At 38.2% G+C, this 121896-nt stretch overlaps 1 protein-coding gene, 1 long non-coding RNA gene and 1 pseudogene across 5 annotated transcripts; 2 read left to right on the forward strand and 1 right to left on the reverse strand.

The window, feature by feature from the left end:
* Positions 1–44118: 44118 nt before the first annotated feature.
* On the reverse strand, positions 44119–113345 carry RBM27 (RNA binding motif protein 27). Of its 4 annotated transcripts, none has more exons than XM_023617492.2 (21): positions 112913–113345; positions 102262–102380; positions 97926–98050; positions 91528–91619; positions 90678–90871; positions 89697–89960; positions 87887–88186; positions 86188–86322; positions 77252–77416; positions 75199–75348; positions 71569–71713; positions 70993–71146; positions 68065–68361; positions 66098–66238; positions 62055–62174; positions 61064–61138; positions 60760–60924; positions 59088–59192; positions 58768–58959; positions 48899–49009; positions 44119–47349 (listed from the first exon to the last, which is right to left on the reverse strand). In XM_023617492.2, the coding sequence occupies exons 1-21, from the start codon at positions 112969–112971 to the stop codon at positions 47266–47268; spliced, it is 3192 nt and encodes a 1063-aa protein (XP_023473260.1). In that variant the 5' UTR covers positions 112972–113345; the 3' UTR covers positions 44119–47265. The 4 variants fall into 4 exon arrangements, with proteins under 4 accessions (XP_023473260.1, XP_023473261.1, XP_023473263.1 ...); XM_023617493.2 differs by having other exon boundaries at positions 89697–89957; positions 112913–113186; XM_023617495.2 differs by lacking the exon at positions 77252–77416 and having other exon boundaries at positions 89697–89957; positions 112913–113186.
* Positions 113165–119885, forward strand: LOC111767774 (uncharacterized). Its single transcript, XR_011425060.1, has 3 exons — positions 113165–113305; positions 116518–116726; positions 119044–119885. It is a non-coding gene; the product is annotated as an uncharacterized lncRNA (long non-coding RNA).
* On the forward strand, positions 116900–117214 carry LOC138917285 (small ribosomal subunit protein eS27-like; annotated as a pseudogene).
* Positions 119886–121896: the final 2011 nt, after the last annotated feature.

Raw genomic sequence — 121896 nt, forward strand, 5'->3', positions numbered from 1 at the left:
CTTTGGGGCACAGCCTGGCTCTCAAATTCAGTAGGCCTCTGGGCCTATTGCCGGCTGAGAGGCCATGAGCCATCTCAGGGTCTGGGTCCCACAGTTTCCTCATGCATCAAGTGAAGGTGGTAGTTTCTCCTCCAGTGATTGTTGTAAGGAATGCACTGAGATAAGCATTTGGCACAGTGCCTGGCACACTGAAATCATGGAAGAAATGTTAGTTCCTGTCTTCTTCCCCCCTCAACTTAAAGAGAAAGCTTTTGGGAGCAGGAGCGGCCTGGGGCGTCCCCCTGGAGATGGTGTGCACCTGGTTTGTCTGCATGTGCAAACTAGTTCCTTGCTCTCCTTCACTCATTCAACACCTGCTTTGTGCCAGACCCCACGCAGAGGGCTGGGACAGAGAAATGAATCAGATTCCGTCCCTGTCCTCACAGAGTCACCAGTCTAAAATCCACTACGGGAAAATGACTGTAAACTTGTACTACAGTGGAGATGCAGATTCATGCACCAGACACAGAGCAAGGCTGCCGGGGTTCTTGCAATACAGAATACACACCAGCATCTTGGGCCTCAGGAGGGCTGGAGTTTGGACAGCATTCTAACATTGGGCCTATGTGACCCTGGCTGGGCATCAGTTTATCCACAAGGGGAAGGCTGGACTGGATGATTGCTAAGTGCTTCCAGCTCTAGCAGAAGATTATTATTCTGGTTAATTTAAATGAGACACATTTTGAGCGAGTAAGGAGCTTCTCTCCAGAGCCCTTAACTCCCCAGGAGCTGAATGCAGCATAATTTTATCACTCACCAGCATTTAGGACCACTCATTCTTATTTTCTGCCCAATGTTGGAAGGCAAAAGGGAAAGGGGAAGGAAAGATGAGGATACTGGATCCTTCGGGGAGAAGAATCTGTAACTTGCCTCGCCCCATGGTGCCCTGAGACCTACACTCACTCCATAAGACCCTATTGTCTGTGAAGCTGAACCCCTAGAAACAGAGGGAAAGACTCAACCTTCCATCCTTCTCTGCTTTGTCCCCTCAGGGGCCTGGGAGACACTAGGCAGGGTGGAGGTCAGGCAGGGGTCAGACCCAGAGCAAAACCAGCTGGCCCCCTTAGGCCTCAAGTGCAGGCCTTCAGCTCACCAGCCCCACTCCAGCATTCCCAGGCATTAGATCAAAAATCAAAAATCACGCCTGCATCAGGCAACCTGTGTTCCCTGGGTTTTTCCTATACTTCCCTTCAAGAAGGTCTATTAGCAGCTCTGGGCAGCCAGCAGCAAGGAGACACCCAGCCTTAGGGACCGGTCTCTTTGAGAAGGCCCGGGAGGTAAGGGACTGGAGAAGAAAGGAGGAAAACATCATATAGAAGGCAATTGGAAGGAGAGCCATAGAACACAATTGATAACATCCTCTACACTTTATAGGATTTGCAAACTTAAATTCTATCAGGGGCAAGTCTGGTAAAATAAATTAGCTGAGTGTATAAAAGGGAAGATTGGGACTGTGGTAAGCCGGAGAGCACACGCCCCTGACCCCACGCCCATGGCATTAAATGACAATTAAAACACACACACATATACATAATTTACGAACCAAACAAAATCTGTCTGAGTGTCCAAGTAAGAACCACATGGGCATTTATGCAAGTGATGTTAAAGGGAGCATTTTCTTCATTTTACAATCATTTCAGAACACCTGCTACAGCTGAGTGTTGTGGTAGTTTCTGCAGTATAGAGTACACTGCTTTGAGAGCTCAGAGTCAGGTGGGGACATGGAATTGCCACATGTAACCCGAAGTCAGGACACAAAGCACTATGTCCTCCAGAAGGACCAGCTCTATAGGGATGCTGGGGCAGGGGGCAGAGGCATTTTCCTGTGGGCCAGTGGTTTTCAACTTTAGTACGACTGGGAATCATCTGCAGCCTCTTAAAATCAGCAACCTTGGACCACACCCAGAGATTTTGACCTCAAGGAATCAGGTGCTTTTTAATAGACATAGGTGACTTGCATGCAAGTGATCTGGGACCCTCAACTGGAAACTTGTTACTTGACATCATCATTATTATTGTTATTATTTGAAAGCCCTGACTTGATTATGTAAGTTTCACCCCAAGACTCAAAGAGAGAGTTTTCCTTCTTTGAGTCTTCTGCATCTTCCTCTATTATCTCTTGGTAAGAACATGATGTTTTATGGTCTCTGCTCCTTGAAGGATTCTGGGACCTCTTTGAGGATGAGTCATATCTGTCCTTGTGTCTCCAGTGCCTATGTCTAGAGGCTAGACACCATGTAGGAGCTTAATATAGTATTTTGTGTTGAATGAATGAATGTATGAATAATACTCTCCCCGGGACTCTGGCCTATGGTGATGGTGACAACAAGAAGAGCTTTTTGTGGAGCGGTTCCTGTGTGCCAGGCTCTGGGCTATGTGCTTTAGAACTATTGTACACTGAATCCCCACATCAAGCCTGTGAAGTTGATATTGCTATCTCCATTTTACAGATGAGAAAACCGAGGCACAGAGAGACTGAGCTGCTCAAGGTCACACAGTTAATTATGGTAGGGTAGGGATGGGAACCTAGATTTTTCTGACTCCCGAGCCAATGCTTTTAACTAACATCCTGGTCTGGCACCAGTTTTCCCTGCCACCCAAGCCAGGAGGCTGAGGGAATGGGATGAGCTGGCTTTTACTTTTCTCCCAGAAGGCAAGAAGGCCTTGCTTCCAAAGGCTCAGAGGCTGGCCCTGCTCCAGGCAAGCTTCCGGCTGAGGCCAGTGGGAGAAGCCAGCAGCTACCCGCTCCCACCTGCATCCCCGGCCAAGCTCCACCTCAGGGAGTTGGGAGGGGGAAGACGGGTGGAACGGGAGATGGCCCGGATAGGACTGCCGGCCGAACTCAAGATGCCATCGCGGGGAGGCAGCTGGTGGGGCTGCCTCGCCAGGTGTTCGCAGCCGCCCGCCTCACCTTCCTCTCCCTTTCTCTCGTCTCCTTTCACAAACTTCTCACATGTACCCGCCGCCTGCGCAGCTGCTGCCGGACTCGCCTGCCGGCCGCGCCCCGGCATTGTCTGCACGGACTCCGACGATTCGAGATGCCCAGAGGGACTCAAGAGGTGGAGGCCGAGCATCCGTGAGGGATCCGCACGTGCCAGGAGCCCTCCGCTTCCCTTGGGGTCCCTGCCTCGGACAAGCACTGGTGCTCAGGCAGGAGGGCTCCAGGCAGGTCCCTGATTCCTCACAGCCTCAGTTTCCTCCTATGAAAAGTGAGGGGACCCAGCCGGGGATTTCCAAGAGCACTTCGTCATGCATTCTTTTACTGACTATGTTTATTGAGCACCAACTATGTGGTAGCCACTACGTTAGGAGATAGAAATTCAGCTGTAAACAAGATAGACAGCCCCCTACTCCTGCTAACCCCTCCCCCACCCCCATGGAGCTGATGCTTCAGGGGAAGGTGAGCAATAAAAAAGACAGCCTGGAGTAGTGATAACTGCTACAGAGAAAACAGACCACAGTGATCAAATAGAGAATGCAGGGACAGAAAGGGAAGGAGTGACCTTTGAGGCAAGGCCTGAATGATAAAATGGAAGATAAGGGGAACAGCAAGTGTGAGAGCCCTGAGGTGCGAGTAAGCTTAGGGCCATCAGGGAAGAGCAGGAAGGCTGGAGTGGTGGGAGTATAGTGAGGAAATGTGGGAAACGGAGGCTGGCCCGGTGGCACAGCAGTTAAGTTCGCACGTTCCACTTCTCAGTGGCCCGGGGTTTGCTGGTTCGGATCCTGGGTGCGGACATGGCACCCGCTTGGCATGCCATGCTGTGGTAGGTGTCCCACATATAAAGTAGAGGAAGATGGGCATGGATGTTAGCTCAGGGCCAGGCTTCCTCAACAGAAAGAGGAGGACTGGCAGTAGTTAGCTCAGGGCTAATCTTCCTCAAAAAAAAGAAAAAGAAAAAGAAATGTGGGAAATGACATAGTCAAAAGGCTGGCACTGGAGTTTGCAGGGGGGGTAGGTTTTGCTCCAAGGAGAGTGAGGAGCCACTATCGTGTTTAGGCAAGACAGTGACAGGATGTGAGGTCTGCTTCTGGTGGCTGTGCAGGAATTGGGTTGCAGGGGTCCAGAGCAGAAGCGAGAGACCCTAGGTTTTCTGGGTTTGGTCTGCTGCTTCAAGGAGAATCCGAGTCAATGGTTTGGATTTGAGGTGCCACAGCCCAGTGGACTCTTCTGAATAACTTCCTACAGTTGGTGCTTGGTTTTTTCATACTCCCCCCTCCACTCCCAATGTATGTCCCACTGTGTCCATCTTTGAGCTCTGAACTTCAGAACCTCTCTGTCGTCAGCAGCATGGCCAGCTCTGTACCTGTCCTCAAGAATCTGGACTCAATAAATACATAGTCCTATTCCTGGCACATGAGGACTGGTTTTGCCTTCCTTTTCTCCTGTTCACGGCCATCTTAGAGTTCAAAGTCCTGAAGTCAACCCCCACGTGGCCTAGTTGGCTGTCATCTCTTCCATGGTCAAGAGATTAGGCCATTTCTCTTACCCACTCAGCTTGGTGTGAAGAAGTAGCAAAGGGTGGTGGACAGAGACCACAGGAGGTCTGGATTCAAACATGGATATGTAGCTAACCTGCCACATGACATGACCCTGGACAAGTCACTCATGAGCTCTGGGCCTCAGTTTCCTCATCACTACAAGGGAGTTAGGGAGATCGTTTCCACAGGCCCTTTCAGTGTAGACATGCCAAGTTTCTAAGCACAGATCTTGGAAAGAGGGTAGATGCCAAATCCATCACCATAAATGGAAACCAAGTTCTGATGGTTCTGCAGGGTGCTCTGCAGACAGAGCAGGAGGCTCTGTTGCTCCAGGTGTTCATCAACTGTTCACTGAGCGCCTCCTGTGTGCTGGGCACATGCTAGGTCTAGGAATGTGATGATAAACAGGCTACATGGTCCTATTTAGAGTACAGTTTAGTTTAGAATCTGCTGTTGTCTTATTCAGTCTTCATAATAACTCCCTAGAAGTGAGCATTATCCATCCACCTTTTCTTTATAGATAAGGAAACTGAGCCTCAGAGGGGTGAAGTAACTTGTCTATCACTTCACAACTCATTGTTTCTTGAGGTCTTACTCTGCCTGGCTGTGCATTATGTCACTTCATCCTCACAGCCACCCTAACTATGAAGTAGATGCTATTATTATGTCTATTTCACAGTGGGGAACACTGAGGCTCAGAGAAAGTGTGTGTTCCTTGAGGGCACACAGGAATAAGTAGCAAGGACAGCATTTGAACTCAGGTCTGCTGCTCAACACCACAAGCTTTCCCCCAACACTAGGCAGCCTCCAGGAAAAGGGGGTGAAACTTCCTGCCACCTCTTCACTTCCCATTAAGGCCTGGAACAGCAAAAAAAAACAGAGCCATTAACTAGCCTCTGTAAATTTAAAAAAAGAAGAACAAAAAAGGTGGAAAAGAAAAAGAAAGAGGGAAAACAAGCGAAGGCTTTGCTCCCATCAGGGGGGAAATCGGCGTCTTGTCGCCTAGCTCCATGCCCTGATTTATGATAAAAAATTTAGAGGAAATCATTTATATTTTAAAGGATCTAAATAGCTGCATGAAACTTTTATCTAAAGTGCCACTGTATTTATAGGCAGTTCTTCCATGCTGGAGGTAATTAATAGATGTATAAATCGCAGGGCTCCCGGCTCTCCTGACCGCAGGGCTGGATGGCGCGCGGGCCTTGGCACTGGGGGACGGTGCGGGAAGCGGGCGGCAGCCTCGAGGAGACTGCACCATACCCGGCCCCCGCCCCCCGCCCCCAGACTCCTCCGCCTCCCCCACCGTGGCTTGTGAAGCCTTTGCGGGACTCCAGAGCTAATTCATATTAGACTAGTGGATGCAGCCCAAACTCGGCCAACTTCTAGTGCCTTTCAACAGTTGTCAAAAGAGAGCTCAAAGGCGGCTCCCTTTCCCTTTTTTCTGCCCCGCGGCCGGTGCCCGGTATTTACCGCTCCACTCTGGCGGGTTTATAACTCCAGGAGGTCCGAGTCAGTGAAATCCTGGGCTCCCTCACTCCCCCACCCCAACTTGAGCCAAACTCTCATTTCTCTCTCTGCGCCCCCTGCTCAAGATGGCAGGCGCTTGTTTTGGAAAAGGAAGCCAGTTGCAGAGGCCGACAGCTCTCGGCTTACTTTAATTAATGCTGTGAAATATTGATGGTTTTGGCTCTCTCCGGGGCCGCCACACCTTACAAGCTGGGAGAGAAGCCCAGGGATGAACAAGCTAAGGAAGGCCAGATGGTTTGCCTTCAGAAAGGCCATACAGACCTGCAGAGGTGTCACTGCCTGAGCTCATCATTGAGCCCTAAATAATTGATGAGTCTGCTGAATTTGAAAGGGAAAAAATCCACCAAACTGGAAATAACAGTAATGACTCATTTGGGGGTGAACCTCTGGAAATGAAGAGAGGGTGTGCTTACCTAGTTGGCTGAGGATGGACAGGCTGGGGGACAGAGAGCACCACCCTGGCCTTCTTTCTTCATTGGGTTCCCTCTGGCCAAGTTGAGCAGCTTCCTGTTAGGATGTAGGACCGACAGAACCTTCCCCATCTAACCAGACTCCTTTCTCTTCCCTGGGGGACCAAGGGCAGGCATTCCTTACAGAGAAGAAACTATTAAGCTCCCTTTTAAAGCTCCTTAATTTCCCATGCTCTGATAACGTACCACCCAAAAGTGGGTTTAAAAGAAACTTCCACAGTGATCTATTTACTTCCCCATTGAATTTGAGCTGAAGGATGAGTTTCTGTTTATATTTCTCTTGCTTGTCCTGTGGCCCTAAACACAGCACTGCTAAAAGAGTTGCTATCCTAGAGCATCGAGATGTTTTGATCAAGTGGATTCATTTGTGACACTTGCAAGGGGAGTGACGTTGGTGCTGTTGGTGGTGGGGGTGGTGGGGGTGGTGGGGGTGGTGAAGACCTCATCTTCCAAGACCCATGTCTTCTGTCTGGTCTAACCCATTTGGGTGAACTGGGGTAAAAGATTATCTCAGGCTTTGACGTAATTTGACCTTGCCATTGACATATTTTGATACATTCACCTGGAAGGGTTTTACAGATAGATGCCTTCTCTTTACTAAAATTCATCACTTTACAAACAACACAAAATACAGTAAACAAACACTACCTCATTCCATTTCTTCCCATGTATATTTATCTAGAATTTACTGTATTTCTCAAACAACTCTTTTGATCTAACAAATAGGACAATGAAGGTTTGGCCCTATCATTTGTTTCAGCATTCAAATTCCAGAAGATTAGAAATACAGAGAACTGGAAGCTCTTCTCTACTGTTTTTTCAGACATTTTTTCTTTCTGTGAGAATGACAGTTCGTCCATTTCTTCTGCTCTTGCATCCTACTTCCTGAGCGGTGTAAAGAATTTTGCCTGTGTTTCCAACCTAATCTTTTAAAATTCAAAATCAGGTCTGATGGTAAATCGAAGGATCTGGAAATGAATGCCACATTCTAAAGGGCTGTAGGCTTCATGATATGGTAGATGGGTACTCTGCTACATTTCATTTCACATTTATAACCTCCTTTTTCTCCAAAGAGCATTTTACACATAATGGATCAGTTTCAGTGCAGACGGAAATGACTGCATCCTTTGTGAGTAAGTGGTAAGTCTTCCTGATTGGTGAGCCTTTGATAACTGCTGGGAGCAGGGAGTGGCTACGTGATAGGGAATGGCCAGAGGGCTTGGGGGGATATTCTCTGAGAAGCCTTCTCTGAGTTCTTAAAACCTGAATGAGGAGAAGGAACCAGCCATATGACAATCTCTGGGAAGAGTCTCTGGACAGAGAGAATAGCAAACGCTGCGCCCCAAGCTGGGAATGAGTTTGCATGTTCAAAGACCAAGAAGAAGGCTACTGGGTTTGGAGCCAATGAAACAAGAGGGAGAGGAAAGGGAGATGAGTTTGGAGAGGTGAAGGAATTAAGTAGGACCTTATAAACCTCAGTCTGAAACTTGTGCTTTATTCCAAGTACAGTGGAAGGTTGTAAGCAGGAGAGTGCTAAGTATGTTGATAAAAATCCTATAAAAGGGGACACAGCTCAGGTTAGAGGTAGGCCAATAGCAGGGAGGTTTTCCAGAAAAAAGTGGGTACTTGCTTTTCCCTCCATCTGGAATGCTCTTCCCCCAGACAGTCACATGGCTCTCTTTCACACCTCCTTCAGGTATCACCTTCCCTGACCATATAAATTTCAACTATCTTGCCCCCACCCCATATTTCCTATGCCTCCTCCTGCTTTATTTGTCTCCATAGCATTCATCATCTTATAACCTCATAGTTTTATTTTACTTATTCGTTAGTTCACTGTCTATTTTGCTAATAGAAGGTGAGTGGGATGAGGGAGGGACTTGGCTTCAGTCATTTCTATACACCTAGTATCTCAAACACTATCTAGAGCTCAATCAATATGTGTGGGATAAGTGCATTAACCTGAGCTGGGTTTTGTTGACAACATCTGATTTTCAAATGCAAAGAGTGACACTGCCTGTACCATTGATGAGGCATATATTTTGAAAAGTTCAGCTCCATCCATATCCCCTCATTCAGGCCCCTATGACTAAGGGGAAGCCACAGGGTTTCTTGCCATCCTGGAAGTTATCAAAGGTGAGTGGCCACTGTGGGCGTCAACCTCAATTCATACCTGCTCCCCATCATCTGTCTTGGCCCGACAGCCCACTCTCTGTCCCTCAGACGTGCTAGGCCCATTCCCATCTCAGAACCTTGGCCTTCATGTTCCTCTATCTAGAATTTTCTTTTCCCACTTCTTCACCTGCTGGCTCCTCTTTGTCCTTCAGTTCTTAGCTTAAATGTCACCTGATCAGAGAGGACTTCCCTGACCTTCCCTGACCACCAGATCAAAATTATTTCCATCTACCCTGTCCTCCCAGCCGTCACTCCCTATCCCATTACTCCATTTTTATTTTCCTACCTAGCACTTACCACTGTCTGAAAATTACTTGTTCCTTCACTTGTTTACATGTTTACCACCCATGTACTTTCACTAGAATATAAGCTCCATGAAAGCAGACAAGGTCAACCTTGCTTTTTGTGGGATCTCCAGTGCCTGGCACACCAGAGGTGCTCAACATGTGTGTTGAATGAATGCACAAATGAATAAATAAGTCAGACAAGCTAAGGTTGGCCTTGAGCTGCAGAGTGAGTGAGTGGCATTGCCCAGGAAATCCAATTCCCAGTTCCCTTCTCCCCTTAGACCACATGCTTTCCCGATGTATGTGGGAAAAGATACCCGAAAAGATAACCAAGAAGAGCTGGAACTGTTCAAAGCTCACACTAAAGGGGGAATGCTGCGCTCTTGCTGAGGAAAGAGGAAGCATGTCCCAGCTTTGGGAGGATCACTGCTTCCATTGTTCCCCTGGGCCTTTGGGTCAAGAAAGCAGATTTCTGACATCATAAAACCGATAAAGAAAAGAAAGAAAGAAAGAAAAAAAAAACTCAACACTGGCTATGACAGGACTGTTCCATTGTACAATCTGATCGAGGAAATGTATCTAGGATTACCCAGACAGTCAATTATTCATGAGCTAAACGTCCAGGCATCAATTACCTGGCTTGATGCTCTTATTCATTAAGGAGATTGAACAGCCCAACTTAACAAAGCAGGAGAAAGTTGCTAAGTAACAGAAGTTACCTGACCAGCCCACAACACTGCAACCTCCACAATATGAGTCCTCATGGCAAGAGAGGCCCAGGGATCACCAGCACAAGAGATCAAGTGGTAAACCCCACCGGGACTAGTTTTGGCTTTGGCAAAGGGAAGGGGCTTAGGGCAGATGGGCTGGATTTAGAGACAACAGAAGGAATGTACAAGATATAAGCTAGGCCACCTTTTCGAAATGTGGGGGATATTTATCAGGAGGAATAAGAATATTTCACAACACGTATTAATATTTTAGTCAAAGATCAAAGATGCTTATCTAGCATACAATTGAGCAAATGTAGACTACAAGAATAACAAAAATTTCCCTAGGTTCTACAACATCTTGGATTTTCTCTTTAGGCATCCATCTGCGAGGGAGTCTAAAAATCATTCTAAGCATAGGGAAATTTTTATAAATTAACAGGATACAATTTGTATAAATAAACAGGATACAAAAGTTAATTAGAGGACACAGAGCTTAATTATATACCCAAGGTAATTAACTTTCTCCTTATAAAAACTTGCTCCAAGAAGAAAAAAAAAAAGAGGCCAGCCCCATGGGCAAGTGGTTAAGTTTGCATGCTCTGCTTCAGCGGCCCAGGGTTTCGCCAGTTCGGATCCTGGGCGCAGAGATGGCACCGCTCATCAGGCCATGCTGAGGCGGCATCCCACATGCCACAACTAGAATGTGTAACTATGTACTGAGGGGCTTTCAGGAGAAGAAAAATAAATAAATAAATAAAAATAAAAAATAAAGATTGGCAACAGGTGTTAGCTCAGGTGCCAATCTTTACAAAAAACCTTGCTCCACTGTAGACAAAACTGTAGTCACTTTGACTACCGCCTCCAATACTTGTCTCTATTACTTTTATAATGAGGAAAAAAGATTTATGTATTTTCAGATTTGAGCATACAAATCTCAAGGAAAGGAGTTTGTGTTTTGGACTTCAGTGCATGCGGTGGTTGACACAGGGTTATCAAAAACTCAGTATGCTCACCACATCCACTGTGTTGGTGTGGGACATAGTGTTGGTGTGTTGGTGTAGGCAGGACAAGTTACATAATTTGCAGGGCTCAGTGCCAAATGAAAATATGGATCCCCTTGTTTAAAAATTATTAAGAACTTCAAGATGGCGGCAGCAGAGTGTTAAACCAAGCACGGGGCCCTTCTAAGCACAAGATCTCGTGCAACTGCACCAGTTACACGCCCAGGTAGCTGGCCCTGGGTTGCAGGGATAAGAGCACAGGCTTCTGAGTGAGACAGACTCTGGTGTGAGCCCTGGCTGCGCTGTCACGAGCTGTAAGGCCTCCCTGAGTCGCCATTTTCTTGGAGATAATAATGGGAGCAAAATGAGGATTAAGTGAGGCCATGCTTGGCCCATGATGACCACTCTGTTGCGATAACTATCTTTAATGTGGAACTTTTAAAGACAAGTTAGTGAGGCTGCTGCAGGCCTGGTGCTAAGTGTCTGCATGGGATCACTTTACTCAAGCGTGCAAAGTCCAAAATAAGGCAAGCCACTTTCTCTCTGCATTTGGGTGTCACCAGGTCTTACGATTCAGTGGAATTCCTTTCTTCCCACAGCTATTAGCACCTGAGAAGGGCCTGATTTGGGTTGATGTGAATATTTCATGTGAGGTGAGGCTGTTGCAAGTTTGATAACTGAGGTTCATTCTGAGCCAACTTAATTTGGCTCATTCATTCATTCATGAAATACTTGGATGGTTGTTTGCTGGCATTGGGGAAGCAGATAAATTATTAGCATTTCCTATCCTGATGGTAGGGGAGTAGGCATGAGAACATGCATTCTGGAAAATACTGCCACAGCCCTTCATGTGACTGACTGTTCACATCTTTTTAGGTCTCAGCTCAAATGTCAGCTCGTCAGACAGAACTTCCCCTAATAACTTCCCTAATGAAGACTGCCAGTCACTCTGTCCCATCACCCCATTTGTTGTCTCCATAGATCCTCTTGAGTTCTTTGTAAATAATAGGGCCCTATCTTGTTTGTCTCTGTATCTCTAGAACACAGAGAAAGGCCTGGCCCATAGTAGGAGTATAGTAAATATTTTTCAACAAATTAATAAATAAAATACTAGAGAAATTTGATGGTGCTTATGGGAGCACAGAGGAGCAGCACAGCATTCTGCCTAAAATTGTTGCTGATGTTTCCCAGGGGAAGGGCCATTTCAGAGGAGTCTTGAAGGATGACAGGGAGTTTGATAGGCAAACGAAGGTGGGTTGATGTTCCAGTCTGAGGGGACCTTGTGCAAAAGCAAAAGGCCCAAGAGAGTTCAGGAACTGCAGACTTTTACTGGGACAAAGAGGCAGGGGGCGGGTCACAGGAGGGCGGGAATGAGGCCCAGAAAGGGAAATGAGAACCAGATGACAAAGGATGTTTTATGCAATTCTAAGGAAGCTGAGTTTTATACTGGAGGCAGTAACACACCCTCCACTTATCTGCCTGCTGTGTGCCAGGCACTGAACTAGGTGTAATGGATACAGTGGTGAGCAGGTCCTACATGGTCCCTGCCCTCAGGGAGCTTACCTTCTAGCAGGGAAGACAGACATGTCATAAATACACAATTATTCATTATTTAATCATTAAAAAATATCATTAAGAGCATGTGATTAACCACTACAGAGAAGAGCAGAGTGTGATGAGAGCCTGTAACAGGAAGGTAGATCTAGCCTGGTGTAGGGATTGAATAAACTGACCCCCTTTGACACTCAAATCAGTCGTGGAAAAATCCATTGCTTCATGTCAGAAATCAACTTAAACTACATAAACCAATGGGGGAAAAGTCGGACATATATGCTGATGAGTTCAGTAAGTCTGTTCTCAGAAAGATACATTTGATTTGATGCCATTTATATAAAATTTTAAAACATACAAAATATTATTTTTGTCTACTGACACATGCACATAGCATAAAGACACGCATGAGAACAGAAAACACCAGAATCAGTATAGTGTCTCCCTTAGGTGTGGGGGTGAAAGTTGGAGTAAAGAATATCACTGGGAGGTTGAACTGTATGTATTATGTTTTATTTCTAAGCTGAGGATAGATACACAGGTTAATTTTATTCTCTATACCCTCTTTTTTTTGAAGTATTTCACTTTTAAAAAAATAAAGTTAACTGAAATGTATACTAAGTATTATTTGTTAGTCATCGCTACCACAAAAGAGATTGTAATACCTGTTCTCCAAGAGAGTACAGGAAATAGAAATACGTATGTGATACCAATTCTATCACCTATGGCAGAGTAAATAAATTCCAAGCCCGCACACATTTTTATTAGATAAAAAAAATTTCTCCAGTCCTGTAACTCCTTTCCAGAGATTCTCTATATAAACCAAGAAGTAAGTAAAGGAAAGAAATGCTATTTTTAAAAAATCTGTCCTTGTAAAAGCAACTCTTCTTGTAGATTGGGACTCTTTGGTGACTGGCTGGACCTTTTGCAAATTCCCTCTATCTTTATTTGGGAAAGAAGCAACTAAAATGAAAAGCAATCCAGAGAAGGCAGAAATAGCTGGAACCTCAAATTCTCACCAACAATGCCAAAGTCTAGGCGCCAGTGGGCTAACACTCTGATCGATGGCTGAGTGCATGGGAATGGCTGATCCTTTGCCCATCACAAATGGCTTTCAGAGGTACCCCTCTAAAGGGACTCCTTGATGTCATCCATGTTTGGGCTCTGTGACCGAGGTCAAAGCTGGTATAGAGGAGGAACAATGGGCTTCCTGTTCCAGAATATTTTCTCATGAGTGCACGGCAGGTCTTTGTAGCAGTCCTTAAAATAGCCAGCGAGGAGTAACTGGACTGGCAGCCAGTTATTGATCATTCAGCAGAGTGCTAGCAGCTGTCATCAGGCCAGAGTAATAGAGAAACCATGTTCCTGCCCTCCCCTGGCAGAACACATTTCCCCAAATCCTTTTGCAGACCCAGAACTAAAAGCCCTAACTAATCTGCTACCTCAGCAGCACAATGTCTAATAATATCCTGTGATTAATGGAGATAAATAGTGTTTGGAAGGTGGACAGTGCTTTCTAGATTGACAGCTCAATCATAGGAGACACAAAGGCGTCAAGCCATCATCCCAAGTAAAAGTCTATAAACCATCAGCAGCGGAGGCTCTTTTCCACCATAGACTTCCTTCTGTGGGCCTATTCAATTGCTAAATCTATCCATCCATCCAACCATCCATCAAAACATGGCTCAACGTCTATCTGTGTCACGTTCAATTCCAGATTATGGGATATGAAAATGACCAGGATTCTGAGCTAGAAGAGCATACAATCAATGTTGACCACATACCCACTGGAAATAGGACCTGGTATAAGATTTCTAAGGAAAAGATCCTCCCTCTAGCTTTGATATGGCAAGTGAACTAGATGATGAGATCAATGATAAAGGCTAGTCTTGTCCAGGAATAGCCAATAAGTTTGTTATATCTCTTGTGCCCCTTACACTCAAATGGTGATGGCTGTCTGGAGCATGTGATAAGAACGACTCTAGCATGAGTGCAAGTGGTGGGAAAGAATGTTGTGGTTGACTGGTGATGTCTGTACAAGTGAAGAGTGAGAAGGTGGCCACATATATTGTTTTCTCTGGTGTAGTGAAAAGATAACAGAAGTCTATACATAGAGACTCTGATTTTACTTCAATCAATAATAACTGTGCATCTTAGGCAAATTAGTTGCTCTCTCTCTCTGTTTCCTTATCTAGAGAACAAGGATGATAACGTATGCCCTGCTCTATCTTCCTCCAAAGTTTGCTAGTAAGAGATGAATGAGATAAAGTATGAGAAAGTATTTATCACCATACAATCATAATTAAACTGTAGGTTAATATTGTACTCAAAGAATGAGACTTTAATCTGGAGAGGGGAAGATCAATTAGCTTGTTTCCCTCTTTTGTGGATTTACTCTTGTTTTTCTGGTCAAGCCATACTACTCAAAGCACTTGTGTGAGGTAGGTGTTTTTGATGTCAAGGAACCTTCAAAACAGGAGAAGAGTATCATAAGAATTCCTTAAAAATGCAGGGAACATGCCTTCTCAGAGAAGTGAAGCAATAGAAAGAATAAACAAATGGGACTTCATCAGATTAAAGAGCTTCTTCAAGGCAAATGAAAACAGGATTGAAACAAAAAAACAACCCACTAACTGGGAAAAAATATTGGCAAGTCATATATCTGACAAAGGCTTAATATCCTTAATATATAAAGAACTCTCACAACTCAATCACAAAACATCAAACAACCCAATCAAAAAATGGGCTGGAGACATGAACAGACATTTCTCCAAAGAAGATATACTGATGGCCAATAGGCACATGAAAAGATGCTCATCATCGCTGATCATCAGGGAAATGCAAATCAAAACTACACTAAGATATCACCTTACACCCGTTAGAATGACAAAAATATCTAAAACTAATAGCAACAAATGTTGGAGACGTTGCGGAGAAAAAGGAACCCTCATACACTGCTGGTGGGAATGCAAACTGGTGCAGCCACTATGGAAAACAGTATGGAGATTCCTCAAAAAACTAAAAATAGAACTACCATACCATCCAGCCATCCCACTACTGGGTATTTATCCAAAGAGCCTGAAGTCAGCAATCCCAAAAGTCCTGTGCACCCCAATGTTTATTGCAGCACTGTTTACAATAGCCAAGACGTGGAAGCAACCTAAGTGCCCATCAACAGACGAATGGATAAAGAAGATGTGGTACATATATACAATGGAATACTACTCAGCTGCAAAACAGAACGAAATCATTCCATTTGCAATAACATGGATGGACCTTGAGAGAATTATGTTAAGTGAAATAAGCCAGCAAGAGAAAGATAATCTGTGTATGACTCCACTCATATGAGGAATTTAAAACTATGGACCAAGAACAGTTTAGTGGATACCAGGGGAAAGGTGGGGTGGGGGGTGGGCACAAAGGGTGAAGTGGTGCACCTACAACATGACTGACAAACATTAATGTACAATTGAAATTTCACAAGATTGTAACCTATCAATAACTCAATAAAAAAAAAATGGGGAAAAAAAATGCAGGGAACAGAGTTCTCACGAGAACCCAGGAAGAGTAGGGGCTCATAGAGACTGGTCCTCAGTTCAAAATGGGGGGGGGGGGGTATCATCACACATAGCCTCAGAGTCTTATCACTCTCTCTGCCCCTGAGAGCTTTCTGTGGTTATTCCTCCAGGTGATGCTGGTGACAATAATGATGATGAAGATGAAGATAGTTATTGATGCTGTGTCAGGGACTGTACCAAAGGCTTTATTGAGATTTCTTCATTTCTTCCAACAGTCCCATGAGGTATTCTCATTTTTGAGATAAGTTGAACCAAATCTTAAGAGGCCAAGCAACACCCAAGGCCATAGAGCTAGAGAGGACCATCTGAAAGCAAAATCTCTTGAGATTTCCTCCACTACACTCTACTGCCACCCATCCTAGAAGTCTCCAAGCTAGATGACGTAACCAGTCAATACACAGTGACTCATGACCCAGGCTGGGAGTTGGACTGACAACTCCGAGTGCCTCAATAGCGTGGAGTTCTGTGAATCGAGCCCCATGAATGTTGGTTGAAAAGGACCACTGTTTTAAGCAGAAGGGTTATTTTTCAGGAACAGGCAACTTGATGGAGCCAAAGTGAGCACAATTAACCCAGGAATGTTGTAGTCTATTATTCATGATTTTTTTTTAAAAGTACTTTGGATTTTTAAGTTCTAGCAATGCAGCAAAAATTAGAATTTTCCCCCATTTCACTCACATCACCTGTTTCTGTTCCCAGAACTCGTAAAATTTCCATTTTCTAATATCACATTTTACAGAGCCCTTGTCCGTAATGTAGACCACATCCTTTTAGCATTTACATCCTAGCAGGTAAATAACATTAATTTTAAGAAGTTCCCATCATATGCTTCTTACAAACTGACTAAAGTCTATATATAGAGCGAATGTTTGGGCCTGTCTAGACCACCAAAAGGAACTATTCTTCCATAGAACATTGGGTAAAGTTTGTTGAATTGACAGCCCCCTTATATTCACTGGTTTCAAAATATCTTGTTGAAACTTCACATCTTAAATTGTGTTCATTTTGCCCACAAAGTGATTACAGGGACTTACAGACTGACAGAATAGTCAGATGGAGCTCAGCTGTTCAGTCCCAAATTCAACTCAAGCTTAGGGGCCAGAAAGTCCTACCCTTGGGTAAGAAAGTTACAAGAGTAATTTGTCTGCATTTAGAGTATAGTATTTGGTATCTAATAATAAGGTTGTTGTAAAGGGAAAAATTAATAAATATCTGCAAAGTGCTCAGTGTCTGAAAAATATTTAGGCCCCATTAATGGAAACGGTTTTCATAGCTGTGGTGGTGGCAGTGGTTATCACGTCCATCTCTCCACATCAGCACATAAAGCTCTTCCTGAGCCTTTTCATGACTGCATAGTATTCCATTGTAAGACGTGATTTATTTATTCATCTGTATTTTCTGAATTTCTTTTTTTTCCCAGAATATTTTTTTAAAATTTCAGGTGTATATCATCAGAATCCTTATAGTTTAGTGAATTATGAATGAATATTAAATCATTCTTTTGTGTTTTAACAGATACCTTTTTTTTAACTCTTCCATGGTTGTTTTTTTTTAAAGATTGGCACCTGAGCTAACAACTCTTGACAATCTACTTTTTTTTTTTTCTTCCCAAAGCCTCCCCAGTACATAGTTGCATATTCTAGTTGTGAGCACCTCTGGTTATGCTATGTGGGACACTGCCTCACCATGGCCTGATGAGCGAGGCCATGTTGGTGCCCAGGATCCGATCCAGTGAAACCCTGGTTTGTTTTTTTTTAAGGTAACAGTGGCTTATAACATATAGATTTCAGGTGTACATCACTATAATTCAAGTTCTGTATACACTACATCATATTCACCACCAAAAGTCTAGCTGCTATTTGTCACCATACAAATGTCCCCTTTTACCTGTTTCACCCTCCCTGACACTCCCCCTTCCTTTCTGGTAGCCACAAATCTGTTCTCTGTCTATGTATTTGTTTGTTGTTGTCGTCATATTTTCTGAATTTCTTAGAATAATTATATCACATAAACAATTAAACAATATGAAAACTATTTTTAAAGACTGGTACTTGCATTTTCTTGTTCTTACTACTGAAAACATAATCCGACCTTGAAAGTCTTCAATAAACGCACACATTTGTATACAAGTGGAGTAGTACTTTAGAATTGTTGAAGAAAGTCTCACCTTGCTGATCTTTAAGTAACAACAAAAAATTTCCCCATATTATTACTAATTAAGCATCCCAGAGAGAACTTTTGTGTGGCGACATCCCTCTAAACTGAGAAAATTAGAGTTCTATGTGTGTTCTTTGCAACGTTTAGCAGTATCCAGACTGTAAACATTAATGTTCAGCTGGTTAACTAACGTCAGTAAGAGCCAAGTATGAATTTTAGCCCCACTCTTTGTTTCCCCACAACATTTTATTGTGAAAAATTTGAAACATTCAGAACAGTTAAAATAATTATTCAAAGAACATCTGCATATCCAGTTTAATTAAACTTTCGCTATAGTTCCCTGATACTATATCTATGCATATATTCACCCCTCTAATGATCGATCTCTCTTTTTTTTAAAATTATTTTATTGAGGTCATATGGGTTTATAACTGTGCAATTTCAGGTGTACATTATTATATATCAGTTTCTGTATAGACTGTATCTTGCTCACCACCAATAGTCTTGTTTTTATCCATCAACATACAAATGTGCCCCTTTGCCCTTTTCACCCCACCCCCACCCCCTTTCCTTCTGGTAACCACAAATCTGTTCTCCTTATCCATGTGTGTGTTTATCTTCCAAATATGAGTGAAATCATGTGGTGTTTGTCTTTCTCTGTCTGGCTTATTTCGCTTAACATAATACCCTCAAGGTCCATCCATGTTGTTGAAAATGCATGATTTTGTCTTTTTTTTAATGGCTGAGTAGTATTTCATTGTATATATATCCCACATCTTCTTTATCCATTCATTAGTCAATGGGCACTTGGGTTGCTTCCACGTCTTGGCTATTGTAAATAATGCTACAATGAACATAGGGGTGCATAGATCTCTTTGTATTGTTGATTTCATGTTCTTTGGATAAAAACCCAGTAATGGGATAGATGGATCATATGGTATTTCTATTTTTAATTTTTTGAGAAATCTCCATAGTGCCTGCACCAGTTTGCATTCCCACCAGCAGTGTATGAGGGTTCCTTTTTCTCCACATCCTCTCCAACATTTTTTATTTTTTTTCTTGGTAATTATAGCCATTCTGACAGGTATAAGGTGATATCCCACTGTAGTTTCGATTTGGATTTTCCTAATAATTAGTGATGTTGAGCATCTTTTCATGTGCCTGTTGCCCATCTGTATATCTTCTTTGGAAAAATGTCTGTTCGTATCCTCTGCCCATTTTTTGATTGGGTTGTTTGTCTTTTTGTTGTTGAGTTGTATGAGTTCTTTATATATTTTAGAAATTAACTTCTTGTTGGATATATGATTTGCAAATATTTTCTCCCAGTTGGTGGGTGTCTTTTCCTTTTGTTCCCGGTTTCCTTTGCCTTGCAGAAGATTTTTAGTCTGATGTAGTCCCATTTGGTTATTTTTTCTTTTCTTTCCCTTGCCTGAGTAGACATGGTATTTGAAAAGATACTGCTAAGACAGACGTCATAGAGTGGACTGCCTATATTTTCTTCTAGGAGTTTAACGGTTTCAGGTCTTGCATTCAGTCTTTAGTCTATTTTGAGTTTATTTTTGTGTACGGTGGAAGATAATGGTCTGCTTTCACTCTTTTGCACAGTAGCCCCCACTCTCATATCAGCTTGCTGTGCTCAACAGTGTCTTCTGTTACATCAGAATGGGCAAGTGGGCTATTTAAGACTGTACACATACACATGCAAATAAGGGTAACTATGTGTCACCTTCATTTTGGGAGTTGTGGAGACACTGAAGGGAAGTTCCTTATGCATTCAGATGTGTGTGCAAACAGTAGCTGGCGTTTACCATGCATTCACTAGCACATGCATGCTACTGAGAGTTTATGGGCGCCTTCAAATTTGGTCTTCACGACAAACCTAAGCAACAAGTGTTATCTGTATCCCCATTCAGTGTGAAAAGAGAGACAGGGGCCAGCCCTGATGGCCTAGTGGTTAAAGTTTGGGGCGCTTTGCTTTGGCAGCCTGGGTTCGATTCCTAGGCACAGTACCACACCATTTGTCTGTTAGTGGCCATACTGTGGTGGCAGCACACATGAAAAAAAAAAAAAAGAAGATTGGCAGCAGATGTTAGCTCAGGGCGAATCTTCCCCCAGCAAAACAAAACAAACCAAAACAAAACAAACAGAGCCAAAATGTTAAGGAACTACAGTAATGGAGACAGGAAGTCTCAGAGTCTGGAGTTGAACCCCACTGAGAGGCTGCTCTCCTAAGGATGCTGCCTGCCTAAGGCCATCAGGCCGGCCAGAAAGAAATATGCGCATAACTAGTGGGTTTGAATATGTACTATGCTTAAGCAATTTGATAGTTAAAAATTCACATTCACCCTGAAAAATATAATTTCTCTAAATATTACTTTCTCTCTTCAATTTCTTCTTTCTCACGCCATATTGATCACTGACCTGGGGGTATTTCAGCAGAAGTGGGTGCTACTACAAGAGGAAGAAAAGTACAAATTTAAAAATTTTTGAATTTTAAAAGGTTATAGGAATCAATGAGGGCTACTAGAGAACTTTTTGCTGGATTCCCACAGTCCCCAAGATATAACTGGGAAAATACAACTTATCTCTGTAAAAAATGTTTTCTTATTATGTGCTCATTATGAAACATCAGAAAATATCAAGTACAAAGAAGGCAACAAATGCAATACACAGGGGCCAGCCCGGTGGTGTAGTGGTTAAGTTCATGCCCTCTGCTTTGCTGGTGTGGGGTTTGCAGGTCCGGATGCCAGGTGCAGACCTACACATTGCTCATCAGCCATGCTGTGGAGGCACCCCACATATAAAATAGAGGAAGATTGGTGCAGATGTTAGCTCAGCAACAATCTTGCCCAAGCAAAAAGAGGAAGATTGGCAACAGATGTTGACTCGGGGCCAATCTTCCTCACCCCCCCAAAAAAAGCAATTCACAACCCACAAATACTGTAACATTTTAGCATAGATCATTCGAATCTTTTTTTCTTCCAGAAACTCATATTCATTCACACAACTATTGATTTCCACCATCTTCCCCCTAAGCTCTCTCCTCCTCAGTGTTGCCTGTCCCCAAAATAGTCCCACCCTTTGCTTAGGACAATAGTCGCTGAGGACAATATCTAGGAATGATGTGTGGTTCCTCTCTTTTACACCCCACATCCAATCAATTGGCAAATCTCATCTCTCCCACCTTCCAAATAGATCTTCTTCCAGGGCCATCACCCATGTCCACCTCTTGGCCACCACCACCTCCTGCCTTCTAACTGATCTGACTTCTGTCCTTACCTCCCAGTCTCTCCAGTTGATTCTCAAAATAACAGCCAGAGTGACCTTTTTAAAGAGTTTCATCATATCATATCCCTGCTCAAAACCTTCCAATACTTCCCATCACACTCAGAATAAAATCCCAAGACTTTTCCCAGGGCATACAAAACCCTCTGTGATCTACTCTGTTCCCCCACTGCCCCTACAATCTTTTCTTCCACCATTTCCCACTCCCCACTCTGCTTCCTGCACCCCAGGCTCAGGAATAGCAGGACCCCCCCCCCCCCCGAACTTACTCATCCCTCTGTCTGGAACCCTCTGAACTCAAGCTGTGCACATGACCTGTTTTCATGCAGATCTCTCCTTTATTTGTTTGCAGTCTGTCTCCCCCACCAGAATGAAACTCCATGAGGGCCGGGGACTTTGTTTACCTTGCTCACTGCTGAAGTCCCACGTTCTAGTACAGTGTTTGTCACATAACAGATATGCACCATGTATAAGTCTAAAAATTACACCAGCAAATGTAAAACTACAACTGCAATAAATGCTTGCATATTTATCAAGTCAGGACAGGCTCAGTTATGTTGCAGTAACAAACACTGCATGTCACTATCTCAAATAACAAAAGAATTGTTTCTCTCTCGTAATACCTGCCTGTCATACACCAGTGGGGGTAGGAGGTGGTCTCTACCCAGGTCCCCCTCACTCAAAAATAAAGGTTGACTGAGTCTCTACCATTGGACAGTTGCAAGTCCATGGCAGGGAGGAGAGATTAAAGCAAACTGGACTGTTTCTTAAAAGCTTCTACAGGGAATTGATACATGTTGTTTCCGTTTCCATTTCATTGGCCAAAGCAAGTCACATGGCCGCACTTAACTTCATGGAGGGAAGGGAAGCGGGATCCAATCGTGTACCTGGAATCAGAAGCACAGTGTGTCCACAAAGTCTGAAAATCTAGAAAGATAAATAAGAAGTAGTTGATTGGTGTTACAGTTTGTGACAGAATTATATTTTCTTGTTTCCAGACTTTTGAATACCCTTTGGTACCCTCTGGATACCATTTGCTCAACAGCACTAATGACCCTCACAGTGCTATGCAGAAAATGCCTGTCATCTATAGTCACTTTGAGAACAGAGAACAAGGATCTGATCCCAATTTGTGGGGTCGGAGAAGGCTTTCCTGAGGCAGTGATGTTTGAGCTGAGATTGGAAGGATGGGTAGCTGAAGGGAGAAGGAAGATGTTTCAGGGAGAGGGAGCTCCTTGGGTGATAGGCCTGAGGCAGGGAGATCCACGGAGAGTCGAGGAGAATAGTTCGTGATAGAGCAAGAGGGGCAGGCGAGACCAGGGGTCTGTGTGTATGTGCATTTGTGTGAGGGGAAGGGTACGTATGCATATATTATTTTCACAAAGCAGGGCAAATTGTTTCATACCCTGGGTTTTTTGGCTGAGGAAGATTCACCCTGAACTAGCATCTGTGCCAATCTTCCTCTGTTTTGTATGTGGGTCACTGCCACAGCATGGCTGACAAGCGGTGTAGATCGCGCCTGGGATCCGAACTTGTGAACCCCAGCCACTGAAGCAGAGCACGTGAACTTAACCACTACACCATGGGGCTGGCCCCCTTGTAACCTGGTTTTTTTTTTAACTTAACATTATATCATAAACAACTTTCCTTGTCATTATAAACACTAATACAACTTATTTTTAGTGACAGCGTAGAACACTGTTATATAACCAAATCATAATTTATTTAACCAATCTCCTATTGTTCAGCTTTGAAATAGCTTCAATTTTTTCACCACTGTAAATGACGCTAAAGAGAAGACCCTGTAATTCAATCTTTGTGCTCTTCTCCCATTATTCACTTTGGATAAATTACTCAAAGCACAATTGCTGGATAAATGGATATGCACATTTTTTTAAGCTTTTTTTTTTTTTAATGAGTTAGCAAGTCATCCCCTCAAAAGCTTATGCCACTCTGTACTCACACAAACAAATATGGCTTTATTTTAAACGTTAAGACATTTGAAAGATATTTTATTTCACTATTTTCTAGCACACTACATTATACTAGAGTCAAGGAAAGAGTTGGGAGGAGAGAGATCTCCAAGTGCACAGGAATATTTCATTGAGACAAAACAGCAAAACTCATATATCAGGCAATAGTTTCCAGTAAGTACCCATCATCGCATCCACAGTATAGATCTCGCTGGCAGCAAACATTTAGGGCCCATATAATTCAGGAGTCATTGTCGAAACAGATCAATGGGTCCTGCACATGAAAACAAGCTTTCACCCGCAATTGAGAGCTGGGGAGTCAGTGCCTCTCTTGACAGAGCAACCTGGACTGTGAATGGCAAATCACCGTTCAGCCCTCAGCGGGAGGCCGCACTTTCCTTCCAAGCCCAGCCCTGAGCGGCGGAAGGGGAAGCAGTGCGGCTTTGTGGTTTGAGCAGAGGACTGGGCCATTAGAACTTCAAGTTCTCTTTTGGGCTCTGCCAATGACTTCTCCCAGGGCCTCAGGACTGTCTGTCTCCTCTTTCCTAGTGGTGAAATAGAGACAGCAATACTAGCTTCTTCCACATAAAGATACATTCAAGCACTTAAAGACTTTTCACACGTCTGGGCATCCATAAAGGAAACTTTGCTGCCCAGGGCAATTAATTTTTTTTAAACTACCATTGTGTCAGAGAATCTGTTGTGTTATTTCAGAACAATATAGGTTTCATGGTCATGTAAAAGAGGGCAAATCAAAATGAAGGCACCAAAGAGAAATAAGAAATGTGGCAATCGTCTTTTCTTTGTCTCCGCAATGAACAAGTAAGCAAAAATGATATTAAAATATAAAGCTGATTGGAAGTATGAAAACAATGTAGAAGAAATATTTTTATAAGTATGGAAAGATAATAACAACTGATTGTTGAATGAAAAAGATCATGAAAGCGACAGGATCAGCATGATGCCATTTTTTAAAAATTGTGAGCACATATATATGTAAATACATTGAATACAGAGAAAAAAATCTAGAGGTCTATGCACAGAAGATTATTAAGTGGTTGTCTGTGGATTTTCATGTTCTTCCTTTTGGCCAATCTCTGTTTTCTGATTTTTCTACAATAAACATAAATTACTTGAATGCTAAAAATTACTTTAAAGTAAGTGATGAATATTTTAGAGGACAATGATCTTTGCAAACCTAAATAGAGAACAAAACGGGAAGCTTTCACGTTATATATATGGATATGATCCAAAACTGAGTAATATGAAATACTCGTTTTCATTGGAAAGAAGTAAATAAATCAAGGGGAGGAGACGTTTCCCGACTTGAAGTAGACGGATTCGGGGAGCTGATTAGGAATAGTTTCAGACTTTTGTATCACTGCTTAGAAAACTTTGTCTCTAAATGTCGTTACAGATCAGATTCTCCTTCTTCTCTGCAGATGATGTAGATTTTACTTCCAACTGCCAGCTGATTGATGTTGAGATGGAACATCTCAATATCCATTATCTCTTCTTATTGTCCTAGCAGTCGCCAACCCAAGACTGAGCACGACACGGTCTCATGAGAGTCTGGAGGGCTCTTGTGGCACAACACACATGAATGCATATACCACGTCCAAGCCTATTGTGCTGAGTAACATAGAGCTGAGTATGGTTGATCCGTGACTGGGATGATAACAAGCCTGTATACGTCAGCTCTTCCTGTAGACTGCTTGCTCATACCGCGCCTGGGGAGGGATCAAATGAAACGTTGAAAGAATAAAATGGACAACTATTTTTAACCTGACCATCATCCATTCCCCCTTCTACTATTATACACTCCAGTTTTGCTTTGGGGAGCTAGCCCTTCCTGAATGGATACAATCTTGGTGGGACTATCAGCCATGAGTCCTACCCTCTTCTGGCTGATGGTTTGATATGGTGCATGACTCAAGGTAGGCCAGGCACGTGTCTTCTGCAAGGATGCTGATTCCTGAGTGGACTGACAGGGGCTGTAGGAGCTCATTCACAATAGCACCTGCAACGTTGCAACACCTGAAAGTATAGTCCCTTTATTCCTATGACCTCAGAGCTACCTAGTTCCTGCCATTCCTTGAGATTTTCTGCCTTTTCTTCACTTCTGTATGCTACTCGGTATTTCCAGTAAATTCCTTTTTTGCTTAATTTAGCCAGATTTAATTTTTATTGCTCACAACCAAGGAGTCCAAAGAGATATAAAGCTCCTTTTTCATGGACCACTTCCACATCCAGCCCTCTGAGTTTCTGCAGAGCCGCAAGGTGATACTGAATAATTTCACACGTGCCTGCAGTCTGGCAACAAGAGGTCAGAAAATATCTGTTATTCCCTGGAAATGAAATTAATGCAGACATATGTATATATATATATATCTCATAATACAGTGCTCTGAAAATAGCACACTTCTGAGATTAAGATGAGTCCCCAATGCCACCAGCTGCTGTGAGAAGAAAATCATTCTAAAGTATAATTACTGCAAAATAAGCTGAAATTCTGTAAAATATAACCCAAAGCAATGACCATGCAGTAGCAAAAGTTTTAGAACGCCCAAGTAAAGAGTTTTGAAAAGGGAGAGGAGGATAAAAGAAGCAAAGATGGGACAACATAACATACAAGCTGCTCTGGGCTGAGAATCAAAAGATCTGGTCTTTAAGATGTCATTATGAGACTGATGACAGCAGGCATTTCTAAATGGCATCACTCAGATCTAGAAAAGAGACAGCGTTATTCCTCCACCCTCTCCTTTTTGTCCAAACTCCGAGAAGATAGTCTGGCTGATTCTGCCCACCAACGCCTGCTTTCCCCTAGGTCAGCTGTCCACCTGTGGTTCAACCACCTGAGGTCATGGAAGGACAAGGTCATGCCATATAAAAAAGGAAGCTCAGCCCTGGGGGAGCAGAAGACAGTTTTGGGAGGCAGGGTCAAGAGCTGGGAAGGCTTTGTCTGCTGCAGCAGAGTAATTTGAGAATAAGAGAGGGGGTTAGAAGACGGTTCCCATCTCCCAGATGAAAGTTTCAATGACCAGGTGACATTATCACTTAGAACACAAGCTTTATGATAGATCACATTAGGTCATTCCCAAAACCAAGCCAGCAATAGAGCACCATGGTAAAGTTTAAGTACAGTTTGAGAATTACTTTGTTTGTAAACAGAGAACATTTATTTGTAGCATGTTTTAATGGGGGCACGGGTGACATAGCATCTATTTTGGAGTCTGACTCCCTGAGTTCAATCCTGGCTCTCCAGTGTACCTCCAGTTTCACATAATCTCTCCAACGCCACCTCGCATGTTTATTTTGAGGCATACATGAAACAATCAATGCAAAGGACTCGTTGCAATGCCTGGCATTTTATTTTTATGAGAGAGAAAAATTCTCCCATCACATCGTGATAGCAGAAAGAAATGTATGAATAAAAGCGTTTTGCTCTCTGATTTCAGTTTTTAATCCATCATGAACTAATAATCTTATATGACCTTTTGCAATAGAAATCAATCTGATGTCAGAAATAATTCTTTATTATGATGACCTCTTAAGATAAAGTGGAATAAGCGAGACAGAAATCCCTATTTCATCATATAACCGCTGATAATTTTTTTAAGTGATTAAGGAAAGGGAAGGCTATTTCTCACTAAACCCTAGTTCACAGTGAATATTAATCCTTACTCTCTCCTTCCAAACCCCCCACCTCTGCCCGACACCCTCCCTCCCTTCTTCCTTCCTGTTAGCATCTCCCTGGCATTGTCCTGGCTCCTGTGATGCACCCTCCCAGGATTATCTTCAATAGAGGAAAAAAATACACTTTTTATTGATTTCATTTCATATACATTTATGCTGTTGGTTGGCTGCTTTTATGTTCCATCGAACCTTCAGAATTCAGGTTGAACATGTCATGCCATGATGTGCCGGCAGCCTGCAGAGAGAGCGCCCCTGGACTTTAATGGGAGCCGAGTACATTCAAAGGAAGAATTTTGCTTTCAGTGTATTTAACACTGTTTGCCTAGAGTTCTGTCTCCACAGGGGCTAACATCTGTGTAAGAAAGCAGGGAAGGGAGCTCCTGGCCTAAACCCTGCTGAGAACAAAGCCAGGACCTCCGAGAATTAAAGGGCTCCTTCCTTCAAAGCTTCCTAAGACTTATTCCCCTGCATATCCTGACACTTCTACTACCTATGTGTGCATCACTAAACAATTCATACACAAGATTTTTGTGCAAGTTTATAAACTTGATACAAATGGCACTCATCCTCTTGCCACCTGCTCTTGTTGATCAGCATTATGTTTTCAAGAGTTATCCACATCTCTTTAGTTCATTCATTCTAATAGCTTTACAGCATTTTCTTGTTCTTGTTTTATTTCTTGAGTGGTGGGTACCTTGGTATTTGCTGTATTCTTTTCTAAACTTTATAAGAAGTCTGAAATATTTCATGTAAAAAATCAAGCGAGTGCTGTCTTTCGGGTTTTCCTGGACCTATAATGCTTCTAGCAGCAACGCTTGGCTGTCCTGAGAGGTAGCCCAGTGCGGCTCCCCACTCACCTACATTCCTGGCGCTGGAGACGTGAGCTCACCAACTCGTAGTTTTATAACAATCCCTCGTTATGTTTACCGAACATCTATGGCGTACCAGGCACTGTGCCAAGTGCTTCGAGAGGGCAATCTCATTTAGTCCTCATAACAAGACTACAGGGAGGTGGGTGTCATTATTATCTTGCATTTATCGAGGAGAAAGCTGAGGCTCAGATGTCTGGTAACATGGCCAACATCTGACGGCTAGGAAGGTGTGGGACCAGTATTTGAAAGCAGGCTTGTCTGGCTCCAAGATTCATGTTCTCGCCACCATACCGTATTTTCCCATAGTTGGGGGAGGGAACGATGGCTTCAGCTTGATCTGGACACTCTCAGTTTGCCTGTTCCCTCCTCAAGATACTCTCCCCCAGACCCCAATGGTAGGATGGAAGGACAAAAGTGGCGCTGGGATTGTCATTCCTCCACCCAACCCTTCTTCACTGGAGTAATAGTGAGAAAACACACTCTAAGATGGCTTGATCTACATTTTGAAATGGTTCAAAGGACCAGACACTACTCCACATCCACTTCCACCCCACTGAACACAGGCGTTTGCCCATTGTCTGTCCCCCAACCCTAAGGCTTGGGACCCACCACAGGGGTTGGCCAAGTGGGTCTTTAGGGCAGGGCCTTTAGACCTTTGAGATTTTTCTCCAAATGAGCTTATACTTAAAGTCATGGTAACTTTTTTACCCTCTTTTCTCCTTCCTTCCTTCCTTCTCTTCTTCCTCTTCTTTAAATACTAGAGGCATTTACGTTATTTGATGCAAGGATTTTAAATATGCTGATTTCATATTTTTATGTTAGCATTTCTTTTATTTTTAATAGATCAGGAGCCGTTAAAACGTGGCCGTGGCCCTGCCCGCTGAGAGCCCTGCCTGGGCTCCAGGAGGAGGAAGGGCCCGGGTCCTTCTTGTAGATCACCCCCTGCATGCCGGGAATTCCCTCTGGTGCCCTGAGAACTCAGGCTGTTGCAACTGCCAGACAAAACGAAGCCTCTTGCGTGGTTCCATATTCCCTATCTGTCGAAGGCCTAATAAAAGGCAGCACAAAAGATTTCAGGTTTTGTTTGCTGTTTTCACCACATGCCCAATCCAAATTAGCACTGGCTGTGCACGAGCAGGTTGAAAACTGCTGTTGCAGGATCCAGCTGACAGGTGACACCTCTCAACGGCAACCTTCCCCCAAAACTGGCTCCAACAGCCTCACAGCTATTAATTGTATTCTGCAGCAGGGGCCAGCAAAATCCAAACCATTGAGTGAAAAAAAAAAGAAATAAACTTCATGCCTCTGAAAAAAATCAGTGTTTTATTCATCCATCAGTTGGACAAGATTGTTTCCTAGCCAGAGATCTGATCTGCGGTTTTAATAAGTCCAAACTCTGGGAGGAGGACCGCTGCTCCTTCTACGAGACTGCTGTAACTTCAGGCACTCGAGACAAAACCTACGTGAATTATTAGACAATTTCATGCTGGTTTGCAGAGTGATTAAAACAAGTGGCCTTGAATGATAGCATATGTTATAAAGAGATGGAGCCTTTCACTTATAAAAGATGTATCAATCAGGGGAAGGCAAATACAGATTAAAGTTTGATGAGCAATTGGATATTAATTGGTACTAACTCTGCTTTTTATGTCACTTTGATGTGGAGTGGATCATAAACATGGTAAGCGATACTAATAATGTATATTCACTTCAATACAACTTTATGGCGCCATTTATTCAAGAAACCAATATCGAGATTGAGTTGAGAGTGCACTGGTGTGCACTTTTCCTCTTGTGTACCTCTACCTAACTCTCGCCACGAGAGCTCTCAGCCACAGCCTAAGGGATGCACTGCAGTTGGTTAGACATGTCAGAGTCGCTGCCTAGCTTTTTCTTTATGCACCAATTCTAAATTATAGTGGAAACAGATTTAACAGCAAACTGGTGCTTTCTACTTTTTTCCAGAGATTTTTTACAGGTTGCCTGTTCTTTTCTGAATTTAAACAGCAAGCTCAAGGAAAGGAATGTCATCTTAACATCATTAAGTAGACACTAAATAGACATTGTAGTGTAGTACTATAAAGAGCCAACACGTTTGATGTCAAATATAACTCAATGTATTTTATCTCGTCTATAAAAGTAATTTTTTCAATTATAAAAATGCAAAAGTCATACATAATCAACAGTAAAAAAAAAAGGAAAAGAAAAACTGTCTTTTTTAAATTAAAATGGGAGCATACTGGATAATCAGTTTCTCCTTTAATAATCCATTTAGACAATTTTTCGATTTCATCTTACCTGGATTCATAGACCAATTCTGCCATTTCTTCACTGTGTGACCCTGGGCAAGGTACTTAATCTCTCTGTGCTTTAGTTTCTTATCTGTAAAACGGGTATGATAACATGCACCTTAAGGATTATTGTAAAACTAAATGAGACTTTTTAAAGGATATCCTTTACAACTATTATTTAAGACTGGGCGCTATGCCTAACGCGCTCAAGAAGTTAACTATTTGACAATATTATTTACAATGGGGTGAGGTCTATTTAGCTGTAGTATTGCCGAACTATAATTTATTTAATCCATCTACTAATGCTGGTCTTTCAGGTTGACACCAGCATTTCTCATTAATACCTGCCATTATTTCCCTGGGATAAATCTTCAGGAGCCAGCATGGCTAAGAAAACATCTAAGGAGTCCAGCTCCTCTTTCCTGTCATGGCTGCCATGACTCAGAATGTTAGCACAGCCATATATAGGAGTACGATATTTTGTCACTACCGTTAAGACACTTACTTCTGTTTTATAAACTTACTCTACTAGTTTTGTTGTTTTATTTTTAAATCAACCACAATTTGCCTTTGGTTGGGTGAAGGGTAGCCTGCTATAGCTGGACTGAATGATTTCTTGAGATCCTTGGGGAGTCCAAGAGAGCATTTTGCTGGCATTTGAGGGGTAAGCTTTGCCTACTCGGGGTGTCAGAACCAGGCAAATACTGATGTGCACTTGATTTCTTTCATAGAAGGAAATCTATTAATTAGGCTAAAGCTCTTAGGGAAGGATTTCTCTGGGCTCTTTGCCTCAGAACCTATATTGCTATTGTCTGCCCATTAATTCGAACAGATTATTTACAGGGGCTGTATATTCAGAAGTGGCAAGGAAGAGAACTAAAAAGTAAACAGGGGCAAGGGTTCCACTGCATGGACACCAACTTGGAGGAATCCTCCAACAGGTAAGGAAATGGGCCGCTTCCCAAAGCAGAAGGAAGGGGGTCAAGTGCAGAGACAGAAGGGATCCTCGTGCTTGGATTTGTTTGGTCAAAAGGCAGGTTTGTTGCAGTATTTTGTAAACATGTCAAGACAATAAATAGTTACTACTTGCATTAAACTGAAAAAAAAAAAGGCAAGTTTGTGTGGAAAATTAAAGAGATCACAGAACAGACACCTTGTGATGGAAGGCCTTTAGCAAACAAAAGACGTGTTACATCTCATTAAAAGAGGCTTCCTTTTATTGCCATTGATGGACTCAGATGTCATAATTTTCCTTCAAAAGTAAATAGCCCGTTTTCGAAATAGAGTCCCTGCTCCTTATATCTGCTCTTAATTCAAGAAATATATCTAACTGTAGTCTAACAAGAGTCAGTTTCAGAAGAAATTAATGAGGAACGTCCATTAATTATTTACGCTCTGAAACAGTAGGTCTGCTAATGTTTCTGCTAATCGCCAAAGCTAAACAGATGTATCTTCGTAAAGCCAATCTTGAATAGAATGAGTATAAAAGAGGCACAAATAGAAAAAATATGTATAGGTATAGCAATGACAGGAAACAATAATAGTGGATGCATCATTGCCCCAAGACAATATTTATCTAGACAGCAAGGCACAGTAAAATCGTCAGAGCAAGTTCTCACATTTTCCAATATTTCAGTATCATATTAAGCAGTAATAATGGGAGTTGAATGTATAGGGGCTAAAACTAATGCTAGAGAATGAAAAGAATGAACTGCTGCTCTTTAAAACAGCATTTATAAAGCTGCCCAATTTTCGTAAGCATATTCTAAAAGCAATTTCTGTCATGATGTTAAAGGAGCGGTAAGGTTGTAAACTTTGAAATCATCATGTACGAATCCGAAATGATTCAAACCTTCACTTTTGTCTTCATACAAATTTGGTCAGAATAAAATCTACCATTCCTTTTTTGAATTGCACAGGTTATGTTAAAACAGACCCCGCAGTTCTGTGATGTGCAGAATGGAGCAGTGGTTAAGGTGGGCCCATTTCCAAGAGCCGGACCACCTGGATTTAAATTCTGGCTCTTCCACTTACTAACTTTGTAACTTGGGCAAGTTAATCTCTCCGTATCTCAATTTCCTCGTTGCAAAATGGGATCACAAGAGGATCCACCTCGAGAGGTTATAAAATGAGCGCTTAGGACTACCCAAAATATGTGCCCAGTTTTTGTGAGCTATTAGTATTATTGTTTTCAAGACAGCTTCATTGTGATCAATTATGAGTATGACGGTACCGGGTATCTTACGTAGAATTCAGAGCCTGCAGAGCCACAGCTTTCGTGACGGAATGACAGTGACAGGCTCCTGCTTGCCTCCTAACTCCTATTCTCAGTCAAGGTGATGTTTCTCATGATCCTTTGAGTAGAACACAATTCCCTTCACGTTCCAAGGACGGTTCTTGGGATGTTTGGTACCAATGTGGTGATCAAAATGGGGGCCATAGGAGACTGGTTTGCCAACTTTGTCCTTTTCCCAGTGCTCCTTTCGTTCCACATGCTGGATACTGAGGATTAGATCCTTTCAAAGGCACTTGTAGCCCTCAGACCTTGTATCCAAAGAGTCAGGGGAAATGACCCCTCTTTGAGAGGGTCATCTATGTTCCACCCGCTGAATCACGTGTCATCAATATATGGAGTGATCCTAGGAAGCACATCTCATGCTGCACACCAGGATCACTTGAGGAAGCTTAAAATATATATATATGTATATGTGTAGGTATGTCTATGTATTTTTATATTGAATGTGTGTGTGTACTCAAGCCCCTTTCTAGGACAACCGAATTAGAGTCTTCATAGCTGGGGCTTAGTAACCCGTATTTTTTAAAGTTCCCTGGGAACCGTCTGGTGTGCAGTCAGATTTGGGAGCTACTGTTCAAAGGCAGGGATTCTCAACATCCTGTGTCACGGCTCATTTTGCGCGTCTCACATTGTTTGCTATGATTTAAAGAGTGTCAACATTTATGAAAGATCCGCTGTCATAAATTAGGGTGGATTTGAGGTTATCCCCTGTAATGAAGTCACTCTCCCTCACTCTCATTCTCTAATGGCTTGTTGCATGGAGCGAGGACGGAGTCACATTGCTAGAGCATAAACCGGCATCCTGTCTAATCTCTGCAGGAGTCTAGTGAGTGAGCGCCACTGATGGGCCCTTAGTAAATGTGGTTGAAATATGGCTTTACTTACCAGAAAAAATCAGGGGAGGGGGCTATTTCAGTCGCTAGTACAATACACTCATGAGAGTATATTGCTTGGATTTTTATGCATTACCCACCAGTGGGGCAAGGCACACCCTACCCTAGTCTACAGCAGACCAACAGCGTACTCTCTTATGGGCCAGAATGACTGTCTCACCTTTCAGGCAAGAGCTTCTCCTTGGCATGGGTCCACCCTCACTCCCCATTCAACCTCTCTTTAATGCCTCTGTACATTTTCCTCTCTGTGCCTACTCAGCTGGGATGGTTTCAGCCAAGGACCCACAGGAGATTGCAGAGGAAATAGACATGAACCAACACAAGAATGGCAGATTCCTTTAGTATCCATCCTCCCCTGCTTTCCACCACCCCTGCGCAGACTCCTTGAGCATCAATGATCTCTGGACCAGTCATTAGGTTCTGAAATTAAAATAGAAATACCACAAAGAGAGGAGAGCCTATTACCTAAAACCAAGCTCTCTAAAAGTAGCATATTAGCCCATTTGTCCAAATGTGGGGAAAATATGCAGGGACTGAGAAAAGCATACATGCCATTAGCTGTACTAACAAAATCAAACCCAACATGCAGCCAAAGCTTTCTGTGTCACTCCTGTGTTTTATTAAACAACATAACCTGTCAGGCCAGGTAACTGGCACTGCTTTCTGTACACAGACCGACTGAATTCAAAAAGCCACTCAGAGTATGGCAGCATTATATTAGGTCTTTCTACCTGCACTGGTCACGTTTCTATTTCCCTCTCCACACATTTCCAACCTGAAAGACATGCTTATTTGCTATGTGATCGGTAAAAACACACAAACTCTCACAGAGTCGAATGCAATTAACCTAAAGTAGAAACACAAACTCTTTATAAACCACAAAAATGAAAAAAGGTCGGGGGAGTTAAGAGAGAAATATTTTGCTGATTACCCAAACTGGTAATACTTAGGTGTTTTTGTGCCACATTGCAGCAAATTTTTCTAATTTGCCTATGAAGATAATCAAAATGACAATTTCCAGCCCACTCTTTTGTTTAACTGATCCACACAAACCTCCACCCAGGTATTTTTATTTTAGGACAGATGCTATCACCTTTAAGAAGCGACATCTGGAATTGTACCCATTACCAAAACATCTGCAGAGTCTATCACAATAACAATTAAACCAGCTAGTGGGAGGAAAGAAGAAAATTAAACAGCTATTCCAGAATTTCCCTTCTTCCCAGTGTTGCCAGCCTCTTATTGCTAGGAAGAAGGAGATAATTCTTATAAAAATTGAGCTAATAAGGTTATGCAAAATCAACTTATATGGGAGGAAAAGGCAAGGTTGTTTCCTCTGCATTTATCACGTAATTTAATATATTCTTCAAACAAATGGGCAGATGACACTCTTTTGTTCCTGACGCAAGGCAGTAGATGATAAGTTCTTCAAAAATTCTCTAAGTTGTTTTTCAGTATTACCACTAATGCATAGAGTAACAATATCAAATGAGCTTTTCCTGCGTGAAAGCCCCAAACTCATGTAATCTGTGATCCTAGGGTGGAAAGCACTATAACATCATAAAGGTTTGAATGATTACATAATCCCTAGGTTTGTTGCCTGAAAAAGGAGCTGTGTTGGTTATAAGATAGGTGCTTTTTGTTTGTTTTTTTTTTTTTGAGGAAGATTAGCCCTGAGCTAACTAGTGCCAAGCCTCCTCTTTTTGCTGAGGAAGATTAGCCCTGAGCTAACATCCATGCCCATCTTCCTCTACTTTATACGTGGGATGCCTACCACAGCATGGCTTTAGCCAAGCGGTGCCATGTCCACACCCGGGATATGAACCGGTGAACCCCGGGCCATGGAGAAGAGGAATGTGTGAATTTAACCGCTGCGCCACCAGGCCAGCCCCTTTCTTTCTTTCTTTCTTTTTTTTGAGTGCTTATCCTTTTGGATTATAGCATAGTGTTAGAATGGAATCCACAGGTAATTTTCATTACCAGTGGAAAAGGCCCCTTCACCCAATGTTCCAGATCTCATCCAGATAAAGCCATTATCAAAACTGTCACACCTGCTGTCCCGTTTTGATTTTAAATTTGAAGTGCCTCTGGCTTCTGGGTAGTCACATTAAGTTAATCACTCCAACAATAAGAAGGAACAAGGTAGAAAAGAAAGAGGGACTCCCGGTGAATTAAGCATAGTGGCCCTGGCAAGCCCTGAGGGAGTCAAAGTGCCATAACCTCCTTTCTTCCTAAAGGGGAATCCTTTGCTACAGGGAATGGCTTAAAAAAAGAAGAAGAAGAAAAAGTCTTGCCGTTTTCTGAATTGAGAGATGATATCCTGAGGAAGTGTAGAATAGAGACATAAAAACAGACTCAAAGAAGAAAAGCTCTCCCTCCACTTTAATAGTGCGGTGAGTTAGAAGGGAGGAGGGGCAAGCAGGCACAGGAAAGATTCCATCCTTTCCAGACAAAATGTGTGTATATTTTCAATTTGAGTGTTTAAAATATTTTCATCGTCCAGGATGTTCAATAAATCAATACATTTGCTTACGTGGTTACAATAGAACTCACTAAAAAAAGAAATGTTTAATACAGTAGACCCCCTTTATCCATGGGGATGGCCTTCTAAGAGCCCTGGTGGATGCTGAAGCCACGAATAGTACCAAGCTCTATATAGACTATGTTTTTTCCTATACAGACATACCTATGATAAAGTTTAATTTACAAATTAGGCACAGTGAGAGATTAACAATAATAATAATAAAATAGAATAATTATAACAATATACTGTAATAAAAGTTACCATAGATTTTAGCAACCTCAACATATGATTTTTTTTCTTTCCTTAAGTCAGGAACTTTCACCTTTTCACTTAAAGGAAGCACTTTAGGGCTTCTCTTTGGCATATCTGAATTGCCAGCATCACTACTCTCATGCTTTGGGGCCATTATTAAGTAAAATAAGGGTGAGGAACACAAGCACTGCCATACCACAGAGTCCATCTGATAACCAAGACACCTACGAGTGACTGATGGGCAGGTAGTGGATACAGCATGGATATGCTGGACAAAGAGAGGATTCACGTCTGGGTGGGATAGCACAAAATTCATTACGCTACTCAGAGCGATGCACGAAGTAAGACTTATGAATTGTTTATTTCTGGAATTTTCCATTTAATATTTTCGGACCGCGGTTGACCACAGGTAACTGAAACTGCAGAAAGCAAAACCACAAATAAGGGGAGACTACTGTAGTTTTAATCACATGATTCTTTTCACAGTGTGTATCATCTGAATGATAACTTTGTAAAGAGGTGGAGAAAATGACAATTTGCTTTTAAATATTTTTCTTCTATCCAGAAACACAAAGATCATGAACAATTTGTGCCATTTTTTCACATGCTTTGTAGTAACGATACATCTATTCATATAGCTAGTTCTAGCGTCCCCAAATATGCTATATGCAAAATAGTTTCATCAATTTTTTAATTTTAATTGTTTTCCTTTGATCACATTCTAAAGCATAATTCATTGACTACCTTTATATATGCAGGTATATACACTGTATAGAATTGTTTAAGCATGGAAAAATCTCATTTTACCTAAGTAAGGGCTTAGCAGGCTGGAGTAGATCCTACGGCAAACAGCAGAACAGCCAGTGAGGGTGATTCTGAAGTATGACTGTTAAATAAATTCCCAGGTCAAAGGGCCTGAGACTCAGGGGAAACACTTATGCTTTTCTATGGTATATTACATAAATATATAAAAAATACTTAGGTTCTGCTGTGGAAGACTGGTAAGGGGATTCTACCCAGGAAAGGAAGCCCCTTCAACCGTCTGCAGTAAGTGCCTTGTAAGACTGTCAGAACATACTGTGTTTGACTCATCTCTTGGCTACATGCACTGTGCATTTACAAGTGCTAAGGATTAGAAAATGTCATGAACTAGAGTCTGTTTGGCTTTATTTGATTAATGTGGCACATTAAAGGAATATGAAAGTGCAAACTCAAGTATGAAGTACTCCCTTCTCTTTTCTCCAACATGGCTAAATACATGTATTTAGGCAACTCCACAAGATTTAACATCCAACGTAGGAAATTCAATTGTAGTTGACATAAACTCCATTCAGAAAAAAAAAACTCAATTCAATGGAGGTTAGAGGATCTACTAATAGTGCTTTACATTTCACAAAGTACTTTCAGAGATATTACCTCATTTAATGCTTACTGCAATCCTGGGAACCTTAAATGGGTAGTAACATTATAATGCCCATTTTATGTGAGTAAACTGAGCATTCAAAAGACTAAGCAATTAATCCCAACTCACGTAGGTAGCAAGAATTGGGATGTGAACACAGTATCAATCAATGGTTAAAAGCCTTACTTGGAAGTCAGATATAACAAGGCTTCAAATCTTGGCTTTGCTGAGACTATGGGTGACACAACCTGTATGTGCCTGTTTTCCCTCATACAAACAGGGAAAAATCAGGGCCTGCCTGGTGGCGTAGTGGTTAAGTTCTCATGCTCTACTTTATTGGCCCAGGGTTTGCAGGCCCAGATCCTGGGCACAGACCTACACACTGCTCATCAAGCCATGCTGTGGTGGATGAGCCATGCTGTGGTGGTGTCCCACATACAAAAATAGAGGAAGATTGGCAACAGATGTTAGCTTGGCAACAATCTTCCTCAAGCAAAAAGAGGAAGAGTGGCCCCGAGCAAACATCTGTTGCCAATCTTCCTCAATGAAAAAAAAAGGGGGGGGGGTGGAAATCATAGTATACCTCATAGAGTTGTTGAAATAAGCATGTTTGAAAACGTGCAGCACAATGAGTCACTTAATAAGCACTGAAACAGTAACTAATATTATTTTGACTCTAAGGCTGGGGCTCTCTTGACCACTGTGTGGCTGAGGAACACCCCAGTAGTGGGAGGTGAGGTGCCTGCCTCCGACCTGTGGGTCCTCAGAGTTCTGCTTGCCATCCCTCTTTCAGACTAGGCATACTGACATTAAAAGCACTACACAAAAATGATATCATGCTTAAAGCAAGCAAGACTTAAAACAAATAATTCACAAGGAATATATTGAGAAGTAATAATAGTCTTCAAATTCCTTTTTCAAGCTTACAATCATTTCTTAGCACCATTTAAATTGACTGTGGTGAAATGAAATGAAAATTCACCCAATAAAATGCAGAGATTGACTGTTACTTATTACCTCTCCTGGTTCTTCAAGTCATTTACTTAACCGTTATTAAAGGGCTTCTGTGTGCAGAATAACTTACCCTGTATGATCTACCATGTTTTCTTAATTTCTTATTTACAGCACATGCACAAAAAATCCACCATGTTTCTGGGCAAGAATGGTCTAGGATGACCCTATTAAAATGTTAAACAGAATCAAAACTCCTACTTTTCTCCTACTTTAAGTGTGCAGATTTTCTTTGGCTTCTGACTCCTGTAGGCCACAAAGACAAGTGAGACCATCTACTGCACCAGTTCTCCCCCGCTAGTGTATGAAGCACAAAACGAGTGCCAGTGATAGTCATCGAAAGCTCCAAATGGATAAAAGGGCAATCTTCCTGGGTTGTAAAAATGGGAGGGGCACAATATCCTGTGTACTGTTTTTACAGACAATGTTCAAAGTTTTCTGAACACGTCTGAACATACTGTTAGGTTCTGGGTTTTTTTCTCTAAATATTGCATTTCCAAGAAATTGATAGGCACCTACAACTCACCAATAGCTTTCAAAAAATATTAGGCACTCAGCACAGAAGCTTGCCATAAAAATAGAGTCCTTGCATAAATAAGTCCTCGCTTCTAAGCAGATTTTACTTCATTTACTTCAATCTTTAAAGACTTTTCTTCAGCTTTATCTGATTTACCAATAATAGTCACTTGAAAATGTAAAACTAAGAGTCGAGGAAACTTCTTTGACATTCTTGGGGCCTCAAGAGACCACACAGTACCATTCTATTGAGATAACGCCAAATAATTTTCACATGAATGGCTAAAGTGCAGAAATGTATAATTTATTAGGATTTAAATAAATCACAGGGAGAGAAGTGCTTTAAAGTTATTGGTAGAAAATTTTCAAAAAATAAATTATAATGCTGAGAAATTAAGTTCTATGTATAAAATTCTTCCCCATCTTTAATATTTCAAAGCAAAACATGTTGATAATGCTTTAAAAACAGCACACATGCTTTTTTAGCTTTTGATGACAGTGAAGTATTTTTTAATGACATATTCCAATTTTTAGGAGGAAACACCTTTCTAAAAACATTGTTACCAGCAGAATGTTATAATCATTGTCTTTTGTCTCAGCAATTTCCCTGATACAGTTATCATACTGGAAATATTCCCAATGGCTACTAAATTTGTCAAGAATAAAAACTTTTTCTGTTGAATCTATTAGAACATGCCTGGTTTTCTCAAGGGCTGTCAAAGAATAAAGAGCCCCCTTTCTCCCAAGGCTGTTTACATCTTCTTTTCCTTCTTTCTTTTTGCAGATGACATTTATTATCATACCATTAGTAGTCAATAAACATTTCATAGTTGCCAAAATAGCTAAAATTAGAAATCCACAAGGATTTAGAATGACAGTATTAAAATAAGAAATCTGAACATGTGTAAAATCAAGTAACTCTATAAACAACAGAACCATGACATGAACGTCAGTTTTATTCAGAGGACATATTCTTTTAAAGAATCTATGGCATAAACGTAACTATAAATGAACAGAGCTATTCTCAGCACTTTCTGCCTAGAAAATTCAGTATCCTATATGAAAACATTACTAAATTAAAGCACATAAACTTATTTATGTACAATTTTTCATGCCAAGGTTAAAAGGAAAAAGGCACTAGAAATATTGAAAAACACAAAGAAGCCAGGTAGAAATACAGCTAGATTATCATAACTCAGTTTGCCACAGGGAAAATATTTAAGATAAAATTGAAAATAAAATAAACATAGGTTATGATATAGCCAAATTATTGTGAAATGTATCAAATTGGCTGGCCGTACATTATGGAGGTCACAGAAAATTTTTACTTTAGAATGCCTCCCCACAGATTAGCATATATAAACACCGTTCTCTGTAGTTTCCAATATCCTACCTAAAAACACAGTGCTGCTCCCCAGGGGAGCCTGGTTCTAATACAAGGCAGATGACAGAGATGGAGTCAGAATGGCAGAGTTTGACAGACACTAATAAAAAAGACCAGTGACATTTGACAGACTTCCAATATTCCATTTTATTATTAGCAGAAAAGCACACAGGTTACGAGCACGAGCTCCGGAGTTAGACCCGTGTTCAAATCCTGGTCCCACCACTATAGACCGAGTGACCTCCGAGAAGCCACTAAATCTCTCCAAAACTGTTTTCAAAGCTGAGCAAGGGAGGTAAGAGCACCTGCTTCAAAGGGCTGTTGCAAGCACAGAGTGCAGGCAAACTTCTGAGCCATGACCTACAGTCTGCATTCAATGCATGCCAGTTATTATTTTTAAAAAGTGAAGTTTAAATTACCAACCAGTTTAATTGAAAATATTTACTGTCCTGGTACTAAGGTATTACAAGAAAGTCAAGTTTTATTGCTTAAGGAATCCCAAAAGGAATGTACATGGACTAAAGGATAGAAATACTGAAATGTACAAATAATTTATATTTCCATGATTAGCGCTAATTTCACTACTTTGCAGACTTAACGGTTTTCTTCTGTGGATTTCTGAAGACATGGCAACATTCTCATCAACATGTTTCCAATATTTCTCTTTACATTTTACAAACTGGAAAAGCTCAGGCATGTAGAAATACAAATTACACACTTGCCTGAGATTAAGAAAAGTGGCAAGGCTTAGATAATTATTTTTTACATAGGAGTTTATCAATACCTCCCATAAACCTACAGGGAAATGTTTGAAAAGGGTGAAACTCAATGGCACAATGTTAGAATACATACAATTTTCTCACAGAGATATCAAATTTGCTTTGCTCTGAATGGTTGATAGTTAAGGTGAACTCTAAATGCAAAATTAAATTCAAAGCCAAATAATCCTTGACTGATTCACAGACACTGAGTAGTTGTAGTCTGACTGACTTCACAGGCAGGTCTTTTGTTTTATATATATAAATAATTTCTGAAAAGTGATTTGAATTTCATAAAAAGTAGCACCAATATACCAGTATCCCTTTCCCTTCCCAGGACGAATAATGACAAAAATATAAAACTGCAGGCGCAAGTTAAAAAAGCCACTCACAGTTGTCTATTTTAAAAATTAAAAACTATAAAATACTCTTATGTTCAAGAGCACCAAGTAGTCAATCAATAAGGACATTGTAGACAATATCTTAGACTAAAGGTCGACTTCAGATTCCACACTACTTTTCCAAACAAAACACTGAAAATAAGTTTATCATTTTATATTTGAAACGGCATTGATGACGTCACAGCAAGAAAGAGTGTGATTTAAAAAATGCAATTCACCCTCTAACTCCACAGGCCAGTGTTTCCAAACTGCAGTTTTGAAGGCAAATGGTCAGCCCTGACAGGAATTTTTAATAGAATAAAAAGTATCAGGGCATACTGGCTAGTCAGGGTGAGTTTTGTTTGGTAAACTTTGGTTTGGAGTGTGTGTGAATGCTGGATGGCAATGCAAAAGGTGTTTTTCACTGTGAGCTGCTGTGAAGAGAGATTCAGTCGCTGCTCTAAGGTCAACTAAATATTGCCTTCTGGAGCCCCCTACAGGCTCTAAACGTTAGAAATTTGAATCTTACAGTAAATAAATACTCCTTTTGTGGAGTGGTTCAGCAACTACAGCTCAACAGTTTATTCAGATGTTTACACGGATAACTAGGCAGTGTTTGGTCTAAGAACTCAAACTGAACATGTTTGCAGCCTCAATCTTGAAGCCAAAGCATCCTCAAGAAACCAAATTAATCTGGCAAGATCTATCTTAGCCCTTATTATTTAATTTAATTTAAAATTGGGAGAAACGTATCGCTATCTCATAACAGCTGTCTGGGGCCAAACTGAGACAGAATCACGAAGACTTCAGAGAAAACTGTTAACAAGACATTCATTTTCATGAGGTTTGTACAAAGCAACGTTGAGAATATAATCAACAGAAACATGGCCACTAAAAGGCTGTTTCCACACCCCTACTCCTCAACAAAGAATTGACTGACAAACAAGTAATTTCGAACAATCAAGTACCAAACAATTACCCCAACTCTAATATTCTAAGAACTAATGGATCACTATATCCAAGTAGTAGAACTCTAGTTTCTAACAGGCTACTAGATTAGGGCCTTCTTCCCTTGCTCCTCTTTCACAAAAGAAAGAGAACATAAATACAAAGAAAAAGTTAACAACGTTTATCACGCTTAATGACCTCCACTGGCAAAAACAAACTATATGCAGAAGCCTAAGGAAAAAGTAGACTCAAACTACAAATATCTTGCAAACAATCATCAAATACTATTCTGACCTTAATTTCACCTGTATCAAGTTGCCTATCTCAGAATGCTGGGATGGTTTAGTTAACCTAAGGTCGATTGCAGAACCAGGTAAGGGGCCAAACGGTAGATGATCCTGTAGAAAGAAGATCACTGGGCAATAAAATCAATTCAGCATAAATGAAGGTGATTGAAACTAAAAATGATACAAAAAGGGCAGGTCTGCCCTACAAGACAATCTCGGTCCACTTGTTTAAAGCAACCCTGACTCTCTCACCTAAAACGATCCCATGTGTTGGCACACACACTCCTAGCTTGTGTTTACCGTCACATAATTAGATCTAGGCTGGATAGGACACTGGTGGTCACGATTCAAAATTTATCCTTGGCTTCAGAAAAATCAGTATAAACTCCACACAAAACCAATGATTTCTGTTCATGAGAGCTTCATTTCAGTAAAATATTTGATTTGTTACTATTAAACAGATATAACTATGTTCAGAATTATGCTTGCCCCCCAAAAAAACTCCCAGAACTAATGTTAATAATAAACATAAATAGGATAAATTACCATCTATTCAAAATAAATGGTCACACAGAGCTTATTTGCCATTTAACTAACTCATAAAATACAGATAACATTTCTGTGTATTCCAAAACAATGAAAATGAAATCTATTCCCATTCTTTAGTATTTTCCTGTATAAACTAAGCTTTAAAGAATGACTCTTCTTAGACAATGCATAATCACTTGATGGGGAATTTTATAAGAAAAGCAATTCTTAAAACAAGAAAATAGGAGCCCAGGTGATACACTTCCCTGGTCCCAACACACCCGGTCCTTAGTGTGTAAGACCACTTCCTTCTCCCATTATTCGTTAAGAATATTCATCACAATTACAACTGACATATCTTTAGGTCATCTCTTCAAGGTGTTATTTCCCTTCTCTCTGTTCTACTTCAGGAAAACATTCTTCCTATGTTGGTAGGCATATTAATTAATTAATATCCTCAAGATAATATTAAAATAAGTGCTTTCATAACATTTTTTTGTGCTTTATATCTGAGATACCAAGACCCACCCATGAACAAATATGGCTATCAAAGGTTACTTACAAGTAACACTTTAATACCCTTCTCTTTTCAAGACTACCCTATTGAGGGAGTTATTCTACTAAATTTTTAATAGCCAGTGATTCAGTACGCAAATTCATAGTGAGTGGCACTCTCTCATGTACATGAACCCAACATAAAACACACATGCATATCTACTACTCACTCACTCTCACACACAAGCACACATACACACACATTTTCTTTCTTTCCAGAACAAGCCAGAATTACAGCTCTTTTGGTGATTGTTATAATTTTTGGAATGGTTCATAAATTTTCCAAATTCTTTTAAATTTGTAATACTTGTATCTTTTTTCTTTTTTTTCAATTGTGAACCATTCCATATTGCATCTTTATTGCAAAAGTCAACATGCTTCTTAGAAATTCAGATTGTAATCAATAAAACAAACATTACATATATGAATTTAAATGTATAAACAGTTAGAAATTCAACAATATCTCCTATTATACTATTACACAAGTTCACAATTTTGTAAAAACTATAATACAGGCATACTATACATCAAGAGGAACCACTATTCCTTTTCACATGATTTTTTTCTTCTTTTTGAAATAATGATCCATCACCATGGACTTTTTTCACTCTAACAAGACTGTTTTCCAATTCATCATCTTAGCTAGTGATAATGTTTTTCCAATGTTACAACATGAAGAAATTGAGGGAAATTCTGCATTCCCTGGGGTTACCTTTTTCAGCTTGGGCAGCAATCCGCTAGTAAACCAGGGTGACCTAGGCAGATTGGTGGTTGTTATTGCTCATCAGCTACTTAGAAAGATGTCATACACACTAAAAAGAACAGAATTTGCCTCAGATGGTATATGTTATTTCTGTAAATGAAGGTGCCAAGAAAACAAGTCATGGTAGTTACTTTTAAGGGAAATTCTAACGCTTGGGGATTTGAGGATGAGAGTAAAAAATCCTAAAGAAAAAAAATATGTTCAACTATTTTATGCTAAACTTAAATTTTCTAACATTATATTTAACCCATATTTTAAATTCATTTTTAAGATTCAAACATGTTTAAAAATCTTAAAGTATTTTGGTCCTATTTAAGGTGTACTGCAAGCTAAGTTTTATACAAAGGGCCTTCAAATCACTGGGAAAGGTATCTATCTATTCCTCAATTTAACACCCTTCTCTTTCATCTGCTCTCCCCCATAACTAAAAAGTCAAACAAATCCTCAACTCTCTCTGTAGTAAGAGTGTAATAAGATGTCAATTTTGAGGTTAAAAAATCATATGAAAAGGAATCTTATTCTGTTGAACTGTCAGTCTACTGAAAATTTTCTTACAGTTCCATTAATTTACTGTAATTTTCCATTTCCAAATACAAAAATACAACAATTCTTATTGAAATCTATACGCTGGTAGTTTTAGTACACAAAAAAACCAAACAAATTATTTACAAAATTATACAGTTTAAGAAAAAACTTTGTACAAAAAATATATAAATCCTTTGTTCCCTCTATCACGTTTAAACTGTCAGGACTCAAAATATTCACCACAATGAATCTTTCAAAATATATACCGACTGAGCCACAGACATCAAGAAAATTTCATTAGAGATGATGGAGGAGGAAGGAGCAAGATTGCTTATTCTAGGTACCCCATTGTAATGTTTTCCTTCTTTTATAAGCTTATTTTAGCTTCAGTGTTATCAGAAATATAATAATAGCCAAGAAAGAGGAAGTCCTCATTATTATGAAGGGAAAATTACATGAACATAAAAATGATCCTGGTTTGACACATCATTCCAGGAAAATATATAGAAGAGAAAAGATAATCAAAACGTGGGATTTAACTTCTAAGCTAAGTAAATCTAGAGTCCTGATGGTTTTAAGTTTCTTAGTGAATAGCTTCTATTTTGAGAAACACTCTTTATCTCAGGAAACAAAATCCTTGATATAGTGATCACCAAGAACCTTCTGAAGCCAACAGGAAGTTTCATATTTTCACACCACACATATATAAAAACATAGATGTGTATATCCTTGAAAAAGTGACATCCTATGTACATTAACCATCTTATTTCCCCGGGGTCAATACAGTGTAGTGTTGCTCCTCTGCTTTTCCATCTAACATTCAGAACACAAGGACATAAATTTACATATATATTTTACTTAACAGATACTCTACTCTATACAGTGTACAGTAAAAATGCACACAGTGAAGGAAACTGTCTACTGAAGGATGCATATGTTCATGGATAGCAACAAGCTACAAAATTATGAAAATATAAGGTCATCTGATCAAAGTCAAGTTATGACTCCCATTTATTACTAGCATACCTGTCCCCCCACTACATCCCACCCCACCCTACCCCAGTCACCTCACCATCATGGTTTAAATTTAGGAAAAGAATTTCAGACACTTTTTAACCCTTTTGTGTAACTATTAACTATACTGAAGCTTTAAAAAAGAAAAAAAGAAGCTGGTGACTCTTTCTCCCCCACAAATCCTTCTATTATTCTCATCAAAACATCACTTATTTATCAAGGTGCTGGTTTAAACTTTTTATTGGGGACTGACTTTTGGTGTCCCAAAAGAATCACTTATCTCAATAATGGGTAAGTCAGGCTTATTAATAAAAAGGCAGGAGAAAGAAAACGGAGACGAGAAAGGGGCAATAGGTGAAAGCCATTTACACGCTGAGAATGTTTAAAAAAAAAAAAAAGACCACCTAAACCAATGCTCACTAATTTCAAAGCAAACTGAGGATCAGTACAGGAGAAGTCTAGGAGAGTTAATATGATGAGAGAATGGAAATACCACGGAGCTAGCTACCATTGCCTTACAGCATTTAAGAACACAGAGTTTGTTATGATTTACACTAAAATACTACTTACTACTTACTGCACATAAAAATTCCCCCCCCCCAATTTAGATTGAATACAAATTGGGCTTCTCCACAGTAAAAAAATTAAAATAAATTTACTTTCCTTCCAAGACAACTCTTGAAAGCAAAAGGGTATTTTAATTACAAATATCTCTTACTGTCTGACGACCCATCCATAATAGCTGAGAGTTAAGAGATTCAGGCGATTTTGACATTTAATGAAATTTTATCAGCAGATTATAATCCAAAATAAAATTTCTGCACACCCTGTCATTTACATCATAATCCAACACCAATAGCAACAAAAACAGGTGGTGTGGAAGATAAGGCTCTAGAGATTATCCATGTCATTCCTGTGGATCTTCACAACTGTGTAAAAGTCACTAGGCCTTTGGTGTTTTAGTATCATGAACAGTTATGAGATGTGTTTAAATAGCAAACTTGCTGTCCCTAAACCTACTGTGTTGAAAAGAAAAATAAAAAAAATTTTTTTGGCTCATTGACTTCTTTAAATAATTTTAAAAAGTTGTTCTTCTAAACAATATTCCTAAAAATTATACAGCTCGCATCAGATTTCATCTTCGCCATGAACGAGACTCATATTCATCTTCATCTTCATCGTCATCATCATGCAAAAACAAATCTGAGGTTTCTGGTTCCTGAAGAAAGAGGGTAAGATCTATTTAGTGGTACAAGAAAGTTAAGTAAAATACTTTTTAGGCCCAAGGACAAATAGACTAGTATACAAAGCCCAGGCTGATTGACAACTGATGCACTCAGAGTATCTTTCAGGGAAGGAAAACCTAAAACATTTTTTTAAATGTATATATATTCTTCTCTCCTGCTAATTTTGCTAGTTTTAATGAAGATTTCCATTCTAACATCGTCAAGAAAATAAACTAACTAATATATGAACAGTAGGGGATTTAAAGAAAAATTAAGAAATATGTTTTTGATATTTAAATTAAGTATCAAATAAATATATATTAATATACTTTACATTAATAAAAATAAATAAATATATTAAAATTAATTTTATTCCATTAACTTAAAAATCAGGAAAATAAACGACCATTCAAACTCCTAAACCTTTCCCTTAATATCCAATTATTTGTGTTTGGAGAATATAATAACTTGCCCATGACACTGACATCCAAATCTTATGTAAAAATCTAAAATATTACACAAAGTAGAAATATCTACAAACATTCCCAAAATACCAAGATTTTTCTTTTTTTTTTAACATAAGAAATGTGTCTGCTTTTGTTATATAAAATTATCCATGCGGTCAGAAGACTCTTGATCAATCATAAAGGCCAAACATCTTTTAAAACCAAAATTATGATGAATCAGGAATAACTTGCAATGTTGGCTAAATGTCCATTTTAATAAACAAATTAGAAATACAGGGAAAAAAGGAAAAATAATTCTTACAATTTAAGAGAGGCTGATTATTTAGTACTTGGTATTATATGTAAGTCTTTGGTTTTCCTATTCTTCCCTCCTATGTCCAACTTCCTTACACTCTCATTTTAACCAATTATACATAGAAGGAAACAAGAAACTCAAATCTATTGTTTATGAAATGTGAATAAACAAAAAGCTAAAACAACCAGCTAAGATTTAATTGGTTCATGTAATCCATGTTCTCATTTACCAGAATAAAAATTTCTAGATCCCAAATAAAACCCAAATAAATAAAAATAAAAAAGAAGAAAAGAATAGTCTCTCTTGGGGCCAGCCAAATGGCGCAGCGGTTAAGTGTGCACATTCCCCTTCAGTGGCCCAGAGTTTGCAGATTAGGATCCTGGGTGCCGACATGGTGCTACTTGACAAGCCATGCTGTGGCAGGCGTCCTACATATAAAGTAGAGGAAGATGGGCATGGATGTTAGCTCAGGGCTAATCTTCCTCAGCAAAAAGAGGAGGATTGGTGGCAGATGTTAGCTCAGGGCTAATCTTCCTCAAAAAAAAAGAAGAAGAAGAAAATAGTTGTCTTTCCTGTACTAGAAAATAACCCCTGAAAGAGGTGCATATATTTCCACACCTGTTCTGATTATTTAATAAACTTCTAGACTAGTCTTAACTAACTGCATGCATGAAAGAAGAAATCAATATTTATATTTCAAACTATTTACTTTAATGTCAAGAAAAATATATAATTGGTAAACAATCTAATTCAACTCTTATTTTCAATCATTAAATTTACCTCCTCCTTGACTTCTTCCTCCTCAGTCTCAGTGGATACAGAAGGCACCTTGGCCTTGTGCCACGATATTTGCAGCCGACGGTCTTTGAATTTTGACCCTTGGTTTGCAGCCTAAAACAGATTTTAGAAGAACACAAAAGTTTGTACCCACATTTACTAACAACTTCTTCAAACTGTGTGCTATTTAAAAAGTATAATGACTTGGGGGAAAAATCTGTTTAAGAGGATCTACAAACAAATCTCCAAGAGAGCTAAAAAATAGTGAGGTCCCTTTTAATTAGAGGACCATATGTTCTGATTTGCCCAGGACAGTCCATGATTTACATCTGTGTCATGCAAATTTTAGGATTTGTCTTGGTTTGGATGATAAACTATACGGCCACTCTACTTAGAAAAGACATAATGAGGATAACAAATATTGTCTTAATACAATTACTGGTCTTTGGCTTTGATAATCTACATATTTAGACTGAAACCTTAAAAATATACCTAATTTTTACAAATTGCCTATTCATCTCATGACATTTTTTATAGCCCACCTATATTTGATAAAGCTAGTCCTACTTCTTCTTCTGAAATGCTATAAACAATGATAAATAGCCCTCAACTCATCTACGCATTCAACAAATGTTAACTAAAACACTTACTATCCTAACTCAAGGTAAAACTGCTCAGTTTCAAATGTTTTTCTTGGTATTACCGTCTAAACTTTTTTTTTCCTCCCCAGCAAATTTCAGTAAGAAAGCAAAAGTTTAATTTTAAAGACAAAGCAAGAGAGACAAAAGAACAGGGACTCAAAGTTTCATGACAGTGAAAGCTTAGTCATTCCTGCAGCTTTCCTATCCACAGTGCTGGACTGCAGAATATCCCCAATTCTTGGTTTAGTTCTGAAAACATAAGAGAAGGGGTTCTTTTAAATTTGGGGTTTCGCTCTAGTTTTTCTAGAAAAAATACAGATCAACTTCACGAAGCATCTTTGCCAAATGATTCCACAGAACACACAGATCATTGCATAGTAAGAGTATACAGGAGGCCCAATCCATACCAATCACTTACTGTCTGAATAGATATCAGCCTGTGATCTAAGGAAAAATTCTCATTATCCCTTGAGGGGGCTGAATGTTTATAACTGGACACCAAACATTTTGACTTGTGGGACATACTAAACTGGTGTATTGAAATGGCCCTATCCAAACATACATTGACCATCTTTTAAAAGTCAGGTAGTTGTTAAGAGAGTAGATCTTAAAATTTCTCATCACAAGGAAAAAAAATGTTAACTGTGAAGTGATGGATGTTAACTAAACTTACTTTAAGAATCATTTATACACATATCAAACCATTACATTGTACATCTTAAACTACTACAATGTTATATGTCAATTACATCTCAATAAACCTGGGGGGGAAAATCAGGTAATGGGTGTAACAGACATCCTCTGTCCTTACTCTCTCCTTTAACACGTAGCCCAATTACAGAGAGACTTTTTCACTGTTTATTTTGTTCATTTCTGTATTATTTGAATTCTTCTTTCCAGCTTTACTGAGGCATAACTGATAGAATTGTAAGATATTTAAAGTGTACAACATGATTTGATATACATACACACTGTGAAAGGATTCCCTCATCAAGTTAATTAACACATCCATCACCTCACATATTTACCTTTTTTGTGTGAGAACATTTAAGTTCTACTCTGAGCAAATTTCAATTATACAATACAGTGTTATCAATCTATAGTTACCATGTTATACAGGAGATCCTTAGACCTTGTTATTTGAATTTTTACATAAAGATACATTACTTTTAGGGGCCGGCCCTGTGGCCAAGTGGTTAAGTTCGCACGCTCTGCTTCGGCTGCCCAGCATTTCGCTGGTTCAGTTCCTGGGCGTGGACACAGCACCGCTCATTAGGCCATGTTGAGGTGGTGTCCCACATACCACAAATAGAAGGACCCACAACTAAAATATACAACTGTGTACTGGGGGATTTGGGGAGAAAAATCAGGAAAAAAAAAAAGAAGATTGGCAACAGTTGTTATCTCAGGTGCCAATCTTTAAAAAAAAAAAGATACATTACTTTTATAATCAGAAAAGGCAATATTTTTAAGCTATATTAACGGAGCTGCCCTCCAAAGAGGGTAGCAGTTCTGTCCTCCAAAAGGAATTTTAAGGCATTAAGTGTATTGGATATGTATTATTGAAGGAAGAACTAGAAATTTAATTTGTATTCAGTCGGGAACTAAGAATATATAACTTCCACTAACTTATAACAAAAAAAGATTAGTAATTAGAATAAAGAAGTATTTAATAATACCACGTTAGGGAACTCCCACACAGTACTAGCAGGAATCTAAACTAATAAAACGGATGCAGTTCATTCAACAATTCTACATATATCCAACAGAAACGTGCACGCATATATACTAAAAGACATCTATAAGAATGTTCAGGCAACACTATTCATAAAAACAAAGCGGAAATAACCCAAATACCTATGAATAGGAGAATGGAAAAATAAATCGTGGTATATTTATAGAAGTGAAAATTATCTAGCAATAGCAAACTAAACAAAAATAGCAAACTACTGTTTTATGTTACAACGCAAATGACTCTCACAAACATAATGTTCAGCAAAAAAAAACAGACAGAGAATGCATACTGTGCAGTTCCATTCATATAATTTTTAAAAAATAGGCAGAATAGGGCCAGCCCCAGTTGCCTAGTGGTTAAGTTTGGTGTGCTCCACTTCAGCAGCCCAGGTTTGGTTCCCAAGCACAGACCAACATCACTCATCAGTGGCCATGCTGTGGCAGTGGCTCACATACAAAAAGAGGAAGACTGGCAACAAACGTTAGCTTAGGGAAAATTTTCCTCACCAAAAAAAAGGGAGGGGGGCAGAACACTACTAGAATATTTAGGAAGGCACATTTAGGTGATAAAACTACAGCTGATTCTCATTATTTGCAGTAGTTACATAAAGTCCACTGGAAGTACTTAATACCGAACAAGTGATCCTCGGGGAAATAGGGGGTTAGGTTCCTATGAGCCTCTAGTCAAAACATTTGCATCAAAGTTAATCAATACATAAACTTGTTTTGCATTTAAAGACACCTTACTTAATACATATTGTAGATTCATTAACACTGAAGTCACAGCCAAAAGCACGATAACTCAGGCCTGAACAAACCTTACCTAACATACGTATCTTCACCATAAGGCACATCACAGCCTTCTTGAACTTAGAAACGTGACACAGCACTTCAGAGCCACACTTGGAGGCCATTTTAAATAGTGAAATCACCAACAAAAAGCACAAAAATGAGAAAAATGTGGCACTAAACAGACTGGGAAAAGGACACCTGTTTACAGTACGAGAGCTGAAACAAGAAGGCAGAGCATCACCCTTTTTGACCTCAGCTAGGAATGTGTGTATCGATCAACTCAAATTTTTCAGAGCTCTGCACATGTCTGAAAATTACCATGAAAACATCTCAAGTATTGATCTTGAGGTTACAAATAAATTTTAGTGGGTAAGTGAATTTGCAGATACAGAACCCAAGAATAATTAGGATTGACTGTATAAAGACAGCAAGGATGCGATTACTATAAAGTGAGGATAAGTTACTTTTCTGAGGAGGAGAGAAGATAGCAACTGAAACGAGGCAGGAGGGGGCTTTTGGGGTGCTGAGAACGTTCTATTTCTTGACCTGAGGGGTAGGCATATGGGAGTATACCTTCTGCTAAATCACTGAACTATATGTTTCTAATTGGTACAGTTTGTTTTAATAAACATCTTAAATTGAGTATTATTTTTATAATTTTAAGAAAATACCAAACAGCTAAGATATTTATGTTAAAAAAGCAAGGTTTCAAATGCATCCCTGTATTTATAATATAATCTCCTATTTTGGTAAATTTTTTTTAAGTGAAAGACTTTACATACGTATTCTCATATTCATAATGTTTTTCCTACAAAGATATCCAAGAATACTGAGTACCTTTTAAGAGAAGCCAGAGATTAAGAAAAAGGAGGGAGACTTTTACTTTTTATTAACCATCTGCATGAATTAAATTGTCCATTAAAAAATACTTGTAAAAATTTAGGACTGGCCTCTTAAAATGTTACATACCTATTAAAATATCTAACTTTTCTATACACACATATATATCCTCACACAGATATCTATAATATGGCTTCAAGTAATTAAATATTGGGGAAAAGTTAGATGTCCATCAATACGGGATGATTTAAATCTAGTACGGTACATTTATGCAATGAAATATCATGCAGCCATTAAAAGAATAAAGCAACACCATATGCACTAGTAGAGCTCTCTCTCTAATAACAATCTAATACATATTAAGTGAAAAGTGCATTTGCAAAAGAGTGTTGTATAACATGCCACTATTTTGTAAAAGACGGATCAAATAATACAAATACATAGAGAGAGAGAATATCTTCGAGAGGATACATGAGAAACGGGTGACAGTAACTGCCTATGGGGAGTGAAATTGAGTGACTAGCGGTAGAAGGAAATCTTATTTTTCACCGTATACACTTTCATTTCTTTTACACTTTGTGTGTTGCTCCAAAAAATAAAATAACTCAAATAAGATATTAATATATATGTATATATGAGCATGTCAATTACATAGCATCAATGAAAATTTGTACGCAGTAACTTAGAGGTAAGTTACTCAGAGAGAAATTCATCTAGCCCAGACATTTTCCCAGATCAGAAACTGATGCCAACTCTGTGCCAGTCATCATTCATCAATCACCTGACTGGCAAAGATGAAAAAACAAACTTCAAGTGCTGTTGAGGATATGGGCAAATAGGTACTCTCATCCAACGTCACCACACATATAAATTAGCACGACATTCCGGGAGGGTACTTGGCAAGCTGTACCAAAATTTTAAATATGCATGCCTTTGATCCAGTCATCTCACTCCTATGAATTAACCTAAAGCAAAGGTTCTCAACTAGAGACAGTAACGTTACTCTAGGGGGTGTTCTGCTGTCATACTGACTGAAGAGTACTTACTGGCATTTACTAGATAGGAGGAGCCAGGAGTGCCAAAGGTCCTGCAGTGTGCACAACTGTCTCACATAAATTATTCTACCAAAAAAAGTCAAATCCGGTAAGACATATAAAAGATTGTTTAATAGTGAAAAAATGGGAAACACCCTAACTAGCTATTGATAGGCAGTAAATAACAGTAGTTCACAAAAGATCTCTCACTACTAAAGTTTTTAACAAGGTCTGATGAAGGGCAATCAAGGAAGCACTATTCAGAAAAGTTTCTCTGAATATTGAATTCAGAAAAACGTAACCTTTTAACTATAAGGCATTACTTTCACATACAGCAAAACTCTTCAATATATTTGCAGACACTTGGAAGATGGCAAAGGGTAAAAACCCTGTCTAGAGAGGCTGTACAGAAATAGCTAACTGTACGTGCGAAGTCTTTAGAAATTACAGAAGTACTCAGTCGCCTTACACGAAGTTCCAGGAACGACAGGGGTGGGTGAATTAGAGGTCCTTGCAAGTAAGAACACAAAAATTATAATAAATTACATAAATATTTTTTGGGGTACAGAAGCTCAGACTTCTAAACCTCTTACTTTCTTCAGACTCAAAAGGCTCTCTGGCTACAGATGGACGACTGACCATCCATAGTATGCAATGACAGTAAAGTGATTTATTTTTTAAAGGCATAAATCCATAAGAAAATAGAAAATGAGAAAGAACAAAACAAAGCCAAAAACACTTGGAAAGCTGGAAAGTAGAAGGACTAATGGCAACTCAATATATAACACTTAAAATTTAAAAATCAAGAAGAATCAATAAAGTCATACTATTTAGAAATGAAAAAATACCAAAAGAATCAGCTAAAAGAGTTAAAAGTGGACATCTTGGGAGAATGGAGCAGGAGACTGTGTAACAACGTCATGGCTGTCAAGCTCACTTGACTCTACAAATGATGTGCATGTATACCTTTTAAGAAAATAAAAACTAAAAAATTCATATCAAAAGAATCTAAGGTACTCAAGAACTGTTGTTGTTTTCTTCTTTCTCTAACTGCATACTTTGCAAGTTTTCTTCAATGAATATCATGGAAGATACTGTTGGCTGTCTAACCAATAACAACTTAGCCTCTTTCCTTTCTAGTAGATCTTGATTTTCACTGGCCAACCACCAGATGGTGAACCATGATTGGTTTAATTCTATCATGATAACTCCATTTCCCTCAAAAGGGATTAGTTTAGAACTAGGTAGGTGACACATCTGGCTAAGACACATGGGGCCACATCTGCTGAGTGAGAGTGGTGTGAGGGTTTCTTTTGGGGTGGGGGAGGGATACTTTCTGAAAGGGTTGATCTCATTTTTTTAAAAAATGTCCTCAGAAAGGTACTCTTCCTTTTCTGCCTTTGGACATTTTTCTTAGAGGCCATGATTTTTGTTACTGCTGCAGCCATCCTGATACTAGGGAAAAAAAAACCCATGAGAACAAAAGCCAGAGGAGAAATATGAAAAGAACCTGTGTGGCTGAGTTTGTGAATTAATCAATCCTAAAACCTCCCTACCTCTGCATTTCTTAACAAGAAAGACAATAAACGTTCAACATTTTCCAAGTTATTTGTTACCTGTAGCCAAATGCACCTTGAAAAACACGTACTATCTTCATAAACAAGAAGGAAAAACAAATCAAGCTCCACCCTACATCACCGAGCACAAGAGCTAAACCACACTGCCACAGTTCAGAAATCCTGTAGTTAACTAACGCATCCTACTTGAAAAATGCCAAAGTACGGTTCAAGTATTGCAAACATTTAGTAGAAGTAACTTTCCCTGGTGAAGCTACCAACAGGGTAGTTTCAAGGACACACACTCTCTTTAACCAGGGGTAAAGGAATATATCTTAGCTTGGCCTGTCTGTGTCCTTAAGCAAGGCCCCATAACTTCAAATTTTCAGCTTCTGACCTAGACTGTCATATTAAAATACTTAGAGAGAATTCTTCATGAAGGTTTTAATATCCTCAAATCTTGTCAAATGAAGATACATAAACAAAAATTCTTTTTGCAAAAAGTTCTTTCTGGACTCACTGATTTTATCTTTAAGATATATAAAATTCTATTTATATATTATATAATACTATTTCATATTTTTAACATAAATATTTACCATGTAAAGTAATACAATAACATATATCAGGGATCTGCAAACTACAGCCCTCAGGCCAAATGTGTCCCAGCACCTTGTTTTTGATGGCTTGTGAGCTAAGAATGCTTTTTACATTTTTAAAAGGTTAGCAAAAGGTTTTAAAAGGTTATTAAAAAGAAAAAAAGAAAAAAGAAGGAAAGTGGGGCAGGTGAAGGGAGAGGAAGAGGAGGAGGAGGAGGAGAAGAAAAAAATGTGAGAGAGACTGTATACAGCCCACAAAAGCCTAAAATATTTACTATCTGGTCCACTACAGAAAAAACAAAGTTGACCTCTGATATATATATTAAAATACGTATATATTATTATATATGCTTTATGTTGTTATATATAACTGCCATTGTATATTGAACATTCTTTATATTTTATATTTGTATGTAATTTAATTTATACATATTTTTTATGTAAGTACCTGGGGGGAAAAAGCCCAAGAATAACACATACTTCTCAAATTTGGTTTTAAAATATACAGTATAAAAATGTTGACACTTAATCCTGAAAGTGAATGTGAGGCTAAAAAGTCCAATTTAAAAAATATTATATGTTCATTTGGAAAGCATGGAAAACAAGGATGAGCCTAGAAGAAAAAAACAAAAAACTAATTTAAATTCTGCTACCTAGAACTAACAATTTGATTCACTTTCATTCCAAGTTTATGTATAATCTTGTATCCCACAGCTTTTTTTAACCTATAAGTCAATCTTGAGAATTTTCTCATGTCATTATTCTTTAAAAACATGTTTTTAATAGCAGCAAAGTACTGCCGAGCATTTAGATGGTTCTCATTTTCACTATTACAAAGAGTGCTACACTGAGCATACTTACCGCTATCGTCTACATACAACCATAAAGGATTACTAGACACAGAATAAACTGAAGGACTCCGGAATTAGGTCCTCACACTTCAGAACAGCTTCACTAAAATCCAGCCATCATCTTTTTACACAGATATGGTTCACCCATGATGCTTTCGCAATCATTAAGCACAGTAAAAGAATGGTGAAAATATACATTTTACCTTAGCCTTTGTGGGATTATAAAAGACCTTGAAGAAGAGTGACCCTTTAAGTTTGCTAAATCTATTTACAATAATGTCTAGGCATATGTATTTTTGTATTTCTTTCAAAGAAAGCATACTGAACTGCCCAAGTATCTTTTACTAGGGTACCTGCGTTCCTAGTACTCAAGACCATCTGACAGCACCCATCAAAGCCAACGGCAGTGTCTCGTTCTTGAAGTGATCTCATCTGCCTTGGCTTTGTTTGCTCCTTCCCCAAATGCCTACACATGCCTCTTTCCACAGACCAAACGTCATATTTCAGACTTATCAAACGTTACATAAAAATTGGTTATTATTAGATGCTCTAGAATGAGTCTACTTACGAGAAGGAGAGAGCTGCATTTGAGCATGACTTCTGGGTTAAAACATCTACATAGAGTCTCCAGTTACCCTCAGGACAGAGCATGTGGCTTCCTACCTAAAAGATTACCTACTTTTTGCAACTGGAACTTTGGGTAGAATTAAATTTATAAAAATTCTGCTTTACATAATCCACTATCACCTCACCACAGCTGGCAATGGGTCTAAATGCCCACCTTACTTGGCAAGGAGACTTCACCCAGCCTCCACAAGATACCCTGCACATGTACAGTGCTATCTTCTTTACTCCCCAAAGAAGTCACTTAGCGCTAGTCTCCCACTTCACAGAAAAAGAAAATTAAGAGTCAGATTAGTGAAAGAACTGCCTCAAGAGTGAACAGGCAGGCCAGATGGCTCTCAAATCTGGATACTTTATAACAACCTACCATTCTCCAAGGAGCTGGGTGAAATAGGATCAATGGGCAACCTACTAATAAGAAACTTGGAGTAAAGTCTTGCTCTGTAAGATTTCCCTCACCATCTTTAACACTTATTAGGGCTGAAAATATTTTCTCTCAAAAACGTTGTTTGAGGAATAGGAATCCTGAATGTTAACAGCCAACTGTGTGTTTTTATCTTGGTCCTGTCACTTACTAACTGTATGACCTTGGCTGACTTACTTTTAAGCTTTAGTTTCCCCATCTGTACACATGGGATTTCACATGCACTTTACACAGATATTTAAGATTAAATGAGATCATGCATGAAAATGCTCTAGCATAAATAACAATAAATATTTACTGAACAAATTAATCAGTGGTTGGAAAGAGGATGTATTGTGTTTATGCATAAAATAATAAAGACATTTCCCTGTAGTACATCTCTATTTGCATGTTTGTCTAAACATGAGTGGTTGCCACTGTATACAGAATATAACTAAATATATCCTTTATCCTAATAAGTTCTTCTTTGAATTTTGACTCTATCTCAGATTATTTTCACTTATTGATTATAAACACCTGGTAAACCATGTAATAACCAAAACCAAAAATCAAACAGCTTTGGAACAACCTGTCACTACAAATCCATTTATGTGGAGTACTATGGAATTACAGAGCCTGAGTTGCTTCTTGATCTTCAAATGTATCAGTAAGAATTTGCTAATGTTTTTACAACTTAATTTTCTAATCTATAAAACATTTGACATTAATACAGAATGCAGCTAAAAAATGCTGAATACAGTGTTTTTAGAGTTAGTATTTGCAACTTTAGAAACTTACTGAGAAATGCTGAAGTAATTCATCTTTTTCCTCCTCAATGAATCCCCCAACTGTTAGTGCTTTGGGGCGGTGGTCCACCACCATGTGATTTAGTGAGCCCCTTCCCCTTCCTCCACGGCCTCGGCCTCTTCCTCGACCTTGAGAGGACATGGTCTTTCCTCGACCCACAGGTAAAATACCTAATCGTGCAGCCTGAATAGCAACAACAAAAGGTAGAATATAATACACATTGTTAGACTAAATCTTGGAAAGTAGAGGAAGAGAAAACTATTTTTTGAGATGTTAAATGTAGTGGGCCAGTAACTCTTCTTAAATCTCACCTCAACCTGTAACTGATTGAGTTTTTTCCGTAACTCTGTTGTGTCTTCTCCTGAGGATAGCCTCTTGTGAAGGTCCAGTTCAGTATCTAATAGTTCTTTCTGGGCCTTTGGAAAAATTAAGAGTTAAAGTGTATTTTTTAGATAACTTCCAAGATCTTATTTAGAATATTATACTTACAGAATGAGACACATCTCTTTTAAGAAAATGAGAGTGAGAGAGATGCAATAAACATGGCTGTTTCAGGGAAAGTAACCTCACAGACAGAATGCTGAAAACATGTAGAGAGTATAATGATTTCAATAAAAATAACAGGCAGTAATATTGCTTAAGATGGCCTTGGAAATCAGACCTTGGAAAGAGTCATCAGAGATGAGGGGGCTAAGAATAATTTTCACAGAATAAGGCACCATAAATGAAACACAATGGGGCAAAAAAAATTCTATAGTAAAAATTCATTAATAGCACAAACATAACAGTTACATAATTGCTTTCAGGTGTGAACTCTATAATTATTGCTACTTTTTTTTTCTGGTAAGACATAAATTAACAGTTTTAGGTGGTGTGACTGTGAGATTTCTTTTTTCTCCCATATTCTCTTTAGTTTTTTAAAATTTGTACATGATCTTTCTATAATTGCGATAAATTTAAATAAAAATAACATTTTTATTGTATTTTTAAAAAGGAATCTTAATGAAACACTTTACATTCCTATAATAAAAGAGAACCACAATTTCAAATGTAATATAATATTGTACATAAAAATTTTCATTCTATATATCTGACAATTTATTCCCAGTTCTCAAAGGGCTGGAAATTAATCTAAAATCCCACTACAGAGCTATGGTATAATGGAACCACTGTGTAAATCAAGTATTCTCCTAGGGTAAGGAAACAATTAGAAATTACCAAAATTAGACCTAAATGGATCTACAACTTCTGATTATTATTTTCAATAGAATGCCACATTTTAACCTATATTAAAGCCAATGATTTTTTTGTTTTTTTGTTTTGTTTTGTTTTTGCCGAGGAAGATTCATTCACCCTGAGCTAACTATCTGTTGCCAATCATCCTCTACTTTGTATGTGGGTCACTGCCACAGCATGGCTGCCAATGAGTAGTGTAGGTCTGTGCCCAGGAACCAAACCCAGGGTGCCAAAGTGGAGCATGCCAAACTTAACCACTAGGCCAGAGGGCCAGCCCCAATGACACTTTTTAATTTTATCACAACATTATTATAGAATTAGAAAAAAACCTGCTGAATTAGGAAATGTCTCTTTTCTTGCTACCACTCTAGCAGTTTCATCTTCAGCACAGAGAACCAAAAAATTTGATTAAAAAACACATCTTTGTGGCCAGCCCAGTGGTGTAGTTGTTGTGGGTGTGCTCAGATACAGCAGCCCAGGAGGAAGAGGAATACTGGCAATGGATGTTAGCTCAGGGCCAATCTTCCTTACCAAAAAAACAAACAAAACCCACATCTTTGTTCAAAGTATTATCATCTCGTTCAAAGAGAGTACATAGCATTCATAGAAACATTAAAAAAAAAACGGTTCCTAGAATTGTCTCCCCATTAGACTATTAGCTACCTAAAGGTTCCACTCTACTTTCAAAGTGCCAAACACATAACAGATGTTCAATAATCCTGTTGAATAAAAAATGCAAACAGATACCTCTGTTTTTGTCTTTACTTTAGATGGCGTGGAGACTGCAGAAGATGTTTTTAATTCATCCTTCAATTGTGAGATCTTTTCTCCAAGCTCTTTCAAAGTCTTCATTATATTTGCTCTCTCTTCTGGTTTCATGTTTTTGTTTTTTTCTAGCTTGGATATTAGCATCTATAAAATAAAAAGAAAATAGTAAAACTATGCTTAGTAAATTTTACTATAAATATTTAAAACTTTACTATTAAGATATCTTTATAAAATCTATTCTATACATCAATTCCAGAAGGCAAATAATGAGCTCTTATCTTACCTTTTGGCATTCTATTTGTTTTTCTAACACTTCCTGCCTCTTTTTCCTCATATCTTGTTGTAGTTTCATTGCTTCCTATATGAACAGGTAAAGAAAAAATTAGTAATGGATAACAAAATTTGCCAATGATACATAAGGCTACTATATTCTCAACTCATTTCTTCTGGGTCATCCCTACATAAGATAGATTTTCCTCCTAATCAAAAAATAGCTGAAGCCAGAGATGAAACCTTTAAATATATTTTCCCCAACACTTACAAAAGAGTTTACATTTATAACTGTATTTTAAGAAATATTTAAAATACTCAACACTAATTAGCTGTATCTATGAGGTTTTATTCACTTCAATGTAGTTATGAAGAAAAGAGCTGTTTTCACTTGCCAGTGTAATAAGCCAAATCCTTATTTTAAAGTTTAAGGTTTAAAAATGTGAGATGTAGCTATAGGTTACAAATAATAGCAAAATCTATGGATTTTACCAAGAAAATGTTGCCTCCCACCACTTTGTTAATTAAATCTCAAATTATACTGAGATAATACATATATCTATTTTATTTGAAAACCTTTACATGAGTTCAAATCTAAGATGACAATGAAATTCAGAATTGAGTGATATGAATCACTTTATAAACATTTTATTTTATGTGGAACATTATCTAACTTACAAAGCTATGAAGGAATTAAAAGAGAAAGATAATGAAATACAAGTGTCTGCTTCTCTATCGGAGGGAAAAATAATGACAGCTTAAATGCGTTTACTTTTATATGCAAAAATCTCTTTCCTTGTGCTTGATGTAGCCACTGAAAGGCAACTGCAAAACATTTTTTCCTGTCTCATCTTTTTTTCAAGTGTACACTGCATCAAGCAGCAGCTAGATAAACATTATAATGTAGTTCCATAATAAGATGAACTGTTCAAAGGTATTAACATAGTCACTTAAGAATTCAGTGGATCCTTTCTCTTTCAGGAGAGAAGAATCAAGGCTGCTACCTGCTTCTTTTTAAGAACTTCTTGGACATCGTGAGATTTGGACCCTGAACAAAGTTTTGAAGGTGTCTTCAAGTTTGAGGAGCTGTAAATCATTTTTGGATGGCCCGGAGTTGAAAACATCTATGAAACACAAATTTGATTAAATTAAATCTTAGAAATGCTTTAAAATCATTTTTTAGAAAGACTTCATGTTTCTTTTTTTAAGAGTTAATTATCTTACATTTAAAAACTAGTTCCTCAAACGAGTCACTCAAATACAAAAACAAAATTAATATTTAGCAATAACGTTGTGTTTCTGAATGCAATCAAATATTTCTCTTCTCTTTATATTTTTTTAATTGTGAGAAAAAGAACCACAGCCCTTGACATCTAGGAGCTGGCCTGCCACCCACAGCGAGGCCTTAATGTCCCCCTGTTACAATCTCACAAAATATCAACCTCAGACAAGGCCACACTTGTGACCATGATGGATCAAGACAAACACAAGATCATTTTATAATCATGACTGAACACAAAGAAACATGAATACTATCCAAACTGTAAAAATGACTACAAATTTCCCTGCCCTAGCTAATACTGTCTGCAGGTTCTTTACAAACTACAGCTTTAGCCTCATTCTAGTCTTCCTTCCTAGGTAAGACTTAAGATATCCAATCACAGAATCACCCGTTTCCTCAAACCCTCCCTAAAATCACCTAACACAGCCCAATCCTAAAGTAAGTCCTTCCTAACACCCTCTAACTGAGATGCCCCATGGTTTCATTATGTATACTCCAGCACTGAATAATTAACTCCATTTGTTCAACTACAGGTGTGTTCCTGGTGGTCTTTGGCTGAAGGGTCCTGTCAGAAGTTATTTTCCATAAATGAAGTGCCAAATAAGAACTCATGTTTCTAATAACTGCTAAGCCTTCTAAGAATTAAGGTACTTTGTAATCATAATCTTCATACTGTATTTAATTAAATGCTATATGAGTTTACAATCAAACATGAGACAAGTAGTTAGCTCACAGTGGTGAGCTATCTTTACTGTGCTGGTTTTGGTATTCAGATTCCTTTCCTCGTTGGAACAGATGACTCTCCAGTTATTCTTCCCCTCTTTTAAGCCACAGCAGAGCTACGTGGTATACTACAATCTCTATGGTTCAAGTCTTTCCTAATACATTTCACTCTTTTATCTTTTAATTAACTTTGAATACATGATGTAAGGGACACAGGATATAATATTAAGAAATTCATGGAAAATTCAATCATGAAAATAATAAATCTAAATACACAACTTCTATCAATCATACAATACTTAACTGTCCTCAAAATTAAGATACTTTAAGTATAAAGGAAAATCTCTCAAGTATTGTAGGAACCCTGTATAGCTGATGTTCAAGTTGTTATTACTTACTAAAATAAAAATGGCAACACTTGTAATTTACTGAGCACTTATTATTGCTAAGCATTCCCCTTTTATGCTTTAACAACTTGAAATTTTTTAATCCCCACAGCAACTCAGCTTACTGAAAAGGAAGACAATGCTCACAAGTTATCTAACAGCTCGTAAGAAGCAGGTCAAGTCAGTCAGGGCTACCTGACTTCAAAGTCTGTGATTGTTTTGTTGTTCTTTCTTTTTATAATGGAATTTTTTGAAACAGACAAAAGCACAGAGCTATATAAAAAACTTCATGTATCCATCACCAAGTAGCAACAATTTTCAATACATAATCTTGTTTTATTTAAATCCCCAACTACATCTTCACACCAAACACCGTATTATTTTACCTGTATATATCTCAGTTGTGTCTCTAAAAGAGAAAAGAATCTCCTTTCTTTTTTAAACATAAAAATACCATCATCACACTCAAAAGATAACAATAATTCTTAAATATCATTCAATATTCACATCTCTGGACTGTTTTATCATTTTCTAAACATTTTTTTCGCATTTCAATTAAGATCTATTAAGATCCATAGAGTGGAATCAATTACGTCTCTTTAAAGTCTCCTTTAATTTCATTTCCCGCTCCATCTGTTTCTTTTCCTGGCAAATTATTTGTTGAAGAAACCAGGTCAATCATCCTCTAGTATTTACCACAGGATTCTATGGTGTCCTTTAACATGTTTCCGTTCTCTGAATTTCCTTTAAATTGCTAAGGCGATCTAGAGCCCTTATGACATTTTTTCATTCTTGGACAGGATTCTAGTAATCTTTGACAACTTTCTTGCTCTATGGTTTGACAAAATATTTTCGGCTCATCTGGAACAGTCAGCCCCAGATCTGGGGACAGTCATTTCTGCAAGGATTTCTGCTTCCTTTGGGTGCTGGGGAGCTTATTACCACCGGCTGGTCATTGTTTCTAGACTTTTTTCAGTGAATAGAATTAGGAAATGTTTTTGAGTTTCTTTGTCGCTTATTTGCTTTTTAGATAAAATACTATCTGAATTTATACTTTCAATTCAAATGCAGGACTACAGTGTTTTTATTGAGTCTCATCTATCTTCTATCTTTCTTTTCAACCACACTAAAAATCCCAGTTGTCAATGACACCAGTAATAAAATATCTCATTTGATTTATCCTACAATGCTCAGAAATCAGTGTCAGAACACCAACATAGCCAACAATATCATTGCTGAAAAGAATTTTTTTAAATTGCTTTTTGTCCTCAGGATGTATCTCATTAGGAATACACAGTCAAATAAGTGTGTTTTAAAGCACTCTCTATACAGACATGCTAGTTCATTTGTTTGATTTTTAATTTTTAGGCATTACTTTTATCTCATTTTATAATTACATGCAATATTTACATGGTTCCAAGATAAGACACAGTCAAAGTTGTCTACTTTCTTCCACCCTTGCCATAACCACCAAGATTTAAATTATAGAAATTTTTTGTTTTTTTCAGTTATAAGCAAATACTTATATGTGTTCATTACACCTACTTTCTTATATCAACAGTGGCTGACTATACATTTTTTGTTTCACTTTGCCTTTTTACTTAATATATCCTGATGATCACCCCCATGGGACATATAAAGACATTCCTCATTCCTTTGTAAAGTTTCACATACGCTAGCATGTGAATGTACTACCTTTTAAGTAACCCGTCCCCTACTGATGGACATTTGGGTTGTTTTCAGTCTTTTGCTCTTATGAAGAGTCTACAATTGCTAGTCTTGCACAAATGTCTTTTCCCAGTTTGACTAGTGTACCTTTGGCAGAGATTCTTAGAAGGAGGATTATTGGTTTAGAGTAAATGCATACATAATTTTGGCAGACACTGCCAAGTTTCCATTCATGGGCATTGTACTATTTAGCATTTCCATCAGCATCTAAATCTCAGATTCTTTTGGAAGTATCCTGGTTTATTATATAACTTAAAAAACAAACCTACTTTTCTATATGGCTATCCAGTTAACCAAACACCATTTATCAAAAAGTCCATTATTTTCCCCATTGATCTCAGATACTGTATTAGCATATAATAAATTCCTATTTGCAAGTGAGTCTATTTCTCAATCTTCTATTCTGTTCCATTGGTCTGTCTCTTCATGTGTCAGTATCAAATTGTTTTAGTTATACAGACTTCATACTATTTTTTAATGTGTAGCAGGGCTAGCCTCCCTTGTTGCTAGCTCTCTTTGAAATAATCACAATGCTGAAGAGTCATCATATAGATATATTCCCAAAAGCAAAAGAAACTACTTAAAACATATTTAAAAATTTGACTTTTGATTATGACAGAATCCCTTCACTATATTCTTAATTATAGTAAAGATGAAAAATTATAAAAGAAATGAATAAAGACATCTACCTATTCATAAATGGCTAAAATTCTCAAATTCCTACTTAGTTTTGAATAGAAAGAAAATTTAACTACAAATTTCTGGCTGAGTCATGGAAATCAGGGAAGTATACCTGTAACGCTTAGATTAGCGTTCACACTTATCTTGATTGAGGAAACAAGACACTACAAATCTAGATGATAATCTGTTAATTTCTTTGTGTCACTGAACAACTCTAAATGTATTTGAGGTTCACAGAAATACATACCTGGCAATCCTCTCCAGCACCACTCGACTGATTCAACAAGTGTGCTGCGTCACTCTGGTTACCACCTGCATGTCCAAGACGATGTTTCACAGGAACTTTGTTAAGAACATATGTACCCGATGTCTGTGGTTTGCTCATCATCTGCATATACAAAATAAACACATATGTGGTAAAAGTTCTACAAATGCCCAGGAATGATACAAACTTTGGATAGTGATTACCATAAGGACGAAGATAAGGAAATGGGAAGGGAGGGTGCTTCAATTATCTGTAAGGTTTTATTTTTTAAGTGAAGTGGTGGATATACAAATGACTGTTAAGTTGTTATCCACACTTTTTTGGATGCCTGAAATATGTCAGAACAAAATGCATGCATATATGTGTACACAGATGGTCCCCAACTTACAACAGTTCGACTTATGACTTTTCAGCTTTACAACAGTAGAAAAGTGATATGCATTCAGTAAAAACTGTACTTCGAATGTTGAATTTTGATCTTTTCGCAGGCTAGCAATATGCAATACAACACTACTGTGATGCTGGGCAGCAGCGGCAAGCCGCAGTTCCCAGTCAGCCACATAATCATGAAGGTAAACAACTGATACACTTACAACTATTTTCTGTTTTTCGCTTTCAGTACAGTGTTCAACAGACTGCATGAGATATTCAACACTTTATTGTAAAACAGTCTTTGTGTTAGATGACTTTGCCCAATTATAGGCTAACGAAAGTGTTCCGAGCTCATTTAAGGAAGGCTAGGCTAAGCTACAATGTTGAGTAGGTTAGGTGCATTAAACGCATTTTCGACTTAGGATATTGTGAACTTACAATGGGTTTATCAGTGTGTAACCCACTGTAAGTTGAGGAAGATCTGCATACTCGTACAAATCAAAATTTCTAATATTTTTTTATGTTCCCTTCAATATGTAATGCTTTGAAAGACTTAAAGATTTTAATTGACAGTAGCTTAATATGAATAACAGTTGATATCTTGGGCTGCATTAACTGAATAGGATCTAATGGATCACAGACGTGCTGGTATCACCCTTTCACACACCAATCAGTCAACATCTAGGCAAAGCTTTCACCTTTGGGCCCTAACATGAAGTGGAACATAGACAAAAGAAACGTAGGTTTAAGTGTAAATAAGCAGGATGATGAATGAAGTTAAGGCTATGTATTGTAAGGAATATATACATATATTTCTTAATGCGAATGCATTTAGTCCAACCAAGAGAACACCTTGGAGGAGATCATCATTCTCATCAGTATCTGAATGGCTCTAAGACATGGTGGTTTGTTCTCTCCTTCCTTCATCTATTCATTCAAATATGTTTTCAGCAGTATATGCCAGGCCTTGTTTAGGCACTAGGGATAGAATGAACACAACAGACAAAATCCTATCCTCCTGAAGCTTCCATTTCAGTTCTAAAAGGAACAGAATTTTTCTACATGGGAAAAAGGAGGACAAAAGGATGGGGACAAGGGTCACTAATTCTAGCACAAAACAAAGTAGTTCTAGATTCAGACCTGTTGAGTGGTAGACAGTTGTTATACTTTAGTGCTGACAAGAATCACTCAGGGTATGTCTTAAACATGTAGATTTATAAGCCCTCTATACCAGACACCAACTCTGTAGGTTTGGGAAGATAGGACCCAGGAATTTGTACCCAGATAAGTGATTCTAATGTAGAACAGTGCTTCTCAAACTTGAGGGTACATAATAATCACCTGGAGAGCTTATTAAAACACAGATTCCTGGGCCCCACCCACAGCAATTCTGATTCAGTAAGTTTGGGTGAGGCCCAAGAAACTGCATGTCTAAAAAGCACCCAGGAGATCAGATCCACCGGTTTGCAGACCAAACTGAGTGGTTCTGATGTAGAAGACCTAAGGACCCAAACTGAGAAACTGATCTAGATGGAGGAACTAGAGGACCTCTAATTCCCTGTGAACCAGCAGATTACCTTCTGGATACCTCCATGTACCGTTGAAGGAGGAGACTGGGCCACCAGCACCTGCTGCTGATGAAGGTGCTGTGGCAGGTGATGGTGCTGCTGTGACAGATGACTAAGTGTTTGCTGTTGCTGCAGGAGCAGCTGTGTTGGGGACTGCAGTGCTGGTTGCTCATTATTTTCCCTATGCCACAGGACTCGAATGAATCGGTTGTTTAGAACTGCTTCAGTGCTGGAAATGGCTTTCCTGGCCTCCTCATTAGTAAGATATTGGATGAGGGCAGCTTCTGGATCTCCCTTAAAAGCAACCTGTAAGAAAAAATAAACGCAACAACAAAAATAACCCACAGAAATTAACAAATAGTTAAATGCAAATAAATTGATAAAGAATTCAGAAATAGAAAACAGCATGCTTAAATCCATTGTGAATCCTTTGTAAATAAAGTTCTCCATCCCCTAAAAAATGATATACATATTTCAAAATTACATACGGAAGAATTTTATATTATTTAATAAATAATCCTAGTAATGTTACCCAACCAAGGAAAAGTTATGTTATATCCCTCCCATGATGTCTCACATTCAAATAAACTCCAGATAGAAAAATATTTTACAATAACAAACAAAAAACTCCATAGAAATCCAGAAGAAAAAAGGTGAATGTCTGTATAATCTGAGGGTTTGGAAAGCCTTTTTATGTATACCTATAAAGGTAGGATCTATAAAGACAAACAGCAGTAGATGTGACCACATAAAACTTTAAAACCTGTCAGTTCAAACATACCATAAACAAAACAAATGACAAATGGAAAAAGTAATTTTAATACATATGACAAGGAAAGGCTTAGAAAGGAATTATTATAAATGTCTTCATAAAAAATGGGCAAAGACAATGAATAGGTAAATCCAAAAGAGCTGCAAATGGTCTCTATAAATTAGAGTCTACCTAGTAATTTAAAAAAAGCAAATTAAAACAAGGATAATTTTTCACTTATCAAACTGGTGAAAAAATTTTTTAATGAATCTGGATTGCAGTGTTGATGAGGTTTCATACACTGCATTTGGGAGTATCAACTGGCATAATCCTATTGGAAAACAATTTGGCAGTTCAAATAAAAAGTTCTGAAATTCCCTTTAATTCAGTAATGCATCATTAAAAAAAAAATGAAAGGTTTATCCACAAGGAGGCTCACCACAGCATTGTTTTTATATAAAATAACAGAAACAACATAAATTCTCCACAGCAGAGAACAGTAAACAAGTGATGGTCTATTGCTATGGACTGAATTATGTCCCCCCAAATTCATATGTTGAAGCCCTAAGCCCTAATGTGACTGTATTGGGAGAGAGGGTTTTTAGGAGGTAATTAGGTTAAATGAAGTCATAAGGGTGAGACCCTGCTCAGACTGGACTGGTAGCCTTATAAGAAGTGGAAGAGATCTCGCTCTCCCTCTCCCTCTCTTTCCACCATGTGAGGAAACAGCAAGAGATGGCCGTCTGCAAGCCAGAAAGAGAGTCATCACAAGGACCAAATTGGCCAGCATCTGATCCTGGACTTCCCAAAAAATAAATTTTTGTTGTTTAATCGACCCAGTCTATGGTATTTGTTACGGCAACCTGAGCAGACTAATATACCCATCTACATTAAGCCATCTAATTTTTCTAAATGCCATAAAGAATAATGACCTAGGAAAAACTTAAGAGAAAAAAGGTAGTTAGAGATATTTAGTTAAGACCACATCTTTTGTAGTTTTTTAAGTGTGTGAAGTATTTTTTTTTTTTTGAGGAAGACTAGCCCTGAGTTAACTACCACCAATCCTCCTCTTTTTGCCCAGGAAGACGGGTCCTGAGTTAACATCCGTGCCCATCTTCCTCCACTTTATATGTGGGACGCCTACCACAGCATGGCTTTTGCCAAGCGGCGCCATGTCCGCACCCAGGATCTGAACTGGCGAGCCCCGGGCCACCGAGAAGCGGAATGTGCGAACTTAACCGCTACGCCACTGGGCCGGCCCGTGTGTGAGGTACTTTTAAAAAGAGACTATGTGTTTGTATATTCTTCCGCTTAAATAAATACAGTACGTCTTTTCATCAAAAGATCAATAATTATTATTGCTAAGCGGTGAGACTTGGGTAATTTGCTTTTTCACTTTTGTTTAATGTATTTCCAATTACCTGTAAAATTAAACATGTACCAATTGTACTAAACATAACTAACGCATGTACTAAGGGAAAAAAACTGCTTAAAAATCTCTGAAAAAGAAAAGAATCCTTTAGGTCAAATCTTTGAAATACCAAGTCCTCCAATACTACCTTCTTAACTATGTGAATTATACTTTGGTTTGATGGCTACATTCAGTATCAGGGGTAACTGACTGAAATTCCAACTTAAACAGGTCTTCAAGTACCCTCAGTTACAGCATAACACCCAAGTGCAAATTCATAAATTCAAATATCTAACAAGTAGACAGCAAGAAAGGAAAGCTACAATTTATTTGATTGTTAGCTAACATGTTACACTACCTAAAATTCTCAAGATTAGAATCATCCTTAGTCAATTACTATTTCACCACAACATAAAAGTTAGTCAGTAGACAAAGTCACAATCTTAGAAACTACCAAAAATCTCATCTACTTAGTTAGAATACTAATGCAGGTAAAAAAGTCTTGTCCAGTGACAGAGCTATGAACAAAAATACAGCAACTAGCCTAGTGTCCTTCAGAAAGAGGTTGCAGAAAAGAACCAAATGAATTCAGAAGAACAAATTCAGCCTAACAATTCCATCATGAAGTCACGTATACAGAATACAGTGGAATTTAAAACACTTAGCAGAGATGATCCGACTAATCACTGGCTTGTTTGAGCAAGGTGAGCTGATAGGAATATTTTCAAAGACGTATAAAATACATGGATTCTGTCACCAACAGAGCCACATTTACCTGGATGTTAACAATAGTTCCAAATTTGCTGAAGTGTTCATTGAGCTTGGTGATGTTGTTCAATTCCTGAGGGATTTTCTTGACTTCTAATTTGGTGTTTGTATACTGATTCTTTCTCAAGAATCCTGGTTTACTCTGATTGTTATTCCCTTGCCTGAAAGGAATAATAACAGATCTTGGTTAATTCTTCCACCTTATGTCTAGCCAAGAGATACGTCAGCAAAGAATCTAAGTTTATATTCATTAGATTGTCTTTTGTAAGCACCTTACATTCTTGAGAAATGATTAAGTAATTTTCACATCATCCTTATTACATGGGAACAGAACAGGTAGAGAGAAAGAAAGATGACTGAACGGCAAAAGATCACAAAAAGAAGAGGCCCAAGTGAGATCAAAAATCATATGCTAGAAAGATTCATCACATAGAAAGTTAACGATGCCTCTGGAAATCCTAACTTTGAGACATATCATTTGAAATCATTGATTAATGACAACTCTTAATTTTATAAATTTACTAATGCCAACAAAAATAACAAAAACACCAGTAAGATGTTACTAATTAGCAAATTATCTTACTTTCCCAGCCAAGGTTTCTTTGTGAGTGGCCCTTCCAAACCACTCATAGCTCTTTTTCGGCTATCTGGTTCAAGAACTACTCTGGTTATGTTGCTATTAATTGAAACAGGAACTGGTGGTTCAGTCTGGATGACAATGTTAGCAGCTGTTGGAAACAAAAATTAATGTTACTGACAATGCATTGTATTTGGGAAATTTCAAATGATTAAAATATTTAGTCTAAAAGCTAAAAGAGCACTGTGAATAGCTCCCAACTACTACCATTTCCTTATCAGAAATGTCTAACAACAAGAAAAAATTAACTGCCTCCTTTTTCTCCTTTTTTTAAACTATAATATCCAAGTTTAAAAAAGTCATAAGCAGCCCCATTATAATAACTGATTCAGGCAAGGGTCATCAATGGAAGCAAAAAAAAATAAAGATAAAAAACACACTGAAAGGTTGTCAGAGAACAAGATATTTATCTGGTGCCAAAGCACAACTCCACAAATTATTTACTTTACAATGAAGAGATCTAACAATGATCCCCTTAGGCAAGTAATCAACCTTAGCACCATAAATAGAGAAAAATTATTTGTCTCCTGACGTGATTCAACAAGAAGTTCACCTGGATAGAATGTTATGGAAGCATGATTTTACGTGTGGCAATGATATCGTGCTTATATAGCACTACATCTTATTCTTAGATGTAAAAGTAAAGGATCTGAGGTGTCACTAATCTCTACAATTTACTCTCAAACGGCTCAAGAAAAACATGAGGGGAGAAGGCAGAAAGGGAGAGAAAAAAGACTGTACACACGCACAAGCAAGCATTCATGCCCAAAGGTGACAAAATGTTAATAATTGGTGAATTTAAATGAAGGTATTCAGGTGTTTACTGTACTTGTTTTGATTTTCTGTAGGTTTAAAATATTTCAAACTTAAAAGTTTGGAGGAAAATCAAAGCCAATATTATAAACTGGTACATTTCATTCACACTACTTAAAACACTATATAGTTAGAAACAGAGCTTACAAGGCGTTATCTATGGGTGGGAAGAGGTGTGCTAAACAAAAAAAAGCAAGCAACACAAAACTATGCCTGGCGATACTCTGAGTAGTCTCCCTAACTTTAGCAACTCCACCGAAAGTAAAATCAGTAGCAAAGAATAACATATGTAGGGGTGGATGCTGGGGTAGGCATGGGGATCAAGTATGTTCCATTTCATCTGTGTGACAGGGAAATTACGATGCAGGTTCATTCGTTCAACATATATTTCTTGAGAAGCTGCTACAGCTCAACAATTGTATTACACCTTGTGTAAAAAATCAGTAAATAAAGTCAGTCCAGCAGCCCTTCCTTATCTGCAAGGGATACATTCCAAGACCCCCAGTGGATGCCGGAAACCATGGAAAGTACCAAACCCTATATATACTGTTTCTTCCTATAATACATACCTAAGATAAAGTTTAATTTATAAACTAGGCACAGTAAGAGATTAACAATAACTAATAATAAAATAGAACAATTATTATAATATACTGTAGTAAAAACTATCATAGATCTTAGCAACATCAGCATTTTTTTTTCTTGCCTTATCTAGTCGAGAACTTTTACCTTTTCACTTGAAGGAAGCATTTTAGGGCTTCTCTTTGGCATATCCAAATTGCTAGCACCACTACTCTTGCACTTTAGGGCCATTATTAAGTAAAATAAGGGTTACTTGAACACAAGCACTGCAATACCACGACAGTCCAACAGTCCATCCAATAATTGAGATGGCTACTAAGTAACTAACAGGTGAGAAGTGTATACAGCATGGATAGCTAGACAAAGGAATGATTCAAGTACTGGGCAGAATGGCATGAGACTTCATCACGCTACTCAGAACACAGTGCAATTTAAAATTTATGAATTATTTATTTCTGGAATTTCTCCATTTAATATTTTTAGTCTGCGGATGATCATGCTAACAGAAACCACAGAAAGCGAAACACAGATAAAAGGGGACTACTGTATGATCCCTGCCTTTATAGGGCTTATGTTTTCAGAAGGCTAACAGAGGAGATAGCAATTGTGACGGCATAAAGCATTCTAGAATTTGAGATGCCATTATGTATTCCCTAAAATAGCTGTTATCATTACCACTTGACATTGCCTAATGCTTTTCTTTACTGTTGAAATGCTTTATAAAAAAAGGAAAGAGATATAGCTAGAGGTTGAGTGACTTGCCCAAGATGACAAAAGCCAAGTCTGTTGTACAAAAACCACATGACTTCCACACTGAGAGATTATCTATGGATCACTGTGTACGAATGTACAGACAGACGAGGCTAGAGACAAAGGGAAAACTTGAAATTCTGAGATACAAACTTCCCACTAATTTCAGGTAACTTAGTAACAATATATGTATTACAGCATAGAAGATAAGAGCATATTCTTTGAAATTAGATAAACCTTGGTTCAAATTCCAATTCTGTCATTAATAGCTATGTGACCTTGGACAAGTTCTTTAACCTCTCTAAGCCTCAGTGTCTTTATCTACAAAAAGAGAATAAAAGCAGTATCTCTTTTAAGTAGCTGTTGGTAAGGAATATGGGAGATAATAATACATATAAAAGCATTTGGTTTAGTCTGGATACAAAACTGTTAGCCTGTGGCGGTAATAGTATTATTAACGGCAGTAAAGAAAAATTAACAAAATCAGGTTAGACAAGAAGGTGAGAACAGGAAAATGCTCACCATATAATTAAATCAGAAAAATATTGTCAGAGTGGCCACAGCCAGTCATTCAAATTGAAATTAAATACTGAAAATCTAACTATAATAATAAGTAACAAATCATAATCTCATCAAACTCTTTCACCAATCCTTTCTTGAGGGGAGGAGGAAAAAACCCATATTAAAGGTAAATGTTTCCATTTAATCTTTAAAGTTTGTGACTATGCTTTGTAAAGGTCCTAACAAATGGCTGTAATCATAGTATTAAAAATGGCCAAATGATAATGTTATCTCAGTGTTTCAGGTTCTCACTGTTATTAGTGTGAAGCACAGCTCTTATGACATAAAGCAGGCCCTTAAAGGATCAGTTCTTTGAGGGTAAGAGACCATATCATTTTATCTTTCTACACTTAATATCTAGCACAGTACCCAGTACATAGCTAATACACCCTAAAGTCCTTCAAAAATAGTAATTAAATAACATTAGTATTATTTATTTTAAAATAAGTATACTCTAATTACAGCTTTAAAATAAAATTTGTTGGGGGCCAGCCCCATGGCCGACTGGTTAAGTTCACGCACTCTGCTTCAGCGGCCCAGGGTTTCACTGGTTTGGATCCTGGGCGTGGACATGGCACCACTCGTCAGGCCACATTGAGGCAGCGTCTCAACTTGCCACAACTAGAAGGACCCACAACTAAAATATACAACTATGTACTGGGGGATTTGGGGACAAAAAGCAGAAAAAATAAAACAAAATAAAGTAAAATTTGAAGATAAAATTACCCAAAAACATTTGAGACGATTATATAGCACCCTTTAAAGAGAGAGTGCCTAAGTACCTTTAGAGATCTACTTAGTGACGTAAGACATGCTATACCCAAGTTCTGTATAACACTTAGCATCAGAAAAAGTTTGACGCATTCTCACCTCTTGGATTTGCATCCATATCTCCAGATGTTAGACCAATCAGGTTTGGGCGCTGTGTCTGTGTTCTTGAAAAGAACTGTCTGTACTGAGATCTACCAGAACTGGTAATACTAGGAGCTTCTGGATTATAACCATCTGGTTCATATGTATCTGAGGGAAAACAAAACAACAAAAATACATAACAAATAAGAGAGTAAACAGTTTCTCATTACTATAAAGTAAACAATTGCAAAAGTGGAATTTTCTTCAATATATCAGCCCATATATATTTCTCTTTTGAGTTACAGTATATCAATATGTCTATTGCAAGTGAAAGAAATAAAAATGCTCCTGTCACAAAACATAGATACATAAATCCACTCTTAATTACCGATATATTTCCAGATTCATTTACATAGTCATTTTTATCCTATATATTAATCACCAATCCAAACTTCAGTGCACATTTTTAAGAGAAATTTTCACATACACAAACACCATATATAAAGGACTGGTTGAGTCCCCTATGTTATCATGTCTCACCAATTTCCAGGTACTCTTTTAATTAGGAGGGAAAAACCAATCTATTAATTTGGTTAACTGTACTTTACACTGGAGATATAAGAACTTGTTTCATACATGAAACATATTTCAAAACGTTTTATTTCAAACAGTTAAATAAGATAAATTTTATATTTATAAGGGGGCCGGCCCCGTGGCCGAGTGGTTAATTTCGCGCACACTGCTGCGGCGGCCCAGGGTTTTGCCAGTTCAGATCCTGAGCGCGGATGTGGCACTGCTCGTCAGGCCATGTAGAGGCGGCGTCCCACATGCCACAACTAGAAGGACCTGCAACTAAGATATACAACTATGTACCGGGGGGGATTTGGGGAGATAAAGCAGGGGGAAAAAAAAAAGATTGACAACAGTTGTTAGCTCAGGTGCCAATAAAAAAAAAAAATCTCTATTTATATACGGAATCATTATCTTACTACCACTTGCCTATCAATGCCACTTTTATCACATTCCCTGTTTTCTCTACAAGTAAAAATTTAATTTTTAAAATTCTAACACTAAATAACTATTTTGCGTTAAAAAAAAACTCTGTGTTGCTCTCCACATGGTTTATGTCTTCTTCATGCTACATAAAATAAAAGAAGGATTAAGATTGAGTGAAGACACTGATTTTCCCAATTGTGATTTGATGTCCTTGTGTCTTTTTTATTTCTTAATGGAAAAATTCCTGATGCTGTTCATATTAAGTTTCAGCTACAAGATAAGGTACATGTAGATGTTTATTATTGACCATTAAGTTCTATGATTCAGTGTAAGATAAGCACATCATGATTAAAAAGTTTTCTGTTACCACTTGGCACTCTTGACAGAAAATCTCCTACAGTTAAGGCTGCAGAAAGTTTTAAAGAAGTTACATAATCAAATAACCATGTTCTATAATTCCTGGGAATACATAGGACCCCAAGCAACTTAAAGAGTCCTTTAGCTAATTAGGATGAACTGAGATCTAAAGGCACAGTGAGAAATGTTAAAAATCTCATGAGACACCCACACAGCACTCCACAGGTCTTTAAAATGTATGTCAGTAGGATGGAAGAGTTTTCAAGAAATCACAACATTCTACACAGCCACTCCATACAACAGAGAGAAAAAGACATGTTCATTCATGATCAGCAAGAAACCAGACATTTTTGTTTTGTTTTAAAGAAAAGTTAACCCAGTTTTCTTCTACGTATAACTGATTACAAAACATTCAAGTCAATATTCTCTTCCTATCTATCCAATTAGAAAGTTGTTCAAGAAATGAGCTTGAGTTTTGTTACCGAGGCACTGAAAGAAAATACAGAGGACACCAGAGATGATAGACACACAGGAGGCCTAATCATCTAGCAGCCACTAGGGACAAACCAAAGAAGCAGAGGAACAGAAAATAAAACTACCCAAGAGCTTTAATGGGAATTTGTGACAGCAGATCAGGATGCCAGGTCACGTCTTAGGCTAGCCAGCTTATGGTACAAAAAGATCAGAGACTTGGATGGCCATCTGCAGCAAAGCTTACCTGGGACCAGAGGGGTGGGGCTGGAGACTGAGGTATGGTACCCAATGGAGGATCCCATGAGGTTTCGAGGTGGCACCAAACGAGCTGCCAACAGAGGAGGCGGTGTCCCCAACTGAAGTCGCTCAGATGCAGCAGCACCATGTTCACGAGAGTACATGGGCTGTCCTATAGAGGAAAGAATAGGAGGGCAACCGGGAATGAGAGTCACAAGCTTCTCTTAGGTAATGATATACTTTCTGAGACTTGAGCCAAGAACAGAGAAAGTACACCAGTGGGAACAGTAGTCAAGAAGGATGTTACTGAGATTCTAACTCAAGAAACAGAAACGCAATTGGTTAGGATGTATGAGGTATAAAGATAGGGTAAGAATTAGGTAATATGATTGCATCATCTCCATCTTTTATCATCTTAAATGGAATAACTATGTGCTAATTTTACCCCAAACTGATCAACCATATTAAATTATTAGACAAAGGAGCCCTGAGTTATATTATTCAGGTAGAGTTTTGTATCCAATGAGACATGTAGTTATGAAGGCTGTCACATCCATTAAAAAACAAAAACACAAACACTGCTCTCCAAAATCACATAATTTCAGGTTTGCACAAAATATACTCCCATATCTCGGAGCAGAAAAAAGAATAGTAATAAAGGAACTAAAAAAACAAAAACAAAAACAAGCATGCCCTCACGAGAATAAGAAATGTTCAAAAGAAAAAATTAAACAAGATCGTGAAAATTTAACCCATGAGCAAGTAGATAAATATAGAGAAAGAAAAAAAGGACAAAACCCCAGATAAACAGACCAACTGTATGTATAAATTACCTCAGATATTAAGAACAATCTTCGAAAAGAAAGTACATTCAGAGTTTATACATATTGACGCAAGAATGTCAGACACAAAGAAGCCAAATTTCACACAACAGTAGAAAAAAAGAGAAGGTATCAAGGAGCAAAATCTCCCTTTGGTTGGTCATTTAATAGTATCTTTTTTCACTGACTACCCCATATGAGACCTACTTCTAAGATTTACTCAATATTTTATATCTATAGTCAGACATTCACTATGTGACACAAAACAAAGCGAATTTAGAATTTTTTTCCCGCCTGATACAAGTTCCTTAAAATTCCAAAAGATTTTTAATACACTTTAATAGGAGAAGCCACAAAGCAACCACCTGATTTCATAGTAAATGTAGAAGGGAAATAGATGTGCTAAACTTTACCACCCTTCTCTTCCTATATATGGAACAAAGGAGGACGTGACAAATCACATGGTACAGCAGACCACTTAGCTGTTTGCTTAGCACTCATCCTTTCAAAACTTACATTAAAAGAGGATCAATCATTACATTGCAAAAATAATTTAACATGTCCTCTCAACGATCTGAAAATAGTTGTAAGAATGACCTACTGCAGAGAATTCCTTGCAGAATGAAGTAGTGTGCTAAAGAGAAAAATGGGAAGTATAATCTGAGCCCATATGACTAATCTGAATTTCTGATACAACACTCAATGTACCAAGTGTATTTAATTATTAACTGTCTCAAAGTAAATTGGAAACTAAAAGGCTGGTTTGCACAATGTCTTTTTAAAACGAATGACAAAGAACATGCATCGAACACTTCAGAAAGATGGCTGTTTACTCAAATGCAGCCTGATTTTCTTCAACACCTATTGAGGTCTCTAAATACTACTTTAAAAAGAAATGGTTCCTTAGATAAAAGGCTGATTCTAGGTCTGAGCAGATAATTTATAAAATGAGCCTGGTACACACTGTGGTATATCTTGTCCTTCCAGGAGCAAGACAGCGATCAAACACTAGCATGTCAAAAACAAAACAAAAAAAAAACAACCTGCCGGAGCCAACATGAAGAAGCTCCCACTGGTCAAAGATGAGATAATTCGAACATCACAAAGAGCTACAGCAGCGAGCCCAACGGCGTAGTGGTTAGGTTCACACGTTCTCCTTCAGCGACTCAGGGTTCACCAGTTCAGATCCTGGATTCGGACCTACATACTGCTCATACTGCTCATCAAGCCATGCTGTGGCGACATCCCACATAGAAGAAATAGAAGGACTTACAACTAGGATATACAATTATATGCTAGGGCTTTGGGGAGAAAAAAGAGGAAGATTGGCAACAGATGTTAGCTCAGGGCCAATCTTCAAAAAAAAAGGGCTATAATGGGTGCAACATATCAAACATGTTAAAAATCCATGAGTTCATAATGATACTTAAAAAAAAAAATACAGTGGTCCCCTTTGGAAGATACTAGGAAACCAACTCATTGTTCTGAAAATTGATAAATGAAAGGAAACAGCATGTACCCTGTCTTTCCTGTAAAAATTGCATTTCAGGATCACCCAATGCTTAACACTGCCAAGTTTGACTTAGTAGAATGCCAGCCAAAAAGTGTAGAAGAAATTATAGAATTAGAATATCATACTTTTGTAACACCTAATGAAACAAAAGATCTAGGCAATGATCACAAATGGCTGCTGAAACCATGAGCAACGTTTTAAATGGACAGATGAGGATGAAAACAACTGTACACACTGATCAATATTTTTTTTTTTTTGAGGAAGATTAGCCCTGAGCTAACTGCTGCCAATCCTCCTCTTTTTGGTGAGGAAGATTGGCCCTGAGCTAACATCTGTGCCCATCTTTCTCTACTTTATATGTGGGACACCTACCACAGCATGGTGTGCCAAGGGGTGCCATATCCACATCCAGGATCTGAACCGGTGAACCCCGGGCCGCCAAGAAGCAGAACATGCGAACTTAACCGCTGCACCACCAGACCGGCCCCTGATCACTATTTCTAACACAGAAAGGAGACAGCTTGATATTATGGACATCATGATGTACTGCAGGAAGTATACAACCCCATCAATAAAATATTCATGCCAAAAAGAAAAAAGAAAAAAATGTGAATCTAATTAAGTCTCTAGATCTAACCTCCAATTTACAGGAAATAGAGGGGCTAGAAGAATATGTACAACGACACCATGGGATGCAATGTGCCAAGTCCAGAATGTGAAACAAATTCTTCAAGACAAGTGAACTGTTTCTTAAACAAATAGATGTCAAGGGAAAAAGAAAAAAGGTAGAGGAAGTCATTACAGATTTAAAGACTTAAGACACCTATCGACTAAACGTAACGTGTAAGCTTGTTTGGATCCAGCTTCAAACGAACCAGCTGTAAGAGGACATCTATGATACAACTGGGAAATACGAACACCGACTGGATGTTTGACAAGAGTAAACTCTCATAAATATTTTGGGAGTGTGATAAAGTATTGTCATTGTGTATATGTGTTTAATCCTTATCTTTTAGAGGTTCATAATGAAGTTTTTACAAATGAAATGTTGTTTGGGACCTGTTCTAAAATAATCAAGTCAGGAGTGAGTTATAGATGAAGCAAGATTAACCATATACTGATAAACACTGAAGCTGGTAAATGAGTACAAGAAGATTACTACAGTCTTTGTTTTCCTTCTGTGTATACCTGAAATTTTCCATAATGAGAAGTATTTTTAAAAATCAAATAGGGGCCAGCCCGGTGGTGCAGCAGTTAAGTTTGCACGTTCCGGTTCGGTGGCCCAGGGTTCGCCAATTCAGATCCTGGATGCAGACATGGCACCGCTTGGCAAGCCATGCTGTGGTAGGCATCCCATATATAAAGTAGAGGAAAATGGGCATGGATGGTAGCTCAGGGCCAGTCTTCATCAGCAAAAAAGAGGAGGACTGGTGGCAGATGTTAGCTCAGGGCTAATCTTCCTCAAAAAAAAATCAAACAGGTTACTATAATGGTGAAGATGAACCAGTCACAATTTATATTCATTCAATTTAGTTTTGATCAATGTAGGGAGTGAGTGGATAATTCCAAAGTGCCAACCCCCAAGTTCATTTTCCTATCTTAAGCTGTTCACATATCTTATATACCTGATACCAACATTTTGACAACATTCTTAATGTTAACTCTAGTCAGTTGAAGATGGTCTTTATTCTAATTAAAATTTTAGCTACTCTTTGTAATTTCCCTGATTTTACCTTTAAGAGAACTCATAGGATAAAAAATCCTAAGCCTCAAACTAAAAGCTCAATTAGAAAAAATAAAAAGCTACATCTGACAATTATTGACCATATTTATCATGTGTCTTCTCTATTAGAATCCAAGGTCCCTGGCACATCTTCTGAAGTTCCAGGGCCTAAACAGTGCCTGGTGCATAGTACGAACTCAATAAAGATTCACTTAAAGAGGGATGAACATCGGGCTGGCTCCGTGGCCGAGTGGTTAAGTTCGCGCGCTCCGCTGCAGGCGGCCCAGTGTTTCGTTAGTTCGAATCCTGGGCGCGGACATGGCACTGCTCATCAGACCACGCTGAGGCAGCGTCCCACATGCCACAACTAGAAGAACCCACAACGAAAAATACACAACTATGTACCGGGGGGCTTTGAGGAGAAAAAGGAAAAAATAAAATCTTTAAAAAAAAAAAAAAAAAAAGAGGGATGAACATTTATTAAAAGTATCCCAATGAAAACTAAGTATTTCTTTGGATGAATATCTGTATGTAGAAATGGGCAATACGATAACCAATGCAACAGAAATCCAAGTAAAATACAAGGGAAGAAAAACTCTAGACAATATACAATGACTCTACTAGACACTGATTCACTTTTCTGGACATCAAAATCCATAATCCTGCACAGAGAAATGTTACACACTGCACAGAATTAAATGAGGAATCTCAAGTGTAGGTTTTCAGCATTTTAATAATTTCACATAGTTGATAACAGAAAATGTACTTTCAGAAAGATACAGATAATTTATGTAAATTCATCTGAAAACTGGGAACTGCCTTCAACCTAAGAATCGTCTCTACAATCCAGGATGTTATATTTTGTTACTTTTTTATATACTCAGTACAATGAGCTTAGCTGTTATAAAATATTTCTATGTCTTCTTCAAAAAAGCAGAACAGATCGACCAAATTTAAGGCAGAAAAGGAAGTATACTTAAAAATGGTCCTGTGAAAACCAAAAAACATATAATCAGTTGGCAACTTCAAATTTGCATAAAATGTTTAAGTATTTCAGAGGAAACAGTTGATTCTAACAGGTGTATGTACTGCTGTGTTTCCATATACTTCCAATTACATCTCATTATTTAAGTTCTTTTCAGTGTCTGTGACATTTTAACTCAAAAAAAAAAAAGCTTCCAAGAGTTTTTTCTAAACTATAACCATTTGACATCAGTTTTTAAATAGCACTACCAGGAACCATGTATATCTTACCCAGTTTTACAGTATGGTAACCCTTTTAACGTTCAATTGTCTTCTTTGAAAACAAGTGATAATTACAGACTAGATGAAGGGCTTACTTTTGGCAGAATTAGTTCCTTTGTCACCTGTGTTTCTGAGGCATTCTGTTCACTTAGTTATAACAGCAACACTGCAATTGCTTTTTGTGGGGTTTTTTTACATATTTCTTTTCCACTACTACATTTTTAGGTTCTTAGGAGAAAAATCACTCTTATTCATCTGTATATTGCAGTACCTAACTAGCACTGAGCAGACTCCTATTCTTACCTCCAAAAACCCAAATCTCATTTTTCTTTGTTTACTTTGGATCCCTACTGATGTAACTAAATACCATCTGATATACTGTTTAGCACTTATAAACATTTTCTGTGCTGTCAATTTTAACGATAATTTTAATGGCAAAATAATAATTTAAACTTTCCCAACTTTAAGGACAGCTCAAGTTCTCTATTACATTGCAAACATACGTACAGCTTTTTACTTCATTTGAACTGAAGCAAGTTCTATTTTCCTGAAATTACCAGTTACAGTATTTAGAAAAGTAAACCTGAACAATTTTAAGGATTCAACTTATCTGTTTCAAAGGCAATTTTTTTAAAAGAAAAAAACTCTTTTTAAATCAAGTCAATAGAAAGATAGAAACAATTTATGACTGACAAACTATAATACACCAAAAAGATTTTGCTAATGCTTAGATTGTTATCAGGAACTATATCCCAGGTTTTCAAATTTCTCTATAAACTTTAGAATCAAATTTTACCTTTTAAGAAAGGAAGAAAGCAGTTCACAGAGTAGAAAGTTTTAAGTTGATATGAATATTCTGTAACTTTCAAAATATTCAGTTGCCTACTAACTAAATCTCTATAAACACTGACACAGCACATAAGACTATCCTCTAAAGCAGTAATTCACAAACGCCAGGAGGAACTTATCACCCTTTTATTAGTCTGAGACAAAAATAGGAAAAAATTTAATTAATATTTCATATAAAAGTATTGTCCTTTACCTTGGTATTGTCTTTTTTGGTGTAAAAATGTATTTTTTAAATTGAAATGATATTAGATGTTTTCATATACAGTCCTTAAGGTGGCAAAACAAGAAGTTGCTAACTGAATTGGTCCCCACAATTTTCTTAGAAACGTTACCAGCCCCTGAAAAACAGAAGTTTGGAACTTCTGTTCTATAAGGCCTTCACTGATATACCACGAAACATCCTTGCTTTTAAAAATAGTAGGAAAATGGTCTTCAAGTAACATGAGGTCAGGTATCTTGTTCATCTTGGCTCCCTAGTGTGTAGCACAATGCCTGGCACATAGCAGGCACTCAATAAATTTGCTAAATTAATGAATATTAAGCTAAGTCATTGAAATAAATGGTAACTGCTAGATTTTTTTAAATTAAAATCAAAATGGAATTTTTATAGTGAATCACAATGTTAAATTTAACAATATTAAAATAAATGGTAATTGCCAGATTTCTTTTAAATTAAAAACAAAATGCAATTTTTATCATGAGTCACAATGCTAAATTTAACAGTATAAAAATGTGCCATCTGCAAAAGACTCACAGATAAATAAACCATTTTTCATATTTACAAGTCCAAAGGCATTAAGAAATAATGTTAAGAGCTAATTCACCCAGGAACAGATGAAACCGGATTGATAAATGTTGAATACGTGTGATGGGGTACATGGGAGTTCATTGTAATAAATTCTTTATATTTATAAATGTTTGAAATTTCGCATAATTAAAAAATGAGAGAAGCAGTAAAACAAATATGTACTGTAAATAGGCTCTATATTAATTAGAAGACTTTGAGATATTAAATGTGAAACAGGAAGGACAATTACTTAAGTATCAGATGTGGCTTCCGTTCTGAAGACACTCAGTTGAACATAAGATTTACACACATGAAAAGAAACCAAACAGTAGGCCTATATACAATTATATGTCATTATGTAATAAATGTTTTTGGTGCTGTAGGAGTTTAAAACAGAGCAATAATGTTCTTTATGTACTTAGAAGACTTGGGCCTTGAAAGAATAGAAGAAAGAGCATATTACCAGGAGTAAAGACAGGAAAAGAAAGTTTGAGTCATGACTAGGGGCACAGTGTACAACTGGCCTGACCAGAGAAGATGCATGTGAGGAATCAGTGAAAAAAGATTACCAGGGAGGGTAGATTATAGAGTCAGAAGATACAGACAGGGGTTCATCCATGGTTTAGAAGGAAACAGCAGCCAGTGAAAAGTTCTCATGAGGAACTGTCACGGTTGGTTTTCTCAGGAAAATTAGCATAAGCAGCATTACGTGATGTGACTTGATTGGGGGGGATATAATGGAGTCAAGAAGATTGTGGCATTAATCCAAATGTGAAGTGATTCAAGTGTGGTTGAGGGCAGAAGCCACAGCAGCAATAGAGAGACAGGGATACTTGAAAGAAAGAGAGAAAGGATTTTCTGATTAACTAGATGTAAAAAAGTAAAGCAATGAGTCAGTCATGTCAAAGTTTCAATTCTAGGAGATGAGGTGGGTATTATTCCCACTGCCGAAAAATAGGGATGGTGGAGGTAGAGGCTTAAGGAGAAGATAACACGTTTGATTACAGAGAAGTTGAAATTTAAGGAGACAATAATAACTACAATATTATAACAACTAATCCTTATATATACCTTACTAGATGCCAGGCACTGTTATAGATGCTTTAAATGTATTAATTCATTTATTCCTTAAAATAACCTTAATGAGGTGAGTGATGTTATTATATTTCCATTTTACAGAAGAGGAAATCAAGATAGAAAGAGGTTAAGTAATTTGCTCAAGGTCACAATGACAGTAAGCTTTGGAACCAGGATTTGAATCCAGGCTTAATTACCCTGTTGAACTGCCTCTCCATGACATGATAGAGATGAAGAAATATTTATGATAAACACAGTTACACACAAGGTGAATTTATCTATAAAGTCACCTAGCTCTATAAATAAAATCTCACAATCTGACATTTTTAACAACCAACTACATCATTTTTCATGTTTTTGGAGAAAGGCATTTCTTTTAAAACCTCAGTAAATTAAAAACAACAACAAAAAAACACCTAAGAAATAAAAGAGAATTAAGATTCAAGAAAAATACATTATTACAGTTAAACACAAATGTTATAAATAGCCTAGCCACTAAATATTTTAGTTTAAATGATGCTATCTTCACTCCAGCATCCAAGTTAAATAACTATCAGGCATATTTTATCTGACCTTTTGTATACTCTTAGGAGATAAGCCTTACATTTTAGAAATTCAATCAGAGAAACAATTTTTGAATAGAAGCTTCAAGGTAAATTTCCTTCAGAGGAAACTAAATGTTGTTACTCTACAGCAGAACAGACTTCTCCAATACAGAAGGCCTTGTCTTCTCTCCCATTATTGCACAAAACTAAAATATGTCTATACAACATAACTACATATTAAACTGCCTGTGAATACAAATATAATTTTTATATGACACAGTCCATAAGAATAGAAATTGAATTTTTTAATAGTGTAACACTGCTATGAGAAAACTTGGCTTTACTATATCCTAGCAATTTTAAGCTAAACAATATATACTTACGTTCTGATACTGTATAAAGGAGGTTCTGGGATAAAGGAGGAGGTAGTCTTGCTCCCACTGGTGCAAGATTGGGCACGGCACTTGTCCCAGGCTGGTCACGGTTGTTTATCAAGCTTGACTGTGTGATAGGTGGTCCTACAGATAACAAAAAGTTAAAGGCAGAGCGTTAAGTTTTCTAACTAATAGAAATATTCACTATACTAGTACTAATTTGGATATCCATACTTAAAATAACTACTTTGGCTTAGAACAGAATTAAGGAATTTGATATATGCAGTCGTAAGCACTATGAACTGCATAATTAATTAAAATGACATTTTAGTTCTAGAATGGACAAAACTAATCCAGGGGGAAAAAAAAAGCAGAACTGGTTGCCTCTGGGGGGTGCGGGTGAGGGACTTGAAGAAACTTTCTGGGGTGATGGTAAAGTTCTACAGAACTTGTTTAGACAGATCTCTTTCTACATTGAAATAAATTCTTTTATTGTGGGAATTTCTACATATGAAGATGATTTTTTGTCTGAGGAATAAAATCTCAACTTGAGCTTCACAATCATACCATTTATGTGACAGTATTAAATATTCACAAATGCCATTAAAATAACCGTATTTCTAATAACCAAATCCATGCAGAAAATGTCTCCAAACCTTTATCAACTTTAACGAAATGTGTTCATAAAGAATGTTACTGCAAGAGAGCTGGGTGATGCATACATGAGATCAAGCTAAACTAATTTTGCAACTTCTTGTAAGTCTACAATAATTTCAAAAATAAAAAGTTAAAAAAAAGAAAACTGAAAAAGTATCACTTAAAGTGAATGGAAATAAATCATTTTTAAAAAACAATAATTTGTCATCTCTTAACAATGTTAAATGTCTTCAAAAAGATACTGTCTTAAATTTATGCACATGCAACTATTTACCTCATAATTTTTTCAATTACATTAAAAACAATTTAGTCTTACAAAATTTAGTCTTGCTTCTGTTTCTCCTAACCAGCAACGGTTAAGCTTTAAACACTTCCTACTTTTAATTTTGGTGGATGTGATAACAGCATATTAATCATTCAAAAAAAAAACAAAAACAAAAACAACCAGTCCTTATCAGTAAAGAGACTGATACTGAAGTACAAACCAGTGAAATGACATTTGCAATTTACTCCAGCAAAAAAAGTCAGGGGGCAGGAGGGAGATAAATGAGATTAAAAAACAGCTGAATAATGATAACCACTGAACGGGATGATGGTACATGTGGTATACATATGATTATTCTACCTCTGTGTATATTTGAAGATTTCCATAATAATTTAGGTTTTAAAAATTATTTCAATATGCTTGAAGAGATTTTCTTTAAAGACTAGGAAATTTCATTAAACTACTAGTACATTCTTTTTTCTGACATCTTCAAAACACTGGCTTTCTCAAAATGCTATCAACTAGCAAGATTTTGACTCCAGGTCAATATACATTAGGCCACTACTGATAAAATTTACAGTTACAAGTACTACAGTTAATGCAATGTAACAAATAGATGGAAAAAAGGAAAGAATAGCATCTTTGCTACGGGAAAATATTCCAAATTCTATTATTAATTCATCTTTCAAAAACTTTAAATCTAGTGTTAAGTTAGCTAACAGGGATCGGTTCTTCTAAATATAATTCTTCAGTAAAGAAAGAAATATTCAACAAACTTATATTTACTTGGTATGGGAAGCACAACAGAAGGCGGAGGCTGGCCATGTCCTTGGGGAACAGGAAGTCTCATACTGTGGCCAGGACCTGGACCTGGACCTGGACCTGGGCCTGGGCCTGGGCCAGGACCTGGGCCTGGGCCTGGGCCTGGCATTGGAGGCATTAACATTCCAGGAGGTGGTGGTGGAGGAAGCCCAGGAGGAGGTGGAGGGAAAGGAATCATGCTTGGCAGAGCAACTTCATCAACAACCAGGGGATCATTTCCATGATCAAACTGACAAAGGTCACCAAGTACACAAAAGCCTCTTTCTGTAAGAATAAAAGAAAAGTCTTATTATGATCTACTTAGAGTTCAAAAAACAAAACAAGTCCCTGAAAAACCCACCAATCTGACTTACAAAGTGTTTTTTCTCCAAGGAGTCTAAAGCCTTCTTAGTGTTATTCTGCTAATTGTCACAGATCCCTGAGGTAGGGGCAGGTGTATGTACTCTCTACCTTCTATACTATGAGACTACGCTTTGTTGAGATAGCAAACAAGAAGATAAGCAAATAAGGGGGACATAGAAAATAAACCCTTGCTATTAAGTTTTCATAATAAAAATTGAGATATTTTAAACAAATATTAATTTAGCAAAGGCTAGGAGAGGGAAGCAACTTGAACTAGATGATCTAATTTCAACTACCTATTTTCAAGATATTATTCTAAAGGAATCATTCTTGCTATATCTACAAGTTGAAACTTTAGTTTAAAATATTCAAGTGGGCATTACGTACTAGGTTATTTACTGCACCATTATTTGTAACAGCAAAATATTAAAACGTCCCAAACATGCATCACTAGGAATAGGTTAAACACACAATTCTGTAAGCACAATTCTGTAAGTAAGGAATACTAAGAAGACTAAAAAATACTGAAGAAGTTCTTTATGTATTAATTGGGATGATCGCCAGGAAATACTGCTAAGTGAAAAAAACATTATGCAGAAGAGTGTCAACAGTATACCAGCATTTATGTAAAAAAGAAACTTGGGCAGAATATATGTATTTGCTTCTGTACATATGCACAGACTAAGTCTGGAAAGATATACAAGAAATTGCTAACATTAAATTGGCCTTGGGAAAGAGATCTCTGTGGCTGGGAGACGAGGGTGAGAGTGAGGTAACATCTGAACTATGATTTGATTCTATTCCCTACTTAAAAATAAATAAAATTAAAAATATACACATTCTATATTTATAGAAAAATATGTTATGCTGTCTGCGATTTGCTTCAAATAATACAGGCCAGGGAGAAGCAGTGGGAGTACAGATGAAAGCAAGATTGCCCATCAGCTGATAACTGTTGATGTGAGGTTACGTATCACTAGATACACTGGGGTTAATTACATTATTTTGTCACCTTTTATACATATTTAAATATTTCCATAATAAAAAACTTAAATACATACACACACACACACCGATTCAATAATTCAAATGGAAAATTAGTAACTTAAAATTGTAAATAGGTTACATAAGCTTAACAAATTCTCAGCACAAACACCACACAAAGAAATCACAATTTCTAGTGTCTACCAAATTCTATGGTATACTTATAGCATAGGAAGTAACAAGAACAACAAACTAAAGGGTCAAATTTGAACACTCCCTTAGCAAGAGCCAAACCGTTAAATCAAACAAGAAAATAAGCATATGCCAAAAGAGATTCTCCTCCCCATTCATCCCATTTAACAAAATCTGGACTACAATAAAAAAGTACACAGTATTAGCAACATTTGCTTTACTAGTATTTTTGGGTAAGAGAAAAGAGGATTTTTACCATCGTAATCTCTGCATCGCCTCTTTGGTGGTGGGTTTCGACCAAAAGAATTGGAAGAGCTATGATTGTTATAGTAATTAGACCAACTCTCAGTTGTGTTTTCAGAGTGGTGCGCAGGTGCGATCACAGTAACAGTGCTGGGAATAGACTGTGCCCCAGAGGAATACTGCTCAGAAGAGTTGGGAGGTGGTGCAGACACAGGCACATAGGAACTCTCCAAGTCGTTCCTTTCACTCTTAAACTTTGATCTTTCCCTGTGCTCTGCTTTAGAGACAAAATAAAAATAAGAAATAAATAAGATCAGACTTTTACATTCTTAAACTATGTTTCTCACTTGCAGAATAGGAAAGATGAGAATATTAAAGTAAACTTAACTGAGCTTCCATATTTCAAAGTGCTCTCATTATTAATATAGCCTAAAAGTAGGAACATCAACAATGTGACATATCTTGACCAATGACTTGTGTAAAATCATCTTTTATAACATCAACATCAACACACAATGAAAAAAAGCCAGCTTCTCCACTGATGTTTAATAACAATGTTATGCAAGAACTGACTTCCAAACTGATACCCCAGGAAATCAGCAGTTGGGATCCCAGTAATCTACTTAAATTTTTTTCTTTTTAATTTTATAAACCCTAGGCAACCTTTTAGTGGGGGTGGGGAGTGGGGGAAGGAGTAGTGATAGCTTTGTTGATTAAAGGACATGTGTTTCAATTATACAAAATGACTTCAGTCTAGACATGTACTATAATATGCTTATGAAAAGCTTCTTTTTAGTCAAACTCCTTTAATTCTATCCCAAGAATAGAGCCCTGCCTTTGTAACAAAATCAATATTAAGTTTTTTGAGTCAATTCTAGATTTTACATTGCTCAGACATATTAAAGGTACATCTACCTTTAAGGGAAGTTCTGGTACCCTTGTGATATAGGAATATAAACTACAGAAATTTTAGGAAGAAGCCTCATCCACTCACCAACATTCCTATTTGGATCCCGGTCTTTGCTGCGCCCCCTACTCCGGCTTCGACTTCGACTCAGGCCTCGGCTCTTACTCCGGCTCTTACTCCTGCCTCTTCTCCAGTCATACTTCTCACGGTACAATTCACTTCGCTCATAGTATCGATCATAGTCTCTCCACTTGCCATCTTCTCTTTTTTTCTCTCGTGTCCTATAATACACAGATATAAAAGCCATATTACGCTACAGAAACCAAGTCTGCAAACAAATTGGTAATATAAAATACCCTTGATTCATCAAAATTTGTAACATCTATGCTTTTTTAGAAAGCCATAAGACTACCACATAATTCTTCTAATCCATTATATAAAAAGAAAAAACATTCCCTCAAGTACATTGGGTGGGGAAAAATGCAAAAAAGAGGTGAATCCAAAGTATGGGGGGAGGGGGTAAGGGAAAAACAAAAACAAGACTAGAAAAGAAAAAAGGCTCAAAACAAAGTTTTCCTAAATAAACATTTAATTTTTTGATAGTAGACTGATGACAACATATAAACTATACTACGTATAATACAAAATGCTATGAATGATCTTAATACTGAGCACCCCTAAGCAAATGGAACATTTCATTAATATTCTCTAAGGAGACTGCTCCCACCCGAGCTCTTGGGGAAAGTACATAATGATGATTGTTTATAAAAAGAAGAGAAAGTATGACAAAGACAAAAACAGAGACTGGAAGGAACTTTAAACTTTAATCAGTTTAGAGAAAGGAATCAGCATATATGTTAAAAGTTCCTTTAATGCCCTTATAACGTAACTGAAAAGCGAGTTATCAATGTCTTTCTTATTAAAGATAAACATAAACCTTCGTTCACTTGATTCTGAACGAGTCTTCTGGGGACTAGGATATTTCTTTTTCCTGCCATCTCGTTCTTCCTCTGCTGGCTCCTGAAATACCTATATAAAAACATTCATTAGAAACAAGAACAGTCCTTTTATAAACTGCAAAACACATCCATCTGATCATTTTTCTGGTGTAAGAGAAGGCACAAATAAATATAGTGAAATACTGACATGAAATCACATCCAAGAAAAGTTAGGCAACAGGGAAAAGTTAAAAAGATGCTAAAATTACTTCAACAGCAATATGTTAACTTTTAAATGTTAATTAAGGTAGAGAATAGCTGCGAAGGAGGAAAACAGCAATTCATTCTTTAAATTGAAACAGAAATAGCAAATCTCTAAGTATCACATAGTAAAATGGTTTATGTTTTCCTAATAAAACATGTTCACACACACAACTCATTTGAGAAGGACTGTAGATTTATCTTATAGAAAAGGTTTCAGGAACAAATGGTTAAGTTAATAAATGCTATAAATCTAAGTATTTCACGTGAATTATGGAAAAATGGTATTGGAATTAATGGAAATGTTAATGTTTCTTTTAAAGCCTAACAGTTAAGACTGAACACAAACCAAGAGCTGGTGATTTTATTGTTCTTAAACAGAAGTTAATCTCAAAACAAATACACAGGCTTTACTAGAGAAAGGTAAATAAAGTCCTCTGCAAGAGCTGAACAATGCCCCTCTAATGGAGAAGTTCACTTACAATTACCCAAATCAGGAAGTGAGTGAATGGAACAGGAGATAATTTAATAAAACTCAGGCAACATAAAATGGAAGCCACAATATGGCAAGCATACAGTGCTGGCAAAAGCACTACACAATCGTTAGACTATATTTAAAAATCATTCTCTCAACCAATTTACAGGATATACAGATGATATATTACTTCACTGGGATGCAATCAGCAAAATCCAGACAGCAAAAAACGCTACAGGACAAATTACTAAGTTTCTTAAACAAAATAAAATTTGAGGGAAAAAAGAGAATGAGGAAAAGAAGAATGAGAGAGACAAACAGGTAGGTATGAAGAAATGATTTAAAGATTAAAAGAAACTTAAAAGACATCAACTTGCAGATCTTTTTCCTTCTTTTTGCTTTTCTATATTTTCCAAGGGGTTTTTTTGGTGGATGTGTATTAACTCCTAATGGGAAAAACTATTCTTAAAAAGTCAAAGGATCCAAGAGAAATAAAAACATAAGGCCACAAAAAAACTCGTGCATGAATGATCACAGCAGTATTCAGAAACGCCAAAAAGTGTTAACCATTTGCCTATCAAGCCAAATATCCATCAACTGATGACTGGATAAAAGAAAATGTGATATATCCATAAAATGGAATACTATTCAGCCATAAAAAAAGAAGTACTGACTCATGCTACAACCTGGATGAACCCTGAAGTGAAAGAAGCCAGTCAAAAAAGACTACATATTGTATAATTCCATTTATATGAAATGTGCAGAAGAGGCAAATCCACAGAGACAGAAAGTAGACGAGTGGCTGCAGAGGGCTGGGGGTAGGGGGAAGACTTGGAGGATGATGGCTTAACTGGTATGAGTCTTCTTTGTATCCTACAATGGATCGTGGTGATGGTTGCACAACTCTGAAAACAATAAAAACCATCACGTTTGTACACGTTAAATAGGTAAATTGTATAAGTGAATTATATCTAAATAAAGCTATTAAAAAAACAGTCAAAGTGGCCGGCCCCATGGCAGAGTGGTTAAGTTCGCGTGCTCCACTTTGGCAGCCCAGGGTTTCACCCGTTCGGACACTGGGCACAGACATGACACCGTTCATTGGGCCACACTGAGGCAGTGTCCCACATGCCACAGCTAGAAGGACTCACAACTAAAATATACAACTGTGTACTGGAGGGATTTGGGGAGAAAAAGCAGAAAAGAAAAAAAGAAGATTGGCAACAGCTGTTAGCTCAGGTGCTAATCTTTGAAAAAGGAAAAAAGTCAAAGAGCATACAGGATATGGATGACTCTCACATAATAATGACCTTAAAAAGCTAGACAAAAGACTGCATTGATTCCTGTTACATAAAATGGAAAAAGCAGGGGGACCAGCCCAGTGGTGTAGTGGTTAAGTCCACATGCTCCACTTCAAGAGCCCAGGGTTCACAGGTTCGGATCCCAGGTGCAGACCTACACATCACTCAGCAAGCCACGCTGCAGCAGCATCCCACGTATAAAATAGAGGAAGACTGGTACAGTTGTTAGCTCAGCAACAATCCTCCTCAAGCAATAAGAGGAAGATTGGCAAGAGATGTTAGCTCAGGGCCAATCATCCCCATCAAAAAGGAAAAAAACAGGAGAAACTAGTACATAATACTAGAAGTAAGAGTAACAGTTACCCTGGGAAGAGGGAAGTGAAAGGGAAGAAGGAAGAGGGAATTAAACAAAAAAGACATTTTAATCAACTTGATTGGAGCTTGGCTCAAACAAATGGAAAAAAATGGACATTTATGAACAACTGGAAATTTTATCACTGGGTATCTGATGACATTAAGGAGTTATTGTTATTTTTATATATGATAAAGCTATTTGGGGGCTTTTTAAATATTACCTTTTAAAGATACTAAGTATTTACAGATGAAATGACACAATGTCTGAGATTTTTTCAAAATAATTTAAGAAGATAGAAAGTGGTTAAAGGTATAGAAAAAGAAGACTCCCCACAGGTCTACAATTATTGAAGCTGAATGATGGCTACGTAGGGGCTGAGTATATTATTCTGGCTTCTTTCAAATATTTTCATAATAAAAACTTTAAGTTAAAAATAATCTGCATTCTTTTCTATTTTAAATAAATTTTCTAGAACTTCCAGTGGTAAGGATATGTTTTTCCACAATTATTTTAAACTTTTATTCTGAAACAAGTTATATGGCATTATATTGCCTTCTATCTCTTGAATTAGTAATATACATGAAGACTTCATACACCAAAATCTCTTACCTACTTTGATCCTACTACTCTAAGACTATGAAAAGTAGATTTCTTTACAGAATCAGATTATGATCAAGCATGCAAACTTTTAAAAGTGTTTCTTCTATGTTTTCCACCTGACAAATTTTTCTACCTTACATCTTCTATTAGATGTGTGACCATTACACACATATTTAAGAAGTTTTAACTATTTATTTTTTTTGCTGGGAAAGATTCAAGCTGAGCTAACATGTTGCCAATCTTCCTCTTATTGCTTGAGGAGGATTGTTGCTGAGCTAACAACTGTACCAGTCTTCCTCTATTTTATATGTGCTCTTTTTTTTCCCCTCCCCAAAGCCCCAGTACATGGCTGTATATTCTAGGTACAAGCCCTTCTAGTTCCTCTATGTAAGCGGCCACCACAGCATGGTGACTGAGAGACAAGTGGTGTGGTTCCACGCCTGGGTACCAAACCCAGACCACCAAAGTGGAGCACACCAAACTTTAACCACCAGGCCATCAGGGGTGGCTCTAACAATTTATTATCTTAGTCTGTCATGGCTATCCAAGTCTGAGAGCCCCCATTCTACTGGACCATTTTAGATATAAAAGTGTACTAAACAGGGATGCAGACAGGGCACGACTGGCCATGGGTTGATGGGTTGTTGGGGCTGAGTGATGAATATATGGGAATTTGTTACACTATTCTGTCTCCTTTTGGTGTAGGTTGAAAATTCTCTATAATGGGTTTTTAAAAAATTCAAATGAAATATTTTCAGACAAACCAAAGGGGGGAAAAAACTGCCTGAGGTTCTTATATTTCTAGTCATAAATATATGCACTGGGTCTAAGAAAAACTCCCTTCTAACATTTCAGATGATCATGGTATAGTGTGAGTAAGGAATTATTATACCAAAGATCTACCATCTTTATGGATTGTTCTTTTACATGTTCGTGAACTCAGACAGACAGGGTAAAGGGTTTAATAACAGCCAATTATAACTACAGCAAATGTACAAGTAATTTTCTAACTATAGACAAAATGTATTGTGCTTCATAAATCATGGCACATACATACCAAGTGTTTTTCCAGTACCAGGATGAGTTATGCCAATGATCCAAATTCTCTCACCTGGTTCCCCATGTGACCAACAGTCTAACTGTAAAACAACTAATGGTACAACGTAGCTGGGGACCAAGGAAGAAAGTTAAAGCTACTAGTCCTTAAGACAGCTTTGCTCCTCTGTAACCTACTCAGAGCAACTACAACAATTGAGCACAGACAGAAAGTCAATTAGTCAAAGGTACTGTGATACCTCAAACCCTTTCCTTTCACTTCATCTAACAGAAGTACTATAAACTATTATATTTATACAATATTATATGAGCTTTCATTTAGGTCAGGAATGACAAGTTACACACAAAGTCTTAGAAAAATAGGAGAAATGCCAGAACACATCACTTGGGGTAGTTACACATAGAAATTTTTCACAATTTGCAAACTTAGGATTTACTATAAAGATACAAAATGAAATCGTGTACCAATTTGTTTTTTTAAAACTGTCCTTTCAAACCTCAAGATAATACAATTTTTCTCTTATATTCAAACAAGCTTTCTTTCAGACACTGACCTTCAATGATTGTAGAAAAGGACATGCGCCTAGGCATGGACTCAGCACCGCTCGTCAAGCCATGCTGAGGTGGCGTCCTACATAGAACAACTAGAAGGACCTACAACTAGGATATGCAACTACGTACCGGGGGGCTTCGGGGAGAAAAAAGAAAAAGACAAAGACTGGCAACAGATTTTAGATCAGGGTCAATCTTCGTCACGAAAAAGTGATACAATTAAAAAAATAAGACTTTATGAGAGAATTCGCAGGCAGGAGCCAAAACCAAAAAAGTGAAAGTAGTATCAACTGATCTTAAATATAGCCACATTTTGTTTTCTTTTACTGTTGGGTCAATTTAATCAGCCTAGAATTTAAAAATGTATCAGAAATGACAACTAAACACAATATGTGATGCTTAGAATGAATCTTGTACTGGAGAGGAAAAAGATATGCTATAAAAATGGAACATTGTTAGGTCGATTGACAAAACTGGAACACAGACAGTAGACTATTTTATTAATGTTAAATTTATTGAAACTGATAACAGTACCATAGCTATCTAAGAGAATATCCTGATTCTTATGAAATACACATTAGAATTTAGGGGTCAAGGGTCATGATGTATCTGACCTCCTCTCAAATGATTCAGAAAAATAGTTCTGGGTGTGGATTTTAAGGAGAGCTAATGGGGCAAATCTCCAATCTAGGTACATGGTATATGGGTGTTTTGGGTACTGTTCTTGTAATTTTTATTTAAGTTTAAAATTATTCCCAAATGAAAAGTTTATTTAATAATTATAATAAAAACAAAAGCTGGGAAATATTTCTGTAAATTAATCAACATTTATATGCCAGGCACTGGACTAGGATATGTGTGTGCATGTGTGTATGTATATATAAAATTTCATTTAATCTTCAATAAGATGAATGCTACTTTGATCATCATTTTCCTGAAGTGAAAATGGAAGAAGTTGTTTAACCTACTTTAGAACTACTATTTTAACTCATGCAGCCTGATTTTGGAACTCATATTCTTATCACATAATACTATGTCGTCTTTACATAAAAGGAATGAGAAATGAACTCTGTAAAATTTCCTCCTTGGTCCAAACAATTAGATGACCATCTATAATCACATCTTTACACTTCAACATTGTAAAAACATTTTTTTTCCTTTTCTTTCCTATGTTGACAGTGATGTCTATAATTACATTAACTATTTAAAAAACTCTATACAGTTAAAAAAGAAAAAATGAAAATGTGTTACCTAACGATTTCTCAAGGTTTCACTAACAGTCATGCGTCACTTAATGACAGGGATACATTCTAAGAAATGCATCATTAGGTGATTTCATTGTTGTGCAAACATCATAGAGTGTACTTACACAAACCTGGATGGTAACAGCCTACTACACACCTAGGCTGTATGATACTAATCTTAGGAGACCACCATTGTAAACGTAGTCCATCATTGACCAAAACATCATTATGCAGCATATGACTGTACTTTACGTTCAGTAGAGACTCAATATTTAACCAAGTTTTCTTTTTTAAAAAGTCATTGGATAAGATTTCTCTGAATTCCTCAATACACTAAAGTATTTCTTGGATTATTAACCAAGGTATCTGAAATTCTTCCAGCTCTTCAAGTCTAAGGAACTAAGAAGCCCTGATAAAGAATCTGCACATTGCCCAAAACCCAGAAACTTCAGTCAGCAGATAACTACTTCTAAGGAGGTCAACTTCCAACTAAGAATAATACTGGTAATAAGATCTAAGAAGCCCCCAAAAGCAAAAGAAAACTTTGCATTACCTCTTCTTTAATTTCTTCTTTTTCTTGGACTGGTGGTTTTGGCTCAGGCTTAACTAGTTCCAAAGGTGGAAGGTAGTTCTTAGTATAGAGACTTTCAAATAGTTTATCCACAAAACCTGAAGTTTCTAAGGAAAAGAAATAATATATAAGTATTGTACAAACAAAAACCAAAAGTTTGACAATGCACTCTATTGGCAAAGTTGAGGAAAATGGGACATCTCATACACTGCTGGTGGAACCAAAAATGAGCCTAACGTTTATGGAGAATACCACTTCTGGACTTTTAAATCCTTTGGACATACTTGCACATGTACAAAATGATATATATACAAGATTATTTGTCTGATACATAAGAGTAAAAGACTGGGAACAATTCAAACTTCCATGAATAAGAGACTAGTTAAAATAAATTACGTGACAACCATACAACAGAATACACAGTAGCTGTAAAAAAGAATGAGTGCTGATAATATCAGATCTCAAAGATATAAGATTAAATATTTGTATCTGTTTATATTTGTATTTAAAAAAACTAAGACACAAAAAATGACAAAGTTGTGTACGGAGGGTGGGAAGGGAACAGATAAAGAACAGGTGAGAGAGACTATTCACAGTACGTCCTTATACTGTCAGATTAAATGCACTGCCTACTCAAAAATTTAATTTAAAATATTTTAAAATCAGTTGAAAACAAATTTTCACATGAGAATGACATCAAATTATCTTTTTGTGTTTTACTTAAAAGTTGCTTTATTTTGTAACTTTTTCACATGAATTGAATGGGGAAAACCAGATGAACTTATTAAAAATATAAATGTCAAAATATTTATATTATGTTATTCGGAACAAATGTAACTTTCATTTGTCCTACCCTAAAAAACACCTAAAGAGCATATTAAAAGTACAACCAGGGGTACTCCCGTTAGATTGGCAAAAACATCCAAAACCAAGAGTGACAAATGTTGGAGAGGTTGTGGAGAAAAAGGAACCCTCATACACTGTTGGTGGGAATGCAAACTGGTACAACCACTATGGAAAACAGTATGGAGATTTCTCAAAAAGTTAAAAATAGAAATACCCTATGACCCAGCCATCCCATTACTGGGTATCTATCCTAAGAACCTGATATCAGAAATCTCAAGAGTCCGTTGCACCCCTATGTTCATCGCAGCATTATTTACAATAGCCAAGACGTGGAACCAGCCTACATGCCCAGAAACTGATGATTGGATAAAGAAGATGTGGTATATATACACAATGGAATACTACTCAGCCATAAAAAAAGACAAAATTGGCCCATTCACAACAACGTGGATGGACCTCGAGGGTATTATGTTAAGCGAAATAAGCCAGTCAGACAAAGACGAACTCTATATGACTCCACTCATAGGTGGAATTTAGTATATTGATATGGAGATCTGATCGGTGGTTACCAGGGAAAAGGGGGGGTGGGGGGAGGGCACAGAGGGGGAAGTGGTGTACCCACAACATGACTAACAAAAATGTACAACTGAAATCTCACAAGGTTGTAATCTATCATAACATTAATAAAAAAAAAAAAAAGCAAAAAAAAAAAGTACAACCAGGGGGCCAGCCCAATGGCGCAGCAGTTAAGTGCCCACATTCCACTTTGGTGGTCTGAGGTTCGCCGGTTCGGATCCCGGGTGCAGACATGGCACTGCTTGACAAGCCATGCTGTGGTAGGCATCCCACATATAAAGTGAAGGAAGATGGGCACGATGTTAGCTCAGGACCAGGCTTCCTCAGCAAAAAGAGGAGGATTGGCAGCAGATGTTAGCTCAGGGCTAATCTTCCTCAAAAAAAAGAAGTACAACACAGACTCTGCTTACACTGTAATCATTACACATTCTATATATTTAGCTATCTGTAAAATGTTAAATTAATTTTTCTTCATAAAAGCATCTTTTCATAAACTTCTTTGTGCTATTAATTTGTGTAGTGAGCATTTCCCATGATTATAAAACTATTAGCTCTTGTTAACTGTTACACATAACTTTAAGACAATAATCAGACCTTTCAAAAGCCTTTACGATCAGAAGACATTTCACATGCTTTTGTATTTTTAAAACATGTATTACAATTTAAAAGACATATAACCCAATGAAGAAAGCAAGCATAAACATCTAACATTAAACAATATTCAAGACATACTATTAAGTTGTTTTTAAAGGATATTACAGAAGAGTATACCACTTTAATACGCAATATAAACATATACATAAATCCAGAGCTGTGCCGTCCAATACAGGAGCCTCTAGCCACAGGTAGCTATTTAAATTAATTAAAATTAAATTTAAAAATCAGTTCCTAAGTCACATTAGCCAAATTTCAGTACTCAATAGCCACTAATAGCTGCTGAAATGGAAAGGGCAGATATAGGGGCCGGCCAGGTGGCACAGCGGTTAAGTGTGCACATTTTCCTTTGGCGGCCCAAGGTTTGCTGGTTCGGATACCGGGTGCAGACATGGCACCACTTGGCAAGCCATGCTGTCGTAGGCGCCCCACATATAAAGCAGAGGAAGATGGGCATGGATGTTAGCTCAGGGCCAGCCTTCCTCAGCAAAAGGAGGAGAATTGGCAGATGATAGTTCAGGGATAGTCTTGCTCAAAAAAAGAAAGGGCTGATATAGACCATATCCATCACTGCACAAACTTCGACTGGACAATGCTAGTCTAGAAAGGCACATATAAGTTGGTGACTGATTTATCTCTGGTGGCAAATTTATGGCTGTTTGTTTTCTTCTCCTTTTTAAAATGTTTTTATAATTCTTCCTCATGTATATTACTTTCATAATTTAGAAAGTTACTAAAAATCTTTAAAGCTCTTATAACAAGGAATTCTTAGATGTCTAAACATACATTTGCCTCCTACCCCAAAAGTCTTTGCTATGTTTTGCTTTTTTCCCCCACTTTTTTTCATGACTACATTTTTACAACATCTTTAACATAAACTAAGTGATAATAAACTAGTACATCTAGAAAAGAAAATACTCATCTGTACTGGCAAGGAATTCTGTATCAGATTTTTTTTGTACAAAAAAGTCTTAAAATGCACATACAAAAAATGTTATCCTGTGTTTTAGCTTACAAAGCCATATTTACTATCTTTTCTTTCTCAGTAGATACGTGAGTTAAAGGGTATCTTCTCATCACCAATAGCTAGATGAACCAGTAAGTGCGCATTATCCACATTCCTGTTCATCCATTCAACAATATTTACTGAATATCTTCTACGTGCCAAGCACTGTAGGTTCCAAGTCTCCACTCTCAACAAAGAGAAAGATAAATGATGGAGAGACAGGGAGCCACACACACAGATAAACAGGCAAAGAAACCTGTAACATGACAAGGAATGACAAGTGCCATGAAAAAAAATAAATAAAGCACGGTTGAGAAGAGGAGAGAGTGACTAGGGGCATGGGGTATACTCTATTGTATAAGAGTGTTCAGGGGACCCACTGAGAAGACGACATTTGAGAACAGACCAGAAACCATAGGTAAGAAACCAGGCATCAAGCAATGGTAAAGAGAGTTCAAAAGCCCCGAGTTGGGGGGCTGGTCTGGTGGCATAATAGTTAAGTTGTCACACTCTGCTTCAGTGGCCCTGGGGTTCAGGCATTTGGATCCTGGGCACAGCCCTACACACGACTCCATCAAGCCATGCTGTGACAGCATCCCACATACAAAATAGAGGAAGACTGGTATGGATTTTAGCTCAGGGCCAATCTTTCTCACACCCAAAAAAAAAAAAGCCCACAGTTGGGAACATGTTTGCCATGTTGGAAAAACAGGTGGTCAGTGTGGAGTGTGGCTAGAATGGAACAAGTGAGGGGGTGTGGTAGGAGATGAGGTCAGGGAAGTGTCAGGGGAGGCCTCCAGGAAGCTCTGTAGACTACAGAAAGGACTTTGGCAAAAAGATGAGAAACTAAAGGCCCAAAGAGAAGAGGATCATGCACATCTCTTGGATATCAAGAAGCCCCAGTGAAGAGGGAAAAAAATAGCTTTATTTTCCTTAAATTGTTACCTCAACCATAAACTAGGTTCTGCCACAAGCTACAAAGGACCCATTCACCTAACAAGCATTAGAGCTACCACTGCCTCAATATAGGAAAGAAGCAGAGAAGAAAAGGAAAGGGAAGAAAACAGTTCTGCCAAAATACATGATAAATAGTTAAGCATGAATGGGTATATTCAAGTATTTAAAGGACCCTGACCAATTTCTTTCCTTTCAAGTTTATATCTTCAAGATCTTATCAAGAAGCTTCAAATTTAAAATCTTTACTTAAATACTTGGTTGAAGGCCCATAATAATTACCTTTTTGTAAAAAGACATCAAGTTGGTCAGCACAAAAGGCTTTCAATTCTTTCTCAGGTTTGTCCTTCTTGACCAATGCTACAACATAGTTGGCTAAGGCCGAAGGGTCAGCATCACATCTAGTTAGACAAAGAGAAAATAAAAACTTTAAAACATTTTTTTCAAACAGTGATGTCATTAATGAAGTCATCCCATATTTTGGAAAACTAAAGGTAAAAATCTTTATTTTAAAAAGGGACTGCAAACACAGGCCACTATAATAACAAACAGCATGGACACAGCAGTGCAAGTGATATTTTCCTTTTCTGCTTATTTTATAAAACAGTTTGTCTCCTATCTTCAATGTTCTAATTATACCCAGAATTTTGGGCCAAATATACATTTTTTGCTCTCTCAATAGTAATAGGGAAAGGGTGCCAATTTGACCCTTAAGTTACAGCCTGACTCCTGGCCTGCAGAAGCACTGTCAATATCCTCAAGAATGATCTATTCCATGTGACCAATGAGGAAGAAGCAGGAGAAGTGATGGGACAGCTTTCCTCATCCCCTATGACCCTAGGTACCAGCATCCAAAAACAGCAATCCAGGTGCCGGCCCCATGGCCAAGTAGTTAAGCTGGCGTCCACTTCGGCGGCCCAGGGGTTTTGCCGGTTAGGACCCTGGGCGCAGACACAGTAACACTCATCAAGCCTTGTGGAGGCAGTGTCCTACATAGCACAACCAGAGGCACTCACAACTAGAATATACAACTGTGTACTGGGGCATTTTGGGGAGAAGAAGAAGAAAAAAATGTTTGGCAACACATGTTAGCTCAGATGCCAATCTTAAAAAAAAAGTGGTGACCAATTCCACTGCAAATCTTCTTAGTGAATATCTTAAAGACCTTTTTAAAAAGCAAGAACACAGAGCTGGCCTTATGGCGCAGGGGTTAAGTTCGCACGTTCCGCTTCAGCAGCCTGGGATTTGCCAGTTCAGATCCCAGGTGTGGACCCATGCACTGCTTGTCAAGTCATGTTGCAGCAGGCGTCCCACATATAAAGCAGAGGAAGATGAGCACGGATATTAGCTCAGGGCCAGTCTTTCTCAGCGAAAAGAGGAGGATTGGCAGCAGATGTTAGCTCAGGGTTAATCTTCACCCCCCCCACACAAAAAAAGTGAGAACACAAGAAGGATGGCACCTTAAACATTACTGGCAAACACTTTAGCAGCTATAAGAAAGAAAGGAAGGAAAGATCTGGGAATTAGAACAGAAAGGATAAGAGAAGTGGGGGAAGGGCGGCAGAGATAATCTTTATCTACTTCACATTTTTTTTTGTCAGTAGTAACCTGACTTTGACATTCGAAATCATCTCCTATGCCAGGTCAGCACATGATCCTTGAGTTGCCAACTCCTGACATATAGCAATCTACCAGACTTAACGTTTATCTACATTATATGAAACTGAAAGTTTTAATGTTATAAAAAATATATATGTATTAACATATGTGTACGTATGAATGTACATTTAAGTAACACATATCCTTTGTGGCTTCACAGGGTTATTGTGAAGGTAAAATGAAAAAACTCAGAATGACAGCAAATAAAATCATTATGCAAGCAAAGTGATCATATCCCGATAAAACATTATTCAAATCTAACTATAATTTTGTTCTATAATCCTTGAGCCTCCACTGCCAACCAGAAAGTTAAAAAGTTTCAGCTCAAGATTATTAATCAGATTTTCAACAACTTTATGAGATTAGAAAACAAAAGAAAAACCAAGCATCAGCACTTTTACTTCCTTCTGGTCTGTATTCTTAAAGTTCATAATTCAATAAAATAGCAGAATTTTTTTCACTGCCAATATTAACACTGTTGTGGGAAAGGCTGGTTCTTTAAACATCTATGCAGGGGCTGGCCCCGTGGCCGAGTGGTCAAGTTCTTGCGCTCTGCTGCAGTGGCCCAGGGTTTCGCCAGTTCGGATCCTGGGCATGGACATGCCACAACTAGAAGGACCCACAACTAAAAATACACAGCTATGTACCGGGGGGTTTTGGGGAGAAAAAGGAAAAATAAAATCTAAAAAATAAATAAATAAAGCATGCATGTTTGTAAATTGGATGTTTATTAAAAAAATCTATGCATACATGCACCAAATTCTAAGCAAATTTCAGTGATTGTCAATTTCACAAAACTCAGAGCTAATAAAAAAAATTATGGTCAAGGGTCAAAGTGCATTAGGAGAGAGCGTAAGTGTCAAAGATGATGAGTTACATATTAATAAAAACATGCAACTTAAAAGAAAGCTGGGACTTTTCTTAAGTAAAAAATATAAATTACATTTTGGAGAATTATCATTACCTTAGTAAATCCAATTGCTAAATTCTAAAACAAATATATTGCATTTCCATCTTCAAAAAATATTACATATGCCATGCCCACCTTGGCTATTCCATAAACACCTTAAAAGAGAGATGTGTAGGTAGACAATCTCACTCCTGAGAAGAGTAAGATATTTGATCAGCATAATTCTAATCAACATTCAAGTGGAGAGGAGAGGGGGGAAAAATCACATTTCTACCTTTACTTACAAAGTTCAGATCCTGGATAAGGAAGATATTCCAAAAATAGAAAGAAAAGGATTTTTTTTTAAGATTTTATTTTTCCTTCTCCCCCAAACCCCCGGTAGATAGTGTATATTTTTAGTTGTGGGTCCTTCTAGTTGTGGCATGTGGGATGCCACCTCAGCACGGCCTGACGAGCGGTGCCACATCCGCGCCCAGGATCCGAACTGGCAAGACCGTGGGCTGCCGAGGCGAAGCGCACCAACTTAACCACTCGGCTATGGGGCCGGCCCCTGGATTTTTTTAAATAAATAAGAACGGCAGAAAGAAGCAATGGTAATTTCCCTCGTGTTGCGGGACCCTACAAGGAGTCTCATGACCTGACAGGTAAAATGCTGGGTAAGGATATGAGGTTTCTAGCGAGAAACAGGCATAACATTTCGATTACTAGATAAATGAAGTGGGTTAAACAAACCCAGATATCTTATACATATATTAAGTATTCTGACTCTGAAAAACAAATGGAGAGTTAGGCTGCTTCTGATGAAATACACTTTGATGTGATAGTTAAAACACAGGACGAAAGTCACAAGAAGGTAAAAGAGTAGAAAAAGACTAGACACTAAGAAAAGAGAGTGATCAGAGATTCTAAATATTTGTTTTATGTGAGTGAACAACTGATTGTTAGTAAATGATAGTTAGAATTCTGCACCAAACACAAAAGAGTGTTTACAGCTGAAGGAATGGGACCATTTAAATTTAACAGCTAACATGTATCCATAAAGTGCACTATGAAGGAAATTGCCAGTCTGAAACAATAAGTCATACCAATTGGATGATGAAACTTAAATACACTGGGGAGTTCTACGCTGTAATTTTCTGTACCTTTATGATCTTATGTAGTCTTTCATAAACTTTAAAAACTGACAATAACAATACTGTAGTAGCTATGGTACCAATGCCAATAGCAGCTCAAGACTTCCAGAAGTGTATCTCAAAAATCTGAGTATGACTAAGATCCCTGACAGATTACAAGATAGATGCTGGGCCCCTTCTTACTTCTCTTTCCCAAGAAGAGTATCTGAAACCTTTTAGCTATTCATTTGTAATCAAAGCTTATGGAAATTTGTTTTTGCTTAACTATAGGGACAAGCATATTTTAGAATAAAAGAGATTTTACAATTTTGGATCCATGTCTATGTTAAATACACACGTTCCTAGACGAAAAGGGACTTCTGTTATAAGAAAGAGATTAGAAAAGGTAATAATATCCATCTAGAATTATTATTCCAGTAGAGAGTCTTTAAAAGGCCTAATAGCATAATCAAAGAATTATTATTCACTTTATTGATATGTAAATTTGTAAATATATAAAGACAAATTTAGTGATCCACTCAAGACCAGGCAGACAGCACACCTGTGGAACTAAAACTCAGCTGCAATTCCACACTAGTAAAATCTATTTCACAGCATTTATACTTGTCTAATGTATATCTGCACAACAAATTAATGCATTCTAACTCTCAATCAATAGTTACCTTTCAGTTAAAATAAAGAACCAACAGAAGAAATTTCCCAAAGTTTAATGGAAGTTAGAAATATGAGGATTCCTTAAAATTCACATCTTGCATAATAATGTTCTAAGAACATGTTTCAATTATCTTTTAAGTTATTCAAAAAATAAAAATCAACTCAATGAATTGTTTTATCAGGGCAACTCAACAGAAATATTGCTGCAAAAATGTCTTATCTGTATAAACCTCAAATTTGTCTTTTTCCTCCTTAATGAAAGTTCCATTGCAGGTATACGACATCTGCTGAGCTGGCACATTAGCTTTACAGATTTCAGACAAATACCCAATCCCAAGACCAAAGAGTAAAGGTCCTTCCTTGCCTTAGGCCCTAAGCCAAGAAGCACTACTAAAAAACCATTACATTCTAATTGTTTTAGGAAAAAGCCAAGACTACTTAAATCCTTTCCACTTTCAGAAAAATCTACATGTTTCTGACATAGGCTCAATTTTATGTTTTATCTTAGTGTGATTTTTGTTTCAGAGGCAAGATAATTAACAAATATGCAATTGGGCCACAGGGAAAAAACCTCCTGATTTTAATGTATATCAACAGCCATTAAAAATGTTCATATTCTTTGACTAATAGTTGTACTTATGGGAAAACAGCCTCAGGAAAAAAAGCCAAATATAGAAAATACTACTGGTACCTAAGAGACATTAAAATATATACATTTATTGTGTAAAAACAGCATTTTTAATAGAAAAAGCAAAGTCAAGGTAACCATTCTTACTGTCGAACGTTTATGAAATATTGGGCATCCAAAATGATGGTTATAAAAATAATACAGAAACATGAAAAATGCTTCTGATGTAATGTCAACTGGAGAAATCAAGATAAAAAATTTTATATGAATCTGATTACAGCTACATGAAAATTCATGCACAGAAGAGAAATTGGAAATAAATATACACAATTTTATTCTTTTCTCTCCTTTCTATATTTTCTGCAATGCAATAATGCTTTTTATTTTATAAAAAATAAAAAAACAAAAAGTCTGGGGCCGACCTGGTGGCACAGTGGTTAAGTTTGCACGTTCTGCTTCAGCATCCCGGGGTTCACCAATTTGGATCCCAGGTGCAGACATGGTACCGCTTGGCAAGCCATGCTGTGGTAGGCGTCCCACATATAAAGTAGAGGAAGATGGGCATGGATGTTAGCTCAGGGCCAGTCTTCCTCAGCAAAAAGAGGAGGAGCAGCAGCAGGTGTTAGCTCTGGGCTAATCTTCCTCAAAACAAACAAAAAAACCCAAAAAGTCTGACTCTGAGATCTGTGTTTAGTTTATTCCTTTGATAAGACAATACTCGAAAAATAAGTAAAATCTAAGCTGATTTAATCAAAAAGTATAAGTGAATAACCAAGAACTTTGTTAACACTATGGCTCCCACAGCAGTAGCCACCAGCTAACCATATCCAGAAACCTAGACTATTAAAAAAAAATCTTATATTTATGATTGTCAACCAACCTAAACATACATATGAGGACACTGATTCATTTAAACATTTACTGAGTGTTTACTAAGTGCCAAGCATCTTGCTTGGTAATGGAATTACTTTGAGTAAGACAGACCTTGCCCTGCAGTCACATGGCCAAGAGATGGATATGAAAATAATTATAGCACAAAATAGCAAATGGTTAAAAAAAAAGATTAAAAATGAAGTAAGTAACAACACCGTGAGAGGATGAGACAAGACAGTGGTAAGAAACATAGGACTATAACAGCAACTTCTGGCTTCTAGCCTACAGCAACTGGGCCAGGAAGAATGAAGTCAGACATATTTAGGAGACAGACCAAAGGACCTAAGAACAAATATGTTCTTAACTTAGTATACTAAAACTTGCCAAGAAGTCTTCTGGTCAAAATAATCCTTCTCTATGAAATAGTGAGTGGTCTCCTTAACAAGTCTCACCGGATGTAAGAGGCACACTAATTCTCTGAGGCCACTATATACACTTTAGAAAAATACCAGTACTTCTCGATCTTAAGAACATACCTCCAAAATACTCATTTCAACCTAGTAGTTTATTCATCAGGGAGGTCGGGTCTAACAGCTGCTAGGTGATGATTTTTCCTTCCATTTGAGCAACTGCACAGATTACTAGTAAGAGTTTAATGTGATAAGAATTGCAAACCTATAGTAGCATATAAACTCTAGAGTTCAACCAACTATACCCCCCGTGACCACTGAACCAATAAAATGATCTCAGTCAATGAACTTTATTGCTGTTTTTTCCATCATAATCAGAGATGACAACATAGTCAACCTCCCAGTGCACTTAAAAAGACCTCGATATGGTCTGAACTCTCAGAAACTGCACATCAAGACTACGGCCTTCACTAGCAATTCCTCTTCCTGCCTATAGGGCCTGCAATGAGACTCCAGCTCTATCATGCACTAGACTGCTTATTATTTTGTAAGTGGCAGTGGTGCTTAACATTAATAAGTAAAATACTTTCACAGAAAGGGTTTAATATATTTTCATATTTCAAAACCATAAAACTTCATTTATATTTAATGAGTCTGAGGTACACAAAGCACTTTTTACAGTCTGCATCATTAATACTCGTATCATATTTGTGAGGTAGGTAAAAGGCTAATATTATTAACTCTATTTCATAGGCAAAGGTTAGACAGTATCTCCAAAGTCACACAGTGAATCTAAGATAGATATAGAACTAGAAACTAAACGCTCTGATTCACGTAACAATGCTCTACTAGAATAGATGGATGAATGCAACTGTCCAAAAAGTATTAGAAACCCCACCACTGTTTGTAAAACATATATCAAGACAAACTTTTACAATTAGCCAAGTAAGCAGTGGCGAATTATATATGTTTATATATATTTAATATATACAATATAAACAATTTAAAACATTCCCCATTAAAGACGACAGTTTTGGGTAGAAACACATTTCTTACTGAAAAATGCTTGCCTGAACTTTTTCTTAACTTGTAGAAATTTCTTCAGCAATTCATTTATCCCTAAATTTACTTAGAACCTTACTTTTAAGGGGTTCACATACTTAAAAGAAGCAGTTATTCTGACACAAAGAAACCACGACATCTCCTAATTATGCATAATCCCTACATAGTCTCCATAACTAGGATATCTAGGATATTTTGAAAGTGAAGACAGATGAGGACCCCAAAGAGATCCATGAGTTCAGTCTGCTCATGAAGCAGTAGGAAAAGAGACACTGTATAAACTTCTTGACTAAGATGGCGTCTCTCCCCTTTACTACACTGCCAACAAAAATGGTACCGGGTTTTTCCCAGTCAGTGAAGGAGTCATTTCTTCCAGGCTCCCTCCTTCTGTCTTTTCTCTAGATTATGTTCCACATCTACAAAAGGAGTGGAAGGTAACAGATAAGCTCTAAGAGCACATGATATTTCTAATTTGTCTGCAGGGAATAATCACATGTAAACTGGATTGATTTAGAAATATCCCATTACATGCCTTTGTTTAACCAGTGACAAGATGTAACTTGCTTAAAAACCCCTAAAAATTAAAAATGTCATAAATTTAGTTAACTGTAAATTAAGCTAAATAAGAAAGTGCAATAATCACGTGCACAGCCACAGTATGATTCCAACTTCTCCACTGAAACTACATTATCTGAAAGCCTAACAACTGCTCTGAAATGTCATGTTGCAGCAACATGCCAATCTGTCATGAAAATTTTCTTGAATCTGGAATATGCAAAAAGTAAATTTACAAATACAATCCACTTTAGCATACCATTTATTACATTTTACATTTGTCTAAAGAAACAAAAAATAATCTCTCATGACAACATACTAAGAACAAAAATGTATGTGATATCTCCATTTGCATTTACTATTTCATATTAACACTTCCATTCAAAACCATTACTTAAGTGAGTTAAAAATAAGTATTTTTATTTTTAGTTCTAGGAATGCCACCTATACTATTAAAGTCAGTAGTGATTCTAGGCCTTTTTTAACTCTAAAAAGGTTACAAAACTTTTTAAAAAAGAAAAGAAAAGAAGCATGATGTGTGCTTTAAGTTGAACATATAACTCAAAACAAATGGGGAAATCAAACTCAATCATTATGAAAGATAACTTTTACCCATGAAAATTACAAAATATCTATGAATGCTTAGTATAAATAGCCAAAAAAGCCTAGTGAAAGACACCCTTAGGAAGTTTAACTTCCTACCCACACTAAATTGTGACATTAAGAAAAAAACTGTGGAACAGTGGTTAGGTTCGTGCACTTCACTTTGGCGGCACAGGGTTCACGGGTTTGGATCCCAGGAGTGGACCTACACACTGCCCATTAAGCCATGCTGTGGCAGTGTCCCACATACAAAACAGAGGAAGACTGGCACAGAAGATTGGCTGAGGGCCAATCTTCCTCACCAAAAAAATAAAAATTAAAAGAAATAAAATGATCTCTACCAACAAACAAAATCAGAACTTGTACAGAAAACCGTCACCAAAAAAATTTTCAAAAGGCAACAGAAATAGCAGAGCAGGTGTACAAAATCAAGAGATAAAGTTTTTTTTAATGTTAAATAACACTAAAGTAAAGAATTTTTTAAACAAAGGCATTTTTCTTTTTTCAGTCTTTTCCATATATGGTTGATTTCACTAAATCTATTTCATTATTTCCACCTTCATCACAATCCATCTCATCTTTGTGCTCCAAAACTTTTTATTGAAGAAAAAGTATGACGCATACTCAAGAGGCCCATATTCTTCTACAAGACTTCTGAGTGTGTCCAAAAGTCATTTTCACTTTAACTAAACCATCGCTAATGTAAAACTCAGAAGCCCCTGGTGTACATTTATTCATACCTGTGCTCTATTCACACACTCCTCATCCTCAGGATGCAAGTACCACTTCAGACATCAAAATTCCTCTAATGCTGCCTCCCTGATCCATCTTACCTTCACAAGACTGACACGCTGGACTACAGATGACTCTCTTCCTACGTGTTACCATCCCACCCCAAGAACCCAAAGTAGCAAAATGGCAAAAGTCAGTTAAGATTTCTCAGGAGGAGGAGGAAATAGATAAACAGGGAACAGGAAGTAGCTGTCTCCCAACAGGCCCAACTTTACCATACCTCCACACCTCCCAAACTACCCCTCATTTCCACCTCTGAAAAACTCAATTTTTCCACTAAAGCGATCTGATCTAATGAATCAAAGCCTGCCCATCTCTTCTCTACCCCTGTTCTTTCAAGGCAGAAAGCCCTCACCTCCAACAGGAGGATAAGGAAGAAGAAGAAATGAGGAGGGGGCAGGAAATGATCCCTCCCCTTTCCATGCTTTCTTTCCCAAGAGGACTAAAGATAGCATTGCTCTCCAACTCTCCAGTCAGCCTTCCCCCTCTTCCCTCCGGGAGATATGTTTCAGAGACTAGCTATACGCTAGTGTCCCAAATAAACACTCCACAATCCTACCCCCTTTAAAATGGTTCTAAAACAAAAAGATGATACCTCTCCTATTCCTTTCAAGCGTCCCAATATTTCTACAAGACTATCCAATACTAAAAAACAAGCCCCTCCCATGTTTTTCAGCCCCTCAACAATAATCTTACACCCCAATATCTTCAGTTGCCCCCTCAATCTTTCAGTAACATTTACAAAACTCATTCTACTACCCCTTTTATTCCTCCAATACCTGTACCTAAAAATCCCGAGATGCTGCAGACATGTACATCCCTTTCAGCTCCTCCTCCAGTAACATTAGATACCAGGGTTGCCCTTTTAAGCCCCAGCCTTATAAATGTCTCAATTTTTTTCCCAACCCTTAATGATATTTAAAAGTCATCAGTTCTCCCAGCATTATCAACTCCTCAATATTTTTAAAACACTTAATACCTTTCCTATCATACTTATCAGCTCCCCAACAATTCCTAAAATACTTCAATGCCCACATATCCCCTTCAACATTACCCCATTATTTTTCAAATCCTTCAATATTCTTGAACCCTGAGGGCTCATCAATAATCGCTATAAAACCTTCAATGTCCCTACAATCCCTTTCTGCCCTCATGTTTTTAAAAGGCCCTCGATACCCCGCTTCTAGATCTTTTAGTCCCGGAATAACATTGTTTGTAAAGCATTCCATATCCTGCTACTCCCTTCAAGATCCCAATATTCCCATTTAAAAATCCCTCGATAGCCCTGCTCTCTCCGTTCTCAAATAGCAATGTTTTTTAAATTCCCTCCCTATTACTGCTACCCTTTCCAGCACCCCGATTTTTATATTCAAACAGCCCTCGCCGTCCTTGGCCCCCCCCGTCCCCCCGTCCCCCCCGTCTCCCCCCGTCCCCCAGCCACACCGCCTCTACGCCCCTCGCTACCTCGCCCTCCCCCCCCGCCCCCCCCCCCGCCCGCCCCACAATGGTGATAGTACTACAGAGAAGACGTCTCCGGGACCTCCCGACCGCCGCCCCGCCGCTCCGCCTTCCCCCACGCCGCCTCCCCTCCCCCACGCCCCCGCGGGCCCCCAACGCCCACGTTCGCGGCCCTGGCCCAGCCTGGCTCACTCACATAGGCTCCAGTAACTTGGCCAGCCAGGACTTGAGGGCATCCACATCCTCTATAAGCATGGTGCAGGGAAGGCGGGCTCGGCCGCCGCTCTTGGGTAGGCCTGCCGCGGGTCTTCCCTCGCCGCCTCCTCACGCCCTCTTCACAGCTCCGGGTGTCCCAGCCCACCGGGCATCTTAGGAGACTTCAACCTACTCCCCAAGCCGGGGCCTAACAGGAACTAACCCAAGAGCCCTCACTCAACCTAGCACGACGGCTCGGGCGGGCGGGAGATAGCGCCAAGTGGCGGGCGCAGGAGCCAATAGAAGAGAGAGGGCCGTGCGCGCAAAGCCAATGAAAAGGCTCGCTTGCCCCGCCGGCCGGTCGTACCCAGTTATGGAGAAGGGATATAGCAAGGTAGGTGGAGAGCTTACGTGAACTCCTGGTGCAAGATGGTATCTTGGAGAAGGTGCTGTGCCTCTTAAAGGGGCCGCGGCGCCTTTTTCGACCACGCTGCCGCCCGCCGCGGAATACCGGTGTCTGCTGCTGCGAGTGCCTGGGGGAACCCGGCGAGCCCCTCAGTCTGGTTCCTTCCTCACATTTTTCCTGGAAACACACACTCGTGTCCCGAAATGACTCAGCTGTAGTAAATCTGCAACACAACGTGCAATACGTTCACGTTCGACACATTGCACAGAATGCAAAATTTTACTTTTTTTCCTTACACACTCGTTTTGCTTGGCACACATGCTTGTATTTTTTGCCGCTGTGCTTAAATTACGCAGAACGTCTTTGAAAACCATGCCATGGACTCCGATAATCCTCATTTTTAAAACGTGGCGCCGTTTTAAAACGGATGTAAAAAACTGAGGCCATTTCAATTTTACAGTATTTTTAGTATGTGCTTTTTTTTTAGGAAGAAAAACGATTCCAATATATTTTTGTTAATTCTCTTTTCGTTGCATATCTAAAAGTCAGTGTTTTGGTTTTTGGGTTTTTTTCCTGGAGAATTTTGGTCAGCTTAAAAACTTAAATACCGAAATAGGCAACTTAGTTTGTACCAGATGAGAAATTCTTTTTGGAGTTTTGAAATCACTGGCGCTTGGCACTGGTGTTAGAATGTTTATTCAACAACAAATACTGAGCACCTGCTATATGCCAGCACTGTGTAAGGCACTAGGATTCCAATGGTGAGCAAAACAAACAGTCCCTCCTCTTAGAAAGCTGAACGGTTTATGGGATTATGCACTATAGTAATAACATTTTGAAAGACTTGATGAGCACACACTTCACATAAGAGAGATAGGTCAACCGAGAATAAGCTTGAATACCGTATATTACATATACATAGAGCAAAAGTAGGCAGACTTTTTCTGTAAAGGGCTAGATAGTAAACATTTTCGGTTTTGCCGGCCATGAGGTCTCTGGCAACTACTCAACTCTGCCCTCTTGGCCTGAAGCTGGCCATATGTAAATGAATGATTCTGGCTGTGTTCCAATAAAACTTATATGAAAATTTCAACTTTAATTTTCATGTCACAACATACTATTCTCGTGATTTTTTTTTCTACTATTTAAAAGTGTAAAATCCTGGGCCGGCCCTGTGGCCGAGTGTTTAAGTTCATGCGCTCTGCTTTGGCGGCCCAGGGTTTTGCTGGTTTGGATCCTGGGTGCGGACATGGCACTGCTCATCAAGCCATGCCGAGGCGGCGTCCCACATGCCACAACTAGAAGTACCCACAACTAAAAATACACAACTATGTACTGGGGGGCTTTGGGGAAAGAAAGGAAAAATAAAATCTTCAAAAAAAAGGTGTAAAATCCGTTGTTACCTAGCAGGTGTACAGAAACAGGTGGCAACAGGGTTTAGCTTGCTGGCTGCAGTTTGTGGACCCCTTACCAAGAGTAATAAAAGTGAAATGCACTTAGAAATCAGGTAACAACCCTCCTTCACTGACACCTCCTCCCTAACTTTGCAAATGAGGAAAAAAGCCCAGAGTGACTGGTGGTTTACCCAGAATCACACGTCTGTAAATGGAGCAAAGCAGCATCCAGAACTTCTGACAGCAAGCCCAGAGCTTTCTCACATCTGACAGTTGCCTCTTCTTCCCTCTCTCCTCTCCCTTTCTTCCTTTATGCTTATCTACATTTTTCCTTCACTTCTTTTTCCTAAGGAGATGAAGCGTTACCCCAAATGACAGAAATTTTAAAAGGAGATGTAAAAGTGATTTGATTAGGCCTAAGGCTAGGCAAGAACTTAATAGTATGATAAAAATGGAACAGGAGTTGGCTTTATCACAGTGAATCACTCCTCTGCAAGAATTTCAAAGTACTTTTCAAATGTATTTATACAACAAATCTTGCAGGTCTTATTTCAGAGGTGAGGGTGCTGAGATACTGGCTTCCTAGTGACCAAGGGCATCGTTTAACCAAGCACATTACACAGAGTAGAAGAGACATTACAGTAGTAATATTTGGGTTTGGGAACCCTGGATAATTTTTTTCCTTTTTTCTAGTTTTCAAATTGTGATGTTATTATATTACTTTTCTTTTTTAAAAAATTGCTTTTTCTCCCCAAATCCCCCCAGTACATAGTTGTATATATTAGTTGTGGGTCCTTCTAGTTGTGGCATGTGAGATGCCGCCTCAGCATGGCTTGACGAGCGGTGCCATGTCCGTGCCCAGGAGCTGAACTGACGAAACCCTGGGCCACCGAAGCAGAATACGCGAATTTAACCACTTGGCCACGGGGCCGGCCCCTATATTACTTTGCTAAATTGAGTATACTATATGTGTTAGGACTATTGCTTTGAATGTAGATATTGAACCCCAAACTGTATGTTGAGAAAGTAGCATCTGTAAACAGTTGCTTTTCCAGAAGTGAAAGTGGCATACAGCGTAGTCAGTCCCACTCCCATCCCTGGTTCAGATTTGGTCAGTAGCCATGGCCCAGAACTTTTCATATACTTCAGTTGGTAGCATCCATTGTATGCATAGAACTGATTCATCCTCAGTCCATGAATGAATGAGGCAGCCATACAGTTGTTAGGCTACCCTGAGTGCAATGCATACTTATGTGTATTAATTCAATACACTTATACTGAGTGCTGCTTGCCATGTGTCAGATTCTGTTCTCTGGGGTGGGGCAGAGACAAATGTTGGAAAAGTTATATCCATTTGGGAGGTCAGATTCTGGTGATCTAATAGGCATTGGAAGTAATCATAGCCAAAGTTGTTGAGTACATACTGTGTACTGGCCCTGTGCTAAATAATTCATTTGCCTCTCATCCTCACAGTACGCTGTATAATAAACAATATTCACAGACAAGAAAATTGCATCCCAGAAAGGTCATGAAGCTAATGAGTGGAAAGACCCAGGCTTCACCATGTGTGTTTGACTCCAAAGCCCACATCTATATCCTTCACTTAATCATCTCACTAGCAAACACTGAAATATAAACTATGTGGTTCATTCAAAATTAATTCACCAAACCTGTATTGAGCCCATTACTATCTATCAGGCACTATTCTTGGTAAGAGAGAGCAAGACTGATTTTAAATAATTGTTCTTTCCCTAGTGAAAGTGGATGTTAAAATGGATACTTAACAAAGACTGACTTTTCTCTCAGTTTTATCTTCACAGGCATAGAGAGAAAGAGATACCAATGTATCTAAGAAAAGAAGAAGAATATAAGCCATTGAAAAGAGAGAGTGGCTACAAGAAGCGTCATCTAAACCATTCTTCTTTAAGCCAAGTTCCCTTTCTTGGCTTGAGGGTAACCGGACGTCAACCAGGAAGAACTGCCAGCAATGTGATTTCACATGAGTGTTGACAGAGGTAGATAGGCCTTCCAGAATCAGAGTAGATCATGCCCACAAATTGGTTTTTTGTTTGTTTTTTGTCCTTATTCTCCACACTAGGCTTGGAGTTTTCCTAGGAGAACTATGTTATAAGGGTTTTTTTAAAAAGTTGCTTCACTTCTCCAGTAGTGCTGACTTCCCTGCAAGAATATGCCTCTTGCAAAGGATCCCTTCATCCCTCTCCAGAAGAGAAGAGGAGATGCAAGAAGAAGCGCCTGGTGCAGAGCCCCAGTTCCTACTTCATGGATGTGAAATGCCCAGGATACTATAAAACTACCGCTGTCTTTAGCCATGCACAAATGGTAGTTTTGTGTGTTGGCTGCTCCATTGTCCTCTGCCAGCCTGCAGAAGGAAAAGCAAGGCTTACAGAAGGATGCTCCTTCAGACAGAAGCAGCACTGAAAGCACTTTGAATCAAGATGAGTGGGAAACCATCCCAATAAACAAATTTTGGATTAAAAAAAAAGTTGCTTCACACTACATACCTAGAAAAATGGCTCATATAAAAAAACTGAAATGCTGATAAGAATGCAGAACAACTGGATCACTCATACCTTGCTAGTGGTAATGTAAAATGGTACAGCCACTCTGAAAAACAGTTTGGTATTTTTCTCTAAAAACTAAACAGGCAACTACCATATGACCCAACAATTACACTCCTGGGCATGTATCTCAAAGAAAAGGAAACTTATGTTCACACTCAAAAACCTGTATACAAATGTTTATAGCAGTTTTATTTATAATAACCAAAAACTGGAATCAGCCCAGATGACCTTAAACAGGTGAATGGTTAAACAAACTGTGATATATACATACCAGGGAATGCCACTTAGCAATAAAAAGGAAGGAACTATTGATACAGGCAACAGTTTGGATGAATTATGCTGAGCTAGCATAATCGCCAAAGGTTACATATTGTATGGTTCCATTTATATAATATTTTGAAAATTACATAATTTTAGGAGTGGGGGACAGAGATGGGGGAGTGGAGGAAAAGTGGGAGTAGTTATTGAAGACAATAAGGAATCCTTGCGTGTTGGAACTGTTCTGTATCTTGACTGTGGTGTGGATACAGGAACCACAGGGGTGATAACAGTGTGTAGAATTAAATTTATATTTATATGTGTATATATACACGCACACGCAAATATGCACAAATGAATACACCTAAAACTTGTATCAATGTCAACATTCTGATTATGATATTATACTATAGTTTTGCAAATGTTACCTTTGGGAGAAATTGGGAAAAGTGTGCAAGAGTTCTCGCTGCATTATTTCTTACAACTTCATATGACTCTACAAGTATATCAATTAAAAAAAAAGTTGCTTCACATGTTGAGAGCAGTGTCAGCAGGGAGAAAAGATTGAAAGTGGCATCTTGGGTGTACACATACCAAAAATAGTCCTCGCCCTATTCTCTGAGGGCTCCATGGATTCCCACTGGACCTGTGTGGGGACACAGGTCTGACATTCTTGCAGATTAGAAAACGATCCAGGAGAAATGTGTAAAGCTCCACTGCAGTAGTGACTTTTTTTTTTTTGCAGCAGGAATCACAACAATAGTGGACTAACCAGTCTCTGGTTCCCTCTGATTATCCCTCCGATATGAGAAGAGAACTGCCCTCTCTTCTTTGGACTGAATAGCCCCTTAGGATTTGAACACATCAAATAATAGTAATTCATACTCCTTGTGTGCCAGGTGCTCTGCCAAGCAGCTTTGCATGGATTAGCCTCTTTCAGGTCCTGCGTTCAGCCTTTCTTTCTTTCTTTCTTTCAAGAAATATTGATTGAAAACCTATCATAGGCAAAGCAGTGTTATAGGCCCACGGGATACAGCAGTGAAGAAGACAGGCATTCTCTTGGAGATCTGTTTTAGCAGGAGGAGAATCATGACAAATAACTATATAATAAGTCAGGTGGGATACGTTCTACAAAGAAAAATAAGGTAAAGAGAGGGGATAGAGAGTGATGGGGAAGGTTTAGAGGCAGTAAGGGTGTTAATCATCTCGATGTCCGGGAGAAGAGCTTTCCAGGGAAGTGCAAAGACCCTGAGGCAGGAAACAACTTGGCCTGTTTGAGGAAAGAGGGGAAGGAATGGGGCTGGAGCAGTGTGAGCCAGAAGGACAGTGATGATAGAAGAGGTTAGAGAGGTAGTTATAGGCCAGATCATGGCACACTTTGTTGGTCATGGGAAGGACTTTGAATTTTTATTCTGAAAGAGACTGGAAGACACTGAGAGTTTCAAACAGTGGAATAAAATAATCTGATATAATTTTTATTTTTTTTAAACAGGATCACTATGGCTGCCTTATGATGATCAGACTGGAGGGGACAAAAGTGGAGGTCAGGAAACCAGTTAGGAGGCAATAATCCAAACAAGAGTGATGATGGTTTGGACTAGACAAGCAGTGAAAGAGATGGTAAGAAGAAGTTGGATTCTGGATATATTTTGAAGGTAGAGTCAACGACTTTTGCTGACAGATTAATTGTCAGTAAGAAACACAAAGAGGAACAAGAATGACACCAAGGTGTTTGGCCTGAGTAACTGGCCCAAGATGGGGAAAATGAGGGAGGAGCAGATTTAGGGAATGGCTAGTAGATCACAAATTCATTTTTGGACGTAAATGAGATATTAGACATTGTCTGAGACATTGTGGTATCCAGCCTCCAAAATGGCCCGCAATGATCCTCACCTCCTACTATTCACATCCATGTGTACTTTCCTCCCACATTGGATCAGGGCTTGTCTGTGTGACCAATAGAATACAGTAGAAGTGACGGTCATTGACTTCCAAGGCTAGGTCATCAAAAGCGTTGTAGCTTCCACCTTGGATCTCTTGATCTGGGGAAAGCCTGTGGCCATGTCACAAGACACTCAATCAACCCTGTGGAGAGTCCCATGTTGAGAGGAACTGAGACCTCTTACCAACAGCCAGGACTAACTTCTCAGCCTTATGAGTGAGCTGTTACTAGCACATCTTCTAGCCCCAGTCAAACCTTCAGATGACTGCAGCCCTGGCTAACATCTGACTGTAATCTCATGAAAGCCCTCAAGCCAGAAGCACCCAGTCAAGCTGCTCCCAAACTCCTCACCCACAGAAACTGTGGAAGATAATAAATGGTTATTATATTAAGCCACTGATTTTGGGGGTAATTTGTTAGGCATGATAGATAATCAACATAAAAATCCAAGTGCAGATTGTTAAGTAGGCAATTGGATCTGTGAGTCCAGAGATCATGAGAGAGATTGAGCCTGGTGTTAAAAATTGGGGATTCATCAACATGTAAATTGGGTTTAAAACCATAGGCCTGGATAAAATCATATAGGCAAGTAAATCTAGAAAGGAAGGCCATTAGGGCATTCTCCTATTTAGAAGGAAGGTGAGTAACATCCGGTAAAGTAGACTGAGAAGGCATGGCCCAGTGTGGCAGGAGAACAGAGAGATGAAATGTGTCTTAGGAGCGATGGAGTTTTCAACTGTGTCAAATGTAGTTCTTGGATCAAGTAAGATGAAGACAGAGAACTGACCATGGATTTGGCAGCATGGTGGTTATTTATGACCTGGACGATCACATAAAGTGAAAAAGGTGAACACCTGATTGGAAAGGGCTCAGGAGAGAAAGGGAGGAGATGAATTAGAGATAGTATGACAGTTCTCTTGAAGGGTTTTACTGTAAAGAGGAGCAGAGCAATGAAGGTACTAGACGGTGTGGTGGGATAGAGAAGATAGGGTTTGTTCGCATTTTGTTCTGTTTTTCTTTTGCTTGTTGTCTGCTTGCTTGCATTAGGTGAGAAGACATGCATAAATGTGGCTAGGCATGATCTAGTAGAGAAAGAAAATCTGATGATATGGGAGGTAAGGTGGGCAACTGCAGGAATAAAATCTCTTAGTATGAAAAGACAATGGGATTTAGTGTACAAATGGAGGATAGGTCTTAATAGAAGCCCTGATTGATTGTTTATGATAAGTAGAAGAAACAGCACGTGTTAATGAATAGAGGTATGATGGTAGATGTAGTAGAAGGAACTCATGGAAGTTCTTTATTGATTGCTTCTATTTTTTCAGTGAATTAAGACGCAATCATCAGTTGAATGTGAGGAGAGGGTGCTAGATATTTGAGAAGAGAGGTTTGAGGACAAAGCTTCTTTTGTTTTTCAGACATTTCAAGCTCCTTCTCATCTGAGGGCCTTTGCACTTGCTGGTCCTTTTGCCTGGAACTCTTTTCCACACAACTTTGTATGGTTGACTTTTTCTTGTCAGCTCAAATATCACCTCCTTAGAAAGACCTTCCTTAAGCATCCAACCTAAATTAATGTCCCGCTTTCCTCTTCTAGTTATTCTCTATCGCATAATCCTGTTTTATGTTTTTCGTAGCATTTTTCATGGTTTGAAACTTTTTCATTTATTTTTTCTTTACCTCACTCTAACCAGAATATAAATTTTAATGAGGTCAAGGATTCTGTCTTCCTTGTTCACATTATATCCTTAGCACTGAAAGCAAAACCTGGCGTATAATAGATGCTCAATACATATTAATGAATGACTATTATCATCATCACAACAATGTTACTAGATAAGTACTATTATTATCACCATGTTATAGGCCCAGACAGGTCAAATGATTTGCCCAAGGTCACACAGCAAGTTTGGAATGGGGGGAAGGTATCCATAATTCAGAGTGAGACAATCTGACACTAGAGCCCACACTCTCAGACACTATATGGAATAGCATCTAGAGGAAGATACTGACTTCTGGCTACTAAGATATTGGGACCCTGACCAATTAATAAAAAAAAAAAGAGTAGGACCATGGTTGTGCCCCCAATTTATATAGTTTAGACCAGTCTAATTTCATTGACACTATTTTTTCATATGTAAAAATAGGAAAGTTAAACATAAATGCACAAAATAAATTTAAAAAATATAGTCACCGAAATTGGAATCTCAATAATTTGTGATTGTTTGTCTTTACCTATTTCTTTGTTTTTCCTCTTCCCTTTCTTTCTTTTTCTCCTTCCTTTTTTCTTTCTTTCCTTGCTTCCCTCTTTCCTTCCTTCCCTCCTTCCTTCCTTCTGTTTCATAAGGAACCCTTAGGCTGCTCTCCAATGGCAATGGTAATGGTGGTGGCAATTTGGAAAGGTAG

Source organism: Equus caballus, chromosome 14 (genome assembly GCF_041296265.1).
Source record: "Equus caballus isolate H_3958 breed thoroughbred chromosome 14, TB-T2T, whole genome shotgun sequence".
Lineage (NCBI taxonomy): Eukaryota > Metazoa > Chordata > Mammalia > Perissodactyla > Equidae > Equus > Equus caballus.

Coding starts and splice junctions, on each gene's coding strand:
- RBM27 (XM_023617492.2), bottom strand. CDS start 112,971: ATGCTTATAGAGGATGTGGATGCCCTCAAGTCCTGGCTGGCCAAGTTA. Junction 86,323..87,886: donor TGTTGTGCTTCCCATACCAA/GTAAATATAAGT, acceptor TGTTATCTGTAG/GACCACCTATCACACAGTCA. Junction 59,193..60,759: donor AAGTAAAGACAAAAACAGAG/GTATCTGTTTGC, acceptor ATTTTTCCAAAG/GCCCAGAAAGAACTATTAGA.